This window comes from Gallinula chloropus (assembly GCF_964237585.1).
Source record: "Gallinula chloropus genome assembly, chromosome: 28".
NCBI classification, from domain to species: domain Eukaryota; kingdom Metazoa; phylum Chordata; class Aves; order Gruiformes; family Rallidae; genus Gallinula; species Gallinula chloropus.
Window position 1 is genome coordinate 5,410,801 of NC_140113.1, and position 119,105 is coordinate 5,529,905.

The 119,105-nt window shown below is 46.7% G+C and overlaps 2 protein-coding genes across 2 annotated transcripts; one reads left to right on the forward strand and one right to left on the reverse strand.

The window, feature by feature from the left end:
* Positions 1-2,122: 2,122 nt before the first annotated feature.
* AP3D1 (adaptor related protein complex 3 subunit delta 1) lies at positions 2,123-37,811 on the reverse strand. Its single transcript, XM_084276386.1, has 32 exons — positions 37,692-37,811; positions 26,045-26,140; positions 25,303-25,383; positions 24,535-24,615; positions 22,522-22,629; positions 22,041-22,170; positions 21,423-21,562; positions 21,079-21,152; positions 20,163-20,212; positions 18,747-18,796; positions 18,301-18,349; positions 17,422-17,567; positions 16,580-16,728; positions 16,264-16,494; positions 15,105-15,336; positions 14,518-14,663; positions 14,253-14,394; positions 13,281-13,352; positions 12,311-12,386; positions 11,598-11,797; positions 10,818-10,891; positions 8,720-8,924; positions 7,993-8,055; positions 7,295-7,393; positions 6,610-6,759; positions 6,428-6,475; positions 5,870-6,059; positions 4,705-4,793; positions 3,987-4,072; positions 3,442-3,563; positions 2,681-2,760; positions 2,123-2,360 (listed from the first exon to the last, which is right to left on the reverse strand). The coding sequence occupies exons 1-32, from the start codon at positions 37,785-37,787 to the stop codon at positions 2,265-2,267; spliced, it is 3,651 nt and encodes a 1,216-aa protein (XP_084132512.1). The 5' UTR covers positions 37,788-37,811; the 3' UTR covers positions 2,123-2,264.
* An 8,541-nt stretch (positions 37,812-46,352) lies between these two features.
* Positions 46,353-108,070, forward strand: DOT1L (DOT1 like histone lysine methyltransferase; the record flags this gene model as incomplete). Its single annotated transcript, XM_084276505.1, has 28 exons — positions 46,353-46,433; positions 62,145-62,188; positions 64,602-64,676; positions 66,866-66,929; positions 68,459-68,687; positions 71,853-71,947; positions 74,293-74,355; positions 82,138-82,193; positions 85,407-85,486; positions 86,789-86,857; positions 87,893-87,999; positions 88,991-89,032; positions 90,447-90,530; positions 91,184-91,418; positions 91,821-91,934; positions 93,046-93,137; positions 95,354-95,455; positions 96,008-96,145; positions 96,955-97,080; positions 97,883-98,364; positions 98,629-98,752; positions 99,414-99,560; positions 100,873-100,999; positions 102,534-103,147; positions 103,862-104,067; positions 104,825-104,889; positions 105,312-106,280; positions 107,384-108,070. The coding sequence occupies 28 exons, from the start codon at positions 46,353-46,355 to the stop codon at positions 107,971-107,973; spliced, it is 5,220 nt and encodes a 1,739-aa protein (XP_084132631.1). The 3' UTR covers positions 107,974-108,070.
* Positions 108,071-119,105: the final 11,035 nt, after the last annotated feature.

Genomic DNA, 119,105 nt, shown 5'->3' on the forward strand with positions numbered 1-119,105 from the left:
GCTGTGCAGGGGTGGTAGAAAGTTCCTGCCTCCTCTAGACCTTGTGGAATGAGATTCCTCTCCCCAGAAAGCATTCAGGGCTTGTAAATCCACATCACATCACTGGACCCATATGATCCATATGAACCAGAAAGGTTTTATGAAAGGACTATTTATAAAACAGAAATTTAACTTTGTTTTGAAAGTTTATTGGATCATCTTGACACAAAATCATTACAGCAGCTTGTGGTATGTCATTTTCTTCTTTTTTTTTTTTTAAGGGAATGTTTATAGCAAATAAATTTGTGAATGTAACATCATACAGTTTCAAAATTCTAGAATCACTGCACAGGATTCTGTAAGAGAAGACTCTACATGCTAAAGTGACAGTTTTCATTCATGAATTTAAAAAAAACACTAATTGAGGAACATTATCCTTTAAGACAATTTTAATATGTTCAGTTTCTAATACACAAACTGGCTAACCAAGGGAGGTTGACCAATACCAAAACCTACTCCAGCAGCAGTGCCTGCTGCAAACGAGCTCCTGTCGCACACAAGTGCTGTCAGAACACAAATCCAGAGCAGAGCCATCCCAAAAACATCCTAAACATGGGGAGTGTGAAGAGCACAAGACACTTTAAGCACAGGATGTTCACCCAAGGCTGAGATCAAGGCTTCATCCTGTTCCCTCTGTGGAGTTTTAGTTCAACTCTGTTGAACGGTGCTGGAGAATTGCAGAGCACCCCAGCTCCTCCCTCTGGGACCCTTTTGGTAACAGGAACCCATGGCTTTTGCCTCACTCCTCAAAGCAAAACTCTTCAAGTGTGTTCTCAATTTGCTGGGCATTGAGAAGCAAGAGGAGAGCAGGAAGAGCAGAGGGAGCAAGAGGCCGAGAAAAAAGAGCGGGAAGGCCGAGGCCGAGAAAAAAGAGCGGGAAGGCCGAGGCCGAGAAAAAGAGCGGGAAGCCTGAGGCAGAGAAAAAGAGCGGGAAGCCTGAGGCAGAGAAAAAAGAGCGGGAAGCCTGAGGCAGAGAAAAAAAGAGCGGGAAACCAAACCCAGGAGCTCAGAGAAGGATGTCAGTGCTGCCTCTCTGAAGGGTGACATCCCTTCTGAGTAACTTTCCAATAGTGCAGAACCAGCTTTGCTTTGCAGATCCTCCTCCTTCTTGTCTCTGAAGTAACATGTCATGAGACAAGCCCGCAGCTCCTCACCAGAGCTCCAGCTACACTTGGTGCTGCTAAAGGGCTGCGGGATGCTGCGGGGACAACAGACAGCACAACATGTCCCATTTCACAGCCCAGAGGGAAGGAACAGGGCTGGATGCAAACTGTTCAGAGGCAAAGGGATCACCCGGGCAGTTGTCCTGCTATCCTGGTACTGGTCAACCTCAGCTGGCAAGCAAAATGATAAAAAAGCAGGAACAGACCCCTTTGGATTTCCAGTTTCTTGCTACACCCTAACTTTTCAGGAATGTGAAATTGAAGTGGACTCAGAAGACACATCAGCAGACACTACTTTGAAGGGGAGAGGCATGACAGACTCCATTTGCGGGGGTGGTCAACAGGAGCAGAGAACCAAACCGTAACACTTTCAGCCCATTTCATGCATTCACTCTCTTTCACCTGTCACTACAAGAAGGTTAAGGCTCAAGGCAACTACTACAAACAAATTCAAACATCCCCATTCTCACAAGGCCCATTTGGTTTAGCTCAAGGAGATGGAAGATGTTTATATGCTGATCACAATAGATCTTGAAATAATAATAATAAATCATATTTTAAAAAAAAAAAGAAAAAAAAAAAAGAGGCCTTTAGGTCCAGCACCAGCCTCTGCTAGAAATATACATCAACTACAGCAGCCCTGAAGACATATTCCATGGCTAAGGATCAAGACAACCTTCCCTGGCAGTAAGCACAAGCATCAGACTGTGCTACTGTTGATAAAATTCTGCTCAGTCCCCCGTCCCACGCAGATGGAAGGTTGATGGGATCACCGTGAGCTGCTGAATAAATATAGTGCCCACCCCTCCCTCCCTCCTCCAGTCATGTCACCAGAATCTCTTTGGGCTAGAAAGGGTTAACACCACAGTTTGTAAAAAGTTTTGAAATAAAAAGGTAACATACAGCCTTAAAATGTCTAAACTGCAAACAATGGTGGAGTTAACTGAAAAGCACGTGCCCCAGGATAGTACATGCGTACGAGGGAGAAACTTAACACTTGGGTCTGCTCATCTTTACACATTAGGTGTGTTTCTTGCAGCTGGAATATTTCACACAGAATATTCAGCACTTGGACAATGTCTCTTTCATCTCATCCAACAAGTTGCTAAGCAGGGTGGAATCATTACATTTCCCATCTATGGATACAGAGTTCTCTCCCTTGGAAAGAAAAAGAAAAGAAATCCATTAGCTCCTCTTCTAAGCAAGGATAATTTATTCCCAGCCAAATTCCAGGACTGGAAGCAGCCAGTGGAGCCTGAGGAGGAACAAAGCAGGCTGAGACAAGAGATCAGTTGGGGGAACCCATGGGTAGGTACAGGGGAGGTGCAAGCATGGCAGCAAGAACTGCTAGACAGGCCAAAGGGATTAAATCACCCATGGTGATCCTGAGGGAGTATTTCCCTCTTTCTATGAGGATAGGAAAGGCCAAGGATTTAGCTCCTCCCAGGTCTTGTTTGGGAGTGGTACAAGGCTCTCACCTTTTTTACAAGTAGGCAGACGTGATGGCCTTGGATAGAACGACTGTACATGGATGCACACGAATCAACGCGTTCCACAACTACAAAGAAAACAGGAGTTTTGGGTTAGTGGGACACTTCTTTTTTTGCTTCCCATGAAAAGGAATAATTGCTGTGCCCAGCCTCAGGGACTGGAAATTTCTACTGAACAAGGGGCAGAGGAAGTCAGGGTTAAAATGATGTCTGTGCCTGGCTCCTATCTGGGGTATTTCACAGGAATGAGGTGAGTTGTTTCTCTCTTAAATTAGCTAAAGCACTTTGTGTCAAAAAGACTGATCAGAATGTAGATCTCTTCCTCAAAAATACTTCCTGAGACAATGTCTAATGCATACCCCAGAGCACGATGGAACAGCCGTTTGCTTTGTTTCATCCAGCATTTGTCTTTTAATTAATAAGACCAAATAGCTTGTGCTCTCCCTTACTGAAAGCACTGAGCATCTAACACACTCCCCTGAGGACACTTATACCTGCCATGTGCCTTGCTGGACTGGAGAAAAGCCACAGTGACAGGAGGAGAACTCATTTTGAAGAGTACCGAGTGGTTTGAGGATACCAATGTATTACAAAACTGGGGGAAAAATCCCTCCTCTCCCACATTTGTTTAATCTGGGCATTACCTGCTTCTATCACTGCTGAGGCAGCAGTGTGTAGTGCTTGCCAAGCACAGTGGCAATTTTAGAACAGGGAATTTTGCAGAAGGTTTTGCATTGAGGAAGACTCACCTGAAAAATGATGATGAAAACAGATCTTTGCCAGTAGATGTTGGAAAGAAATGCTAATTCCATCTACTTTAATAGAACTCATGTGCAGATCTCCAGACTCTAGGAGCTTGGCAAAAGCATCGCTGCAAAACAGGAAAGAAAGTAAACACTAGAAATTCCCGGGTCAATCTGTCACATTAGCCCCATGCAGACCTAGAGACATCTCTGGATGCAGAAGTGTAAGTACTACCAAGCTCTAGGAAAACAGGTTTACAGCCATCATGGGAACCATACTCCAAACTCCACTGCTGTACCCTGACCTCAACCACAGCTACTTCCACACAACTTCTGCAGCCTACAGTGCATACAGCTCCTTCTTCCACTTGAAAACAGTTGCTGGACATATTTTAACACTCAAACATTACAGGAGATAACTGAAATGTAACCAAAGCCATTGCAAGCAGCCAGAGTCAAACACATGCTGTGTATCTCGCAGAGATGGCCCACAGCCAAAGCTCAGCTCCACATGGGTGGCCAAAGCACTGTGCTCCCTAAACAGCACTTACCTATAGCAAGGCGTCGTGATCAAGTATGAAGCGCAACTGAAGTGCAATTTGAAATCTAGTTTTTCATGGGTTGAACCTTCATCATTCTGCAACAGGTCAAAGGAAAGGAGGTGAATGGGAGCCCCGAGGCAGCAAGAGGAGGCACCACCCCCACCTACCAAACAGGCACCGACAAAGGCTTGAGGGCTCAATTCCCAATGATATACCCTGGGTGGGCCTCAAGGATCAGTCTGAGAACAACCATCAGGCTACGTCAGGCCACTTAGAGAAAAGCTTCAGGCAGCTAGGTTGATACATACACCTAGAGCAGGTAAGGGACACAACTGGGGGGACCCAGTGCAGTTTTGATTGCACCTGGCTGAAAGATCTTTGCGTAGCTGAGATCAGAGGAAGCAACTCTGGGCTGCATTTCTGGGTGACTCTCCTCAGCAGACACACCACCGCAGTGATTTTCTAGCTGAAAATGTGGCGTATGTTTCAGGCTGCATTGCTCACACACTGCCAGGAATGACAATTTAGGACATGCTTACGCAGTATTCGGGACACTCTTTGCACAAGATGTCATGTAAAGATACTTCTCACATCACAGAATGGGCTGGTGCAGCAGAGATGAAATGATGCCTAAAAAAAAGCTCTAAAGCAGTGCTCTCCACCCAAGTCAAGCTCCCTTATGCAGCTCCAAAGGAAGCAGAAGCACGGAGTTTAAAGCTGCACTTACTTTGACTATAAAGGACAGTGTTCCTTTTAACTTCTGAGCCATAACAATACTCTGAAGTGTAAACACAAACTGGGCTTCATTAGAGATTCCTAGCATAGAGAGGAGAAGGAGAAGTCAGGTCAGAAAATGGTTTTCATTTCTAAGCAACACTTACAATAAATTGATTAGCAGCAACTAAGTTTTATGTATTATTTTTGAACCAAGTTTGAAGCTTTCCATGTAGCTGGAAAAGTTATATGCACAATTCCTGCTGTGAATTGTTACAGCACTTAGTTCTTGGGTCTCAAAAACAACAGCCAGAGCTGGCACCTGGTAGAGGTTACTGAGTGCCTGGGCAGAGTATGGCACAGTGGCAATACATTCAAACCACTTGTGTAACTGGAGCATATACGTATTTGCGAGTAATTTTCAGAAGTAATTCATATCCCAATGTTCTTATTTTAATATACAAGTCTGTGTTAAGAACTGTTCTATATAGGGATACCTCACTGCTTTCCAGGGACATCAAACTGCACCCTGAAGCCAATAAATCCCAGAAGACTTCTGTGAGCTGTTTCAATAGTCAAATTAACTTGTTGGCAAAGGAAGTGCAATTCAAAGCAGCTCAGTGATTTGACCATACAACATACTATGTACAAAGCCAATCACTCATTTCTGTGCCTAATATTTCTTAAGGGCTCAGCTTCCCATCCAAGTCAGCACTTGTTTTTCACAAGCTTTCAGTGTCATTAAAATGGTGGGACAACAGCTTAGGAATAAATCCAGAATGGATTCTAATGGTTCAAGAACCGGTAACTTTGTTTCATTTTATATCTCATAGCAAACTCCTCACAAATTTGGGATCCCTAGAGCTGGCAATGCTGGCACATTCAAAGATGTGCCAGTCTGCAGTCACATAAAGAAGGACCTCAGACATTGGCCATCCCAGCCCTATGTTACAGGCTTTGCTCTTGCTGTACAGAGCCAGCCACGTTTACAGCCATACAGCAAGGCAGCTTATATCCTCTCCAGTGAATTGTGTGAAAGCCCAGTGAACACCCAGGCAGAGGGACATGTCTTCCTGGAAAACAGCAAGGGACAAGAAGTTCCAACAATTCTTTCCACAGGAGGGCAGTGCAGGATTAGAATTAGATACTCCAAGAACCCTGTGCAAAGCTGCACATACCAGGGGGTAGCTGGAAGGGCACGGGTATCCCATCATGTACTGATGATCCTTCTGGTCGGAGCATTTTAGTGTTGAGAGAGTCCAGGACGTTTAGTTCCATGCTCTTAAGGAAGCTAGTGCTTTTGTTTTCAAAGATAACAGAGACAGTAACTTGACTATCATTCTGGAGGTTTCCTTGAATATCATAGGTCTGCAAATGAAGAAAAGAAAGGACTGAGACACTTCCAACAGCAGAGCACCAGCACAGAACACTGCACTGGGATAAAGCAAGCTTCAAAGAGAAAGAATTTGGTATTGGTACAGCTACAGGGTAGTGAAAAGCACCTGGTGTTCAGGTCCACAGTTCTGGGGACATATCAGTGTAAAAAACTTGTTAAGTGGGACAGCCAAGGGAATGGAGATGGAGCTTTGTTATGTCTCTACCTCCTGGGATTTCAGCAGTTCTCCAGTTAAATACTGTCTACATAAAGTCACTATACTGTCCCCAAGGGTATCCCCCTCTTTGTTAAGGGGCACACAAAGAGGAGGACAGCTGGATGTGAATGATTTTTAACATACCATTTTAATGTATGGGTTTTCAGCAAGAAGGCGGTAACTGGACATAGGCTGAAAGACAAGAGAGAAATCACAGTCACAATATAACTCATTTCTCTGAGAAGAGCTGTCGTTCTCCTTCCTCCCAAACCAGTTCAGCTCCTGCCTCTTCCCAAGGCAAACGCTGGCAGTTCACAGCTACTCACTGGTAGTGGTTCATCATCTAGTGTTCCGTTCTGCACTGACTCTGTTGTCTCCTCCTCACTGTGATGACTCTTCTTTTTGGATTTCTTTTTATCCTTTGACTTCTCTTCTTTCTCTTTCTTGTGCTTTTTCTTCTTATGCTTGGAGGATTTCTACAAGAACAATGAAAAACTACAACAAACCCTTAAAGAAACCTACATTTCCAGCCATTACATCATGACCCCTTCTTTACCAGTCTTTCAACTAGACTCCCACCCAACGCAGCCTTCTGGATTACAGCCTGGTTTCCTACTACTACAGAAACCTGACAGAGTCTCCATTCCTTAAACCCCAACAGGCATTCTGTGAAGAATCCCAGTAAACCCTTGCTCCCCACTCATATACATATTTATATATATAAACCTTAACCCAAAGCAGCCCTGGATTAGCACACGGCCAAACCTCTCCAATTGTTTGGAAACTCAGCTTTAAAAATCTGCTGTTTGACCCCTGGCTCAAGTAAAAGCCAAAACTTCTTACTAGGAAGCATTTAGAGCTCCTCAAGGGTGTAACGTACCACAACAGCCTATTTGCAGGTGGTCACTACACTGACTAGAATGCTGTTCATAATCCCAAAGTGCTTTTTTTTAAAGGAATATGAGACAACAGGAGGATGTGGCTAAGGGTGTCAGCAATTTAAGCACTTACCTTTCCTTCACCATCTTCCTCCTCATCCCGCTCTTCCCTTTTGTCTTTTTTTACCTCTTGAGGTTCAGCCACAACAGCAGCACCCACTTCAGGCTCGCTCTGAGTGGATAAGCAGAAGGATTATCACACTAACACATAGAGTTGAAACAACTGAAACTCACAGCAAAAGAAATCTTGAGAGTGACCCCACCAACTGTTATTTCAAAAATTACAGTACACTAACTGGGCCTTTCATTTTACACCTCTAAAACCCAGGAAATACAATCACCTGAAGACAAGATACAAAAGATTTCCTCCAAAGAAGCCATCCCCTATATTCCTTGTCTTTTCTTGTACAATCACCCTTCACAATTTAGGAGACTTACTCTTTCAGACTGACTCTCTCAAGTCTGTTAATATTGCCAGTGTCTAGCACACACTAAGAAATAAAACCATACAATAATGTAACATTATTACCCACCAATAATATTAAAATCCATCAAGCCTGTAGTTGCACCTGCATTTCTACCCACTGATCTGTACAGCAGAATGAGCTTGAAATCTCACATTACTGTGTCTGTAAACCAGGGAGATAAAGTGTCATTGCTTCACAGCAACAAGCTGAGGAGACAAAGCCTATCCTGCTCCTCTCTCCTGCAGCACGACAAAGCACCTGTAGCACAGCTAACATGTCCTCTGTGACATCCTAAGATGTCTACCTGGGGCTGGGTACTGGAAGCCGGCGGTGCAGCTGTGGAGAGCCAGAAATCCAAGTCTTCCCCCTGAATTTTAAGAGAAAAACAAAACCTTCTTTAAAATAAATTTTAAAAATCAATTAAATTAAAACTCTCAAGTTTTCAGGGCAATGCATCACTCCAGAATGCTCACACACAGATGCTGCCAATGACACAGGAGCAAATAGTTCAAGCAGCTCAGCTCCAGCCTTTGAGCACTCTGCTAAACGTGGACAGAGCTGGCAGTAACTGCAAATTGCTCCATGTATCACGGTATCTACGGGCATTCAAAGCACATTGGCTGCATCTTTTGAGGAAAAGCACATTTCTGTGGAGCAGTTAACAAGGAGGATATGGCAACTAATGTCAGATTTATCTAACGGAAAGGTTCTGAGGTATATGGGATATAGAACAAATGCAAGTCCCAGATACTTTGCTAAAGAACAGAGAAAATATCAATAAACTCTGATTCCAAATTAGATCTGGAAGATCTGCTGCGTAGGCTGCAGCAAGCTGAATGCAGCTAAGTGAATGTTATTTTTATTAACTGAAATCTTTAAATATCTGCTCTTACAATTGTAAAAAATTTAGGAAATAGGAGGTTGGAAACAGTCAGCTGTTTGGATCATCAAAACATGACTGTTCCTACGCAACAAACACAAGATGGCCCATCACAGCAGTTTCTACAATAGTGCAAGTCTTGCAGAATTACCTTTTTCTCTTCTTCCTCCTCTACCACCTTTTTCTCTTTCTCTTTCTTCTTTCCTTTGTCTCTCTCTTTTTCTTTGTGTTTCTTTTCCTTCTTTTTGGGTTTTTTGCTCTTTTTCTCTACTAGGGGAGCTTCTGTGTCTGGTGACTTCAAGGTCTCAACATTTCTGTGTCTCTGCACTGGTAGCTTCTCACTGTCTGCTAAGGGTCTTAAAAAATAGAGAGACCATTACTCTTCTGCAAACAGCCTCCCTCAGCTCAGGTTATCTGTGGGATGTCCAAGACAAGGTATGCTTTGGTTTTAAAGAGTTGGGCACCAAAACCTTCAATCAGCACAAACTTTAGTACCTGAAGTTTATTTCTGTAGCTGCAGACACTGTCTTTGTGGGTTAGAAGTTAACAGAAACATTCTGATGGTGGCAGAACCAAACTCTGATCAAAATTCAGACCCTGAACAACATCAGAAACTTGGAAAAAGACACCACAGAAGATTTCTCCATTCTTGTCATTCACTGTCCAGAAACTGGTTGGAAGTTCATCAATTGCCTCTTCTTGTATTTTTTCTACAGCTTTTGCTTAACATTCATGTTTGAACAACAAGCACCTCTTCTGGGAGACTTCTAATGGTCTTACCTGCCTGCATTTTTTGTTTATATTGCAGAAAGAACCAGACCCAATTTATTTTTCACTTTGAAACACACACCATAAGGGCAAGATGGACCCCCTCTCATCTGCTTGTGCAGTAAACAGATCTCACCTCCAAGCTACCTGCACAGGAACAGGGATTGGTGCTGGAAGTCAATGATGGAATAAGAATCAAGCTAATTTGAGGGGTAAATACTTCCATAGGTGCAGCACCCTTCAACCAACCTGACAAAGAAGGTCAAGCACTTTGCAATATGTTCTTACCTGGAAGGCTTCCCTGAAACCAGACTGCGTGCGAGCGTGACACAGACAGAGCAGTGCAAGCACAGAGGGAGAGAGAGAGGACAGAGACATGAGAAAACATGACAGAGGGCACACCGACTCCTAGGGGATGGAGAAGATGGATGGAAACAATACAAAGAGCCCAAAGACGCCTCCTGGAGCGCAGCATTCAGAAACTGCTCCGTGCAGGGCTGAGGCTTGTCATGCAAATACAAGCTCTTAATTTGTTTTTATGTGTTTGTCCCCTGCAGACTCAGAGGAATGTGACCAGCTCATGAAAAAAGGAAGTTTTCCAGACACTGTTCTGTCATTCTTTCTAAAAAAGCTCCATCACTTGTTTGCAAGGAACCCAAGAGCCAAACCCCACTGCAGAGAATGGCACAGACTGTTACAGCATCAGGCAGAGAGAGAGATGTATTACACAGGCACACATGTGCCTGTAGTGCTCACAACTTTACAGGACGCATCCGTGGACCATAAATCAGCAATTCATTTTAGCATGGTGATTTTGTAGAACAGCAACTACAGAAAATCTCCATGTGCAAGACTTAACAGCCCACTGCTAATTATCACAGACAGGGATTCAGACTCTGCTGCACTGGGGTGCCAGGACTGTAGACAGCTGCAGGAGCCAAATGAGGACCAGGCTGGTCACAGTTATGATAGGAAGTTCACTCATATTTGAGCAACGTTTTAAAGGACAATGCCCACAGGGCAATGAGTAGGCTACAAACTGGTTGTTACTGGTTAAATTATCACAAGACAGAGCACACAGGCTTGCCATGTGTACAGGGGTTCTGAGATGAACACAGATGAACACAGGTCACAGTGCCAAGGTAGGTTAGATCAGAGGGATACTGGAAGGCCCAAAAGCTCAAAATAACTCTCCCATCTATCCCAGCTACAATACCAGTACTTTCAGGCTCCAGGCCACCACACGTGATCCCCCCCTACCCCAAACACCCCACTCTGTCAGCAGCTTAACTTTCATCATCTCAGCTGCAGCAGGAACCCAAGCCTGCACGATCATCTAAGGTTACATGCAAGCCGTGGTGAAAGCCTGAGTCTTTTCACCCACTGGACTACAGACAGTGCTTTGCCTGTGCAGCCCCAGGCTTGCCCTCACGCATTCTGGTCAGCAACTCAGCAAATTCACCAACAAAATAATCACTTACTTATCCAGATCTATATCAAGTGCCTTATACGGATCATTGGGATCTTTGTCATCTTCATCACTGGGCAAAGCGTTCTGCAGGAGAGACACAGAGATCATCCACTGAAGAAACGAACCACAGGCAAGTTCAAAACTGAAGCTCTACGTCCCCCAAACCAGTTGGGTTTTGGTTGGTTTGTTTTTCTTCCCTTAAGATTGTTAACCCTGGGCCAGGCCAGCCTGCAGTCAGGCACAGTGAGTTACACACACACAATGCAGTGTGATGCAGCATCGAGTTACAGGATTAATTTAGAACAGAAAACCATTCTTCACAAGCTGCAGGATTTCAATGGCTGCTGTTCAGTTTTGATTAAAGGAAATTTTAGGAACAAATACAGATGACATCATTAGCATGTGCAATTAATTACAATCAGCTGCAAACCTGCTGACTAGACAGCAAGTTAATGTCAAAGTGAAGAAGCAGAGCATAATAAATGAAGTTACTATTTGGACAGCACTACTTTTATAGCAGAGAGGCATATTGTTTGTTTTGTTGGGTTTTTTTCCCCCTAACAGTTTCAGTGGCAATTTTTGTCTTTATGTGCACAAAGATAATCATTTCTCCCCTGCAAAAACCAGCATTGGGCCACCTCAATCAGCCAGTTCTTCAACAGCTTTGCAAGAAATCAGCACTTTTGAACTGCAACAATACAGACTGGCTGGCGATTCCTGGGGAAAAGTCTCTCCAGAAGAGTACACAGATAAACCCCACAACTCAAGAACCCCAACTGAAGCAACTGACCTCTGGCATCTCTTCTGTTATGATATCGACATGGTGAGCTGGAGCAATGTCCTCCTCACTCTCTGTGTGCAGAGAGTTGTGGCGATGGTGTTTACCCCTCTTCTCCTTTTTCTGTTTTTTCTTTTTCTTGTCTTTCTCCAGTTTCTGTTTATGTCTTCGCTCCTCTTCCAACTTCACATACTGGTCAGACATAGGCATTCCTGTGTAGGAGGCCAAACTGCTTTCAGGGTAGAGTCCACATGGACATTGATCACTGGAACAGTGTGTTAGGAGTGAATCTTGCTTCTGGCTTCAACACCTCTCTATGCTTCCATATCACTTCACATACAGCTTTACCACCACAGTCCTCCTTTCCCTGATCCTTCTCCACATTAACTGGATTTACAAAGAACATCTGAACATTACTATTTTAAGCAGAGTTGGTGCTGTTGCTGTACCAACAACTTTCCAGGCTTCTGGAAAACCCTTTAAGCCATAAATATTTGCACTCAGAACTCATGACTTGTGACACACCACAGTTCAACAGCTTTTCAGTGCTGTATCAAACCACTATCAGATACACGATGACTTCTTGATATTTGAAACAAGATATTAAAATAACATCTCCAGTATTACACTCCACTTAATGTCTCCTGATGGCCCTCTTAAGAGGGAATTTCTGCTTTTGCTTAACTGTATTTCTGTAATTAATTGTGAAGATTAGCTGCACTTACCTGGAACTTTTAAGGGGACAGAAAGGTCGATCTGGACCACAGGTATATGTTCCACACCTGGAGTGTCTTGGTATCGCTGAGAAAATGAATCATTGCATTCTGAGCATTGCCAGATACACATGGATGTGAACACACACACTTCACCAAGCAGCTGAATCATTTAAGTGAACGTTTTAAAGGGCAGGAATGGAATGGCTCAGTACTCAATCCTCTGTTATAGCTGGATGTATTTCAAAGCCAGCTGACATCTATGATAAAATATCCTACTTCTAGCTACATGTTTTTAACCCTGCTACTCTGCTGAAGAAGGCTTGTCATAGGGCTCTTCAGACTTCTGGACTTGTGTTTTATTACTAATTAGCTTGCCACTTCAAAAGATCCATTTTGAGATTTGAACTGAGGAAAATGGGGCAGTGCTTAGGACACACAGGGAATGAAAGCAGGTTCTTTCCCTGCCCATGGTGTGAAGAGACCACCATGATCTTCTGATGCATAAAATGTGCTGCATGCCCAAGGTTCACTCTTTCTTTTCTTTGTTTTTCTTACAGTGCCTGTCAATCTGCACCCTTCCACCACCCAGCTATCTGCACAGGAATTCACAACACAGAGAAGTGATTCTCTTCAGCTTTTAGAGAGTCCTTGCTGAAATATAAACACTACATTTCCACAAGAAGTTAATCCAGACTGTTCCAAACTACTCTGAAACGGGAGCTGTGACAATTACCACTTTCTTATTTCTAAGCTGGAGGCCCACCAGAGACTCCCAGACAGCTGTCTGCCTTGTGATATTAGGTCACACGTGTTGAGAAACACACAAAAGACTTACAAAAATAGTTGTAGGGACGCTACAAAGTGATCAGAACTGCAGCAGGAATAATGAGGCTCCCAGAGGGAAGCTGCAGCTCCAACACTGAGTGAGACTTTACAGAGTTCTATGAGGTGCCAGCAAGAGATTTTACTTCAGACTCACCTTCTGTGGGGAAGGAGAGCTTTTGATGTAAAACGGGTTGTTTGCCTGTTCTTGTTTCCGGGCTTCTCGGCGCTGAAAGCACAAAGGATTTTGTTGTGAGAGTCTGTTTATGAGCAAAGGGAAATAAAAGACACTCAAGTGCAAAATGTCACCTCCTTAAATTTTCAGGACAATACAGAACTGCTTGTGAAAAGACTACAGCTTGAGCAGGATAAACCAGCTTGGAGTTACAAGACAGTAGAACATAACTACAGGTACTGTTACTACTCTAATACTCCTTAGAACATCCTTCCTCTGCTTTTTAATTCTAGCCTAGAGAAAGTAGCTGCTCAAAGTCAGTCTGACGGCAGTTCAAATGTTTCTATTTTCTTTTTGCAAAGAGAGGAAGAAGTGAAGATTCTTATCAATAAGAAGTCTTCTCTATGAAATCAGAAGGTCAGAAGGGGAGGGTATTGCTACTGAGAAAGTCACGTTACAGTAATTCACAGACCCTGCTAAAGTCCACAAGCAAAGATGCTGCTTTTCTTCCTGCCAATACAGAGCACATGGAATAACAGAAATAACCAGTGGAGGTGTGTGAAAAACCAGAGCTGTGGGCTCACCACAGTGCCCATCCTCCAGAGCCTGTACTTCAGTGTGATCTGCCTGCCCCAGACACCGCAGTTTATGGGTCAGATTCTTACAAGAGCTCAACACTCCTCCCAAGGGCCCAGCTTTTGTAATATCTTCCTTCCACTTGGACAAGTTAGGCAAGAGAACTTTACATCAGATGCATTCCACAATGCCTAATAAATATACCTGCATACAAATACATCTACTATGTTCACATCAAGTCATCACGTTTCCTGAGCAGCAGAGAGCAGAACAGCTCTCCAGTGACATGCAGAACACACAACAGCTCCACCTGCTCTCCTACCACTTAGGCCACAGTTACTGAACCACGTAGGGGAAAGCATTTAATCATTCACTCACTCTGGCCAGTTCCTCTTCATCTATTTCTGGCTGTCTATGTCTGGAATGCTTTTGTTCCTCATCATGAAAAATTGTTTTGGGCTTTTCATCTTCAGACTCACTGTCTGATGGAGGCTCATTGATCCAGGCATCAAGGTCCAAGCTGGTAAGAATTGAAGCAAACAGCTTGACTCCATACACTGAATATTTCAGTATTTCTAATCACATGCTTAGCTTTAATACTTAAAAGTTTAAATACAGCTCTGGGAGAGGGAAGGATCCTTACCCCTCTGGAACTGGGACTTTCTTCTGTGCTTTAGGAGCCACAGGGTTCAGCTCACCAGCAAACAGGGCTATAACTTCCTCAGCTACAGGAACTTCTTTGATTTGTAGCTTCTGAATATATTTTATTAGTTGCAAGATGCAAGATGCCTAAAAAAAATGCAGAAGAATTTTCAGAATTATTAACAAACTGAACAAAAATATCAACTGCAATGTAAGTCAGGAAAGTAGAACTGTTCTAGTCCATGCAGGGAATTCAGAGAAGCAGGAGAGCTGCAGGCTTAGAACAAATATTAAAAAATTTCATGTTAACCCTCTTTTCTAGCTGTTTTGAGTGAAATTCTTGTAAGCAGTCTTCAGAGGTGGTACTGGACTGGAATAAGCTCCAGGCTCTGATATGAAATGTTACCACACTTTCCACTGCAGTTCTAGAGCTTCTCTTTCCCTGAGTTACACACAGGGCAGAATAAACACATCACTCTACTAATGACAATGGCTTATATAAAACACACCCATCCACAGAAAGTGATGTGTGTGCCAATAAAAATGAGACTTCATTTGACAATGACATGATTTTGGTCTTTCCCTTACCCTCTCCTGGACTTCTAGATCTGCACTCTGTACGAACTGAGGCAAACGCTCAATCATCATCTGCGTGATCTCCTGAGCCGCTTCCTTCTCCCCAGACTGCTCCTTCTGCTGCAGGATGGATGCATAGAGCTTCACCATGTTCTGGACATAAACTGCCTGGATGTGGCCTGGTAGAGTCGTAACTTTAGGTCTCAACATTGCTTCTAAAGTTTGGTTTGCTTCCTCGAGGTGCCTGTGAAGATGGAATGGACAAATAAAAGACAGAAATTGAGAAAATACAACATTTCTGAAGACATTTTCAAAGACCACAGCTGCAGTTCAAAGCACTGCAGCACGACAGGACCCTACAAATATATAATCATTTGCTCTCTGCTATTTTCTGCTTCCAAATTGCAGTAGTAGCACAGCACAGAGGAACTTACAGAAGGGGAGGGATGCCTATTTCCACCTTGACAAATTCAGTATTCTCTCCATTAGCTAAGCACTGCACTTTTAAGTGCCAACTCCATTGTCAGTGTGGATCAAGCAGCACGACTACCTCCCTGCCAGACAGTACTTCACCACTCACATCAGCCAGGCTGTATTTCCTACCAGTTACTGGGCAAAAATAGAATCTAGCAGGCAATGCTTAATACACAGAAAAGAAAGCAGATGACACCACTTTTAATACATCTCATGCTCTTGTTCAAATTGTCTGCCCACAACATAATGAAGAGGCCAAAAACATCACTGGTTTGTTATGAATGGAAAGCTGAAGCTTTCAAAAATGTGATCAAACAAAAACCTCTAAACAAGAGAAAAACAGGGAGGAGAGTAAAACCAAATTCAAACATGGTGATTGTACGTTTGCCCTGTAAGTGGGGGTTAGACTCTAATTAAGGAGTTCCTTCCATGCCTTAAGATCGTACTGCTCTCACCCCCCCACTCTGCCTCCCTGCACAAGGCAGGGCTACAGAGATGGGGAAGAGACCAGACGTTCAAAATGAAGTGTCTGTCTTAGCTGGAAACAGCTGAGGAGTCTTAGGGGGTGAGGAAGCAGGAAAGCTCATCATTTTGTTAGCTTTAGGGTGCATGTTCTGAACCCTCCTCCTCCCTACAAACCACTTCTTTGTCCCGAAGAACATGTTCAAACTGCATCGTGCTTGCTGTTTGCACTTACTCAGAGAACTCCCCACATATCCAAGCAGCAGCATAAAGCACCTCACAGATGCCATTTCTCTGGGTGTTGCTGGCTATGAGATGAGCATTGTCCAGAAGCATGGCCATTTGAGAAACTGCAAATTTACGAATGGCTTTGACTCTGATAGCTACATCCAACATCTGAGCCGCTATGAGGTGCCCATGCCGCGTGCCTTCCAGCCGCGTCAGCTCCACCAAGATGCTAATGTACCTACAAGCAGGACACAGTTTGATCAGCAGACAATCACACATCACCTCTGCTGGTGATCCCAAAGGTGACACACAAAAACACTGACCATTCAAAGTTGGTGATATACTGGTAGTTGGACTGACTACATATATCGATGATTTTGGTCAGCAGCTCGTCCCGGTACGTCGTCCCTTCTGCCTTATCCACATGAATCATCAGCTTCTTTACAATCTCCATCAAGTTCTTCTTGGATACCTGTTGAAGAGTTATTGAAGGGTTGAACCAAAACTAAACCATTGCCCACACTTAAGTCCTCCTAATTCCACCAGTTTCAGTCAATTGAAAGAGAAACCTGTTTATTTCTCTTCAGTGTTCCTAAAGCAGAGCCAGCACAAGTATGCACATCATGCTGTGGCACAGCAGAGAGTAAGAATTACTAAGAGCAATGCAGAAATCCAGGAGAAAATGCATCTTCCAATTCTGCCAGGTGGCAAATCTAATGGTTTAAAGCATTTTTGCTTCTAAACTAAATGAATTTAAGAGCCATCAACATCCAGCAAAAATCTGGCATTTCAAAACGCAGCTGTATTAACTTGCTCTGGAAACCTATTTAGATAAATAAAGCCATCAAAATACTCAGCAAATATCACTAATGGTAGCCTCTCTCCTACTTATCTTTTGACTAAAGCCACAATAAGCAGAATTTAACCTCCAGAACTAAAAACAAACCCCAATTCTCTTTGCAACAGCATTAAAACCACTCTCCTGTTACTCTCATCACTTGTATCGTACCAGATCTTTCATTTGTCTTAAGCACCAGAAGAGATACAGGAGTTATCACAAGACTGCTGGGGAGAGGGGAATAGAAAGCTGCATGTTTTTATTAAACATCAGCCTCCTAATTAAAGGGTTATGGGTGCTGGAGAGAAAACAGACGTACAAACATACCATGCCATATAGAAGATCTAAAGCTCTGAGTCGGATGGACTCATCTTTGTCATCCAAACATTGGAGAATGAGATCCTTGTGAGACTGAACTGATTTAGGATGTGTTTTCAGGATTTTGGACATAGCCAACAGTCCCAGGTATTTCACTGTGAAAGACAAAATAAAACTTCTTTCCAAATATAGAAACACTGTTTTGTGCTGAGCATGAAATCAATGATCATGATCAATGTTTCTACTGAAACCACCTTCAATACACTTGTCTAAAAATCTACGATGAGGAAAAGCATTTGTGAGAAATGTCACAGGTTACAGAACTTAATTTCATAATTTACCATACAGACACATAATTACATATAAAATTTTTATTACAGACCTTTTGCACCTCAAGTTTTATCCCTGATTTAAAAATATATACTAAGATGTAAAAAAACAGGGCTTGAGAACAGGTATCCTACGATGAACGCAGCTTTAGAAGCACTGAAGACTGGTGTTCTTTGTAGTCACTGAGTAAGTACACATCCTTGCATTTTACTATTATGCTCAGACTGACAGAGCCCCATCACTACTTCCCATCAGCAAGTTTATAAAAAAGGAAAACCCAGAGCATGGAAAAACTGGTTTATATTTGTAAGACCACAAACAACAGCAGTAATTAATCTTGGTTTAGAAAAGCTCACGACCAAAAATGTCCTCACTATCAACACCCCCCAGCCCCCGAATTTCCACATTAAATAACCCAGCAGTTGCTCACAATGTACCAGGCACTACAACACTGAACAAGCTGTTTGGAGAAACAGCTCATTACTCCAAGACTCCTGCAATTTCTCCCCAGTGGTCGGTTGCTTAAAAAGCTTTCATGAAGACAAGCAACATACTTACAGTTCTGGTCAGAATCTTCTATCAATATCCTTAACTTCTGAACACAAAGCTGGAAAAAAAAAGACAATGTCATGCTTATTACAAGCCTTAAAAGCTTTAAAATAACTCTTCATACTCAAGGAAGAGATCTGGCCACAACCCAAGGCCTCTGGGTAAGAGGGTTGTTGCATGAACAGGTTTCAAAATAAAAGGATGTAGGGTTGTATTGATTGGTGCAGCTCAGTAAGAGTTAAGAAAACTCCATGTGAGAAGAACCTGCATTTTAGAGCAAAGGAAATCAGAGACTTTGGATAGGAAATGCTTCAGTTTAGCATTCCAGCCAAGTGAGAGCACTTTGGGGAACTATCATTTTAACTTCTGGCAGAGGAATACAATCCAATCTCTCCACGGCACTTGGTGTTACAGATTAGAGCAGAGCAAACCACCCCCAAAGCCCTGCACTGTACCTGGATGCTCGCGCTGTGATTAGGCATCCCAGAGGACAGGGAAATGAGAACTGAAAGACACAAGCACACAGTTTGGTTAGCATTTCTGTACTCTGAAGGCATCCAGTACAGCACCTAAAGTCAACAGCTAGCTCAGCTCCCAGGGAAGGCACTGGGCTACGTTAGCCTGCTTGGCTGGACTTTTTCAGGGGGTCTAGGGGAAAGGAGTGAAGGTTGTTACCCAAACTGCAGTTTCATATACTTTAAGAGTAATAGTAGCAGGGAAGGAAAAAAGTGGAAAAGTGGGAAGTGCTGGAACAGCCAGGGCAAAGCTGCTTTTCATTACACTTTGCTCTCATTATGCTCTTCACTGACACTGTGTAGCAGCCATCAACTGCTTACAGCTGAATTTTTAAGTAAGCACTTCCCTAGTGTAACGAGCTGCAGGAATGGATCCTAGAGTTCACTGTAATTGGATTGGAGCTTTAATCAAGCCAGCAAAAGACTTGAGGCAAAACTCAGGTCCCATTGTTGATTATCTTCTTAACTGGTGCTGTCATATAGCACGTCTGTGCCAACACCAACCCTTACTGCAGAGTCCCACACGCTGACCTTAGTGACCAGCAGTGGCATTCTGCTCTCCCTAGTCCTGCAGAGCTTTGCTTCAGAGGGATGTGTTGGGTGCTGTCATTCTGCAGTCTCCTCCAAGCTCAAGAGGCCCAGCTCCCTCAGCCTCTCCTCACAAGGAAGGTGTTCCACTCCCTCCATCACCTTAGTGCCCTGAGCTGGGCTCTTTCAAGGAGCTCTGTGTCCTTCTTGAGCTGAGGGGCCCAGAACTGGACCCAATATTCCAGGTGCAGCCTCACATGTGCAAGGTGCAACTCTAACACAGGCACCAGCTTCCCATCTCCTTTTCTCAATTTGAATTTTACATTAGAGTCCCCAAAGTGTCCTTTGTTCCTCTTTCCACCCCCACCAGAGTTCACATCCCCTCCCCAGAAACTGAAACTGTGAAACAATGATTCCAGTGACCTCCTTTAAGGAATTACACTGAGGTTTGAGCTGTGAAATGGTAGAATAGAAAAATAAGCCTGCTCCTTCCTCACAAAAGTCAACTTTGTTAAACTCCTATTTTAATTCTATTGCCTTCACAGTTCTGGCAATACATTTAAAAAAAAAAACCCAAAAAACCTCAACCCACTCAGCTTTTGTCCTTTGTTTCAGCCTTTAGCAAACAGGAGGCAGCTGTAGTAAGAGCATCAGCGACTGACAACAAAGGACTCCAGTTACAGTGACACAAAGCTAAGTTGAAATAGCCAGGTGACTTATTTCAGTTATGAAGTACACAGAGTTGAAAAAAAAAAAAGGTTTACAGATAGTGTTAATTAATGACAAATTCAACGTGTTCTTTTCTAAGTCACAAATTTCAATTCTCACCTGCTATTACTGTGTTCACACATTCATATAAGAGAGACATGGCTGAGGTGCTGTAACAGAAATCAAGTATTATAAATAAGGAATAAAACCAGCACAGTTTGAAGAGTTGTCAACAATGTTTTTAAAGCTAGTTAACACCTTTAATTACACAAGAGATTGCAGTATTCTGTTCCATGCATCTTCAAACTAGATGAAATGATTCTCACTCAAAAGAAAGGGGGTGGGGGGAAGAGGGTGGAGTACTGAATGTTAAACAAAAACTTTTCTGAGATGCAGTAAGAAAGAGCACTGTAACAAGAGCTGAGGAAGGAAGTGGTTACTCAAAACCTCAGGCCAGTTATGAAGTACTGAAGCAATCTCGTCCAAGGAACAAATCAAACCCACTGCCCAGAGTCAAAAATTCACTGTGAGGCAGGGAGGTGGAGAACATGAAGTGTGTCTCTCCAAAGGGAGTGAGTCATGCACTGACAGCAGACTCTTCTGGCACACAGGTACACGCTTGCTCATGCCTATAAGCGAACAACACATTTACCATGTCCAATTTCCCCCACAACCTGAATTCAGGTTGCCAAATACAGTGCAACTCTGAGGATTTAAGGTACTTAAAAATCCTGATCTGCACAAGAGTCAGTCATCACTGGCCTGAGGTGATGAAAGGAAAGCAAACTGCTCCAATTTCCATGCACACACTGGAGAAATTCATGCTGACAGTCAGACCCCTGAAGGCTTTCCTTCAAGGTATTTTATCTCACTCAGGTTTTTCAGAAAGAGTCCTGATGTGATTATCTTTTGACACCTGAAGCCCACTATATTGAAACCCAAGAAAAAGAGCTGAACCACATCTGCAGAACTAGCTACTGACCTACCTAACAGGCACTTCACTGATCCTGACTGATGTCACATTTCTAATACATACCTATGGATGAGGTTGGTCAGAGGCTCAATCAATTTCTTTCCCAGCCTAGGTTCTAATGGAGTAAGAGCACCAAACTATTAAAAAAAGAAGTGCAGACAATAAAGTGACTTAACAGCTGCTTTTAAACAGTATAAAAACATGATTTAAGTTAAGCTTATATTTAAGCCAAGCTACATTACAATATGTTTTCCCTTTGGTTATGTTCACAGACATTACAAGATATTCCTGCTTTCCTCTTATTTGGATTTCATGGTAACTATCAGTCCATGCAAGAAAGCTATTTTCATGCCCATGATAATGCAATGAGAGCCCCAATCCTGTAAACAGAGATCCAAAATACTTGCCAGTTTTATAATTTTAATGAGAACCCAATTATTGGTTGACGACGTCATCAACTTGAAAAAGAGTGGAGCAAGGGAAAGGTAGTTCTTGGGATTGCGTCGAGCCAGCTCACAAATCACATTTACTGCAGCAGACTGCACACCTGGGGAAAAGCAGAAATCTCATCAACACCTTAATTGCAACTGAAGTTTCTGGTGCAGAACCCCAGAACAAAGGCAGCTGAAGATTCATGCTTGTGCATCCCAGGTTCAGCCTCATTACCAGCAGCACGGTGCTGAGCACAGGGATGTAAAAACAAATTGAGAAAGGATTTGATTTCATTTTGGCTGTATCAGCAAGCTGGGTACCTGCTTGGGGTCCAGTATTAGAAAGAGAACTGCCAGCTTCCTTCCCCTTTTACTGTGGACACTTGTTTGTGGGACACAGACAACACAATAATCAATAATCCGCCCACCATAATGAAACACTCTGGTTGCATTAAAATGTATTGTTTAAGCATGCTTAACTTCAACACAAAAATAACACATTCCTAAGTGGTCTGTCAAGACAAGCTCATTCCTTTCTAATTGCTCAGCCCCTACATGTATTATTCCCAAAGTAACTTACTGAAATCCACTCACCAGGATCTGGATCTTCAAGTTTCTCTTTAAGGCGAGGAAACGCGGGACGGAGGGACTCTGGGTATTTCAAAAACACTTTGTACATGATTAACACTGCCTTCTTCCTGATGTAAGGCTTTGTATGAGACATCTGTGAAAGAAAGAGCTCCAATCAGGCTCCTAAAGCATTTGTTTCCACACTTCTTTTCAAGGTTCTTATGCCTTCACAACGTCAAAATTTCTTTCTGGGACACTGAACGACTTTTTGAGAACGCAGCAGCTTTAAGAGGGCAGCAACATCAAAACACTGCCACTTATCACCAAAAGTAACAGAAACAGTCATGGTAATCCTCTTGAGCTAAGTAAGGTCTGTAAAGGGCTCCCCAAAAACCCCACAAGAACAAAGCATCACTTTTCAGATGTAACAGTTTACACTCTAATATTTTCTTGATGCGAACATTCTTTAATTACAGGGGCAAGTACTTCAGTGTTATCAACTCACCAGGGTCATGATGTCATTTGCCAAGTCCCTGGCAAGATCTGGAGTAACAAAACAGGACAAGCCAGTCAGTGCAACTCCAGTATCATATTGGTTAGGGCTACTCAGATCCTAAAAAAGGAAAGAGAGGCTCAAAAATTTAAGATCACACAGAATGCTGAGAAACAATTTTCCCAGACCAGTTTTATTCACCCCACACAGATGAAGCAAAGCTGCTGCTTCATGGGAATACTTGTATCAACCATGAACAGGCACATCTGCCAACTCCTGTTAAAATACCACTAGCCTGGGGCTTAATAATGGGCATGAGGAGTCACAATTAAACAATAGGTGGATGACTGCAATTTAAAAGCAATTGGAGATATTGTACCTTTGTGGTATTTTGGGAATGATCAGAAACATGCCTCAAGTCCTAAAAACCTGGTATTAAATACTAACCCTGCTAATTCAAACCCTCACTGTCAACTTCACTAGGAAGAGGCATTCCTGTTGAATGTTTAACAGTGTCCAAGCTTAATCCCTCTCTTCAAAAAAGGAGATTACTTTCCACCCAAGCTTGTGGCAGCACCAAAACTTTCAGTCCCTAAAGACATGACACAAACAAGGCTGCAGAATACATTTTATTGGTCAAGTTTCCTTGGATTTTTTTGTAATAAGTGTCCTACCATAGTCTTTCAGGTATTTTGAAGCTTCAGCCTCTTAACCATATATTTATATAATTATATTTTTAATATATATATATTCTATACATAATATTTGTATCTGAGTATGTTGCAGTATAGATTTACAAATCCAGACCTCACTGAGTACAGAGCGTGACAGGATCACTCTTTAACTGTATTTTTGTTTCCTACTCCCTGCAGAGTGAGCTGCACAGAGCATTCCCACATGGGCTACCAGAACTAACGGTCCAGATTCACATGTATGCTGCTTTAGCAGAGCTAAACATAGTCAGGCCTTCAGGGTTCTGTGCCATTTGCATCTCACTTCAAAACCTTTTGCAGTTCACTAAGAACAGTGAAATGTACTTCTTAAGGAGCAACAAAACTGGAGTTCAGTCTGGCTTCGTGTATTCTGAGAACTCGTAACAACCCCTTAAAATACAAAGCTGCTAGATCAAGGAAACATGAAAAGGCACAAAGATGCTTTTGAGTAAAATCTCAGGCACAAAGAGGAAGAAGTAGCCTGGCAAGTGACAAAGTCAAAGTCTCCATAATAAGGACAATGGATGGACATTATTAAACATGCACTTGTTAGGGCAGAAAAGTTTGAAACAGAAAAGCATTAGTTCTTTAAGGAAGATACTGGATAACACTACTAATCTTTTCTAAGCAAGTAAAAGACATTTTAGCTACTTGGATGGTAAAATGTAGGTACATCTTATACTGGAATGTTCAACACGTAAAGCAGTGACACTTAAAAAATGAAATTGAAAAGCTTTAAAAGTGTATCTAATCTGAGAAGAGGAAAATAACGCTGCAACCCACAAACTCTGCAAAAAGTCAAGTGATAAAGCTCTGTGAAAATCACTGCTACGTGCTCCAATACATTAACACAACACAACTCTACACACTCTGTTCACTGTTTTCCACACAACTATACCAAAGCAGCCCAAAGCCTGACCTGTTATTACCAGAAAACAGACCCATACAAACAGAAATTTTGTGGAGCCAGGTGACTGCTCCTTTTATTTCAGGACCAGGGACTCTTTTCTTACCCATCACATTCTTACTAGGGCTGCCTAAGAGACCAGTAACACTAACAGTGGTTGCTGGGACTATTCACTGTGTTGAATACACAGAGTGGTATGGCACAGCATGAGGGAAGCCTACAGACAGCTCCAAAGTATTTCATTAGTCCTTCAGCTTGTGGGATGAGAACAGACTGGAAATCAAGTGAATAGAATCTACTTAAATATCTTTATATCCCCAAGAGAGGAATACTTTGTGCAGATTTGAGAAAACAAGTAGGGAGACAGTGCAAGAAAAAATTAACAACTGGAGTTGAGAAGTTTACCTTTCGGATCTGATTAGTAGTCAACATAATTACATCAGTCCCTTCATGAAAGCACTGGGAGGCAGCTAGGTAACCAATTCTCTGTACCAAGGCAAGGAGAAGAAAAAAATACAAGTTTAGACGCTTCAGAAGCAATATTAACAAGATGAATAATTAGGCAGGACTTTTGCATAACAAGAGGCATGACAGGGGTCTCCAGGAAAAGGGATTTATATCATGAAAAACAATATCAGATAACACCTCCAGTGATAATACATCTATCTTATGGATAATTAAAGTAGCATCACCTTCCCTACTTCGTTAGAACACAGAGGTTCAATGAGCACAAAGATGTAGGACTGCCAGTAGAAGCAATGGAGAACATTACATCTCCTGACTTGCAGGTGCTAAAGTCCAATTTGGAGACTATTCCTCACGAAGTAACCTTCCACCTCTTTGCTGAAGGTCTGCACCACAGAACGTGAACAAAACCTTTCAAGAACATTTATAAAGCAACTACAAAATAAAATGTGTCTGCCTGGAATCTTAGGCAGTTTCCACATAAAAATACCCTGGTTTTTCATAAGGGGTGTCTGACAGCTATTGTCAAACACCTGCTAGAAGAAGCCTTTACTAACAGGCCAAGTATTATCCATTTGCTAGAAATAAATACAGCCTACTTCCTTTCCCTACTGAAGGAAGCAAGCCAGGAGATGATGCACCAATGTGTTCATTAAATACAGTAATGAAGCAGCTTGGCTACTACTTGTAGTTAAACAGAGAACTCACTTTGAATGTAAACTTCGATGCACTCATGACTTCAATAATATTGAAAGCAGCCCAACTGATGTCGTAGCCCAGCATCTGTAACTGTGAGCAGACAAACTTCTGAAATCAGAGACTCAAGGAAATAGGTCAAGATACAGCAGAAAATTGAAAACTGAACAAGAGTCCAAAAATACTACTCTGAGACATCTCAGATTTATGAGTAATGCTACATTCTACACCACTTAAAGCAGAAAAAGTCCCTAAGTTCCACCAAAAGCAAGTTTGGAATAGCTGGCATTAATTCCTGGTACTTCACACACAATTCTATGAGCATCACTGTGAAGGTTTTGGGTTTTTAAAACAAAAAACAGAACCACAAAAATAATTCTTTGACAATATTTCCCTCCTCTTTGTCTTCGGAGAGGACTGTGCAGAGAAACACCAGCTTTAAGTGTTCATGCAACTGCATGATAAGCAGCAATCTAGTTGAAAACTTTTTTAATTGATTAGTTTTAAACCAGATTGACTTCCTGTCCTGTCTCAGTCAAATAAAACTGTACCAATACCAGTGCAGGCTCGACAAACAGAATGGGAACGTGCAGCCTCTCAGTCAGACACACAGGAGCATTTTCACCTGCAGCTGGAACTTAAAACATAAGGAACTGGAGTGCAAGGAAAGGAGGCAGCCAGCATGGAGACTGACTCCTAGTGAGCAAGAGAGAGAGTAAAGGTGTGATCACATGGCACCCCAGAAGGCACTTACGTATGTCAGCTTGCAGACTGCGTTTGCTTTCACTGCAATGTTATCCTGCTTTAGCTCCTGCTTGATCTCATCGATGCACTGGGAGATGTACTTTGCCTGAAGAGAAACAAACATTTGTGCTCACTTACCAGTTCTGTGGGTAACTGGTGTGTTAGGGGGCAGAAGCAGCAGATCTCATCATATGCAAGCACCGAGTCTCACACACACACACAATTTAGGTAAACACTTAATTCTGACAAAGCTACTCATTAACAAGAAACATCACAGCTCTATTACAAGGCTAGAAGGAGACTGAGATGTTTCTTCAGTGGTTTCCCTCCTCCCTCATCTCCCCTGCAACGACACTCAGTCCAGAGTTCTAGTTTCACAGACTGGGAGAGAGTAAGGTGGGAGAAGCGTTTAACAGATCCTGTCCTTCAGGGTCTGAACAAAGCCCAAGTCCCACCATTCCCAGAACACACATCTTGACAGGAAATTAAGAGATCATCCACTCATTACTTGCCTAGAAAGAAAACAGTGTCAAACACTAATAGTCCCAGAAGTTAAAGTGCCTGAGGAAAATACTATGAGTTACTCTACTTCTGGGCACGGTGTGTGTGGCTGGCACACAGGACACAGGTACATCTGGCTGTCAGCATCACCAGCCACCCCAACCACAGCAAGGACACCCCCTCCCTCGTTCACAACTCAGAGGAGGCATTTCACAGTTTACACATTTTGATAAGCAACAGTTATTTGTATGAATTTCTGGGTAATTCAGAGAGCCAAATGTCACAATGTTTACATTTAAATATTGGTCCTTCGCTCCTTTCCAAACAATCACATCTGTGCTTGTGGGAGGGATGTGGCAAATGTAGGATTTAAAAATATCTGTACAGAGTGTACTTTAAAAATAGGCTTGGCTCAGTCAGATTCTTTCAATTCACAATTAATTATGATTTAAGTAGTGAAGGTGTCCTCTACAGAAGCGATGAAAATCTAAGAGCAGAGAAATAATAACTCCTTAAAACTCCACACACGCACCAGGGCATTTCACATTCAATAGAAATAAACCAACTGCCAGAGGAACCAGGTCAGAAACACATTACCTAGTTCCAAAGTGAAATCCTGCCTGAAAACCATTCCCTTCCACCAAAGAGATATTTTTAACATAGAAGTCCATTGGCCTGCCTTTCATGAACGTTTTTTCCCTCTACTCTAAATTTTGTGTATTATTATCTGAGCCATTTATTGGTCTTTTACAAAATCCTAGAGTGATGCTCATGGCTCAAGCTGTAAGTTTGCTGCTAGAAGCAGCGTATAGTATTTTTAATAAACAGCAGGTGACAATGAGAAGTTGTACAAGGTCTGCAGGGTGAAGGGACAGTGCACTGATCCAGGCGAGGGAAGGCAGCCCCTGAATTCCAATGCAGCACGCAGCAGTCATGCAGTGACACCACACTGCTGCCACTCAGAGCTCAGCCACACCAGGACTGGAATCCAGCACCAGGACACACAGCGAATACGTGTAACTCAGAGGAGGAGTGGCTTCACTGGTTTAACAGCTTCCAGACAAGCAGAATTCTTTAACTGGCTTTTCTTTCCAGCCTTGCACACAGAGGGATAAAAGCCAGCTCCTCCATGGCACAGGTATGCTCAGGGGGAACCACATTTGTTATTTTCAGACTTTCAGCAAGTCTTTGTTGACCTTCACAGAGTTCCTGTCTGACACATCCCTGCAGCCTGCTGAGGTCTATCAAACAGGAGTCCTGCTCTTCAGCATCATGTAACTCAGAAGGTCTGATGGAAGAAGGCTGGCAAATGAAGTTTAAGACAGTTAAGATACTCCTACATGCCTGTATCTGACACAGAAGTGTTATCTTTGCAATAGGAACTTTCGTGTTAAGGGATGGCATGCTAAACACCAAACAAGCCTTTCATCTCCAGGGATACCCAGCTGTCCTCCTGGATATTGGCAAGTGGATTACATCATGGCATTGCCCCCAGACACTCAATGTAGAGTCCAGGTAACTTCTCTGAAGCAAAATATTTGGGATTCTGAACTTTTCACCCAAAAGCGATTCAGATACATGCCCACAGGAAGTTTAAACTCTTGTGTATAGACTAAAACACTTTTATATTAAACAATAAATACTTCAGAGATGCTGAAAGAAATACTTGTACAACATGCAAGTGATCTACAAATACATTGTACCTGGTCTTGATTATTTCATGCACACGTAGAGCCAGTGTCACAGAATCCTTGACATGTGCATCTCGTTGCCACGTCGTGGTCACCAAGGTCAAAACTGGCTCTCAGTGTAGAATACTAACACAGGTTCTCAGTCTTTACATCCATAACCAGAAAGCATCACTACCACCTCCCACAGCATTTATCCCCAAATCATTTAAAAACTAGCTTAAGCCTCCTGGCAACCTCTTAGGAGTTGAATGCAAACCACTGTGTGATGAGGGAAAAAAAACCCAAAGCCAGAGAAGAGTTTACTACCATCCAGTCTGGCAGAGCCCACCACAGGCTCCCAAGTCACTACCAGCACTTGATGGCCCCAGCAGCCTGCAGGCAACCCCAGTTAGCCTAACATAACAACTGACTTCTGGAAAAATGAATGGCAGAACTCACAATCAAATCTGAAAGAGGAGACAGAAGTCCTTCCAAAATAGCTGTACTTCAAATCCCAAAAGACTAGAAGGAATGAAAGGCCCTATATATAGAAAGCTTTAAAGGATCAGCAGGCATTAACTTTTTGTTAATCTCTGGAGTAGCAGCTCTGTTTTGAATGAGCAATATGAAGAAAACCCACCTATTTAGTCTCTCCCTGAAATCTGAAGCCCAACCACCTTGCCCTCCCCAGATTCACGTGTAACAGCTACACAGACAGGAAGGGAACAATGTGTGTGGATCTTCAGTGAAGCTCTTCCCCAGGTTGGAGAGCAGAATCTCTGAGCTCTGCAAAGCGGGGCAGGAGGCTCAGCACAACCGTTTCCATGCAGGCTGCAGGCTGCTCAGCTCAGCCAGCTAAGCCAGAGTGAAAGGGAGAACAACTGCTTGATGTGATGAAGAAAAATGGCACAAAACATTTGGGGGGGGGGGGGGGGGGGGGAAGAAAAAGAAAAGAAAAAACCCCACAGCATTTAGATTCTGAAACAGGGCAGTGTCTGGATACTTTTCCTAGCATTAAATCACTGGCAGATTTTGCATAAATCCTTCTGATACAGCAATGTCTTCCCAGGATGTAACTAGCTCAGTTTACCCTAAAACGCTTTTTGATGCCACAAAGAAAGGACTGCAAAAGGAAAATATTCCAGAGTTCATTCACACTTGCAATATTGATTATAATTTCAATGTATTTCTTAACTATTAATTCCTTATTGCTGCTGTGACACTGTCACTTGAAGTCTTCCCAGGATGCTATTCATTTGCCCACACATTTTGGCCAGGCAACAGAAGAGCACTTTTAAGGCACAATATTTATAGACCTTTGGCCATTCCCAGCCAGACTGCTATTACAAAGCAGCCTCACACTCCCAGTGTAGCAGAGAACAAGCAGAACCATTAAGGGAAGGAACACCCTGGGAATGGTGGCAATGCAGCAAAGCTGTGAGCCTGCAGTGGAGAAGCTGAAGGGCATATGATAACCCAGGGAAAAGAGCTGAGAGGAGCTCTTTTATTTGTGCTGGGCTGCCAAGTGGGAAAGGCTCCTTAATGAAATGCTATAGCAACCACTTGGGTGATTGTATTTTCCTCACGTTATCCCTCAGGAGGAGGAAGACTACAGCAACACACAGAGAGCAGGGCAGCTCAAACCCAAGGACAGCATGCAGATGTTGGTGTTAATTACTCATCAAAGCTGTGAACACAGCACAAAGTCACGACTGTCGGTTCCTAATGTATTCCACCAAACAGATGCAGCAAGCATTTCACATCCATCAGCCACACAACCAAGCTGATTTTAAAAACCAAGCCCAAAGTCCTCAAGACTTCCAAGACCTCACCCAGAAAATACGTGCGTTTAAGCTAAAGTGAGCGGCTGCAATAGGAATGAGGATACAGGGGATCAAGGAAAAGTGGGTCATGGTAAGAAGCCAAAAGTGTCAGTTTATAGGATTTTTCATTTCCCAAGCCATGTTTTTTGAATTAACTTTGAAAAACACTAAAACTTTATTCCAAGCCTCAGCGCCTCAGCCAAGGCAGAACTTGGGATTTGCTGACAGTTTGAGAGGTTCACAAAAGACTGAGTTTTTTCCAAGCAGTACGTGGACAAAGTTGCAAAGTCTCTATTCTAACTGAGCAACAAGTTATCCTCCTAGGAACTGTGAGTCTCTATGCTGTACTTCCATCAGCTAAAGACACCAGCAATTAGAATGGATACCACTACAGAACCTTTACATCAAATTTAGTCATTTAACCACTTCCCACAGTCTTAAAGAAGCTGTACTCTTGTCTCAACAGAAGGATTCAACAGAATCCTTCATGAAGACTATTCCATGGCTGGATAGAAACCACGTGCTTCGGAATTCTCTCTCTCATAACTAACTTTGCTAGAACCATAAACCAAGCAAATTAGGTAAGCATGGAACAGAAAATGAGCAATAACTGAGAAACTGCCCAGCGTTAACTTGAGCAGGTTTGTGTCAGCCACAATAAAATAGTGCAGAGAGCAATCAGATGCAATAAGGAGCTCAAAAACATGTTACAACTTGAAAGGTGTTTTGAGAAAGTTTGCCTTTGCTACTCAGCTTTCCAAGGATTTATTTACTCATCTTCTGGCAGCCTGAAGATCCCAGACCAATGTACTATTCCCAGCAGAACACTGGGGGCACGAAGGTCAACCTTTGCCATTTCACTTGCAGCTGTCTTCTCCTGTATTATCTGTTAGAAACATGAGGTGTTACCTGCTGCCCCCTTGTCCATCACAACCAAAGGGAGACAGAAGACTCCTTGGCCAACCAACACTGCTGGAGGAGGGCAAAGAGTCAATTGACACTTTTTCTTACTGGTTACTGAAATTACACATCCCAACTGGCACGTGGCATGATGCACCCCTCTAGCCTAAAGTGATAAACCAACACAAGCACCTTGGACTTCTTTTTAAAACTCAGAGACTTGCTAAGTAGTAATGTAACACATACTGACCAGGTTCAGAGCAGATACTAAACCACCCAGCACCACAAGGCACCTTAAAACAGACACATGCAATCTCCTGAACAGGTCTGTAACATGGAAGGGTTGGATTTCAGAAGAGAAGCAGGTGTAGAGTTGCAGCTGCTCATCCAAAGCAACTCCAAGAGAGACCCAGGACACCCCATGCACCCACAGAGCTCCGCAGCACCCAGCACCAGGCTCAGCACCAGGCTGTTCTGGCAGCTTCCATGGACAGCATTACCTTCAACAGACTTGGGCAAGCACGTGTCAGCAGCCAGGCTTTGGAGATGCCCCTGAACACACCTCCAGTCTGAGCGGCCCTCAGTATAAATCTGCCTCAAATCTGATCACAGTATTTGTTAATTTAATTGCACAGCAATTAAACAATCCTCAGGGGCTTGTGCTAAGTCACACCTGAGCAGACAACTTCTAAACCCAGAGAGATGCATCAAAGTGCTTATCCCTGTGAGCACAACATTTACTCAAACTTCTACTTTTACATTACTGTGCAAAAATGCTGTGCAAGTGCTTGTACAATAGATTTTTCAATTTACTTGTTCCAGACATATTTCTGTACATAATTTTGGGGTTTGATACAAGTAGGCTTTGTTACAACCATGTGTTTTGTTGTACATGTAAGAAATAGTTGCTTCCTTCCAAAGAACTAAAGAAACTGTTGTTCCTGAGACTCAGCTGACTGGAACTAGTTCAAAGAGAAACATCACCAAGAAAAAGATGCCTAATGAGATATTAATACTATATAAAACGTAGCACTGAAAATCTCACAAAGATGTTACACTGATTTATGCAGAGGTATGAGTACTCCTCAGGTATGGAAAGGTAAGAAGGACCAAAAAAATGTCTGTGGTCATCACTGACTTCTTAATTTCAGTGCAAACATTTGTGTAATTAAAGTAAATTTGTTCACCTACTCCCTATCACACAACCCACTGGCCAGTGACTGAGGTGGGCTGATCAAAAGCACCACACATTTTCTCATGCCTGGTTACAGGTTGAACAGGACTCCCAGGTATTGTCAGTTATGCTGAATGTGTATGTATACTTACTTTAAAAAGCACTTAACTCCCCCTTGGGCTACTTACCATGTTATTTTCCACACCTTTTACCTCACTCAAACACCTTTACACTTCCTGCCACCTGGATCTAAGCAGACTCCCCTCTAAGATTATGGAGCATTTATTCCTCTTTTTCAGCAGCAACAATGAGGGGTTTTTTAGTAACTTAAGGAACACAAATGCTTCTTTGTGACTGGTCCCATGACCTGGGCTTTCTGATGCATGTCCTCTAGTGCCTCCCTTGCTGCTCTGCAACAGGCCAGAAACAGGACACACAACCCAAGAGCACTTCTAAGTGAAGAAACTAAAAGTACCCTTTGTACACCAAATATATCCACCAACCCACACTGCAGAGGAAGAGGTTTTTCAGTCACTTCTGTGGACACTGATGACATTAGAGGAGATCACAGACGGCCCCGTTTCCCACACCACAACGGGATGGAGACAGCTGCATCAAGAAGCGCTCTGAGCTCTCTGAAGACGACCACAGCACAGAAACACACTCTGTATCCTTATTCTACTTTGACTTTTCTGGCTGTTCTTCCACTGGCCTTGGGAAAAGCAGAGTGTATGGACCACTCCATGTCTTAGGACAGGGTAGGAGCAGTTCCTCCTCTCCTCTGGACCTGCCTAGGCAGAAGTTTTCCTTCCAGTGTGGAAACACAACCTGTCTGGAGCATTTCAAATCCTCAGACAAAACAGCTACGAAAGGATCTGGACTGGGAACAAAGCTGCTAGCCCTGCTTATGCCACAGCCAATTAAGGAATATTTAACACAGGAGAAAGCAAGAAGCTAATGAAAGGCAGCACTAATGCAAAGCCTCAGCTGCTCTCTGGTTGTAATCGCACCAGAAAAGCCACATCTTGGCTCGTGCTCCACAGCTCTGGGCCCTGTGTTCTCCATGACACAGCAGGTAAGGCAGGACAACGTCACCCTGGAGGCCACTACCAGTCTGGTTTTTACCAAGTGGTGGAAGGTCCTTCTCCAACCCTTTGTGCATTGTTCCTATCTCTGACTTTGCCTTTTCCAGTGATTCACTCAGAGAATTAACAAAGCAACTCCAGATCCACTTGAAAGTGGGTAGAATAATGAGCTCCCTTCACAGATACTCACACATATGACAAGCATCAAGGACTGGAAGAGCTGCCTGACAGCAGTGAACTGCACACTGCCCATCAGCTGGGCTGCTTTTTCATCCTGGACACCACTTCCTTTCCCTTGAGATGCTGCAGTAGTGACTAGGTACCTAGCCATCAGCAGACCACGGCGCTAGATGGGTGTTAGATGGGCTTCGGCCTCACAGGCTGCACCCAGAGACTTGTGATGTTAAAAGGTTCCTCCAAACTCCTTATGCCATCATGTCATCTGAAAACTTGTCAGGGAAGTAGCTGGAAGTGAGCACAGCAGCCCTTTATTTAGGGAAAACGTTTTTTAACAGCACAAGTCCCCTGTCCTTAGGTAAGTTATGAGAAAAGTGCACAGACATTTCATTTCATGCAGGACTTTCTTTACCCCCTTCTCCGTTTCAGGCATCCTCTAGCAAACCAAAGACACTTGAAATAAAGAGGGCTACAGTCTGAACTGGACAAAGCACTACCAGATTTAACATCTCTGTTCCTGCTGTTTCATCATCTTGGTTTTATAAAGGAACCTCCCAACACAGCATCTGACAGTAGCTTCCTTGTTGGGAACAACAAACTTCTTAACTGCAAATACAAACCACTGTGCAAGAGCATCAAAGGATTATCCCTTCTTTTATTCCACATTCAGGAGAACACCCCTAAACAGAAATCATGTCTCAGTTTGGAGTATCTGGGAAAAGAATCCATCATACTTTTAACATCCTGTTGTACAAACCATTCTACTTTTGAGTGTTCTGTGTAGCACATCCCAAAACAGCAGGCACCAAGGGGGAGAAGTTATCCCATTGGGTTAAAAAACCCACTGAGCAACAGAGTCGCTGCTTTCATCATTAAAAGGATTAATTTGCAAAATGCAGGAGAATGAGATATTGGAAGTGAGGGTCAAGGGAGCATGGAACAGACTCAAGTCTTCCTTGCAGGCTGGGCTTTGCCTCAAACTCTGAGCTGGCACAGGGGAACACCATGGGCTGTGACAGCATCCACACACTGCTGAAAAGTAAACACCCCACGTCAAACCTGGAAAAGCTCTCAGGCTGTAAGGCCACCTCATTCCTTCCACACAAGGACGATGCAGCTCCAGCTTTCCCCACAAGACTGGGAAGCAGCCAGTGTGTGCTTGGACTGGAAAGTGCCTGTGTTAACCAGCTCCCATCCCTTACCTCTCCTCCTTACACACACTCACCCCTGCAGGTTCAGCGTTCTGAACTCGAAATAAATGGGTCAGCTTTGGATACAGACCAGAAGTTGAAATGGAAACAGCCTCTGACAGGTAATTAAGCAGCAAAGAAGTGAGCAAAGTGCCAGGCAGCCTCCAGCACCCTCTCAGCTCCCCTCACAAGCCAAAGAGGACACCTAAAATGTATTGGTAAAGAGCCTGTGGTGCCCCACTTCCTTCACAACAAGCCCTGGGGTTGGCATTTGAGTCTCAGTGATACAGGATGAACACGCAACCAGCAAGTAAGAATGCAGCAGGTCTGGTCAAAAGCTCTCTTGAGAAACCTCAGCCTGAACCAAGGTGAGAAATATTTGGCCCATCCTCCACTACAAACACACCCTCCAGCACCAGTGAAATACCAGATACAGTCACTTCTGAGGGTACCTGCAGAAAAACTGGGAAGAAACAATCTTACTGTCTCCTATCTAGCAGGAGAAGCAGCCCCAAGAGGTGATGGGAAGGAGCAATGGCAGAAGTTCCATGTTATTTAAGTTCCAAAAGAACCAATGTACATCACAGAACTTACTCTGCAAAAGCCATAACTGAATTGGCAGTCAGACCAATCGTGCTTTCATTTCTTTCCAAATCATTATTATTTAACAATCACAGTTCCTCCTCCCCAAGTAATTCTTGTTGAGCTGAGATCAACATCCTTGCCATGAAAGCACACTGCTGTTTGCTTTAAACAAATGTGCTGTTCTGAACAGGACACAGTGTGTGCCTTAAGCTTAGAAACTTATCTTGACACACAGAAATGTTGGTTGAAGAGCTACATTCAGTATCAGAGAAACATTTAACAGATATAATGAACAATGGAGGTGTTGTAGGAAAAGGAGAAGGAATTTTTCCATCTACTTCCTCTATAACACTGCTCTGAGCCTGTAACATCACCTGAAAATTAGCAAATGTCCATGACCAGTGCCTGGGAAGCATTGAACCAACACCCAGCACCTTCACAGCAGAAGGTTTACAGCCCTCTCCAGCCAGCTGAGCTAGAAAAAGGAACAGTCCTGTGCTGCTTGCAGCCACCTTGTGTAATTAGGCAAAATGTAAAGGGTTCTGAAAGCAGTCTGTACCAGAGAAGAGATGCATTTCATCAGTACAGTGTCTGCTGATCAGCTGAACACACACTGAAGCTCAGTTTTTAACCTCTGCTGTGCACACAAGGCCAGAAAAGGGAACTATCCCCAGAGTTACCTATTGGAAACTCCCATGTGTGTTTCAAACCAAAGAGCTACCTTCCTCTAATAGCTGATGCTGCTACAGGCCAGCTGCTGTGACTGATGTCTGCCTCGTGCTTAGGGTAAGAGGTAACACCTCAACAACCCCCAGAGAGCAGGTACAGCTTCCTTCAACCATACACAGCCCCACAAAACCACCTCAGGGGTGTGTTTTCCCAGCTCCAAAGGTGATCAGAGCCAGTGAGGTTTAACTATTTCTTGTCATGAACAAAAGCAAACTCAGTATTGTTTATGATGCCCAGGAGGCTGTTAAGCCTGACTGTGGAACAGTCCTGGAAAAGCAGCTATTTGTCCCAAAATTATTTTAGAAATGAGAAAAGTACATTCAATCCTCCTCAAAGAGGGCTGGGGTCACAGAGGCCCTGGACCTTCCCTGGGGGGATCCTCAGAGGTTTGACAGCTGATGAAACAGCTTCTCTCCTACACAGAGAAGAACAAGGGTTATTTACTGAAAGCAGCACAACACACAGGTCCAAGCAGGCTCTGGGAAGAGCTCCACAGAACGGCTGTTCACCTCTGCTCCTGCTCTGAGGATCACATATGAAGTGCCCACAGAAATGTGCCATTGCCACTTCTCCCTGTAGCTTTCTACATTTTGCAGGGTACTGGACACTTCACAGTAGCACCACCTTCCTCTGTCACCAAATCAATACCCACCAATGTAACATATACTGAAGTAAACCCCTAAGTTTCAGAGGTATGCCCACTGACAAGTAACACCCTGCCTGGTGCACAGCAGCTTTACAAGCTATTCAACCACTCAAGTGGGTTTGGAAGTTGTACTCTGTGTTTTCAGTCCAACAGCACCAGGAATGAATAACATTATTTCCAGCTCAAGTACTAATTTGACTGTACCTTCCCAACTTCTCCAGACACTTTTCCCTGCTGACACCTTTAGGATACAGCACCACATGAAGAGCCACTGTCCTTTGCATGTATAGCTCCTCAGCAACTCACTGATGCTCCAGCAAAGCCTGGCTGTCAGGCCATTGACAAGAAAGCCTCTGAGGCCACAGCTGCTGACTGCAGGACAAACACCATGAGTGTCCTTCGTGTCCGTTACCTCCCAATTCACACGTGACACTTCCCTGTGGAAAGTCTCACAGAACATGTTCTCAATGACTAGTAATTTCACCTACACTAATTTCCTGGTCACGTGCCTGGAACACAAGGTTAGAGTAACAGGCCAACACAGGCAACTGCTTTCTGCCTCCAAAAGCCTGGAAAGGAGGAAGACTTTGGGTCTGGGGGGTACAGTGTGAATGGTTTGACTGGTGACTGAATTCAGCTTCATGATGGAGAATGCATGGTTAATGACAGCAGCTGAACATCGTGCAATGGTCAGGAATTCCTGTTTTATATACATATATGTGAAATCAGGGATAGGACCACCTCAGCCACACACTGAATGGGAAAGGGAGAACCAAGCGGGACCCTCCCTTACCCTGCTCTTCCCCTCACCGCTGCCCCAAGGCTTTCTTGTCCTCCCCTTCTGGCCCACACCCCAGCGTCACCTCCCTGGTTCTGACTCCCGCTTTCCCTTCCCCACACAACATCCCCTTTCCGGGGCGGCCAAACCACCCTGCTGCTGCTGGGCCTAGCGCAGCCCGCACCCCCCCACCCCCCGCGGGGAGCAGGGTGGGGACAGAGCCCCCCCTTCCCTTCCCCTCCCTTCCCTTCCCTGACCCCCGGAGCAGCAGAACTTCACCGCGAAGGGGTGACAGCCAGCGCGGGGGGGGTGTGAGGGGAGCCAGCCCAGGCCCAGGCGAAGGGGAGGCGGCCCCGCCGGCAGCCCCCTCCCTCCGCGGCGGGGGCCGGGTGGGCTCACCTCGTCCTCTTTGTGGTTGCGGATCCCGCGGACCAGATCCTGCAGGTTCTTGTCAAACATGCGGTCGATGCTGCCCTTCACCATCTTCAGCGCCATGGCGGCGGCGCCGGGCCGGGCCGCGGGGCCTGCGCGCGGGGCTGAGCGGCCGGGCCCAGCCGCGGGGAGCCGCCGCGCCTCCCGCTACCGCTACAGCGACAGCCGGGTGAGACCAGCGGGCCCGGGCAGCTCACATCCCGGGCGGGGAGGCGGGGAGGAGGTGGCGGGGGAGCGCGGACAGTGCTCGCCCCCGGCGCGGCACAGAGCGAGCGACAGGCAGGGGCGGCCCCGGCGGCCGCAAACCCCAACTCCGGGCTCCGCTCGGCCTCCCAGCGCCCGACAAAATGGCTGCCGGTCAGCTGAGGGCTCGGCCCCGCCCCCTCCCGCCTAACCACGCCCCCCCCCGCGCCCGCCCCAGCCGCGTCCGCCCCAGCCGCGTCCGCCCGTCTCGCCTCCCTCCCGCCACGCCCACCCCGCGCGTCACTGCCCGGGTGGCCCCGCCCCCTGCGCCTGGCCCCGCCCCCGGAGGGCCCACGTGGCGGGGAGAGCGCGGCGGGGACACGCGTGGGGCGGGAGCACCGTGGGCCGGGGGGGCCGGGCCGGGCTGGGCTGGGCTGGGCTCCGCTCGGCTCCGCTCGGGTCCGCTCGGCCCTGCCTCCTGCCCGTCGGTGTCCCGAAGGGCGGCACAACCGCTAGACAAGCCCCGTGGCCGTGTCCCTCGTGGGGATGCAGCGCCACGGGCCGCCGGGTCCCCACAGCCGTCCCTCTGCCTGTGCCGCTGTGCCGAGCCACGGGAGACCCTGCCGAAGGCCTCGCAAAAAGCCCCGGGTTGAACCCAGAGCGTTGCAGCAGGAGCCCAGGCCCACAGGCCCTCCCACAGTCCCCGGGCCCTCCCCAGTCCCACAGCTGCCCGGCCGGGCTGGCAGGTGCAGCACAGCAACGAACCGGCCCATCGCCAGCACTCAGGAACGCGGCGCTGTGCTGTGGGGGCTGGGCAGGGGAGCGGCAGCAGCACCCCAGGGTGGTCAAGCTCTCCGGGGGAGTCTCCTACAGACAAACCGAGACCCAGGACTTGATCCCCCCAGCCTGTTCCCCGGGATTTCTCCCCCCAGAGTACCCTGACTTGGTTCAGCCTTAAAAATCTGGGGCTGTAATGACTTGTTCACTCTGTTTCCTCCCAAACCTGGAGAGTTTTAAATTCCCTTCAGACCACCCTTACTTACCGTGGCTCTTACCCAGTCGTTGCCATACGTAGTATCTAAAGCCCTTAAAACCTCCAGCTGCTTCTCTCTCGTGGCTTTTGCAGTCACATCACTGTATTTTTTTAAATAAATAACGCCACCTCCTGTTTTTCCTGCTGTAATTTCCCAGGCAGCTTCCTCCAGGAACTTCCCCACTTGCAGCTGGCAGAATATCCATACCTGAGGGATGCTGTGCCGAGGGACAGGTGTAGCCATGGGCTACCGAGTCCTGGTGTCCATCAGTGGGTGAACACTGCAGCCAGTGCATCCCTGATGGAGCTGGGCCAGGGATGCTCAGTTCAAGGCCTGATCCTGCTCTCCCCTCCAAGGCAGCACCTGTGTGAGTTGTCTGGGCATCTTTCAGGGCTCCTTTCTGCCAGCGCTTGGAGCACTGCAGGGGTTTGGCTGCCCAGACTGCCCGGTGGTGGGTGTCATGGTGCCACTGCTCCATGGTAGGTCCCTCTCCCTGGCTGCTAGGCCCCAGCACGGGTGCCTGAGCTGGGGTGGTGGATGCCCCATGCTGGGGTGTGGGTGGTGAGATGCTCAGGACAGGATTCCTGTGGCAGTGACGGTGTTTGGGTGACTTTGCTGGGCTGCCCCATGTTGGGGTGTTATTAATAGGATGCCTGTGATGGGGTGACTGGGCTATGGCACCTGCTTCAGGGTGTCCTGTCCCCCAGTGACCATACAGAGTGCCCGTGCTGGGGTGCCCAGACCGGGGTGCCCCGTGTTGCAGTTTCCATGCCAAGGTCCCCATGCCCGGGTGCCTGTTTTGGGATGTCCTGCCTTAGGATGCCCTGCCTGGGGATGTCCTGCCTTGGGATGCCCTGCCTGGGGATGCCCTGCCTTGGGATGCCCTGCCTTGGGATGTCCTGCCTGGGGATGTCCTGCCTTGGGATGCCCTGCCTTGGGATGCCCTGCCTGGGGATGTCCTGCCTGGGGATGTCCTGCCTTGGGATGTCCTGCCTGGGGATGCCCTGCCTGGGGATGCCCTGCCTTGGGATGCCCTGCCTGGGGATGTCCTGCCTGGGGATGCCCTGCCTTGCGATGTCCTGCCTTGCGATGTCCTGCCTTGGGATGCCCTGCCTGGGGATGCCCTGCCTTGGGATGTCCTGCCTGGGGATGTCCTGCCTTGGGACGTCCTGCCTGGGGATGCCCGTGTCGCTCCCGCACAGCCCTGCCCACCGCCTTCCGCGGCCGGTGGCCCCCGCCCCACCCTGCCCGGCCCCGCCCGCCGCTGCGCCGGGTCCCCGCGAGATGGCGCCGGCGGCCCGGGAGAGCCGGGGGGACACACAGCGGGACCCGCCGGGATGGGGGACCCGCGTGGGGTGCCCCGGGTCGGGGGGGCAGGGAGGGAACCACGTTCGGGCGGTGGGTGCCCCGCGTGTGGGTGGCGGGTGCCCCATGTTTGGGTGATGGGTGGGCTGTGTCTGGGTGATGGGTACCCCATACCTGGGTGGGGGTGATGGGTGCCCCATGTTTGGGTGATGGGTGCCGCCCCCCATGCTCGGGTGAGGGTGATGTGTGCCCCATATTTGGGACACCCATGTTAGGGTGCGGGTGCTGGGTGCCCTGTGTTGGATGTGGTGGATGAGCTGTGGGGAGGGGGCAGCTGGTGTCCCCATGGGCCAGGCACGGAGCGGGGCAGCCGGCCAGCCAGCGCTGCGGGGACAAGGGGCCCATTCAGGCAGCTGCACATGCCACGGCTGCTTTCGGCTGCTCCAAGCCCCGCTGCGGGCAACTTGGGTCTGGCACCGGGCTGCATGTGCAGCTGGCACGGCCCCCCCTCGGCCCCCACCCTCCCAGCGCCTTTATCCCTCTACATCCCTTCTGAAACTGCAGTGCAGAGCCTGATGCAGTGGGGACGGTGCCACCCTGGAGCAGTGATGGAGCCTGAGGGTTAAACACTGCAGCCTCATGCTCAAAAATGCCACCTCTGGTCCCTGGAACTGGCTGCAAATGACGGCTGGAGGGTGGAGGCTGAGAAAAGCCTGGTGCTGGGTGCCCCAGACCAAGCTGCCTTCTGTGGTGCAGGCACGGAGGGCAGGGGCTGCTGTGCACAGCTGAGAGGCACGGTGGGGACAAGAAGCTGCCCAGCTCTGAGCCTGCAAGGTCCAAGCACTGGGAGCACAAAAGGGTGACCCAGGTGGGAAGCAGTGGTGGGGGACCCCAGCTCTCCCACTGGTTTGAGGGGTCCCTGCACCCACCCTGCAGCCCTGGGAGCAATCCAGCATTTGCTATCACACGTCAGGACCGTGGCTCTGGGCAAGTCAAGTTCCAGCAGAGCCTAAACTGATAGAAATTTGGGTTGTTTTTCCTTGGCAAAGCAGAGCTCTGACAGAAACCTCCCAGGACAGGGCAGGAGGGAGCTGGGATGGGTCTCTTGGCTCCCAGGCTGTGTTGGGGCAGGGGGCACGTGGTCATGGCAGCAAGGGGAATGCAGCTCTGCACACCCAGGCATGGCAGAGATGTGACACATCCCCCCCAACTCCTGTGGGATTTGGGTCCAGCCCCTGGCTGAGCAGAGGCAGCAGCTCTGCCTGGTGCAGCAGTGGGCTGACAGCCCCCCCAGTGTTTCACACCTGGTTCCCCAATGACTCTGGGATTCTGTTGCTCCCATCCCTGAGCAAAGGCAGCTCCAGCAGCAGCAGCAGCCACCTCGCTGGAGAGTAAAGCCCCAACCTGAGCTCCAACAGACCAGTTCCCAGCACGAGATGGAGACATTCATGACCAAAAATGACTTTATCCCACCTGGACCTTGGCTGGCACCAGCACGGCCACTGCACCTTTCACCTGCCCCAGCATTAATGCTAATCCTGCAAACGTTGCATCATTTTGTTGTGGCAACTGCAGATGAAGCATCCCTGGAGAGATTTGGCCCAGGGAGCTGCTGGGACAGATGGAAAGGACAGATGCTGCTCCATCATGTGGAAGGGAACTCCTTGGTGCGACAAAGGAGTGACCCCAGGAAATTAAAACGGGGCTTGGGAACTTGCACAGGGGCCGTTCTGCAAGGAGGGGAAGGGGAGCTCCTGCCTGCTCTTGTGGGGCTGTCCAAAGGGTGATGGGGGACTGGGACTGGCAGTTCCAGCCAGGGTTAAACTTAACTGCTCTGGGAAACAAACTGCAACAGGAGCCATTCGCAGAGCCCGAGTTTATTGGTCCCACCATGGAACAGGGAACAGAGCTTGGCTGTGCTCCAGGCTCGGGGGGGAAACTACATCCCACGAAGGGCACCAGTGACCCCACCCCAGGGGCACCTGGGCTAGAAATAAACAGCAGGCTGTGGACATTGGGAATGAGAGGAGGCTCCTGCAGGGCAGGGTCAGAGCACATGGGAGGGCAAAGTTCTTCCCTGGCAGAGTTGTGGGGCTGTGGCACAGGCTGCCCAGGGAGGGGCTGAGTCCCCAGCCCTGGGGGTGTTGAACAGAGGGGAGATGAGGTGCTCAGGGATCTGGGTCAGCACAGGATGGGAATGGTTGGACTTGATGATCTTAAAGGTCTTTTCCAACCTGGGGACTCTGTGATTCTGTGGAAAAGCTGTCAAAGGGGGCAAAGCAGCTCCCAGCTCTTGGGCACCAGTTCAGCCCAGTGAATGGGCAGGAAACAAGCCACAGCCCTCACTCCCGTCCCTCCCTACGCCCAGATCCAAAGCTCAAGAGAACATGGGTGCAAAAAGGGTCTCCTGGTTGGGACAAGCCTTTCGGGACCACCCTGCACACCGCTACCTGCCAGCCCACATCAGCACCAGCACTGCACAGCTGCCAGATGGCCGGGGATGGCTGGGTCAGCCAGGAAACCCTGGTAGCTGGGATTACTCCCCCTGAGCAGCCCAGGAGCCTGCTCGGGCCACACAAGGACTTTGACAACAAACTGATTAAAGACCAACCTAACGAACTCAAAGAGAATTCTTTAAACGGAGCCTGCTGTGCCTCGCAGAACTCCTGCCATGTCTATTTATTTAAATTTAATGGAATTTTTGTGGTGAGCTAATTAAATATGAATTCATTATTTAAGATGCAGTCAGAGCAGTTTAAGCACTGCTGACTTGATGATTTTAGTGTTTTCTTTAGAAAAGTGTCCCTAGTTGTGTAGCTTTCTGCACTAATGGATATTTAAGGGGGGGGGAAGGAGTGGCTGAGTTTGGATCCAGGCTCGGAGGTGTTTCTGCATGAGGGATCAACCTGTTGTGGAATTGGAGCAGGGACACATCCCAGCCTGAGGTCTCCATCACAGGGCTGTGCAAACAGCTGCTTGTCTCAGTGGAAGGTGGCGTCTGGTCAAGAAATAGCAGAGTGAAATAATGCACGAAATCCTCCTCAGGAAAAGCCTGATGGCACACTGCAGCTCCGGGATGTTTTTCACGTATGGAGCATCCCCCTGCCCTCCCAACACCACGCTGTGGGGGATGTGGGAGCAGGAGCATGACAGCCACAAGCTGGCACCCCAATGGTGAGGATGGTTTTCAGCCCAGTATCGGATGTCCTGGGGTGTTGCCAAGGTGGAGGGAGGGAGCATCGTCCCCAAGGACTTTGCAGATGATGGCTGAACCCGGGCAGCTTTGCCTGGCCCTGGAGCTGCAGCCCAGGGCAGGAGCAGAGCAGATGTGACTGTACCAAAACAGGGGCACCACAGCCTGGTGCTGAGCCCGGCTCCGTGGCCCCCCAACCTCCCCAGCATGTTTGTGGCTGACCCACATCCTCTCTGTCAGGATAAAAGGAAGATGAGATTAATCAGCTGGGGGATAACAGCCAGAAGAGACAGATGGCAAAAGCATCCTGACACGAGCTCTGTTTACCTATTTTTGGCTGAGAAAGTGAGAAACCAAGCGGGGGTGTTACCAGCCCCACGCTTGCATCGCAGGGCAGCTGCTCCCAGCACAACTTTCACCACCAGTTTGCTGGGAAAAAGGCTGGTTTTCCTCCCCAGAGCTGCCCCTGTGCTGCGCTGCTGGGCTCACCAACGCCTGTCCTGGCTCCGGGCACCTCCCCGGGATGCTCCTGCCCCAGTGGGGTGCTGCTCCCCAGCTGAGATGGGCTCACTGCTGCTCTTCCAGCCCTGAAGTGGAAACCAGCACCCAGCATGGTATGGCTGTTCCCCAGCTCCATCTGGCAGAGGGATGGGAGTGGAGGCGGGCAGTGAGGGTGCAGGGATGCTGGGTGCTCTTCCCTTGGGGTCACCCACTGCAGGGAGCCCCGATGCCCTGGGTGTTGCAGTTTGGTGATGTGCCAGTGTCCCATGGGCTGGAAACCACTTAAAAATCACCTGCTGGGCACCTCCATGGAGGATGGGTGTTGGGGTACACTGTCCCTCTGCCCAGGTACAAGCACAGGGTGAGGTGACCCCTGCATCGCTGCCATGGCTGTGCCTGCCCACGTTTCCAGCTCTGCAACATTTGGAAGGCCCAGCAGATCTGGGGGAGCTGCGTGTGACATCAGTCTGGCTCTAAGGGCACCCAGATGTCCCTGCACCCCATGTCCCCAGATACTAGACACTGGCACCAGCAGGCCTGGTTTTATCACTCAGCCCCCAGGCAGAACACCTATAGATGGTATCACTCTGCTCCTGCTCACTGCTGGGCACCTACAGAGATGCAAAACGTCATGAAGCTTTGGCCACCCCAGGACAGTAGAGAGATGCAGGAAGATACCTCACCCAGCCCCCTGGCCACCCCCGAGGGGCCCCGGGCCCCATCCGGTGAGGGGATGGGGGGGTGGAGAGACAGCGGATGGGGGTGGGTGGTCACAGCGTGACTCACCACACTGTGCCATGACACCCCCTGATGACACCCCCTGATGACACCCCTGATGACACACCAGGGTTGCGCTGCGACCTCGTGGCACCACGGGAAGCTCACACTTAGGTGCAGACTTTGCACCCCCCGTGGCACGTGGGCTCCTTCCATTGTTTAGCAAACCACCCACGCGCGTCGCGAAGGGCCGCGCGCGATGGCGTCGCCCGCGGGGAGAAGCAGCGCTACGTGTCGTGACGCAAAGGGTGAGGGAACAGCCGGTGGCCACGGCTGTGGTTTAACAAAGTGCACTGCATCCTCTGCTGCACAGAGGGCAGGTCAGACCCTCCCGTGGGGTCAGGAGTTCCCAAAGGACCCCTTGCTTCCCAAACGCCTCCTCAGAGAGGGCTCAGTCTGGTCGGGTCCTGTCCTAGTCCCAGATTTATCAAAGCTTCGTGTCTCTGTGAGCGCACACGTGTGACCACATCCCTGATGTGACCACCCCCTGATGTGACCACCCCTTGACGTGACCACCCCCTGATGTGACCACCCCCTGATGTCACTCAGCTGAGGTCCCACAACTCAGTGCACAGTTGGTCGCTTCCCACGGCCCCTTTGGGACACAGAATCTCCCAGCCTGAGGAGTGACCTTGAGCTGCGTCCCCACGCCCGGGGCGAGCAGCCGGCTGCCGGGCAGGATGGCTCAGCGGGCTGGGTGCCGGGTGCCAAGGGACAGACCACGGCCCTGGTGTCAGGTTTGGGCACCAGCAGGACGCTGGGGTCACTGTCCTCCGCAGCCCTTGGCTGCCCCCAGAGTAGGCCCAGGGTGGGCGCTGCGCTCAGGACCCCGCCGCTGGTCACGTCTGGAGGGGAGGGGGGGGCACAGCACGTGTCACCATCCCGTGCCAGCCCTGCGCATCCATCCACACAGGCTGCCGGCCCGCCTGGTGCTGTCACACGCGTGGGGCACGGCTGCCGGTCCCACGGCGCGTTCCCGCCTCACACGACCACCCGGCTCCAGCCCCCCCCCCCCCCCCATCCCCGTGCCCCTGCCCGCGCGTGGCACCGCAGCCTCGTGCCGCCGCCCGGGTGCCACGCGACGCGCCGGCTCCGCCCGCCTCGCGCCCTCCCGCGCCCGGCCGCGAGCTTCTCCCCTCCCGCAACCCCCCCCCCCCACCCTCCGCTCCCCGCCCCCCCCCCCCCCATCCCCGCGACGGCGCGGGCACGCGCAGAGGCGGCAGCGCGCGCGCGCGCGGGAAGGCGGCGGGGCGCGCGCGGGGAGGGCAGCTGAGGACAGGGGGAGGGAGCGCGAGGCCGCGCCCGCCTCCGCCCCCCCGCGTCTGGCGCGTCGGTCGGGCCCGGCCCGGCCCGGCCCCGGCGCCTCATTGTGCTTCGCCTCACGCCGGCCCAAGATGGCGGCGCCGGAGAGCCCCGCGAGCCGCTAACGACAATAGAGGGAGGCGAGGGGAGCGGGCGCCCCCGCCGGCACCGGCCTCCCCTCCCCGCCTCTCCAACCGCTCCCCCCCCCTCCCCCGCGCTGCCGCCGTTGCACCTCGCACACGCCCCCGGCCGGGCCCGGCCGCCACACCCCACCCCGGCCGGCCCCTCTAGCATGGTGCGGGGCCGCCGCCGCCTCCTTCTCCGGCTGCCGACATGGGCGAGAGGCTGGAGCTCCGGCTGAAGTCGCCCGTGGGAGCCGAGCCCGCCGTCTACCCCTGGCCGCTGCCCGTCTACGTGAGTATGGCCCCGGCCCGGCACCTGCCCCGCGCCCTGTCAGCGTCGCCCGCTCCCCGGGCCCGGCCACCCGCCGCGGCCCCGCTCAGCCCCGCGGGCCCCCGGCCCCGGCCCGCTTCCCCGGGCCCCTTCCCCTTTGCCGGCTCCCCGCCGAGCGCTTTCTGTCACTTGTTAATCAGTCTGCGGACGTGTGTCCTTCCTGGGCGCGGGAGTCATTGGCGTTATTTACCCGGTAGCGCTCCCCATGCGGGAGCACCCCCCGCAGCCGCAGGCGGGAGGCTGAGGGGCTGCCGGGCTCCCCAGCCCGGGGGTGCTGCCGCTCTCCTGGAAGTCAAATCCCCAATTTCTTTTTATAATTGGTTGACTAAACTTAAGGGCGGGGAGGAGGAGGACTGGTTAATGAAAAGTTTTCGTGTTTTCCTGAGCTCGGCTCGTGTAACCGGTTAACAACCGGCGCTGCTGCGACCGGGGTGCAACCGGGAAGGGCTTTCTGGCCGGGAAACGCCGTCTAAATCATCGGTGGCTCTGAGGGATCCCCCTCCCCGCCTAAAACCAGCCGCAGGAGTGGGAACAAGCAGAGGAGCAGCGTGAATTGTGGGCAGGGGAGAAGGGCTCTGCCGTGGGTCGGTGCTGGAGGGCTTGGTGCCGTTGCCTGCGTTCGCCTCGCACGGTGCCCTTGTAGCTTCTCTTTTATTTAGTCTGAGCCCTATTCCAGTCAGGCTTGTCAGCCGATGGCAGCTGTAATCTGCAGGCTTTCAAATAAAATGTCACTTGTCCCTCTTCAGTTAGGTGAGTGGCAGGGGGGTTTTTTCCCCCCCTTAACTTGCCTGACTCTTCCCTGCCTCTCCTGAGCCCAGAGCGAGCGATGTGTGACCTTGGTAACAATGTCCATGTTCCCGTTGGGAATGAAAATCCCATGAGAGGCAAAAGGCTTGAGTGTTGGGGTTTTGCTTTGGGATTGGTTTTGTGGGTTTTTTTGGGGTGCAAACCATACACAGACACACAGAGAATCCTCAAGCAATTTCCCAGCCTGTTTGTAGCACCTTTTATAACGGGGAAAAACCTCCCCCTGTGTTTCACTTGGCCTGAGAACTGCTGCTTATCCCTTGCGTTTCAGGCTTTGCCTGCTGCTTCGCAAGGGGGAAGAACTCGCTGGGGCTCCCAGGCTGATAGCGCCGATCCCGCTGCTGGCTTGGCAACCCTCATGCTCTTGTGTGTGAACGATTAGAAATTTATCTCTTGTGGCTGGTGGGGGCGGGAGGGAGAGAAACGACTGTGTATTTGTATCTCCTCCCTGCCTTTTGGTGCTTGCTGCTCCATCTCTGGTTTCCAAAACATCCTCCATGTATGCTGGCGTGCTGTTTTCATGGGCTGCTCCAGGAGCTGGAGCCTGCAGCACACACTGTTAATAGAGCCTTTCCTGCTTGGGCAGCTCTGTCATTCCTGTGAGTGTGTTCACGGGCGCCCGCGCTTTGCTTAAATTGACAGAAACTGAAAGTAGAACGATGACCAGTTCGCTTTTTTCTTCATGTTGCCAAATATTAACCCGTGTCTCCAAGCTGGTTCTGAGAAGTATAGGTTAAAGATTCACATAGATTAGGGATTTATCTGGAAGGATGGATATTTTTTTTAATGCATATTCACAAAACTTCCTACAGGCTTAAAGGAGGAAAAAAAAAACGCAGAGAAAACCACAACCAATGTGTTGCTATGCTGTTTGCAGCATAGGAAACAAGGATTTAGTTAATTTAGGAAAACTTAAGCAGTCAGTTCTGAAAGATGGCAGAGCACATCGATTTTTTTTTTTCTTCCCTGGTTAATCACAAATGCAGCGGGCGGGGAGCTCATCATCCATATGTGCTGTCTGTGTGTGTGCGTTAGGAAATACTGCCCAGCTCGAACATCCTGCCATCAAAACCGGCCTCCTCGCCTTGCAAAGTTTTCCAGGGTAACACAGAATTTGCCTGGGGCCAATCAATAATTCTGTCCTGTGGGTTTGGGGGGGAAGAGATCACGCCGCATGTGACAGGAGCGTGCGCTTGCGTGCGTGGGCATGCGTGTACACACACACACACTTCCAGCAGCAGACCAGCTCTGGAGCTTCAGAAATAAATCCTCCTCTCTGTACATGGCTTGCTAACATTGTACTCTGCTGAACTGTAGACTTTCTTTTCCCTCGTTGGCTCAGCCTTGAGTTGGCAGCAGGGTATATGTACCGTTGTGGTTTTAGAGCTCGGCTCTGCTTGACGTAAGCAAAACATTTCTTAGTTTCACCACTCTTTCTGCTGCTTGGTTCCTAGTAAGCAAGGTGGGATGCCAGGTAGGGGAGAAAATCTGCTTCGAGCAGTTCTGTTTAGCAGCGTTCTTGCTGCTTCCTGTTGTGTGGTGTGAGAGAGATTTTTCCAGGGAGAGCTGGCGAGAAAGGGGAGGGGAAGCTCACAGTGCTTGCTAATTATTTTTGGTGAGAGTGCCAGGGATGGCAGGGAATCATCTTTCCCAACACCAGAGGCTGAGTGGTATTGTGGACCTGCTGCTTGATGAGCACCACTGCGTGACGTAACCCCGCGTTGAGTAACTTGGCTATTTATATGCACTTACTACATCTTGAGTTAGCTGCCTTGGTACTGCTGCGTAGAAGCTAAGGGTCTAATCTCTCCTGGTAATGGGTGCCTGGATTAATAACGTGTCAGTCTGTTGCAGGACTGCTGCTTATTTCACGTGTAATGGGAAAAGTGGGGTCTCTTCAGACTGCTGAGTTCGCATAATAGCTCAGTTGACAAACTGGTGCTTGTTGGGATGCTAAAAGAGCCTGGGAGGGTGATGTGAAACATGTATTTCCCTACGAGTCTAATTAGGGCTGTGGGAGGAGAGAGCACTGGTGTTGCAGATACAGCCTCCCACTGGCTTACATACAAAACTGAAAGTATGACTCTGTCCCCCGCCTTCTGCTTTTCTCAAAGGAAAGGCCACGGTTTCCTAATGAATACATGGTGAGCAGTTCTGTCCGTGGCACACTGTGATGAGTATGTTGAATAGTGCATGGTGAGTAATCTCTCCTCATGACTCACAGAATATTTTCTGATGTTGACCTCTGTTTTTATGAGTGCCCTGCTTAATCAGAGCTGAAGTGAGTTTATTCTTCTGTATGCCATTTAACTCCTCAGCTGCCACGTGTCTGCCCCGTTTTTTGCTTGCATTGCCAAGAGACCAGTGGGAATGGCATTAAAAGTGTTAGGTTTTATATAGGATGAGATACAGGCCTGGATAAGGAAGGATGTTGTGTGCTCAGATAGGCAAGTGAGCAGAGTTAGTGGATCTAGGTGGGCTTAAATAGGCAGATGCTGATGGGGGATGGCATTTGTAGTCATACTTCAAGTACTGGTATGCACAGCTTGGTGCTTACTCCTTAGATCTGATGGATGCAAGGGGTGAAGTCCCCTTGTAGTTTGAAGACTCGTAGGTGTTCAGTTTATTCCAGAGTATTGTCCTTAAATTGGTTCATTCCCTTGTCTCTGACTTCTTCTATAGTTGAATCTGAATATTTAGTAGGTTTGAATATGGAGATTTTTCATACTGTGATAAATTCTGCATAATCTGTGAGGTGTCTGAGGTTGTACCTTGAACTCCTGGCAACAGCTCCTGCTTAAGGAGTCCCAGCCTACTACGTGTTGGGAAAGTGGTGTGTGGGGTGGTGCTTTGTCTTGGTTTGATTTGTGGGGTGTTTGTTTTTTTAATCTGGGTCAGTTCCACAGCCTGGTCTGGCAGGGTTCTGCTGATACCTCTCTGGCACTGGGGAGGGATCGCTTGCATACCGACCCGAGCAACAGGAGGCTTCAGAGCTGCTGAAGCTGATGATTGCCGCTAAAATCCGTGTTTGCTGAGCTGCACCTAGTCGGGATGAGTTTGTGAATGTGGAAAAGCCTGTTTCCTGGTTGCAGTGCATCAATAAGACAACACCTTGCCTTACTCATCTGCTCTCCTTTAGGCTTGCACTGAACGGGCTCAGTGTGATCAGAGTACATGTCAGTGCTGACAAAGGGGGGACGGGAGGCACAGCCAGGTGATGAGAGGAGGGTGAGATGGGTGTTGACTTTGAGTGGCTTGCTGTGTTGTGGCACCCGGATGGCAGCAGATGACTCCTTGCCTGTCATGTTAAACTCTGCAAGGCCTTTCAAGTTTCAGAATTAGGCATCTGCCTGTCGTGCCTGGCTCTGTTTGCCTCATAGGCCCTCCCCTTGTTTGCCTGCTGAATAGCCTTCCCCCAAAAGATAATGGCAATCCTCTGAGTGTGCCAGGGTTTTGTGTGTCCTGTTTCACACACACACCCCCGTTTGACTTGTAAGGACTGGGCAGTCGTGTGGTGATAGTGCCTGGGAACTCCTCCTGCAGCCCAGGCTGCTGATGAGCAGGCCACTCTGCATCCCAGTAGGGTTATGCTCTGGGTATCTCTTACCAGTTTTATTCCCATCTTCCATCCTGGAAATCTCAGGGCCTTGACTCTGTCCCAGGTGGGGACAGTTCTGGTTGTGTCCTTGTGCAGCCCTTACCAGGGTGAAGTGCCTCTGCCCTGAGCTGCTGGAGCTTAAGCCTCCAAATTAGCAACTGTAACAAGTCTGGCTTGAATAATTCATTGGTTTGTCTGGTTCCTCCTCTTTGCTGCTGACTTTCCATACAGCTGTAATGGCAAAAAATCCTCTTTGGCTAATTGAGTGTTGTCAGCGCATCACCCTGCAGCTGTTAGAGCGGGGTAATGGGATGCCAGCTCGGTTACAAGGCTTGGTAGGGTGGAAGGTGCAGCGTGTGTGTGGAGCATCCTTTTTCCCCCCTCTCCCTGGTGGGTGATACAGCTGATACCATCGGAATGTGCTCAAGGGCAGGCAGTGATAATGGAAATCATGGCCCAGCAGGGAGTGTCACCTCTGAAATTAAAGATCAGCAGTAGGGATGAATAACAAACCTTATTTAAGAATGTAATGTGTGGGAGTTTTTTTTCCTTTTTTTTTTTCCCCTGTGTGTGTGTCACTCAGTTTTCCTGGGAACAGTTTTTTCCTGATGAATAGCTGTGAGTTCTGAGACAGTGGAGTAGATGTGGGAGCAGTTGCTGGAAGTTGAGTGCTGCAGTATAGTACAGCAGGACCAATTTAGGCAGGTCCCAAACCGGTCCCTTCAGTGTTGCACCCAATCTGCTGCTGAGGGGTGGTCCTGTGCCTCCTTTCACCCAGCCACTTGCTCTTTCCCTTGGGCACATCCAGCCCTTCCCTTTACATCCTCCTTGGTGCTCTGGCAGGACAGGACGATGGAAAACCATTTCACATACTGCCCGTGGGTTTTCCCTTGGCATCAGTTGGTGCTGAGGGAGAAGGTGGGGTGCTGGGGGGCACGGTGAGGTTGTCCCTTCCCCATTGCCTGCAGTTCCTGAGTGTGGTGGCAGACCCTTTGGTGTGCTGCTGGGGACCTGTGTGTGGGGGGTAACTCTGTCAGCTGGATCTCTGAAAATATCTGGGCTGGAAAAAAATGCTGGTGTTTTCACAGCCGCCCTGATCTGTAATCTGACTCATGCTGCCTTCCCAGGGCAGGAGGGGGTGGTGAGTGGGGGAAACTGTCGAGCTGGCTTTGCCAGGCAAAGGCTGCTGATGCCCTGAGTAATCACCCAGAACTCCGGGCAGTGGTGGCAGAGGTTAGGGGATTTTCTGTGATTTAATCGATGCTGTCTATGCAGCCTGTTGGGAAATGTTTTGTGGGGATGACTAACGACTTACAGAAACCTCTGCAGCGAAGGGAAGGTTTGAAAACTTGAGCAGACTTCTGATTTCTCAACAGCCCTCTGCCCTCCCCAGTACTGAAGAAAATACAGAGTGGGCAGAGTGAATAGTGTGAAACTGGGAAATACTTGACTTGGTCATGTCAAAAGTACGGGGGTTTCTCTGCTGCCCAGCAAATAAACAGATGCAAAGGACCAGAGCTGGGACGGTTGCATCATTTTTCTGTACCTTGCAAATGCCAAAGGGAACCCAGGCAGGATGCCCCTGGGAAGTGAGGTGGCCTCACAAGGAGAGGGAGACTGTAACCCTACAGGGTTTAATTGCCCAGCACGTGGTTATTACAGAATAGCAGTTTTCTTCTGGGCTTTACCCTTTGAAGTACAACTTGCCACGAGTGACAATCGGTGCTTGTTCAGTTCTCAGACTGGCTTTTGTTCAAAGCTCTGACCCCTTGGACACAATATAAATCATGAGTTCAGTTAACATACACTATTCCCCATGCATTTCTGTGTGAAAAGGGAAAGTAGGGGTTTTTTGCATTACATCCTAAAACTGCAGTACTCTACTTTTCATACAACCCAACTACCTGAAAGGTAACTGCTGAAAGACAGAGTAGCTCAAGATTGCTTTTTTTCTGTCAGCAGATGAGTGAGGATTAATGTTCCTGTCCTGGCCAGAGTTCCCCATCAGGCAATTCAAATTTATCTACCTAAAATTCACCCATCAGTTACAGTTGGACACAGCACTGAAAGCTTTTAGTGTGCCACGGGAAATCCATGCCACCACATGCAACCCCAACTCTTGTTCTTTGTGGCAGCCTTAATATATATGGAGATGATTATCCTTTCAAGTCTCAGATATGTGACTGAATTGTGTTTCTCCAGGGAATTTAGGCAAAATATCTTACCTCTTGGTATGCAAGATATATGGGAAATTTAATCACCCTTCTCCCCAGACATCCATATGTCTACTTTTGTAATCTTCTTTCTTTTCCCCCCTTCCATACTGCTTTGCTTTTTTTCCTTCCTGCTTTGAGTTAACCTTTGATTGTCTGATTAAAGCTTTTAACCCTGGGACAAGGACTAGAGGTGGGCTGTTTTGTTGTTTGGGGATTTTCCCTCCTTACAGTATATCTACCACAGATTAATAATCATACTTAAAATATTTTTGCTTCATTTGTTTTCTTCTTCCTAACAGAAGCATGAGAAGCACATGGTAGGAATCCTGTGAACGTAATATATTTCCTTTCATAGTAATTAAGGGCAAAAGTAACTGAAGAGGAACAAGAGATAAAACTAAATACACAGTAATATTTACCACACGCTGATAGAGATACCGAATTGAGTAGGTACTATTTTTAGAACATGAGGGTAGGTATATTTTACAGCAGGAAATGATGTCTCCATAGATATGAGCAGATCTATGAATAACAAAAAAGTTCCTGTTTTGTTTCATTTCATGAGTGAATGACAGTTTCCTAAAAATCTGGGCTGCAAGAAGACTTTAGTGTTAGATGAAACAACCTAAAGAACAACTGGAGACAGCTGAATGAGTATTGGAAACTTAAAAAAAAACCCCAAAACACTAATGAAAGTTTGGAGTAAGTCTCCTAGTAAAAATTAATGAGTTTTAATGGCATTTCTGTGATTAAGTAACTTTCTGATGCTTTCTGAGTAGCATAAAGGTCAATTTCCTGAGGTTTTGGCATTAATTTGTTATTTACTTCTTGGAGCTCGGCAATATTATTGTTGTTTGACAGTATCTATGTCTGTAATTCTAACAGGTTTGGGTTTTTAAGACTGCTTTTTTCTTTCCTCAGCTGGGTTTCCATTGGGTCATGGGTGATTCTCCCTTGTTTGCATATTGGTTGGCAGCAAACCCTTTGGCACTCAGGGGTCAGGTGCTGGTGTAGGGCATCCTATGACCCTCTGAGGATGGGTTGGTGTTGACCTTGCTTTGGCTGCCTCCCTCCTTATTAGGAGAAGGGGCAAGTTGCAATATATGAAGAACACGTTATAATATTGGAGGGTCCTCACAAACCATCTGTCTTTAGGAGCTGGGTGGGCTTCAGAGAGAGTGCAGGGTTTTATTGCTAACTTCTGTTGTGTAGAATGTTTCTGTGTGTTAAGCAGGAGCAGAATTCCTGAGCTGCCCATGATGGAATATCTGTACAGAATGTGAAATGCTGAAGGTGCCATTGTCCTACCTGTGGCCTGGGGGATGCTTCCTGTTGGCCTGACACCTTCACATGCAGAGCTGGGGAGGGGCTGTCTGAAGAGCTGGGCCTTGCCACAGGCTTCCTACCAGCACCCACCAAGGATGTGGGAGGGCTCAGGGCCTGAGAAACAGCTGGCAGAGCTTTTGGCAGTGCCAGTTGTGGGACTGGATATTCGTTCCTACCAGCAGTTCTTTGCCTAGGTCTCACACAAAGGTTTAAGGCTCTGGCAGTGTGGATGTGTATGGCTGTTTTCTGCTCCCATGGGAGGGTTATTTCATTATTAACACAGCCCATGGTTACCAGGCAGATGGAAACTGGTACATTTGCCACTTGCTGCTCATCCTTACAGGAGCGTTTCTACACTGGTGTGGTGAACTGGCCTGGCTGAAAGGTAACGAAGCCAAAGCACCAAAAAGAGTGAGCTTAGGCCTTCCCTGCCTTTGTGTGTGTGCACAGACATTCGTGTGGTGTCTGGAGGAACAATTGGAATTGAATGTTGAAAAGCAGAATGGTTTAGTTGTGGTTTAGGTAGGTGTGATGGAAGTGGGAGTCCCTGCTGCACCCAGATCCACAGTTGACTTGTCTGCAAGGTCTGCATCACCTGTACTCATGCTGTATGGGGATCACCTGAAGCAGTTGAATCTTCTTATCTAATGCCTATTTCCTCTGTTAACTCAGTAGTTTTAGTGTATTCAGGATCTTGGACCCAACTTTTTTCCTTACAAGTCCTTAAGTGCCCCTTTGGGAGGCTGCAGTGCCCCTTTGGGAGGCTGCAGTGCCCCTTTGGGAGGCTGCAGTGCCCCTTTGGGAGGCTGCAGTGCCCCTTTGGGAGGCTGCAGTGGCCTCTGTGTTTTCTGCTCAGTTTGCAGGACAGTAAATTTACTCCTGAAGCTACCTCAGACTTGTCTACTCTCTTGCTGTGTGGGAGATCGGTTCCAAAATGGACCCTTGGTGGCTCTTGCTTCCCTCACTGCTTCTCTGAGGTTGAGAGGAAAAGAATGTAGATGCTCTGTCCGCTGCAGGACACCTCTCTTTATACACACACTGATATATTTGTGTACTTGGGAATGTGCTTATACTTCCTTTGTGTGAGGGAACAGCAGCAGTTGGGTGCTTCAGAGACAACTCTTGGTCCTTGTCTCGCTTGGTGAGAAGACAGAGTCTTTGGTTGCTGTGGAAACTAAATGACATGATCATGATTTAGGGTAATATCTGATGATATTAAATGAAGTCCAGCTTCACAGGATGAAATATTGCAAGGGGCGACTTTCCCTCTTCATTACTCGGGGGTAATTGGCATTTGAGCACAAGGCAAAGACCTTAAAATGCAGCGTGATTGGAGGCAGTAGCTGACAGGACTGTGGAACTGACACCTTTCCTTTGCTCAGCTGGCTGCCAGGCAGCTCTTTGCCATTGTAGCAGCTGGAAATACTTTGTTTTCAGCTTTTCTAGGCTCTTGTCAAGCAGTTTGCAGCCCTACTGAATATGGACATGGATGCTGTACTGGTGAATCTTTCTAGCCAGGGTATAAATGCAATTAAACCTTGGGGGAAGAGGAAGGCAAACGTCTGCCAGGCTGAAGGCAGTGGGTTTGAGAGGGCATTGGTGTGCTCCCAGGATGCTGGATGCTTTCCTGGCTCCTGTGGGGAAGCTGCAGCTGCAGTAGCTCACGCTGCCTTTCTTGGTGTCTAGAGAAATGCTTATCATCCTCCACAGATGGAGGAAACCTAGGGGACATTAAAGAGGCACTTGTCCCACTGGTCTTCTGCAAGATTGATTGGCTTTTCCTAATCCATCTTTTTGATCTCTGCTAACCATCTTGTTTCCAGCTGTAACATCCTCTCCTTTGGATTTATGGACCACTGCCTGGGGAGGGAACTGCCTCTACAGGCAACCAAGCTGTTCTTTGAAACCAGAAGCTGGTGAGACTGACCTCTTTGTTTTGCAAGTCAAATAGATAGTTTGCAGCTCAGACTTTAACTTCTGTTAAAACCTGAGTGTTTAGTACTTGGGGAGAGACAGTGTTGCAGGGTGGAGGTGTTGGAAGCAGAAGGGTATCTAAGGACAGCCATTAGAAGCGGTGCATTGATTTACTTGTAACTAGGTAGCTTCAGGTTAATTTTTCTCAGAATGGACTGTGGAAAGCTTGTAGGAGGTCTCTTCCTCCTGCTTTGCAAATGCTTGACCACAGGTTGGTTGTGCATTTCTGAAGGGCTGCTTTGGTCACCTAGCCTGCTTTTGGAGGAGGAAGTGAGGTGGAGTGAGTCAAACACCAGACTAGCTCTGCAAAGGTAAGAGTTGCCTTTGCAGCAGGACAGTTTAGTCTTGGGCAAAGCTGTGCACAAAACTCTGCCTGTCTATGAAGGTGTCTTCAAGTTCTCTGTGTTGCTTGGAGAGCTACTCATTGAAGGTGCATGAGCTGTGTTTCTGGGTTTTTTTTTTTTCAAGATATCATCCAGATTTTCAAACCTTTTGTTCTTTCAAGTTGACAGATTTGGGCTTTTTGCTACCTTTATTGGGTAGCACTGCACAGACTGATCTGATCCCACAAGGATCCCACTTTGCATGTGGGGAAATGGAGTTTAGAAAGATACAGTGTTCACCCCAAGCCCAAATCTACACTTATCCCCAGTTAAGCATAATTTCATAAAAAGGACCTAAATATAAGAATTTGGCAGGGCACTAGGGTGTTGTTCCTTGCTTCAGGCAATCGTGGCTGCCCAGTTTAATTGAACACATTCTTTGTTTTTGAGGAAGAAACACGAAATACTTAAATCTGTTGCTTTAGGTTGGAGGTTCACTAAAGAGTATGAATTGTTGCACTGTGAGATGATTTTTTTGTAGTAGAAATACACCCAAGAGTCTGGGGTACAGTACTGGATTGCAGCTCTATTTAAATCATGCCAGGGAAGATATCCTCAGGGATGTTAACCTGAGAAAATAACCTGAGCAGCCACACCTCGTGCCAGGAGCCTGGGGCTGTGTAGTGGGTGTGAATTACAACCCTTCCCAACACCCAGCTTGTGGCAGAAATGGAGCAAATAAAATTTTCACTTTACTCTTGTCGAGGTTTCTGCAAAACCTTCTGATTCAGCTGTTTTCCTGAGAAATTTGGTGCCTCACTGAGCAGAGTTACAGCTGGAATGTGTCTGGTACCATTGGTATGATGGGTACTATGGTTTGGGCTCCGTTAGGCTTAAGGAGGTGTTGGTGTAGTAGCTGTGACTGGGTGTAGTAGCGATGACTGGGTGTAGTAGCTGTTACTGCTGCTGAGAACTTGTGATCATACTGATCTTCTTTTGGGTTTACTTTGGGTAAACAAAGAAAGAGTGGTCATAGAAAATAATTGCACAAAAATACATATTTGGGAAGAGCTTTTGGCTGCTGTTTTATTTGGTGTTTAAAACACGTATGGGGCTCCTTATGTCTATCTGCAAGACAGGAGATGTCTTGCACAGAGGGCTGGCTGGCTGGACATTAAAGCATGCAGAAACACTCTCTTTTTTAAAAAAAATATTTTATTTTTTTCCTTTTTCCTCCTCCACCCTGTGGTCAGAGAGCTGAGCCTAAATTGCAGGCAGAGGTCCTAACTGAGAGCAGTCAGAAGGGGGGATTTTGGTGAAGCAGTGAAGGGAAAGATCATCTCCATGTCCTAAAGGGCAGAGCTGCTGCTGCAGCCAGCTCACTCCTGCTGGAGGGTTTGCCTGGCACGGTGTGGAAGCAGGAGCTGTGCACGCTGGTGGAGGGCTCCTGGGCACTGCTGTACTAAGAGGAGCAGCTGAGGGTGTGTTTCTGGCTTCAAACTCTTAACTCCTGTGATCAGAGTTGTAGTAACATGTGGATGGAGAAAGCTGTTTTAGGAATCAAAACCGTGAAGCTGCTCAGTTGTCCTGGTTGAAACTGCACTCCGCTGTTTTCAATAGAAAATTGGATTCTCCTATAAGTGATTTGAAAAAGTGTCTTGCTTGCTTTCCAACCTTTTTCCAAATGCCTTGGCAGAAGCTGTTGAATTCTCTCTGGGAGCTCACGTTTCAATTGGAAATCGTACATTTAGGTGGAAAATAAGAACTCTGTGTAAGTTCTGCTGGAGAGAGCTGACTGCAATAACTAACTTTCAGTGTGTGTTTATGGGTTTTTTTTTCCCCAGTAAACTTGTTCTGAACAGCTCTGGGCGTTCTAAGTAATTACTACAGACTGCAACTTTCAATACTTAGTGCATCGACCACATTAAAGTGATAAGGTCTTGTGTTGTGAAGTGGCTTCCATTTATGTTGCTCAGAAGATTCTGAGGGCCTCTCAAGCTACATAAATACAAGATCACTGCAGGAGTACAGCCAGGCCAATGAACAGCACGTAGTATGCTTCACACCAGTGTGCAGGGGAGGAGGGAGGACAAATGGCTTGGAGCAGAGTCAGGAGGATGAATGGGACTCCCCTTCATGACAGAGAGTACCGGGGCATTATCTCGTGACTGCAAACAGAACGGGCTACTTGAGGTTTATCCAGGAGGCTTCTGCACAGTGTATTTCATGATTGATGGCCAGTCTGCCTGTGGGAGGCTCCTTACCAGGATGTTTTACTGCGAGTACAGATGTTGATGCTGTGGAAAACTGGGCTCTCTCAGATGACTGTTTGCCAGAGTATAACATGATGTGCTCAGGTACCGTCCCTGCGGTGGAGGTGCAGGTGCCGTGCGGCTGTTGTCATGGTCACTGCAGCCTGGCAAAAAGGTTAAAAAGAATAGAAGGAAAAAGCATTTGAGAAGCTTTGAAGCTTCAGATTGTCTTATCTTTGGTGTAGGTCTCAGACTGTTGTGATTGTGGCAGGACCTTCAGGACTCGCTGCCCATCCGTCCCAACCTGCTGGTTTCAGTGCTTCTCCGCTGGGGCTGTAAAAGGATCTGATTTAAAGCTGTGGCACTGAGCTCAGTCACATTGTCTGGCCAAAAGCAGTGCATCTGCTTGAGAGGGCGATGTGCAGAGGCTGGTGCTGGTTGGAGTTTGTGGTTTTGTTGAGGTTTCTATTCAACTTGCCTTTTGAGTTGCTGAGGACTCTCTACCAGTATCATAAACAGTCGCGTGAATGGAGATGTGATGACTGGTGCTGTTTAATGTCTCTTCTTATTAAATCTTACAATGTTGAAGTGGCACTAGAAGTGTTCTCTAAAGAAAGGGAAGTTGATCCATATTTTCTTTAGATCCGTTCCTCTCCTTCCCTTCTCCATTTTCCAAGGCCACCTCTGCTTTGAAGAAATGATAGATCATCTCTGATTTTGTTTGCCAGACTTGCATCTTGGAAGCTTGTCCAGCTGGACAGACCATGTTAGTTGTACACTATAGTAAACTTGGTAAGTGTTTCAACATGAGAAGCTTAGAAGCAATAAATATGGAACTGTTTTCAACTTAATTATTCCCAGATAATGACACAAACTAAACTCAGAAGGGCTGGAGTTTCCACATGGAGTTGTGGTAGTACAACCACTTGTTTAAATTGGATGATCTGTAGTTGTAGATGGGCATTGTTACTTTAATTTCTTTTAATTTTTCACTTTTAACCCAAAACAACGGAATCTGTTAATTAAGAAATTTCATGAAAAAGCCCCTATAAATGACCAAAGACTTAGCTCAAGAGGTTTCTCTGTATGTTCTGCTCTGAAACTGTCCAAAACCATCAATGAGGAATAGAAGTTCTCTGGAGGAAATGGTTATGCCAGAATAAGCATGAATTCGCTTTTCCGGTATAATGTGCTTATGTTGATAAAGCATATTCCTGCTGTACAGGGACACAGTTTACTGGGAGAGCTCCATCAGCCCAGAGGGGTTTCCACTGTGATAATTCTGTGTGTAGCGAAAGGTGAAAATTGATAGGAGATGTTTATGGATGAGCTGACTGTCTTGAGTTATTTTTATACTTTGCAGATAAGGAATGAAAAGAAAGAAAAGGCCTTTTCTCCTCTGTGCTTTTTCTTCTTTTCTGTGTGTGCTGAGAAGCAGGTTCAGACTTCAGTTCAGTTGCTTCTCTCTTTTCTAGGCCAAGACTTATCGGCAGTGTCACTTACGTGACATCTCTGAACTCAGCTTGGGTGGCTGTTTATTGGTGCTGTTGGGGCTTTTTTTGGATTTGGGCTGTCCCCGTGCTGTAGATGGGAGGAAGCCCAACCCCAGCTCTGTTCTGCTGGCTCGTGGTGTTTGGGGTGTTTGTCTGGCAGTGGCATGTTGTTATGAAACATGACCGAGGTATCGCTCAGCTTCTGGGCCACTGTGTTTTCAGTCCTGAATGTCTCAGCTACTTTGGCTGTTCCTCCTCTTTGATATCACAACTGGAATATTCGGCTGTTCTTTGGTTAGTCTCTTGTGTGACCCCTGGATGTGGGGTTCACTGCATTCAGAACAATAAAAGCTTTTCCTGGTGCCATAGGAAATGTTCCTTCAGTCCTTTACTGTAACAGGCTTCTGCAGCGTTTGCCTCTTGTCCTGTCCCCCTCAGCCATCAGATTTTTATCCAGCTATCTAAAGGCTCTTAGAATGAGGACAGCTCCAAGACTGGCTGATCCTCAGTATATAACCTGGTTATACAAGGGGAAACCTGTTTCCTCATGCAAATATGAAAGCTGCAATACTGATGGATCCTATTCTTTATTTATATCATGTCTGTCCATGTCTTGAAGTACAAACAATCCTGTCCATTTTCTGTCATCTGCTCATTAGTGCCACTCTTCTTCCATTCCCATCCCCTGCCCTCAGTATTTTGCATTCTCTGGCCTGTTCCTGCCCTTTTGTATAGATTTCCCCCCTGCTCACTCTATGGAAATGTCATTTCTGCAGCAGAAGACAAGGGAAATCATTTGAGAGTGAGTGAGCCTTTGCACTTCTCTCTCTGGAAGGTCCTTTTCATACTAGACTCCTAATTAAAAGGGCAAACCTGCTTCAAGAAACAAATGTCTAAATATAATCTCATCTGAGTGCAGATGGACTCTGGTAGCTAAGGCTTCACAAGATGGGTACAATGATATATATAGGAACTCCTGTACCTTCCCTAAAATAGATTTCTCTCTTTTTTTGGGTAACATGGTGCATATACACACAGCTCCCAGGGCTTTATTACCACAAATTTGGAATGACTTGCTAAACTCCCTTGTGCTTCTGTTCCTGAATAAACTCCTAAATTAAAGTCAACAACCATCTGTCCCTCAGAGTCTAGCACAAGTTTTAATGTGTGTTGTGCATGGGGTGTTTTTGGTTTTCATTTCATGGAAAAGTCTGCATGTTCAGGCCTTTTCTGTGTGTGCCAAGGTTGGTTTTTTCCCTGCACTGGTATCCATGCCTACTGTTCAGTTGATGCTTTATTTTAGAAAGTCATTCACAGTGCTAGAGTCGTACTGCCCATATGGAGACGTGAGCGTGTACCAGATGCTGGGTCAATGAAATCAGCTGTTCGCTGTGGAACTTGCACTCAAGTACCTCCTGCATCCCAATAATCCTCAAGGGTATCAGCTGCACAATTCCTGATCTCAGGAGATGACAGAGGAATAATTAGAATGACAATTCCTTCATGTACATTTTCTGCTAGTCCATAAAACTTGAGAAATGTGTGATCTTAAGTGTTACTTTTTTTAAGAGGGCTGGTTTTGATGGCTCTAGTGGCCTGGGTGGCAGTCAAAGACTCCTTTCCCAGTATGCTTCCACATCTGATGTCTTTTTGACAACATTTCTTCTTTTCTTTTCATTTCAGGACAAACACCATGATGCTGCTCATGAAATTATTGAGACAATTCGGTAAGTGTTCAACACAGACATGGCTAGAGATCCTTTCCTGTGTCTTCCTGCACCTCAGTGACTGGATGTCTTGAGACAAAATCTAAGGTTGGGCTGCAGTTAGTTATAAGGTTGCAGCTCCAAACCGTTTCCTGAGCTCAGCTGATACTGTTATAAGCCAAATCTCCCTCTCAGAACAGACTTGATTTCAACTTGCCATATTCTGTTCTTTTTTGACCTTTAGAGAAGCAAGGTTAAGGAAAGGTCATTGGGATGATGTGTTCAGTTCTGGTCTTGCATATCATCTTCTCCACCCTTTCCCCTGGTTGCTGTGATGTTGCAGCATTGTTAACATTTGCATTATTTGGAAATGATGTCCCTGTTAGCATTCCTCTTAATTTTGAACCAAGCTGGGGAAAATAGGAGGATAAAGGTGAAAGACACACAGAAGGAGTAGGAAGTCTGAGTATTTGCCAATGCAGGCAGTGGTTATGACATGGCTTGCTGTTACTTCAGCAGGGTTAGGGGGTGACTTGCTGAAGAACAACTCTTATTAACTGCTAACAGAAACTCCCCAAACGCTGAGGCACCTTAATGTGTTCTCTGCATTAGACTGTTTGAAAGCTCCACCCATGAACTCTCCTAGATCCTAACTGCACATGCTCCTCTTGTCTGAGGGCTGGATCTGCAGCAGGTTTTAAGGGTTGGATGGTGCAGCTACAGGTGAGGTACAAAGAAGGATGTTTTCTCCATGTAGCCACCTGCAGTGGAAGTCGTTCAGTCCCACGTGGCCTGGGGAAAGCTTGTGAGTGTCGTGAGCTGGTGTTCTCCCTGGTCTGTGGTGGGAGAGCTGGTGTAATGTGGCTAGAGCTGAGAATTTTTCCTCTAAACAAGTTTCTTTCAGTAACTACAGAGCCTTGACACAAGATGCAGTGTCACTGCCTCTTCCAGATCGCTCGTCTGGATGTTGATAAGGGTCTGTGCCTTGGGAACTCGTGGTGCCGTTTGTCAGTCTGATTATGGAGAAAGCCCCTTTCTGAACGGATTTGAGCAGACGTGGTGCTGAAAGGGACTGTGGGAGTTGTGCTAGTGCTTTCTGTGCTGCACTAGCTGAAGGCAAAGGGAGAACTGTCTTAGAAAGCAGTTGGGCCAAACTAACGTTTCACAACTGTGTTCTAAGCATGACTGCAGTAAGTGAGGAGGCTTTCATGCTGCCTGCCTTGTGCAAAGTAACCGCAGGGTGGTTGTGAAAGGAGGGGGGGGTAAAAATGGTGCAGAGAGTATTTATCTCTCCAGGCCAGCAGTAAAAAATTGTTGACTGTCCATTTCCCTAATCTAAGAGAAAAAAAATGCAAACATCAGAGGCCTGGCATTTTCAGGGAGATAGCAGTCAGAAGAGGGTCAGCTGTAGATGTAGAAGTTCTGGTTTTTACTTGTCTGTATATCTGTTTGATAAGGGTGAGTCAGCCAGAAACAACCAGAACAGCAATTTTTCCCCCTACCTTTTAAAAAAAGTAAAGCATACATCAAGGTACATGAAGAAAGAGCTGCTGCTTCTGTTGGAATTCATCATACAACATGCTCTGAGGTTTTCTGAGGATGATAGTGCTTTTCCATTTTGGTGCTTGTGAAGGAAAGTGTGTGGCTTTTAAGATGTCTTTGAAAGAAATTAATCTTCCTAAATTCCAAGAGGAATGTAGCATTCCAAGGTCACCTGTGCAACCTGTCCTAGGGACCCTGCTTTGGCAGAGGGATTGGACTCAATGAGCTCTGGAGGTCCCTTCCACCCCCTATGATTCTGTGAAGGCCTGTGAGGTGCCATGGTTGTGTGCTCTTTCCATTTCTGATGGCAGCAACTTATGGGGCTGTCTGTCAGCTAAGTGTCTAAAAGGGAACTTTTGTCACAGTAACTTTTGAAATCAGTTTTGGGTTGTGGCAGGAAAGGTGTAAGAGCAGTTGGGAGCCACTCAGGAGGAGGCTATCCTCCTGTTTGGTGCTGTGTTTGGGGGGCTGTAGGAAATGTCTTCACATTCAGCTTTGTCAAAGCTTGCTACATTATCAGAATTCTTGTGAAATATTGCACTTGTGCAGCACATTTTAAGCTAGATTAGCATCAGCTATGGCTCTGGGTATTTTTAGACACATTGAATACATTTATCACCTCATATTTGAAGTTGTGCCATTTCAAGAGCTTTATACTACTGCCAATGTCTTAGGGGCACCTTGCTGTTTATTCAGTAGAAATGGGAACTGTTGCAGCTTTCCAATTAGCATCTCGTGATGTCTGCCCCTCTCCTAACAATGCTGTGGTCTTTCAGGTCTGCTGCACTGTTCTGTCTTGATGTATAGCAATGCTGGTCTGCAAATGAGACAGGCTGACCTATTGTACTTACTTGGAGATGGGTTTTATTTGTTATTTCTTCTCTTGTTCCAGGTGGGTCTGTGAAGAAATCCCAGATCTCAAGCTTGCTATGGAAAATTACGTTTTAATTGACTATGATACAAAAAGGTGAGAGGATTATTTTCCTTTCCTGCTGGGAGGACAGGCCAGCATGGTTTCTAGTGAATCAGTTTGTAACTGGTTATTCTTAGACACTGTGAACTGAAGTTTTCTTTTAGAACTGGCTTCAGACTCTGCAGAGTTATTTTGGTAGGAAATGTGTAACAGAAATATTGGCAAAGGCTGTTGGATTAAGGACATAATTGGAAACTCCACACAGCAGAGAGTTGAGCTCTGGTGTACGTTGGAATTACTCACTCCCAAACAATGATCGGTATCTGTGCTCTTGGACTGGGTCCAGCCTTAGGAATCTGAATGGCACTAAGGTTCCTACTTCTGTAGTAACTAAGAATTCCTGTTTAGAAAGTGGCAAGGCTGAGCTGTCTGTCAGTGCTGTGTCCTCTGCCTGCCATGACTGTGGGAGGTTACCACTCCCCATCCCTCCTCTGGTTAGGGTTCAGTGCCAGTGGGATGCTCTTTGGGTTGGGGGGCTAAACTAAGAGGCAAACTATTCATATTGCTCTTCTCAGCAGGTTTAGAAGTAATTTTAAGATTACATCTAGTTAACATGTGAATACCTATTCCATGAGCAGCTTAAAATGAAGACAGAGTGTGTGGCTTTCACCTTGAGGCTGGGAGAGGCTGATTCTGAGCTGTGGTGTGTCTGTGGGGATGCCTTTGAGGTTCTGTCTGTTGTCTTGGCTGTACTGAGACTGGAAAAAGAGTTGACCCTCAAGCTGCAGTTTACAAAAACCTTCTTAGTTGTTTTTGTGGGAAAGACTGAACTTGAGTTCAAGTCCACAGCAGGACTAATGTTTTAGAAGGAGGTTTATGGATGAAACTGCATTGCACTAATCCCTGGCACCAGGTACTTGTATCATGATCTGCTCAAGGTATTGCTTCCTCCTCTCAGGTTCATTTCAATTCTTTCATTGCAAGACTTGTTAGTCCCTTTCTTCCTCATGAAAAGTTCAAAGGGAGAAACCAGGGTTGAGCATATCTTGTCATCAAATCCATTGACTGGGATTTGTGGATAACACAGCAACTGCAGTGCTGGGACTTCAGTAGCTCTGGTGTCCTCACTGGGCTGGTTTAACTGGCCAGCAATACCAAATAAAAGAGAAACCCATCTGTTCCTAAAACTCACACTCCACTTACCTGTCTCTGGCTTTTCAAGGAAGTTATAAACCTGTAATTTTGGTAATAGTTTTAGTCTTTTTACTTCCTTTGAAAAAAATTTATCAGAAGAATTACTTGCAGCAGGTCAGACTGACAGATGGGTGTGAAGGAAAAGCAGCAGGTTACAGAACCACACGTGCTGTGCAGATGAAAACCCCTTTTCAGCCTTTTTGTTTTAACACAGAATTAAGCATGGGCAATTGAAAGCCTGAAGTGGGAGTCTGCAGCACTTGTCAGAGTGGTGTGCTGGCCAGTGTAGTGGTAAGGAGGATCACAAGAGACTAAAGAGCCACTTCTTTTGATGTCCCCTGGTCCCCCTGTCCTCTTCCTGATTTGGAGATGGCCACGATTTAATTCTCTTACTCTGTAACTTCTTGGATTCTTTTTCTTTTTGCTGCTGGGTTGTGAGTCTGATTACATAACAGATAATGTTCCTAGTAATATCTTCTCTTCCCTGACCTGAGATGAATTTATTTAATCCTCTCTGCTTCTGTCATTAGGGCATCTGCCTGAAATGACTGTAATCCTGACCAACCCATGAAGCAATCAGTATGCTTTTCTGATGGGTGGAATTTTAGATCATGTCCTGGGTCTGTCTGCATCTTCAGCCCCAGAGACAATTTGCAAAATTAGCAACTTGTCTCAGGGCTGCTTATCATGGAAAGAGGATGGAACAAGCTAGAAGAATTTCCAGATGTCTTAAAATTCTGTGCAGCTGACAGTATGGAAAAGAAGTAATGGACTGTAAGAATAGAAAACTATAATGAGCCATACTTTGAGTTCAGTCCTCTCTCCATTAGTTCAATAATCTAACAGTATTTGTCATGTACTCCTGGTCTCCTGGGGAATTTTTAAAGGTATCTGTACAAAGTCCTAAAGCTGTCTACATAACTACATGTTCTGCAAGAAACAAACCCTAAACAGCCACCTCCTCAGAGGATGTATTACCAAAAAGCACAAGGTTAAACCTCCAAACAGCCCTGTTTGTAACTGACCCTGCTCTCTTTCTTCCCACATAGCTTTGAAAGTATGCAGAGGCTTTGTGACAAGTACAACCGAGCCATTGACAGCATTCATCAGTTGGTATGTATTTACCTTGGTTGTGTGTGAGCTGTTGTGGACTGGTATGTTGTGAATTAAACCTTGACAGCTGTGGACTGTATGTGTGTTTAGTTGCATCACCAGTGTTCACTGCTTCCATTCTTTGGGGAGTTAATAAGCCTGATATTAAACCTTTTTTTCTTAGTAACTCCTGGGCAGTCAAGGAGTTAGTATTGGAGGGACATTCTTTAAAAAAAAGATAAAGATATATATATATATTTATTCCCCCAGCTGCAGATTTGCAAGCTGTTCCTCTTTAGTGTGCACTTTGGGCACCATTGTTTTGGCACTTAAAAGCAGCAGAGCTACCTTCAGGGGAAAGAAAAGGTTTCTCTGCATTTGATGTGCAGACGTTTCACAGGGATTTATCATATAGATTTACATTTGCATGGGGAAATCTGGGGCTAATTGGTACTTAAATAATCCATATGAACTCTCCTGTGTGTTGTGGAAGTGATCCATGGCTTAGGAATTTCCTTGCTTGACACTCAGTTCAGCTGCTCCCTTCTGTGGGATTGCCCTGGCAAAACTAGAACTTAATCTCTCTTCAGACCAATTTCACAAGGCTTTTGGTTTTCTTACCCCTGTAAAAGGTTGAAGCAAAATCTGAACAATGAATAATTGTAACTATCTGTTCAATTTTGAAAGTGCTGTGCTTATGGGCATTATTTGAATTGTGTGGTATTGTGGCACCAAGACTTTGTTTGCCAGGCTTGCCTTCTCTTTGTGGGTCCACAAGTTGTCCTTGTTTGGATTCAGGTGTCTTCATGCCCATATTGGTTAATAGTAAAAAATGTGAAGCTATTAAGCTTTTGCAATTGCTGTCTGAAATGGCAAACTTGATTGGTTCCATCTTCTTGCTATCTGTATCTCAGACAGAGGAACATTCAGGAGAGATCCTGGAGTTGTCCATTTTTTTGTTTGTTTTTCCTTATCAAGGGCAGAGGTAAACATTTTAAACTAAACTTTTATGTTTAGGACAGGGGTTTTATTCCTGACCAATAAAGGAAGCTCCATTTCCATCTCTTTCCTGCCACTCCCTGTTGGAATATGTATGATCCCTCCCAGCCTACAGTTCCTGAGAGAGAACAAACCTGCTGTTCTGTTGACAGTCCAGTCAACAGCAGCTCAGGGATGAGTAAATAAAAAATTGAGTAAAGGAACTTTTACATCTGCTCTGACTATATTCAGTGTGTATATATATATATATATACACTACATAATGTATATATTCAGTATAAAGCTTTACCTATTGATTTTCACAGCTCTTTAATTTCCCTTTTGCCACCTGTTCTGAGCATATCTGAACTTACCTGTTAATTGAGCTCAGACAAAGCAGAGCGCAGCCGGTGCCGCGTGATTTCTTGAGCATCAATTTGATCTTTACAGAGCACCCTCAGACCAGCTCGAGAGAGAGAGGGGATGGGAGGGAATTGCTGGTTCTACACAGCCTTCTTCTGGTCACGTTTGCTGGCCCTCATGCTGGGTTTGTATCTTCTTCTGCACTGTAGTGGAAAGGAACCACCCAACCGATGAAACTCAACACTCGTCCCTCCAACGGGCTCCTCCGGCACATACTACAGCAAGTGTATAACCACTCCGTGACTGACCCAGAGAAACTGAACAACTATGAGCCCTTCTCCCCAGAGGTTTATGGAGAAACCTCCTTTGACTTAGTGGCCCAAATGATAGATGAGATTAAAATGACAGAGGATGACTTGTTTGTGGACTTGGGCAGTGGTAAGTGACTAATACCCTAACTTGGTTTTCTTTTTATCTCTTTACTTGCTGTTTTTCCCTTTCTTTTAAAAAATAAAAAGTGAAAGTCATGTTTGGAAAGTAAACCAAGAGTAAATGTTGTGTTACAGGGTAAGCACCTGTCCTAGATAATCCCAAATGATGCCTCTGCTTTTTATGACAAGATTAAATAGACCAAACAGACATCCCAGACCTTCTTCCCTGTGGTGGTAGTGAAATGTTGCCCTAGAAATACTATAAACCTTGTAGAAAACTCTTGGCTTCTGAGTTATTGGCAGATATCCTTTTAGAGAAGAGACAGCATTAAAAATGATGCTTGAAAGGTAACAATAGCAATTCCATTTCTAAGGATTCATCTGTTTTCAGTGGATTAAGATTATGCCCTTCATATCTGAAAATGTGATTTCTTGACCCTTCCCGTGCTGACATGAAACACTTTGTGTGGAATCTGAATGTGAAGCAGTTTATTTTCCCTCTGACAGACTTCTCAGTGTGTCAGAAAAGACTTTATAGTCAGCTTAAACAGCTGCCTTGTGAGACCCCACAACACCAACCTACAGCTGCATCCTGTGAATGGGTTAGGGTTTTAAAAGGAAATAGATGTTTCTGGTAAAGAAACCAGATATGACTCAGACATGTGGAAGAGATATACGAAGAAGATGATGGTTTTTGTTGCTAAAATCTGGTTCAGAGATGGATTCTGAAGTTTTAAATGAAGTATGTTTTGGTTTTGTTGATGGCATGATACAGGACTTCTGAGGAACATATTTTACATTTAAATATAGCAGGACTGCCATTCTCCCCTAAAACTTAATACATCTCCAGTCTGGGATCTTCAGTGATACCTTCCTTTTTTAAAAGCCCCTGCCACAGTGGGGCTCATGTCTGAAATGTCCTGTTTCAGTGACTTGTTTTCAGATGAGACATTGAGAAAGGCATCAGATCTGACAAACTATTTTCCATCTGGAAGAAAAAAAAATGCCATAGATGCTCGTGATTGTTTGTTCAGGAAGGTTTAAGAAGATCATATCTAAAGTCCTGTCTGTAGTGCTGCTGATTATGTAACAAGCTCAAATGTCAGATACTTTTACCTGCTCCCATCAGAAATAAAATCAGGTATTTATTGTTAACTTCCCCACTTCTAATTTTGGAGATTGCCCAACGTGATAAAAATTCAGTCTAGAATAAAGCCTGTCTGGAAGGAGCTGCTGTTTAAATTTAGAAGCTTTTGACCTTTAATGTGTGGAGCATTGAAACAATTAAAACCAGAACATAGTTGTTGAGTTTGTCCTGGAGGAGCAAACCTTCTGTAAATTGTAATCAGTGCAGTGGCAATGAAAACATGGCCAGGCTCTTCCCAGTGTCTGTGGGGACAGGACAAGGGGCGATGGGCTCCAGTTGGAGCACAGGGAGTTCCCCCCAATCTGGGGAAGAACTTCTTCCCAGTGAGGGTGAGGGAGCCCTGGGACAGGCTGCCCAGGGGGTGTGGAGTCTCCTTCTCTGGAGAGATTCCAGCCCCGTCTGGACACCGCCCTGTGTGCCCTGTCCCAGGGACCCTGCTTGGGCAGGGGGTGGGACCCCATGGGCTCTGGGGGTCCCTCCCCACCCCTGTGACTGTGTGAGTCTGTGTGATCAGGTGGTATATTGCATTGCAGCATGTTCCTCATCGTCCCTTTAGTCTTCATCCTTCTTGCTCTTCATAAATAAGAAACAGCTAAATGCTTCCCCCTCAAATCATGGGTTGTTCATGTTCTCTGCCCTGCAGAAATCCATACACCCATATTTGCACATGTATAAAATATGCATGTGTATGCAAAATGGGAATTGGCAAAACCCCCTCCAACCCTACCAAAACAAACCCCCACCAACAAACCCCCCTGTCAGCACCACATTGTGCCAGACAACATCATAGTGGTGATGGTTTAAATGCAGGAGTTCCACCCCTTCAATTACCAGCCTTGCTTCCTGCTGGCAGCCAATGGGATGGAAAACAGCAAGATGTTTTCTGTGCAAATGGGCTCTATCCTCTTAGATTCCTTGGTGTTTACCATGTGGTCCTCTGCAGAGTGATTAAGTGTGCTGGGGAGGCAGGAATGTGTTTTGTCATAGACAAAAAGCCATGCATCAGTGTGCTGCTGATGAATATGGGATGGTTTAAGAAAACTGTGGCTGTTGTAACAAGCATCAGATGATGTTTGCTTAGGTGTGTGCAAAATGTGGGTCACTCACACAGAGATAAATCGAATTACTATGTCTTTTTAAGATAACCCAAGGTGGGGGAGAAGGACCACGTTCAGGCAAGGTGCAGGAATGGCAGCTCATCAGCTGGTAGCATCTGATGAGAGGAGAACCTGGGGTGGTGGGAAGTCTCTTGAAATGTTGAGTTCTGAACCCTATAACACTTCCTGAAGTATTATTCTAAAGAAGCTCATATATGAATAAGCTTTAAATGTTCTCAGACATAGTCTAGCAATATTTATACTGGTTTTCACCATGAAATGCAGCACAATGACAAATGGTATAAGTATGTGACCAAGTATTTGTTTTGGACTGTGGTAGGATTTGTCTAACTTTTCAATTAATTGAGCAGTGAATTGTAATGTATTTGGTGGAATGTGTATAAAATTGGTGGACAAAAATAAAATGCAGTCCTGAAACCTGTTTGAATTTGTAAAAATGAGCCTGTGATATTTAATAAAAGTAGCTGTTTAATTATCCATGCTATATGTAAATGTTGTAGTTTTAGTCAACTTTCATCAAAATTGCTCAATGTATTGAAAAATGTAAACCTCAGATCTATGATACTACAATTGTTCTTCCCTATAAGAAAAGGGAAATTGCACTGCTTAATTTCTAGTTGGGATGTAAACTCTTGTTACTGAAAAGCAGGTTCTTAGCATTTCAGTTCTTGTAGGGAAATGGGACTTGGCTTTAGTAATGGATGTTTCCTTGAATCTGCTTTCCAGTTAAGTGATGGATGGAGGTCATACAGGAACAGTCAGGCACAACTGGGAGGTGAAATTGTACCCTGAAGCCTTGGCCCTGCATCACCTGCGTTTTTCCTGTTGCCTTTTGCTCTGAAAGGCCTTATCTCCCCTTGAGTTTCTACTGAAACTTGTTCTCAGGTTTGTTTTCTCTTCCCTGTAGGTGTGGGTCAGGTGGTGCTTCAAGTGGCTGCAGCCACAAACTGCAAACATCACTATGGTGTGGAGAAAGCTGATATTCCAGCCAAATATGCTGAGGTGAGTTGGTTTTGGAGCGAGTTGTGTGTGTGTGTGCCCTATGTGAAGGCCAACTCAGTGGTTCAGGATTGCTGTTAAGTGCTGTGCAGGAAGAAAACCAAGTGTCTCAGTCCTGGCTGCTTTGATTCTCAGGGCAGCATGACCTGGAGCCTGGCATACTTGGGAAAGAAGTGAATATTGAGGTGTTTCCTAGCAGTGCTTGTGGAGTGCACTAAATTCTTTCTGAAGTGATTTCAGGACTAGGAGATGTAAAGCTGTTTTAACAGCTTCTGCTTGTGGTAGTGATGCCTCTTTTTGGTGTCCTAAAGCTGAAGCTCAGCCTACTTATTTAACTGTTGTAGCCTCACTGATAAGGCCTGTGTTGGGCATCTGGTTACTAACTGCTCAGTAGGCATCTGGATGAAGCCATATAATAAGGAAACCATAGTGCTTAGGCAGGCAGTTTTCTTTACACTTCTAATCCTGTGCCACTGGGAACACATAAAGATAATCGGTTCCAAGACAAACCTAGAAGGCAAATGAGCAAACAATAAAGGTTAGTCATGCCTTACCATGAGAAGTTTACTTTCTTCAGTAGACTGAACAGAAACTTATCTCTCTGTATTGTTAAAACAAGCTGACTCAGCCTGTATAGGCTACAAAATTATACCTTATGAAAGGAGTGGGAGAAAAAAATTACCCTTGATCCTCCTCTTCAGTGGTGTGGGCAAAATTGTATAAACACAGTGGTGAAGAAGGATCAGACAAGGGTATAAAAATCCATTTGGTTTCTCCTGCCATGACCCAGTGGAAATTTCCAACTGGAGTGCTCTTTGCAGGCCTGGATTCTCTGAACTCAACTTTCCCTCTTCAACAGTGATCTTTAAATTCTTTCTTTCACTAATATCCCTTCACACTGTTGTGCATCTACAAGGCTGTAGTGGAAATGGTTAAAAGACAAACAAAAAATTCCCCACAAACTGAGTATGAAGAGTATGAACTCTTCAGTTTCAGAAGCAATGCCAGTTTTTCATAAGATTACTGGGTGAACAAAATGTACTGCATTATTTCCCTGGTTACAGGCAATGTCCTGTCAGATTTAACAGCTAAACAGCTGCTGCAGAGTCAGAACGTGTGAAGCTGCCTGTGTACAGCTAATCTGCCTTGTGCTGTGTGCAACAGACCCGTTTTCCTCCTCATCTATGACAAACATTTGGGGAAGGGATTGGATTAAGTTTCTAGTTAAGATTGGCTGTGGCAACACATCTCTGGTTACTGTGCTAATTAATGCAGATGACTCTGAAAAGCTTCAGCTGAAGAGGAAGAATGTGATGAATTTTGTCTTGGTGAAGTTGTCTTAAAAAAAAAATCCTACAGCACATGAAAATCCTGATGATGTTTGTGCCTTGTTCTACTGTGCTTGGGGGTGCCTTTGGATTGTAAAGAATTTTAAAGCACATCTGTCCACACTGTTTCACTGACCTGCTGGTGAAGGGCTTCACGACCTCCAGGCTGTCAGTGAAGTCAGAATTCTTGCTGTGCTTCTCACTGCGATCTCCTTTCTCTGCTACCTCCAAATTTGGAGTCAAATCCTCAGGATGAGGAGGTTTTCTGTACAGTCTTCCAAGATACTTGAGTTTCATGTTGTATAGGTGTAGCTGGACCCCTGCTGCCACACTGTAGTACTGATTGGTGCTGCATATTCTCAGTTTATACAGATGGGGACAAGATCTTGTACACCTGGAGCTCTGTAAGACACCAAGTGAACTTGATGTGTGGGGTTTTCAGTACCTTTGTCAATGGAAAACTGGTGCCAGCTACCTGGTTGTGTAGCAACAACCTTTCCTCCTCTGCACCCCCAGTCTGTAGTTCAATGCATTCTTCCTGGCTGCTCTGTCAAGTGCAATGCTCCTGTTTGCTATGGTGGTTTCTGCTTTCTTACTCACCCTCACAGACCTGTCTTCCTCCTGTTTGTTCCTTTGCTCTCTGGGCTTAGACTGGGCTGATTCAGCCGCCTCCTCCCTGTGGGATTACGTACCACAGCGTAGTAGCTACTTAAGGTTGCTCCAATTTTAGAGCTGAGCAGTGTCAACTCAGATTGTCCTGTGTATAATACATAACTGTGATGGAGAAGGATGCCAGCTTGGACTTGGCCTGGGTAAAGCAAAGGCTTTCTGAAGGAAACCAATCTGCAGTAGTTGTCTGTCTCCCTATTCTTTGTGTGTTAATGGCAAAAAACCTCAAAGCAACAAGAAAAAGTCTTGATGGTCAGTGAACACTGTCAGAGCTGCATCTCCTTGTGCTGCAATGGAGCTGGTGACATGAGATGTCCTAATTGGTGGCTTTGTTTTTGTTCCCTCTTCTAGACGATGGACAGAGAGTTCAGGAAGTGGATGAAATGGTATGGGAAAAAACATGCAGAATACACAGTGAGTGAAATTCAACTGAAAAACTTTGTGATCCATACTGATGTGCAGAATTTGCAAAGCCCTTTTCAGCCTTTCCCCAGCCACGTGGCAGTATGAGTCACTTCTGCTTCCTGGCTTTTGTCTTGATCCTGAGGATGGTGCTCTCCAAGATACCCTCCCTGGGCTCTCTCTTTGCCTCCCTTGATATGATGTTATGGGGAACACTTTCAGGTCTTTCCAGAAGCTCTTCTTTTAAAACATCATTTTAACTGGAGCTGCCACGTGTCTTCTCTTTGTATTAAAACTCCATTAACTTTTTCCTTTCCCCCTTTTCTCTCCGTGCTGGGGAGCTTTTGAAGTAAAAGTTTGGAGTAAACTTTGGAAAATGGCAGTTCCAACTTGGGTTTCTGAAATCTCCTGCTAGAAAATAAGCTGAGGCTTTGGTTCTGCAGGCAGATGAAGGTGGGGTCACCTGGGATGGGGGGTGAATGGGATGGGATGGCAGGGGTTTCAACATTGGGGAGCATGGGGTTGAAGTTCTGGATGAATGGGGATACTGTGAGATTAGAGCATAAACCTGCAGGACCAGTTAACAGGGTAGATGGTTTGTAGCTGGAGGTTAAGGGGTGGGTTGTAGGCAATTAGTTCTGGTTTGGAAAGGATTGGAATTAGGTGCTGTGAGGTTAGAGCTAGAGCAGGAGGGGTAAATGGGTCATCACAGGACACCTCTGTACACAGGGCTAGGCACCATGATGAACTAGCTTTTCCCATCCTCTAAATGTCATTTAATCACTGTGGATGTGTTTTCCACTCTGAAATGACCATGTGAAGCACGTGCTGAGTCAGACACTCTCTTGTATCATTGCTTCCTCTTTTCCTTTTCTCCTCCTTCATAACTGCCATTAAGAAAATCTGCTCCCTTGTTCATCACTTCTCAGTGAGGAAACACTTGTAATCATTGTACCTGAGGAACCCCTGGAGAATGGATCAGGGTTGTTCCCTGATTGCTCAGAGAAGTTGGGCAGAAGGTGCAGCTGGCAATGTGAGCAAGTGCTTGGGGAATTACTTCTTCATTTTCCTTTTGTACAGTCACTGTTGCCACGTTACTGGGAAGGTTGGAACCATGTGGCTTGCACCATCCCAGCAGCGTAGGATCAAATGTAGGTCATAGATGGCCAGCCTTTATTTCCCCATTTTCTGGGTCTGCTGGGATCCCTGGTGCATTTTAGAGGCCTTATCTTGTAATGAAGGCTGCTCCAGCTCTCCCTTTGGGAAGCAGGCTGGAGAAGGTGATAGTGCCACATGCCTCTGCATGTTTCTTCCTGGAATATCTTTCCCATAGAGCAGGATTTTCTTCAGAGGGATGCTGGGCCTGCTGTGGGACTAGTTTGCAGCAGGATTGATACCAGGCTGCTAACTCCTTCCTGCTGTGGAAGCACTGTGAATGCTTTACTTTTCATGAAGTGGCCATATGGCATTTTTCCATTGTGTCACCCAGCTGGCATTACATGAAAGGAATTGTTACTGAAGATACTCTGCTTATGAGCTGTGTAATTTAAAGAATAGGCTAGAACTTGGACTAAAATATTGAAAGCATATTGGCTGCCCTAGGCAACAAGCATTCCCATATTGTGCCTTCCGAGTGACAGGGGCTGGGGCTATACTGAAACAAAGCTACTTAGGTTTTTTGCTAGGTTCTTTGGCTTTTATAACTCTTTTCTGAAGTGTTAAGAGCAAAATTGCTTTTTCTTGAGTTGGCAGCCTGCTTTCCTGAGAAGGGCTGAGCACTTGCAGCACTTCTTGACTAAAGGCGAGTTAAGCTTCCTATCACCTTGTTGTAGTGATGCCTGAAGACAGATATTTGGTGTTTCACACAGACACACAAGGCAGATTTTATTTTTATTGCTTTGTCAAACATCCCAGGCATAGGTTTGCTGCACAGTACAATGTTTACTTTAGTAACTTTTTAGCTGGCATCTTCCCTAGGTGACTGTCAGTAAGCAGAGAGCAAGCTTGTCTCATAACACAGCTAGAAAACACTGGACTAAAAGCCTAGCATCATTATCTTTCTGAAAAACAACTTTGTCACTGGAAAATAGAGTCCTAGAATTCCAAATGCTGGAAATAGAATATGCTCAAATTGAAAGGGTCTGTCATCAGCAGAGCTTAACTTGAGAGTTCCACTCTAATGTTTTAGGCAGTCATCTGAAAAATAAATATTTTAAGAAGGAGGAGTTGGGGGAGGGAAGCTTGGCAGAATTTCAGTGGGAAGAAGTCTCAGAGCCCACCTGCAGCTTTGAGTAATGTGGACAGTGGTTTTCACTTCATGCACTGAACAGCTGCCTTGCTATAAAAATACAAACTGTGGTCCATAACAGCAGCAGTAAATCTGGGGGTTGGGCCTGCAGGTTTGGGGTTTATTTGAACAGCCAAGACCCTAGTACAATCCCAGGGTTTGGCTTCCTCACTGAAAAGGATCTTGCTTGTCTTTAAGTCTTGTCTTTTAGCTAGCACTCTTTTGGTGAGGCAATAATTGATGCCCTTACCGGATCTGCAATCATCAGATTCACTTCCTCACCTTTCCCACCCAACTATTGTTCCTGCTGCTGGATGTTCTGAGCTGGGACACGTGAGTTCTGATGAGCACTGTCCAGTGACAGTGTTGAAAATAACCCCTGACTGTCCAGGTAGCTTTCCTTTGGTCCACAACTTAGAACAAAATATCTTTAAAGAAATGAATCTGTACTAAATAACTGTCAAATACATGCAGATCTTTTCAGTGAAGAAATCAGTTGCAGAGTCACTGTGAGGTGGTAATTGCACCTTAAACTTCTCCAGTAGCTCGTGGCAAAGTGTCCTGAGGCGTGCTGGGTGCCTGAGGCTTCTGCAGAGCTGCAGCTGCCAGTTAATGGGTCATCGCTGCAGTTTTGGAGGGGCATGAGAGGAGTGGGAGGAAGGTTGCTGATGATATGTTGGCTTGTAAGTCTCCTGATCTTCAGCTATGGTGGGTAATCATATCTCATAACCCTGTTAAATGAGCCGAGTCATGTTAAATGACAGGCCGTTCAATCTCATGGTTCCAACTGGGAAGAAAACCCCAAGAGACTCAACGCTTTCCAACAACAATAATTCCTAGTTTTTACATTCAATTTGCATGTTTCAACTTGTAATATTTACATCCCTCTGCTGTTATTTAGGTTCATCTTCTCCTCAACTCCCCTGCTGCCTTAATTCCTGGTTGGTTAGGGATAATCATTTCCTTTGCTAGTCTTCTGTGTTGTGTTTGGAGGGAACACATTATGCTTCTTTCATCAGCTGCTTCAGTGTTTTGGATGAGAATGTCCCACTTCCAACACATCTCACTTTGTTTCAGCTCCTTTTATCTTCTCATTTCTCTTCCCATGGAACTCAGTCTCCAAGCTTAGCCGTACCACATTCTTTTCCAGAAGTCTCCTGAAGGAAACCAGGAGACTTCTAAGGTCATTAGGCCTAGATAATTAGAGAGCCCTTCTTGGGGAATTTCTGCACATGTGCAGTCATTAAATTAAGAAGCAGTACTGCAATTAAGAGGCAGATGGATTTTCATGGTTTCTAACTGTAAATAGCCTCATGTGGCCTCAAAATCGAAGCTATCTCCAGGTATGTAGGGCACAGTGCTGAGACTGGCATGCAGAACAGAGGGCTCAAGTGTTCTTCCTGGGATACCCTTGAAGAAAGTTGTCCTCAGTACCTACTACCTGTTGTACTCTTCTGCTAAGGGAAGGTATTCTCCCAGTCAGAGCTTAGAGTAGGTCTCTACAAGTGCAGCTGGCTGCAGTCACACATTGGACTTCTGAAGACATGGATTTGTTGTGGTTTAGTTTACCCAGGGTTGTTACAACAGATTATCTCCCCCTGTTCCATAAAAGCTCATTGTAGCAGTAGGTGGAAACGATGTACAAGCCTTCAGAATAACCTCAGGAAAACACATGTCAGCGTAGCTGAAGGTTGGGAGTTTGGCCAGGTTGACATCTCTGACGTACGTGCCAACAGCTCAGAGGGAACTGAAGATGCTCTGTGGTTCAGCCCCACGGATTAGAGGTGATGTTTGTTGGGCCTCAATCAGTGGAAGCCTGGCTTCTCCAAGCTTGCAGGCTCATCTTGGAGTTTGGGGTGTCGTATCTATCTTGTTTTCCTGGAAATCTCTGTTCTGAGTGACAGAGTGATTTGTGTAGGAGTTTCATTGTCTCTTGTTGCCTGATACCAGCTGCTGGGGGATAACTGACATCACTTGTACTTAAAAACTTCCATTGCTCACAGTATCCTGCAGCTGAGGGAAGGGCAAGATATCTTTTTGTCCCAGATATTTTTGAATGCCCCATTTCAGCGGGAAACTTGATGTTTTGGTATTTGAAAAGCCCTCCAAACGTCCCCAGTGGCTTTGAACCGATGCCACACTTTGGAGGTTTGGATTTGTGCCTCCAGTTATTTTTGAAAAGAACAGGAACCTAAAAATAACCATGTGTACTTTTTCCAAGCAGAAACGACTGGGGTTTTTTTTTTTTTGTGAGCCAAGTGTTTGCATGGAGGCTGCTGGAACAAGGCAGCCTGTGTGAATTTATGGCTTTGTGGAGCCAGTCAGACAGTGTTACCAGAGAGACTCCCAGCCAAGTGCTGGGGTGAGAATGGAGCTCTCCTCCACAGCCCAGGGGCTTGACCTTCATAAACTGTTGCTCTGCTACGTGATGAATCCAAACCCACTGGTGTCTACCTCTTGTTGCTTCCCCCTGAGCTCTGACCTACTGGTTTTCTTCGAGCTACAGGAATCAGATGCCATGGAGGGTATCTGCAGTCTCTGTAGAGTGAATTTATCTGTTGAAAACCTGAATAAAAACCTGGTTTTGGCTTCTAAACTTAGAAACAATGCAGGCTGGCAGCTCTCTGAAGCGGATTTCACTGAGCTAATTATCCTTTTAGATAAAGCACTCCTGCATTGTCTAATCAGATGAAAATATCTGCATTACAGATGGTCCCTTCCATTCATTATTCACTAAGGAGATTAAGTTTCGAGGAGAGAAGAGGAACACGATGGGGGTGGGGACACTGGTGGGAAGAGATTGAGTGTGTCCCTGAAGCTGTCACTGCTGCTTTGCCTGAGCATGCCACCTTCTCCTTAGCTGACCATAATGGATCTTGTTCTTCTACTGGCCTAGCTGCTGCAGCCCCTGACTGCCTGGGCTTTCCTTGTCACTGCTTGTGTTGCTCTCAAAATGATTGTGATCCACAGAGCTGACTGGGATTTTGTTTTAGGGGGGGGGTGTTGGATTTCCTGTGTCAGTTGATGGGGAAGGCCCTGCTGTCCTCCTTTGGGTCCATAATTTATTGATTACTGCTCCCCAAATACAGTAGGTAAAGAAACTGGTTGTCAGGAGCAGTGAGTTGGGTAGCTCTTGTACTCTGCTTTGAATTCACTGATCCAGGAATCACTGCCTTGCTTCCAGAGGGGAGAAAATAACCAGTTTTCTCCTAACCACAGTCAATCATCTGGGTATTCCTGTACTCCAGTATTTTTCCTGGTGAGATTTTTTCCCTCAGCTGTTGGCTGGGTTTGCACTAGGGTGGCATTACAGGGCAAAAATAGCCAGGTTTAAGCAGGGCTGTGGTTCAGTTCAATTGTACTGTGGCTGTATCTTGCAAAAGTGTGTGTGTGGGAAGCTTTCAGCCTCTATTTTATATAAAATAATCAGGTTATGGTGTGGAGATCTTGGTTATACCCACACCAGCATGGCAGATGTATAATGTAACTGGATCCAAATCAAGTATAACAGCCACTTAGGTTCAATTTCAGGACCCTTCTTTGAAGCTTAGTATTTCAAACTCAGTTTCATGCTACACTGGTTCTTTGTTCTCATGCTGGACTCTGGCTTTATAATCTTGCTTCCTCATTTCTCAAGTGGCTTTTCTTTCTCCTCTTAGTGTTCAAAACCCTCATGTAGACATTAGAAGCTGATTGTGTGGCATGGAGGCTGCAATCTAGAAGCTAACTTCCAAAAATTGTTGTAAAAGAAGTGCTGTTGCCTTGCATGTGGGTTTTCTTCTGCTGTGTCTTGGTTACCCCACCAAGAAACCGTTTATTAGAAGGACAGAAAAGAGTTTGTGACAAAAATATCTCTTAAAAAGAATCTAGGGATGGTCACCATTCACAAATGGGGTGCAAAAGAGCCCTGAAAAAATGTATGGGGTGAGAAAAACTCAATACTCTTTAGCTACTCTGATACTGTGTTGAGTTTCTGCTTTAGAGTTTGAAAACACCTGGTAGTATCTGTGAGGTTGGAACTCTGAGTTGTCTCTAACATAGGCTTTGTTTTAGCTACAGTGGGGATACCAGAACATGCATCCCCTCCCATCAGGTCTGAGAGCACAAGAACTAATTCTGGTTTGAAATCTGAGGTTCTGCCTAACTTCTGTTACTCTAACCTGCTGCTTTCAGAGTGTTTTGTTTCTACTACTTCAAGTTCTTTGCAGAGTTCTTGATCTTTTGCCCAAGAGCCCTCGATGCTTCTCCCTCAGACACAGTGTGGAGCAGCAGGGTGTTTAGACTGACTTCTTTAGGGTTTTTAATCCACCCCCATCCCAAGAAGCACCCCCACTCCTGCTGGCAGGGGTGGCTTTGTCCTTTGCAGTGGCTCAGGGAGGTTTTCCTCCCCCTGTCTGTGGCTCAGAGTGGTGTCCGGCTGCTCTCCTGGGATGAATAAGCTGTGGGTGAAGGCACCAGGTTCTGGTGCTTCACTGAGACAGGTATCCTGGCTTGGAAGTAGCTCAAGTGTGTCTGCATTGCAGTGTAGGCACTTCTCTTTGAGTTGTCACTAAAGGAGAATAAGTGCTGGCATGTGAAATGCTCAGTTCTTCCTCTACAAAGGAATATATGCAGAAAAAGGATGCTAAGAAGCCACTGTCATTGCTTTGATGTTCCCAAGGTTCTGATAGAAGCCATCATCTTCATTGCCCCTTCAAAGTCTATCACCACCATTAATTATACAGTTGCATATTATTTTTGCCTTTCCTCCTCTTATCTTCTTCCCCCAACCCTCCTTCTGCCTCACTTGTGGCACGGTGAGGCAGCATGGCCTGCAGATGATTCCCCTCTCATCTCAAAAGCACAACTGAGAAAACGTTAAATCAGTGGCAAAGCTATGGAGTTGGGGGTATTAACCTGGGACTTCTTGTGCTTTCAACAGAAAGGTGCTGTCTAAGCCACTGAAGCCATAATTATTTTCAAATAAGGCCTCTATGTTCTGGGATTTCCAGCTTGGAAGTGTTGGAAGCATTCAAGATTTATATTTAGTACCACTGAAAAATCAGATGCTTGTCTGTCTGTCTGTCCCAACAAGAGCCTGGATTGTGAGCCAGTGTTTGGAGCCAGCTGTGCTGAGTCTCTTTGCCCTGGTTCCCCCACTGCTAAGAGGGGCTGGTTGAACTGGGGGGGGCAGTAGGGACTTGAAGAAGCACTTGCTGATTGTTTCTGGTACTGGTGCTGTGTGGCAGTGATGGGTTCTGTGTGGCACACAACCCTCCTAGGGCATCAGTGGTGTTCAGGGACACCATCCATCCTGTGGTGGGGGAGCAGCCAGGAGTGGGAGCAGAGAGCACCTTTGGGAGCAAGGCATGGGCAGAGCATCCCTGCTGGGATGTCCTGGGGGTTTATTCAAGGCTTCAAGTAGTGGTGCAGGGCGTTTGTCCTTCTTGGAAGGAAAAGGGGTGCAGAGAAGGGAATTTTAACTGCTGTACATGTGTGTTTTTGTGTTGTTTGTCTTTTTTTTTAAGCTGGAAAGAGGTGACTTCCTCTCAGAAGAATGGAGAGAGAGAATTGCCAACACAAGGTACAGTACAGCCATTGAACACTGCTTTATGAACTGAGTATCTGGGAGTGTGTGGAGTGGAAATTGGGAGCCCAGCCAGCTTTTTATATAGAATTTCTGTACAAATACCAAAAGCCTATCTGCCAGCTCTTGTACTGGCCTCTTTCTGTCTAGAAGAATGGGTTTAAATGCATGTCCCAGGATATTACATACAAGGGTGTATCCAAGATAAATTCTGCTTATGCAGATAGTATAAACCTCTGTTCTGCAGATCCCTGGAGTTGGTGTCAGTGATTCTGGCAGCACGTTAATTATTTTGGCTATTGGTTCACTCAGCTGGGCTCACTTTCCTCTTAAAAAAAGCAAAAGACCCAAGTGAGTCTGTTCCAACTTAAAATTGGGAATTCATTTAAGCTGTTTGTCTTCAAGATTTATTCCTCTCAAGGTCTGTACAGAGAGTTAGACTCCTTTTTGATGGCAGCAAAAAGGGAGAAAATGTGTTAAAAAACAATAAAATATTCTTTATTTTTCAAAGCTTTGCATTCTTTCAGCCTTATGGATGGGGAAAAAGTCTTCTTGGCCACCTTGTTATAGAATCACAGAATATTTAAGGTTGGAAAAGCCCACTAAGCTCATGAATTCCAACTGTCTGTCCAGTACCACCATGTCAACTGAAACGTGAGGGGATGGAAGACAGATACCAGAGGGTTCTCTGGAAGCATTGCAGCAATTTGTGGCTTGCTTCCAAGTGGTTGTTTTAAGAGTACTCCAGCAAGAAGGCATCTGCCAGGCTGATGGCTTGTGCATTGTTGTGTACCTCAGCCCTTTAATTTGTGCACAGGCTTGTCCCAGGCTCACGGCATCGCAGCATCGTGCTCTGGTGTTTGCTATTCCAAACACACGCTGCTCTGCTCTCTGTGCAGCTTCCCCTGCAACAAATGGAATTTTCTTGTTTCATTCTTTGTAGCTGAAGCACAGCTGACTGCATGCAGAACCACTGGTAGAGGTGTGTTTTGTATGGGATGCAGCTGACTGTACGCTGAGGGATGCTCTGATCCAGAAATACACAAAAGAGCTTCTTGCTCACAACCACTGAGCCAGCAGTGTGCTGGGGGCTGAGAGAGACAATGGGGCCCTGGGGGGCATCAAGGGGAGTGTGGCCAGCAGGTCACAGGAGAGGATCCTCCCCCTCTGCTCTGCCCTGGTCAGGCCCCACCTGGAGTGTTGTGTCCAGTGCTGGGCTCCCTGGGATCAAACAGCCAGGGATCTCCTGGAGAGAATCCAGAGGAGGGACAGAGATGCTGAAGGGGCTGGAGCATCTCCCCTGTGAGGAAAGGCTGAGTGAGCTGGGGCTGTTCAGCCTGGAGAGAAGAAGACTAAGGGGGGACCTGATTAATGTTTGTAAATATCTTAAGTATGGGATGCAGGGGAAATGGGCAGCCCCTTTTCAGTGTCTGTGGGGACAGGACAAGGGGCAATGGCTGCAAGTTGGAGCACAGGAAGAACTTTTCCCCAGTGAGGGTGAGGGAGCCCTGGGACAGGCTGCCCAGGGGGTGTGGAGTCTCCTTCTCTGGAGAGATTCCAGCCCTGTCTGGACACCGACCTGTGTGCCCTGTCCCAGGGACCCTGCTCTGGCAGGGGGTTGGTCCCCATGGGCTCTGGGGGTCCCATCCCACCCCTGTGAGTCTGTGAGTCTGTGTTTAGGTGTTTGTGTGTGTTCTGAGTGCCAACTGTTCAGCATCTGCTCCTCAAGACTGCAGACTGGCTGCTGAATCCAGATCAGAGCCATCCAGTCAGTGGGTTGAAACATCCCCCTTCCCGTGAGCGTGGCCAGGACAGGCAGATGTGTTTGTCCCAGGCCGGGGCTCTACGTGCCTGAGCGCTACACACGAGCAGCTCTGCCTGTGGCTTCGCAGTACGTGCAGAGCAGAGGGCTGGGATCAAGGTGGATGGGAGGGGGATGTACAAAACACCCTGCCAAAATGAACACTGAAAAAACATGTCTCTGGCAAGCTGGGTCTTTTTCCCTTCCTTCCCTGGATGTTTTCTAGCCCCATTAATATGCTTGGCTCTTTTGCAAAGCCTCTTTCTTGGCACGTGTGGGAAGGAGGAGGAAGAAACCTCTGCTAGCCTCACTTGCCAGGCAGGGTTTCCCAAATTTCCAAGAGCAAGGCATAGCAAGAATAACTCTTTTCGGTCCCCCTTGGTGTATAAACCTTTTTTTTCATCCCTAAGTTTTAATAGCTTTGGCTGCTGCTCTTAAACCCAGTGTCCTTGTTGAACGTGTTTAATATATGTGGAGGGGCACAAGGAGGGGAGTTTTCAATCAGACCTCTTGCAAAAAAGATCTGGTCTTCATGTCCAAACACTGTGCTGGGCTGCCCATCACAGTCTGGGTGCTGGGTGCTCAGCAGCTTCCGAGGGTTCTTGTTGGGAGCTGGTAGGAAATGAGCACCAGCCACAATTAACCCAGGCCCAGACCCTTAAAAACAAAAGGGCTGTTTCTTTTTAAATCTCTGTTCCATTTATTTCCTGAATGGTTTTGTCTCTTGTGTGATTCTACATACGTGCAGGTTTCTTTGTTTCCAAACAACTGGATTTTTTTTCAGGAATAACCCCCCCCCCAAATTTGATTCCCAAACCCAGAAAGAGCTGCAAACCCTCCCTTGTGGGTTAGGAAGGAGGGCTGGGTTTCAGGCAGGCAAACTCTGCTGAGAGATGTCAACTGCCTAGAAAATACATTGGGTATTTTCATGAAGAAGTAGCATGATGTGAAATGTGTGTGTGCTGGAGATTCTGTTTCCATGTGTAGATGAACTGTGAGTGTTAATGTGAGTGTGTGTTGGTAGCTGTTGCTGTGTTGGTGTTGATCTCACCGTGGCAGAGGGGTGAAAACACTTTGCACCTTGTTTTTATGTTGAAACATCAGGTGTAAAACTCAGCTGTGTGCTGAGAGGAGCTGCCAGAGCAGGACAGCTTCTGAGGTTTTTAAGTGTAATCCAGTGGGCAGCATCTGAATGCTGAAGGTGAAGTCCTGGGCTGTGTCCCTGTGCAAGAAGAAAGCATTTTGTGAGGTGGAAGTAGCTGTATGGTCAGGGACAAGCAGCATTTTTCCATTTCACAAGTGCCAGCCAGGCTGTAAGTGCTGGTGAGTTGTGGCTGGGGGTAGTTGTGTGTCTTTACTTGGGTACCAATTGCCTGTCCCTGCTGATTAACTGGACCCTTGTCTTGCAGTGTTATTTTTGTGAATAACTTTGCCTTTGGTCCTGAGGTGGATCACCAGCTGAAGGAGCGATTTGCAAACATGAAGGAAGGTAACAAATTGAACTTAGAACCTTTGTCCATTGGCTCCCTGCTTGCTGTGGGACTGGTGGTGGTGAGGGCTTAGTGACAGCTGCCAGAAGCCAGGTTGGTGGGTTTGGTTCTGTGCTTTGCCAGGCCCAAGGGCCTGTACCACAGCAGTTATTTGTTGGGCTTGTTAGTTCCCTTCTTGATATCTGCTCTGACCTACCTGATGGCTTGGAGGGAGCTCTGTGTGTGGAGACTCTCTGGGTGGGAGGAACTGGTACTGGTCCTTTCTTACCCGGTATGAGAACTGACAGAAGATGCAGTGCCCAAGACTGGAAAGCTTCCTGACCCCACAGGCATGGCTCTGTGTATGCCATTCCTGCAACTGCACACTGAATCCACTTCCTGGATTCTCCTAGTTAAAATTGCTCAGTTAAATACTGAGCATTGATGATGTAAGTATTCAAACAGGGATGCTGTTGCTGGACATGTGCTTCTTGAGAAGTCACACTGCAGACACTGGTGACTGGAACCATCCTGTAACCCCCCTGTGGCCCTTACATTGCCCAGGGCATCTTTTTGCTCCTCTTAACCACTGGGATAAGTGATTATTGTATTTGATTATGGTAGAAATTACAAAAATAAGTACTTCTGAAAAGAAAAATGTGTGGAATGACCAAAGGAACTGCAGCTTCCCATGGTCCAGCTGTGTGCTAAAGGGAATAATGTGGCTGTTGGGCTCTGATGCAAACCATAAAACCCCCAAACTGAAGCTGTTCTCTTTCATTTTAATGGTTAAGTCTTTTTTTTTTTAGTTAAACCCTGTGTTGAGCAGTGGCTTGAGGGAAGTGGCAAGGTGGGGAAGGTTCAAGAGCTCTTTAGAAAAGTGAAGAAACCAGAGTTCCCTTCCTGGAAAGCTCTGTGCCTTGGGCTAAATGACCACAGAAAGCTGTGACACAGAAAGTAGGCTTGGGAGCTCGTGTCTGAAAGTTTCTAGCTAGGCATGAGGTGGTGGTGTTGCTGGGTGAAATTTCTGTAGATTGCCACTGGAAATTAATGTGCCTATCTGGTTTTTTAAGTGTTTAAAGATCTGTCACTTTGAAGTGCTTTTTGAGGTGTCACCTCATAGCTAATGGGATGAATATATTCACTTCCTTGGATGTTGTCAAAATAAACTTAATAAAGTTATTTTTTTAATGATACAGAAGTGAGAGTTTTCATTAGGGCTGCTCTTTATATCATAATATTAATATTATTCTATTTAATAATAGTCATTTCTAGAAGAAACCATGGTAGCTGACTGCACTATTTTTTTTCTCTTTTTCCAGGTGGGAGAATTGTGTCCTCAAAACCTTTTGCACCTCTAAATTTTAGAATCAACAGTCGAAACTTGAGTGGTAGGATTGCCCTTTCCTTGTTCATGACACTGACAGCCTCTTCATTATCTGAATGTCTCTGTAGTGGAATTTTGTTGCTCTTTAAAGAATTGTTATACCACTAGAGCATCCATGCCGAAGTGACATGGATTTAAAATCAAACCAAAGAACCCAGCCAACACTGGAACAAGCAGACACTCTTTTTATGGTGTTTATTCTGCTGTGTGTAGCTGTCTCCAATGCCAGTGTGTCCCTGTCTGGGCATCTTTTAGAGCTGAAGAGAAATAAGGTGTTTCAAGGGCGTGCTTCATCTCTTCAGCTACAAAGAGCTGCAGTGGTTAACTTGGGTGCAGGTTCCTTATATCATAACTGCCTACATTGGGGCAGGTAAATCCTACCAGCTGTGATTTGTATGGCTTAAAAGCTGAAATACTGAACTTTGGTCTTCTGGGCTATAAATCAGACAAATCCATCCCATAAATGCCCAGTTGCTGTGTCTGTTTTCTTGCCAGCAAAGTGTTGTGCTTCCCTTCTGGACACAGTAGACTTGTATTTGCTGCTGGTGTCCTTTACAGGTGTGTGAACTGGTGTTTAAGGAGGTTTTGAGGTTGACAACACTCAGTGTTGTTGGTTTTGCTTCTAACTCTTTTTTTAATTGTTGAAATTTTTAAAGCAAAGGAACCCAAAGCATCCATGCTGAATCCTGAACCTTGCTGGGTAATTCTCTCTTTAGTCAGAAGTGTGCCATAATTTCTTCTGCAGTCATGCCCTTCACTCAGTTTTCAGTGCCCATTCCATACCTAGTGATTCTAGGGAAGAAAGCAAATATAAATCATCCTTGTGCCCAGTGCAGCTGTAGTGCAGTTACAGCTCACATGGGTTGGAGGTGATGCTGTCCTGTTACTGGTTGTGTCTAATTAAATCCTGCCTGCTCTGCAGATGGGTTGCTTTGTTTTGAATGTGCCTTTGCTGCCCCATGGCCAGTTCCAGCTGGTTGGAGCTGAGTGGCAGACTGAGTGACCTTTGGTTCCCTGACCTGACTTTTTCTCCCTCCAGATATTGGCACTATAATGAGAGTTGTGGAGCTGTCACCACTGAAAGGGTCTGTGTCATGGACCGGGAAACCCGTTTCTTACTACCTGCATACTATTGACCGAACCATAGTGAGTATCAACACAGGCCAGGAACTCTCTGGCTGTTTCACCTGCTCAGGAATCAACATCCCACCTTCAGTCCCTTGTTCTTGGGAATTATTTTCCTGTTCCTTTGCACCTTACAGACCTGTACACCCCTAGTTGGATGGGGGTGCTGCCCCCGTTACCTGCTCTGCCTGGCAGGGTGTGCAGATGGTCCAGCACAGCTCAGCCTCTGGCTGCTTCAGGGCAGCATCTCCCACAAGCCCTGTCATTACAGACAGTGCCATGGCACTCTGTTAAATCATTAAAGGTGCACAGATTTACAAGTGTAACTCCATCTTGTGCTCCTCCAGAATACTCAACTGTGCAGAACTTGTGCTGTAGCTTCCATGCTGAGTGAAGGCTCTGTGTGTCTTTAATTCTCCAGTTTGCTCTCTGGTGTTCAGACTGTTTCATTCTCTCCTATTCAAGCAGTAAATCTCCATTTTAGTTGAACTTTCAGCTGCTGCAGAACCAGCTGAAGCTCCACAGCAATGCTGATGTTTTCACTCTGTTTCTTTTTTCAGTTAAACAGAAACAACCCTGTCGAAATGTAAACTGTGGAGAAACAGTTCATTCCCACACTGGTTTTGCAGTAGGATACTGAGAATATTTCTCTGAGTCTATTTTAGTGCAATAATGCTTTTGTTAAAGAATATGCTGGAGTGCAGATAAGTATTTTACTGGAGCACAAGACTGAAGTAGCTTCATTGAAAAGAACCTTCTGCTGAGTGGAGATACATGACACACAGCTGAAACAAGGATAGGCAGAAGAGAAGATAAAACCTTGTTGAGGCTTGGATTAAGTCCTGCTACGTGTCTCTGTGTCACTAAGAAGAATGAATGTAAATGGCCTCTTGATGTGCCTTATCTGAAGAAAACTAGTTGAATTTCTGCAGTTCCACATTTGTCTTAAGCTGTTCTGATGTATTCATCTGCTGTGACTTTGCAAATGACTATCTTATCTTTCTGTTTTCAGCTTGAAAACTATTTTTCTAGTCTCAAAAATCCAAAACTCAGGGTAAGTTTCAACCATTTTCTGTAGAAAACCCCAAATAATGGAGCAGGAGTTTAATCACTTCTTAAAGGTGTACAAAGCTGATAGAAAATTCAGTGTTCTGATGAGCAAGGAACATGGGTGTGGAGCTAATTGAAGTGAAGCATCATATGCCATGAAGCACTAACACAATCATGTTAAGAGCTTTGTAATAGAGAATTAATGGGGCTGCCTCAAGGTGTTTTTCCCTTGAGCTGGAGGTCTGTGAAGGGCTATTTGTTCATTAAAGAACTGAAGCTAAAGAAGCAGATGATAATTTGAATCTGTCCTGATGTTCAGCTGTGTGAAAATGAAGCTGAAGAGCTCTGAGATGTTACTTTTGGGACATGCTATTTGAGAGGTGAAATGTATTGTCACTTGCTGCAGTCTGTGCTTTCACACGTGGAATTAAAACACCAGAGGATTCCTGAGTCTCTGAAACAACCCTTGGGACTGGTATTCCCAGTAAGAGAATTAAATGAGGCCACTTAATTTAAAACTCGAGTTGAAGGTTAGTCTCCAGACTGACTTGCTTAGGAAGTGTGGAAATCAGACTAATGGTGGCTTTGAGGTGGCCTTATTTCAGACTGCTGAGCTCCAGATTGGGAGGAAAAGGGGAAAAAAAGACTTCTCAGTTAAAAGCCAAGCAGCAGGATGGTTTCCATGTGCTTCTCTTAATGGTGAGGCTGCTAAATCTGCCCTTTAGAGGGTCTGTTGGTACCTTGCTTCAAGGATTCTCATGCAAATTAAACCCCACCTGGCAGGTACAAGACAGGCTTTGAGTGAGCTCTCTGAAATTTCCCCTCATTTTACTGCCTGGTAGAAAATAAAGCTTTAAGCTGCTTTTTTTTTGGTGTGTTAGTCTCCTCTGTAGACTTGGCTAAAGTTGAATTAGCTGGTGATTAATGGCTTTGCCATTTCAACTCGTGTAAGCTGTTTCAAGTGGTGTAGCAACACTCAAAATATTGAGGGTATAGGTAAAGCTATTGAAATATTTCATATGTAAAATAAACCAACAAATGCAAATGTGTAACACCAGGGTGTGTTCTGGGGTGTGGGATTGGGGGGACTGGAATTAGGGAAGAGGTTGGAATTTAATCTCCTTTGCCCTGTGGTTGCATGTTTGAAACCCATTGTAGTAGGGAATGCAAAAGGGTGGGTTGTGCTTATCAGCATTTTCCCACTGAGTGTTCCCTGAGGAGGGATAAGGGGTTTGGGTGGTGTTTTCTCTCTTCCTCTCCCCCCCATCATTAACAAAGGGAGTATTATTTTTAATTAGGCATTGTATGATAAGAGCACTTACACCTGGCTCTTGTGGAAGACTAAGCTGGGAAACACAGTGGTCTGAATTAACAAGTGATAAATATATGAGCAAATTATGAACTCTTTTATTGTCCAGGAGGAACAAGAGGCAGCTAGACGTCGTCAACAAAGAGAAAATAAGAGTAACACAACTACTCCAACGAAGGTTCAAGAAAACAAGGTGAGCAGCTTGCATGTTCACAGGGTACATGTGCTTTCTCTTCAGCTGTGTGGTTCAGGCAAAGCCTGGCTCTGTGGGAAAGCTGACTCTGTGTGTTTCTGAACACGTAATCTGGTGTAGCTGTTGCTGTGGACAGAAATCTGAAGGAGTCACTTCAGAGTTACTAATTCTGGAAAAGAAAAATAGATCCTGCAAGATAAATAGAAGAGTTGGTTGTCCACCCACACTTACCTTCCACACGAGCTTCCAGAGCTTCCCCTGAGTCATAACCCACTGAACGCTCTTCAGAGTGTGCTGAGTCTCTTCTGCAAAGACTTATTTCCTTTCTCATTCTGTTGCATAATACTATTAAAAATGCAGTGACTGTTCATGCACTAAAATAGTCAGTACAGGGTGAATAATCAGCTTTGCTCAGGCAAGTTAGACATTTCCTTCCCTGTAGTGAGTAAGTCCAGATGAGAATGAGCACAACTCCTTGGGTGTTGGGGGATGGCTCTTATCCCAAGCAAGTCTACTTTGCTGGCAGGTTGTTTAATTACACTGCATCACTTTTCTTTCTTAAAATTATTAGTTATTAAAGTGTGCTTAAAAGGAATGCTCTGAATGTAGGAGAAAATGCCTGAAGAGCTTCTGGGTTTTAAAAATCTCTTTAGGATTCTGGTGCTGAAGAAGAAAAGGCTGCAGCAAATTCTGTTAAGAAGCCATCTCCCTCCAAAGCAAGGAAGAAAAAGCTGAGTAAAAAAGGAAGGAAAATGGCAGGCAGGAAACGGGGCCGCCCCAAGAAGATGAACACTGCGAGTACGGAGCGCAAGACGAAGAAGAACCAAACTGCACTAGAACTTCTGCATGCTCAAACTGTTTCCCAGACATCTTCATCCTCCCCTCAGGGTGAGTTCAAGGCTGGCACTGGAAGAAGCCTCCCCATCAGCCTAGATAAGTAGCTGAGGCTTTGAATGTGTGCTTGGAGGTCGTTCTCCCTTTGTTGATAGGTTTGGTTTTGTTATAACTTCTGCCTTGCTACCAAAGCAGAGCTCCCCTTGAGATGCTGGGATGTTTCTGTGAGATGATGGTGGTCAGATCCATAGGTACTTGGCCAGAAGCTGAGCTGTGGCTGATAGTTTGATGCTGCTGTTCTAAGGATAAATTCTACATGTCCTTCCAAACAGTGTGATCTATCCACATTACTGGACTTGCATTGTAAATGCCATGCTTTCCAGTGGTGAAGCTCCTGTACTTGCCAGGAACACTGACTTTCATCATCTGAAAGGTTCTCTCTGTTTCTCTCTCCAGATGCATACAAGTCACCTCATAGTCCATATTACCAACTACCTCCTAAAGTGCAACGGCATTCATCCAACCAGCTACTGGTGACACCCACCCCACCTGCACTACAGAAGCTGCTAGGTATGACTGTAGTATTGTCTCTTGTTTGTCATGGGAACTTTGAGGTTTCTGAACCTCAGAGGGCTGAAAGGATAACCCAAAGGGCTACTGATAAACAGTGTTTTCTCTGCGAAACTTAGAGCAAAGCAAATGAGACGCTGTTGGAGTTTTTGAGGCCACAAAGGTGATGTGGTTGGAGAAGATGCTCCATGGGCAAGAGGTGCATAAGGAGACATTTAGACGGTGTTTTTGGGGGTCTTCTGGTTCCTCCCCCCACCCCTGTTTCTGACCTTTGGCATTGGCATGAGCCAGACTAGGATAATCTGGGAATCTGATGTAATGTCTGGTCTGTGTAGAGACCAAGGACGTCTGTGATGTCCTCATCTCCTGCTCTCTTGCTGTGGTGTCTTGCAGTTGTGACTGATTTTGTATTGTAGAGAAAGGGAGAGAGGAGGAGTGAATCAGAGGGGTGTTTCATGTCAAGGTGGTGGTGGGTGGAATGAGACTTGTCTGGAATAAACCTTGCTGCAAAAGCCTGTATGCCATCTCTTTGGCTATGATGAAAGGGCCCCAGCGTGAGGGCTGGAGAGGAGGAAGGTTCCTTCTGTGATGGGGAACTAGAGATAGGACAAAGAGAAGCAAGTGTTCCTTGGAGAGTAGAGTAAATGTGTGTGCAGAGCTTGTCATCTGTCTGTGGAGGCAGGAGGAGCACAGCAAACCCTGTCTTGTGAGCCCAGGAGGATGGGTGCTCTGAGCTTAGGGCTGCTTTGGCTCTTACACTCAATCTCCTTTATTATTTCCACTTACAGTGCGTGAAAAGCTGTTCAGCTCCTTCACTGGGCAAACACACCATTAGCACCCAGCATCTTTCTCTGTGGTTTTGAATCGTTGTCATGGCTTCCACTGGGGGATCTAATTTAACTGCCTAATGGATCCCAGAGTTCAGCTTGCATCAGAAGATGCATTTTCAGCGTGCTCTAAATTGATCTTTAATGGTTTGGACTGACTTAAAGTCCAAATAAAAAGCAAGAGAGAGTAAAGGGAGAGGTGTCAGGGGAGCAGGCAGGGGAAACAGGGGTACTGCACTTCATGTTCTCACTTGCAACGTATCATCTCATTGTTTATTTCACAGACTCTTTTAAGATCCAGTACATGCAGTTCATGGCATACATGAAAACTCCTCAGTATAAAGCAAGTCTGCAACAGTTACTGGAGCAGGAAAAGGTAGGTCTCACTTTTACCATTTCTAAACAAAATTGCCAGGCTACCAGAGACTTTAAATGTGAGGATAAAGCTGCTGGTGAACAGAATTGGGTACAGTTGACCCCAGTGCTACACCAGGCTGATTTTAGAGACTCTGCCAGAGTAATGCTGAATGATTGTACCAGGGGATTTTATTGCTAATGCTGTCAGGCTGTGTGCTTAAATTTCCCATCTGTGGACTAGGAGAGATGCACCTCTCCTCTTCCCTCTGGTGCCTCCCACCTGCTAAGCCTTACTTCAGTATTTTTGAGATGAAGCTGTGTGTACTGATGCAGCAAGCTGATGTCTTGAACCCTGTCCTTTCCTCCTGTTTGGGGTTGGTAGCTGCTTTTCTTCCCTAAATGTTGTGAGGGTCTCTGGAGCAAGAGGTGGTACTTACCCTGAGCATCCTGGTCAGCATCCTGTGAGCTGCTGGTCAAACTGTTCCTAGGTCACTACATTGTGCTTAATTTAGCTAAGGGTTATAGGGATTGTGAATGAGGACTCTTGAAAAACACACAGATACTAATTCCTTGCAGCTAAATTGTCTGGGTTTTTACATCCTATCCCTTTCCCACTGTAGGAAGGCCTGAAGGGAGTACTGAGCATCCAGATAGCTCATTAAACTTGTACCAAATTGAAGTAGGACATTAAAAAACCTGTCATCACTGACTTGAGACCTAATGAGGCATCCTTGGTATTGATAATCCACGGTGTTATGGTTACACTGGTGGGCAGAGTGTAAATTTTCCATGTTTTGGTCTGAAATATGTGAAAAGGCAAAGAAAATCCTGCCCTGTGATGTGACCTTTTTCTCTGCTATGGAGCCATCTCCCCAGCAGAGGGAGGAGATTCACTGGCTTCTCCCCTTGTCTTGCTTTACCTCAATATACCTCATAACTTAATTGCCCTATAAATGAGTCTGAGCAACACTGTGCTTGCAAGTTCTGTGGAGGAAACTTTCCCCATAGAGCTCAACAATAATCTTTAACTTCTGGACATTTGTGGCTCCTGTAGAATCTTTTCTTTGCTCTGTGGCCTTAGTGAGCATCAGCATGAAGCTGTAGCACTGGTTCATGGGGTTTTACATGATAGGGATGAGTGAGAGAGGCCAGCTGATGTGTTCATTCAGACCTTTTTTCTCTATTTGTTTTCAAAGTCAAACAGCACTTCAGGTTTTTACTGACAGAGCCTGTTTTTCTGCTTGTTCTGTTCTTGCCAGGAAAACCAGCATGAAGTTACTGCATCTCCTTGCACAGAAAATAGCATGAGAGATCTTAGTGTGCAAGTATTATGCTGTGCACTGGAAGTATACATGGGGAGTGTGGAAAGTAATCACTTTCTGCTGTTGTCTGGTGTCTGTTTCATACTTTAAGACGTTAAAATGAGGAGTTCAGTGTGATTTTTGTGATGACTTACACAGAGCACTGTAACTCCAAAGCATCAGCTGGATGAAGTGCTGTTGTTCAGTCTATTTAATAACTCCCTCTTCAAGAATGAGGAAAACATCTCTGTAATAAGCTTTTAAAATAAGGCTCTGGGAGCTGCTGGTTCACCAGATTACCCTTAGATGGAGCTCTCAGCTTCTGCACAGCTTGTGAAGGCTGAATGAAATGCCCAATGTTGAAAGCATAAAGGATTTTCTTTAGCATCACCTCTTTAGCACTGCAGTGACTCAACTGGTTGTTGGCATGAGAGGCCACAGGAGCCTTTTCATGTAGTTTGTGTCTTCCATGAGTGATGTGTAGGAAAACTCTTGAGTTAAGACTCTGGAGGCTTAGATTCTGGTCCCAGTTTAGTAACAGATTTAATGCAGATAATCTTTTCCAGTTCCACTTCTGCTCTATGAGATGTGATCATTACTTCTTTACAGTGCACTGGGAGGATAAAAGTTTATTTTTAAGACTGTCTTGATTATATTTTACCATATAGCAGGAAAAAAAAAACACTTTAAAGCCCTTTTCAGCTTACTGAGTGCTTGGTGAAGTTAACAAACTTCAAATTGCTTCAATGCTTGGTGAAGTTAACAGATACAGGCTCCCAGAAGTCTGAAATAGAGAGGGTTTGTTTATACATCTCCTCTCTGACCTCAGGTTTCCTCCCACCTTGTTATACAAATTGATTGTAAACATCTTGCTAAGGTGGACCCTGCTTCAATTAGTGCTAAAAGTGCATTTTCTCACTCTTCCTTCTTCCAGGAGAAGAATGCCCAGCTGCTGGGGACTGCACAGCAGTTATTCACCCACTGCCAGGCACAGAAAGAGGAGATCAAACGTCTTTTTCAGCAGAAGCTTGATGAGGTAGCCCTGGTCTGGTGGAAGTAGATGCTTGTTGATCATCTGCATGCAAACATTTTTGATAAAATTAAGCAAGACCAGAGTGATCTCAGGTCTCCAGGCTCTGTTTCTGCAGCAGACCCTGTTAAATGATGTGTCATTTGTTTGTTTATGTTTTATCTGTGTCCAAACAGTTACGTGACGTGTTGCATCTGAGGGCTGGGGGTGACAGACCACAGATGATGGTATTTTAGTACAGAGTGCATCCCTTGCTGGTTGAACAAACTCTGTGCTGCCAGTGCTGTGGCTCTCTACAGAATAGTGTCTGTTCTTTTGGCTGATGAAAAACTAAATGCCAGTTTTCAAGTTGAATTGCTGGAAGAGCAGCTCCACGTGAGGTACTTCTCTTCTTCCTCCTTGTCCTCCAGCAATGACCAGGAGAATGCTGAGGAACTTTCCCTGAGCTGCATAAGTTCTGCAGATGTCAGTGTGACTTTTGAGTGTGACAGTCATCTGGAATTGGGGTGTCAAGACCTTACTGAATGATTTTTTTCTTTCTTGCTCTTCGTCTTATAGTTGGGAGTTAAAGCTCTGACATACAACGATCTGATTCAGGCTCAGAAGGAAATCTCTGCTCACAATCAGCAACTGAAAGAACAGACAAAACAGCTGGAGAAGGATAACAGTGAACTCAGGAACCAGAGCTTACAGCTGGTGTGTACAAGGCTTGTGTCTGAGTGGCAGGGTGATGCTCCTGTTTATGTGAGGACAGGTCGTGGGCTGAGGGCTGCCCCTGTCTTCAAGGTATCACAGAAACACAGAATCACCAGGTTGGAAAAGACCTTTAAGATCATCAAGTCCAACCATTCCCATCCTGTGCTGAACCAGATCCCTAAGTACCTGATCTGCCCTTTTCATAAACACACCCAGGGTTGGTGACTCAACTCCCTCCCTGGGCAGCCTGTTCCAGGCCCTGACAGCTCTTTCAGTGAAAAATTAATGAATAAAGAGAAAAAATGAAGCTGCTGTAGCCCTTCTGTAACAAAGAGTAATGATGGGGGAAAGAAGGCAGGTGGCCCTTTTTCTTGGTGATGTGTATTTCCCTCTAGCTAACTGCTGAGGTGCTGACCTCAGCTGCATCCCATAAACAGCTTTGCACCAGTATAGCACTTGTCACTCAGTCTGGATCTTGCTGGCCAAGAAATGCTTGCTCTGTGGTAGCCTTAATTCTTGTGGTGTTCTTCTGTAACTCAAACTGCTGAGGTAGGTGAAGGAGGTACTAGATAGGGGTAGTGGTTGGAGGTGTGTGGGATAACAACACTGTTCTTAAAGAGAATCAGGCCGATCCCTGCCATGCTGTGTGAGGACCACAGGACCATTTTGGTGGCATTTGGCTTAAGCTCAGAGGAGTTTTTAGTGAGCTGAGAAGCTTCTTGCATCTATGTGGCTGAAAGGTGGATGGCTTTCAGCTTGCACCTTGGGTGAAGTGTTGAAAGTTCTCCTTTCACCTCCTGTCTTTGCAGCTGAAAGCACGGTGTGAAGAACTGAAGCTGGATTGGTCAACACTGTCACTGGAGAACTTGCTGAAAGAGAAGCAGGCGTTGAAGAATCAGATTTCTGAGAAACAAAAGCACTGTTTGGAATTGCAGGTAGAGGGCAAGAAGCAAATCCAGAGTCACCAACTTGGGGTAGCTCTTGGGCAATGGGCAGTTAAGGGTATTTGGCTAAATAGGATGTTAAAGGATAAGCTAGGTGACTGCTTTTCTTTTTTGCCTTTTTCTTCTCCACCCCCAAGAGACTAATCTTTCTCTTAGAGGGTTTTAGTAAACTAAAGCAATAAGGATGTGGGTAACTTTTAAAGAAGTGTGTGCTATGACCTGGTTCCTTGGTAACGCTGCGGAAGGAGGAGTCATGGTTTACCCTTACACCTAATTAGAAAGCCTGACCTGATGAGAAGAAAGGCCCTGCTTGTTTGCATGTGAGCTCTGATGCCTCCATTCAGGAATCAGTTTCCACAGAGTGCCACTTACCATACTGAAAAGGAATTAAACTCCTGTGACTCGAAGAGCTTTTCTTTCCCTGTGAGATCAGCTCTAGAGCTGATCCAGCCCTTTGCTGGATGCTGTGATGTGGTGTGACTGTCTTCTTCGATGACTGGCAGGATTGAGTTACCCCACGCTCTCTGTAGAAGTTGGAGATACATTATGCTTGTGTTTATGTTTCTGAGAAGTGCTTTCTGGCAGTCTCTGAGCCAGTGTCCTTAGCTGTGCCTTTTGGTCTCAAGCTCAGAGCAGCATGTTGGAATTTGCTTCTCCAATTTTGGGCCAGTTGGTCAGTGTTGTTCACAGAAGTGGAGCTGCTTTTTCTGAGAAGCCTAACGAGGCAAAACTCCATAATGTGATAGAATTGTTAAGTGTGGTCTTTAATCGTTGTCCTCCTCTTCATTTAAAGATCAGCATTGTGGAACTTGAGAAAAGTCAAAGGCAGCAGGAGCTCATGCAGCTGAAATCGTACACGCCGTCTGATGAGTCACTGTCAGTCCAGCTACGCAATAAAACCCACCTGAGCCGTGATCCTGAGCCTGATCATGGCAGGTTCCAACTGGAGCTTGAGTGCTCTAAGTTCCCTATGCCCCACATCAATGGCATGAGCCCTGAACTGTCCATGAATGGCCATGCTACTCCCTATGAAATCCATAACACCTTTAGCAGGCCCTCCTCCAAGCAGAACACCCCTCAGTACACGACTGCTCACCTGGACCAAGAAATAGTTCCATGTACCCCAAACCACAGCAGCAGACAGAAGGCGGACAAGGCGACCAGCTTGTCCTTACCTGATTATACCAGGTTTTCCCCAGCTAAAATAGCACTAAGGAGACACTTGAATCAAGACCATGCAGTCAATGGAAAAGCAACAACTAATGAGATCCAGAGGTGAGAGTGATCCTTTCCTGGCATGGGAAAGGAGGGGTAATACTATTGCTTGTTTTAGTAACAGTGGTTTATTGGGAGTGTGGAAAAATGTTTGTAAAAGTGGAGATTTACACACTTCTAAAAGGTTTTTGTTTGAAGAAAACCAGCAGTGGCAGCTGATGGGGTGAACAAGGTGCTGCAGCACCTTGAGTCTGGTACAGGAATCCCTTGCTGAAGAGAACTCAGTAGTTTTTGCATCCTCACGGTCGTGTGTATCTGTTCCAGAGCTGAGCACATCAAAGAGAATGGCCTTACATACCCAAGCCCTGGCATGTCTAATGGCATAAAGCTGAGTCCTCAGGAAACTCGGCCCTCCTCCCCAGCGGCCTTACCAATTGCAGGCGAGAAGGTAAGAGACCTGCTGCTGCCCAAGGAGGGAGGTGTTACACTGGGTAGAGCAAGGGAAGACCTGGCCAAACTAGGGAATGCATCATGCTCCTTTCTGTGGTCACCTTGGCATGGAAAACAACACAAACACCAATAAAAAGGACCTGGTGCTGACCTCTGAGTTACTGGGTTTTGTATGAATTGCACCAGTAAGGCAGTGGGACCTCTTTGATCTGGTACACGATCATACTGGTGTGCCCTTTAGAGCAAGCAGGTGCTTTCCAGTAGGAAGTTACCATGGAAATATTTCTGGCTGCTCCCATCTGTGTGCAGAGGGCCTCAAGATGTATTCCATCAGGTGAATGCTTTTCACAGGGCTCACAAAGGCGCTAGGAAATGAGCTTGCCACAGGCACCCTTCTCCTCATACTTGAGGCCACAGTAGCTTTGACTTACCTATTTTTATGCTGTTGGATAGTGCTGCCTCAGTAGATTAATGTCAGGAGCAGCACTGCTCCATGCATGCCCTGTCTCTGCCAGGCAGTCATCACTTTTATTTGGGTAATTTTAAAAATATGGGGGGAGTGACCACAAAGTATGAACAAGCAGATTACTGGAAAGTCTTTTCAGTACCAGCATGTGGTTAAGAACATTGCTTCATCACTTTCTCTTTTGCATTTACAGGTTTTGAGAGAGAGAACCTCTGTGAGTAATGGAGAAACTATCACCAGCCTACCTATCAGTATTCCTCTCAGCACAGTGCAGCCCAATAAACTCCCTGTTAGTATCCCTCTGGCCAGCGTAGTCCTACCTAGCCGTGTTGAGAAGGTGGTGAGTAAGGGATTGTCAACACTTTCCATCCCTAACTAAATTCACACTGGGCAGTAATGGGTGCTGTGCCCCAGAATCCTTTGTGGGCTGCTAATTTTGAATGTCTGATGCTTTGGGGGAGGCTGCTCTTGGGATGCTCTTGGCTCTTGGTTGTTCAGTATTTTTCCTCTCCTGTGTCTGTGGGGTGTTTCAGCAGGGAAGAGAAGTGAACCACATACCTCAAGATCCTGGTCTTAAATGGCTGGGTGGAAGAGGTGCAGGCTGAGAGCTTGTGGCAGTAAAAGCACAGAAACATGTGTCAGTTTGTTCTTAGCCAGTGCCTTCTTACATGACCCTGGAAGAGAAATCCTTCTGCCTCATTTTGGTCATCTTTTACCACATACCAGTGTAGGATGAGCAGTGCCTTGGGGCTGTGATCCCTAACCTGTGAGTGACTGTTCTGTAGCAGCAGAGAGCAGCTACAGAACTTCTGGGGCCACCTCCTGTTGAAACCCTGATAAGTCCATGCTGCTCTTAGTGGCAGAGGACTTTAAAAACCCTGGTCCAGTTTGTCTCAAGGGTTTCTCACAGCAGTGTTAGAGAACTGAGAAACATTTTCTGCTTTCACTGTGAATTTCAAATCCACATGCCTGCCATGTTTGGAAAGCTGGAGTTGTTTCATAGCACTGAACCTTATTAGCATTTTCCAGCTGTAGTCTTTTAGTTGTAACAGAACTACAGCCTGCCCAGCTCCGAGCACAAACTGCATGCCCTCAGAAGAGGATGCTCTGGGTGGCATCTCTTGCCTCCACACACCCTTTACACAGGCCAGCGTTTCACAGGGGGTCTGCCTGCTTTAGGGAAACACTTGCTTGTTGGTCCTACCCTCTAGTAGTGTACTGGAGAGCACAGCCTACTGCATTTCATGTCCAGTTTGGGGTGGTTTTGGGGAACTTTGTGACCACAGGCTTGGGGTTGTGATACAACCATTTGTTTAATTTCTGGCTGCCTGTGAAGCAGTGGGCTGAGGCATTTGTCCTCTGATGGCAGAACTGTCCTGAGCCCAAGCTTTCTGGGACAGCGAGTCTGTACTCCCTCTAGCTGCATAGTATCTGTTGTGTGCTAGATATTATTGCAGTAGAATCAATCACTGCATTTATTTTTGTCCCATAACACGCTGATCTATGTTTTTCTCAAAACAAGCAAAATCTAGGACATTTAGGAAATTAGAGCCACTTTCCTTTGTAGATATCCCAATGAATGTGAATTTTGTTGAAACTCTTGACTTCTGAGTACGATTCCTGCACTAAAATGTCTGTCTCTCTCCCCCCAGAGAAGCACACCTAGTCCAGTTCATCAGAGTAGAGACTCATCGACACTTGAAAAGCAGATTGGTGCTAGTTCTCATAATGGCATAAGCAATGCTGCTGGAAACAAGCCACTGGCTTTGGCTACCTCAGGTAACAGCCTCATCTACTCGAAGGTGTGCTGTGTCTTGTCAGGACAGCCCCCTCAAGTGCACGTGTCGGAGTTCTCCGGGCGCTGCTTGTGTCAGGTTGTTCAGGCACTGGAGTGTTAGATAAATGTGGGGTGTTGCTAAAGACCAAAGAATTGTGGATGGTGATGTTTTGAGACAGGATGTGCCTACAGCTTGGCTGCTTTCTGGCATCAAGGCCAGGTTGGATGGGGCCCTGGGCAACCTTGTGTAGCTCCAGGCCTGGAGGTTGGTGGCTCTGCCTGTGGCAGGGGGGTTGGAACTCTCTGATCCTTGGGGTCCTTTCCAACCCAGACCAGTCTGGGATTCCATAATAAAGTAGTGGTTTGATGTGCTTTGCTTGAACTGCAGCACCTTGCAGTGTAAATACACAATTGCTTTTGTAAATTCTTCTACAAGGATTAAGAGATTCCTACCTTTGCAATGTGGCAAACCAGCAAAGCGTGGCATAGCTTAGCTATGACCCAATGACCTGGCTTTAAAAGTTTTATTTTACAGGGTGCTGGAAGTCTCTTTTTTAATAGCAAAATTAATTTCTTGATGCAGGTCTCAGTGGTGCCTGATGAGCAGTTGTAAAGGCACAAGTATCTGGCTAGGAAGTGCTGTCAGATAGGAGAGGGTAGGGCCACCTTGGATCCAGACATTGCTTCTGGGCTCACTCATCTGTTGAAATTACACTGCTTTGCTGTTTGGGATATGGGAATGTTGTGGAGCAGGATAAGTAGGTTCTGGCCTGCAGAGGCTGATCTACAGCTGATCCCTCATCAGGGAGTTTGTTCTGAATGTTCACCACCTCAAGGGGCTTGTGTTGTTTCTAGCATCTGTTTTGCAAAGAAGGGCTTGGCTGCAGTTTTCTATAAAACCAATGAAGTATTAAAAAAACAACCCCAACCAACAAACCAACCACATCTTGTTGTAAAACAACCATGTTCCCTTCTACCCCTTTCATTTAGCCCAGAGACAAGTCCTAACTAGAGCACTAACCCCATTTCTGATACACCATGACAAAGACTTAATTCCCTTTCCAAGCTTCCTCCCATGTGGCATTCTTCTGCCACAGTTTCTTTGCAGATCCCCTGACACTCCCCAAGCCTTTTGTTTAGTTTTGAAGAGGAGGTGGGCTGCTTGGATGCCAAAGTCCCTCCTTTTTGGGAAGGAAACAGACTGGCTTCATCTGTCTCTTTCCTCAAGCCCCGATTTCAAGAGGCATAATAGCTTTACACAAACATAGACTTGAATTCCATGTTTACAAACCGGGTAGAGCAGAGGATATCCCCACACAACACGTGCATCATGAACCCCCCACTGAAGCCATCAGCACCCAGAGCCACGTTCTCAACTGCCCTGTGTAAAAGCAGCTGTGCAGTTTCCCCCCTTGAACACATGGCGACTGGCTGATGTAGCGCAGGTAGAGCTGAAAGCACTCCCAGTCACCCCAGCGATCTAGCACCGGGCGCTATCACTCCAGAAGCAATGATGTATACTTTCCCTTTCAACAGGTTTTTCTTACTCTTCTGGCTCCGTGGCAGTCAATGGAAATCTTACAAACAGCCCAGCCCATCTTAACCATAGTGTTGATCAGGCAGCTCTGGACGACTCTGGGAGTCTCTTTAACTCAGTAGGGTCTCGGAGTTCCACTCCACAACATCCTTTGCTAATGATGCAGTCAAGGAACTCTGGGCAAAACTCCCCTGCTCACCAGCACTCAACAAGCCCCAGGTTAAATGGCACCTCCCAGAGCCTGGTAGGGGTATTACAATATGCAGATGCTCAGAAGATGTTTGCCGAAGGAACAAAGGGGGATCTTCAGTCTGATGCAGCGTTTTCAGATCCTGAGAACGAGGCCAAGAGAAGAATCATCTTTACAATCTCTCCTAATACAGGACATGTAAAACAATCCCCCTCCAACAAGCACAGTCCTCTGCCCACGAGCGCTCGGCTGGACTGTGGCCAAGCCCACGCGCAGGACGGGAAGAAGCGCGGCCGGAGGAAGAGGTCCTCTGCTGGGAATCTCAGCGGGAACGCCGGGGTCTCCCCGAAACGCAAATCCCTCCCTACTGTGTCTGGGCTCTTTACGCAACCGTCAGGGTCACCGCTCAATATCAACTCCATGGTAAGGGCAAAGATGAGGATCCCTACCCAAAAGAGAGGGGATCTCGGAGTTAGAAGATTCAGCTCTCCTTATCCTTTAGCTGGGTAGTGTTTTAATGAAGTGCTGGCAGCCAGAATTCACCCCTTGGGGAAATGCTCCCCCCTCTGAGAGGCAGGAGGCTGCCTGAAAAGTTGGTGAATGATTTCTGCATGGAAAGAACTTCTTCAAAGAGTTCTTTGCTGCCAGAGGATTAAAAAGGAAAAATAATCTCTCCCTGTGTGACAAAAGACCTTGTTTCTGCAGAGAAGTTGATTTTTAGGCTGTAGGTTAAATATTTTGAAAATAGTTGAAACTAAGATTGACTAAACAGCAGAAGAGTGCCAGAAGCATATGGTATTCTTGCATAATTAAGCCAGCTATACAACTTGTGTTCATGTGATTCTGCAATGATAGTTTGGAGAGGGGGGGAAAAAAAGTCATTATCCCATGTCTTCATTTCTGTATTTAAACATGAAACTAAAGAATGAGAAATAGATACTTTGCAAATGATATTAAAGCTTTTGTCCTGAGCTCTGATGCAAGGTGGTGGAGTAGAACAGCAGCAGTTCTAAATGTGCAGCCATTGCCATATCCTAAAGCTGGGCAAGTTAAGCCTGCTTCTGATATCCTTAACAAGATGCCTTGTTTCTAAAGGGATAATCTCATCTGTAACTGCTTTCTTTCCTTCTTGCCCAGGTCAATAATATTAACCAGCCTTTAGAAATAACAGCCATTTCCTCTCCTGAAAACTCCCTGAAGAACTCTCCTGTTCCTTACCAGGACAATGACCAGCCCCCAGTGCTGAAAAAGGAAAAGCCCCTCATTCAGACCAATGGTGTTCACTACTCTCCTCTAACATCAGATGAAGAGCAGGGGTCTGAGGATGAGCACAATAGCAGCAGGTGAATACACAAACACAGGTTTTAGGATGGGATTTCTCTGAGAGCTGGTAACGGGGCTCTGAACTGGAGAGGACCCTTTGTTGCCTCTGTCTGGAGACTGATTCCATTATGTCAAGACTCTTTCACAGCTGAAGTTGTGAATAGGGAAGCTGTTTAGACTGTGGTACTTGATTGTGGGAACCTACCATCACTGTATTTGCAAGGCTGACAGTGGCCTCAGAAAGAATTAGTGTAGAAATGATTATTTATTATTTTTTTTACTGTGTTGCTTTGTAGAAATACTGAGGCTGCACGATTCTTCTTAACTAAGAATCTGTCTCCCACTCTCTCCCAGTTCACCTTGATTCAAAATTCTTCTCTTCTTGCCCCAAACTGTTGATGTGTTGCCTTGAAAATTGAATACTTGCCACCCTTTGCCTGCCTGTGGGGTGCAGGGGTTTTTCTCACTTAAGGTGATGGAAGAATAACCAGTATAGAAGTGTGAGTGAGAGCCAACTTCTTGTGAAAGAAAAGCAACACTGAAGTCCTCTGAAGGTGCACTAAGCTAGGCAAAGAGCAGTAACTCTGTGATAGCTTCTACCTAAAGTTTGTGGTGGATTTTTTTAATGCTTTGAAGTTACTTTAGTAACATACAGCTGTCTGCTGACTTGGCTTTGCATAATGTTCAGATGGGAACAGGAGGGAGAGAGGTCATGAGGGTAAATGTGCAATAAAAGGTCTGCAAGAAGTGCTATAAACTTTTTGTTTTCCCACTTAGAATCGAAAGGAAAATTGCAACAATATCATTGGAAAGCAAATCTCCACAGAAGACTGTTGAAAATGGTAGGTGTGAGGAATATTTGCTGCAGTGGTTGGGCTTGGGGGGTTGTTAGTCTGTAGCAGGCTGTTCTGCACTACTGAGTGGAGCACAGTTCTTCCAGGGCTTTGCATAGTTATAATTAAAGCATGTGACTGATAATGACAGATTTGGGGTCAGTTCTTTCTGTAGTCACAGATCACTAAGGATCTGACCAGGTTTTATGGTGACTCAGAGTTTGGGGAGGGACCTGTGGTACAAAGACTAGAACAACTTCAGAGCATTAAACTAAGTTTTAAGGACTTGTAGATGACTTCACCAATATTTCTGTGTTTGGATCAGAAATAGAATGACAGACTGATTAAAGTGGGAGTGTTAAAACCCTGTTCTTAATGAGCAGCTTCAGTCAACGCTGGTTTTTTACACTGAGAATTTTCTCCTGACCCAGGCGGCAGCTTATCTGGGAGGAAACAAGCACAAAGCACCGACAACATGAACAGCAGCAAATGGAAATCGACTTTCTCACCAATATCTGACATCAACCTGACCAAAACTACAGACAGCCCCTTGCAGGCAGTTTCATCTCTGAGCCAGAACTCGCTGTTTGCCTTCAGGCCGTCCTCAGAGGATGGCCTTGCCATCGACGCCAAGATCATCGCGCACTCGAGGAAGAGCGTTGCCCTGCCCTCAGCTGGGGCAGATGGGCTCAGCCCCGGTACAAACTCCACCAACGGATTCGCCTACAACGGTGGGCTGTCAGCTGACATGGGTTTACACAGCTTCATCGATGGTGCTTCTCTTCCACACAAGACTTCGGATGTGACGGCTTCCAGCTGCTCCCTGGGCTTCCAGTCGCAGCGAAGCAAAGACGTGGGGGTGTCGGAAACCAACCCCTTCTTGAACAAGAGGCAGCTCGAAGGCCTCGGCGGTACTAAAGGAGAAGATTTGAATCGGTCAGGGGGCAAAGGCAAAGAGATGAGTGAGATAAACCTCCGTGCTGGGGGTTCTTCAGAAAAAACCTCATTGCAGCACAATGGAAAGGTCGGCAAGGGAAGGGACCGAGATGTGGAGTTTAAGAACGGCCACAACCTTTTCATTTCTGCTGCTGTTTCGTCTGGTGGCCTTCTGAATGGTAAAAGCCTTTCTACTGCTGTTTCTTCAGCAGGCAACCCAGCATCATCTGTTCAGACGCACCATCCTTTCCTAAACACTTTGAGCACTGGATCGCAGTTCCCCCTGGGCCCCATGGCCTTGCAAGCAAACCTCAACTCGGTGACAGGCTCCCCAGCAATGCAGTCCATATTTAATTCAGTGCCAGCTGCCAGTCTGGTCCATGTGTCATCTGCTGCCACCAGACTGACTAATTCTCACACTATGGGGAACTTCTCTCCTGGGGTTACAGGTGGAACAGTTGGAGGTAGGCAGAACTCTTTCTCTGGTATAAGACAGGGCCTAAAGGAAGGTCTGACGCTGCCTCTCCAGGGGTGAAACCCTTTCGTTTCTGCAGGATGGGAAGCAGACCTGTCCCCTATAACCACTCTCTCTTTCTTGGAAATGCTAGGATGATGAGTTCAGTTCCCCCACAGTGAAATCTCATGATCTTTGTTTGCTAGATGGGCTTGTTGTATCACCTTAATGAAAGAATATACCCAGACTTTGTGATTTCATAATGTATGCTTGTTCACATGTGTTGGAACCAACTTAGGTCTGCCTGCAGGTAACGGATTTAACTTGTCCTGGTACCAAGGATCTCTTAACTTGTCAACTTGAGTAAAGGTTGAAATTTAGGCCTTGAATGGATTTAGCATGATCCAGGAGGAGCAAAACATCAGTGCCTCTTCAGAGGAGACGGTGTTGGGAATTGTGTAGCATTCTGGCTCTTGAGTGGACACGAGGAGCATTTCTTTGCCTGGAAGGGCAATGCCATATGCACCTGGTGCTTCTGGGATTCTGCACAAGCTTGGCCTCTGTGGCCCAAACCAGAGAACAAGCTGGCAGGACTAGAAGATAGTCTGAACCTGCCTTCACTAAGTGTCCAAGGCAGTTTTTCTTACCTGTCCATAATCGTTCAGGCACCATGTCGGGAAATCCTAACTCTCACATCTCTCAGCACGTAGATTTGCTGCAAATACAACCTCCCCTCTGCTGCCCTGTAAGTGGGGAAGCAGGAGGGTGGGGAGGGAAGAGCAGCACTTTGAGTCTTCAGATAAAACCGCTCTAGAAACCACGTAATCTCATCAAAAGTCTACCTGTGTGGTATAGAACTGACAGTTCTTGGGTCTGACCATTTTTCCTCGTGGCATTTAGAGGTTGGCAGTAGGAAAGGTAAGTGAAATCTTTTGTACCTCCTGGCCTGCACCATTATCTCTCATTGCTTGCTGCTTCTCATGCTGCATATTTTTGTATGGGGCTGTAACTATTATAATTTTGCTTTTTTTTCTTTTTGGTTTTGTTTCTCTTGTCACTTGAGACTGTACAAAGCCCATCTGTTGAAGCTGAGTTTTTCTCTCCTGTTTGCAGGTATTTTTAACCATGCGGTGCCTTCTGCCTCCTCTCCTCATCAATTTGGAGCCAGTTTCAGCAGCAGTGCTGTCTCTAGCAGCACCGTGCTAAGCTTAAACCCTCTGCAGGCTGTTGCCAGCACCTCATCCTCATCCTTCCCACCCCCTTCCTCTAATTTAGTAACATCTAGCGAGACTAGAGCTGCTCAGCACCTCAACAGAGTGCCAGTGCAATCTGTTTTCCATTCCCCTCCACCCCCTCCTAACGTCTCATTGCCCCCACCCCCTCCACTACTCGCTTCTAACTCCGAGCCTGCGCTTCTGCAGAACCTGCCATCCATCCCACCCAGCGAAGCCTTTCTGCCACCCTCTTCAGCTGCTTCTGTCCAATCTGTTAATGCTTCCTTGTCTATTAAGCTAGCTTCTCTCCAGCACAAAGCCTCACGCCCCTCCTTTACAGTCCATCACCCGCCTCTGCCCCGCTTGGCGCTGGCACAGTCCGCGCCCATGATCACGCAGTCCAACGCAGCCGGCACGTCCGCTATGTGGGTTACCCTTGGCATGCAGTCTCCTTATGCTTCGCACCTTTCTGGGGTTAAGCCACGCTAAAGAGCTTGCTTAGCTAACAGTTCTTGTTTTGTAAGGTAAGGCTAGAGCCAACAAACCAACCCAAGAGGAGTTTTGTGCAAGACGCGAGATGCTGAATGACGCTGCTTCCTTTTCAGAGATAGGTTGGGGCTGGGCCTCTGGAACAGGGGAGGCAAATAGGCTGATGGCTAAAGAGTCACAGGGTGGAGGGGCTTCATGCTCTCTGCTCTGGGAGTCAGGATTTCTCGACAAGGAGCACTCACAGGGGTGACTCTGGTCTGTCGCATCCGACATCAGGATTATGTTCAGGTTTGGGATCGCTTCACAGAAATACTTGTATCTGAAGATCAGTGCAGCAGGAGGAAAGGTCTATTTTAATGTCTGGTTGGTCTATTTTAATGTCTGGTTTTATACAGTGACTGGAAGGGGTTGTTGCTGTCTTTGATTCCCCCCCTCCCCTCTTCTTGCCCCCTGACGCAGACTGTTGCATCTCCGCAAGTCCACGTTCGCTTAGCGTTAGGGTGTGAGATGCTGCTCTGTGACTCTCTGTGCTCTTGTTTTTACTGTCAGTCAACCATGACTGCTCTAAATAATCACAAAGCTTAAAAAAAAATCTCTAGGTTACAAGCTACAGCTCCTTCTAGGAGAGCAAATGCACCGGTCTTGTGTTGCAGTTCATGTGCCCCAGCATCTCTGGAAAACACAACCTCTGCTAGCAAGGAAAGGTTGTGATTGGGCTGCCTACCAGGGCTAACAGCAATACTCCATCAATGCTGTGGGGATACTCACTTAGCAATCACTGGGTTTACTGGGGATCCACAGGGTTAACTCTGCTCTGTGCTTGATAAAGGCTGGGGCCACAGAGGAGAGGAGGGTTCCTGCAGACTGTTCTCATTCTTCCTGCAGCAGGTATCTCAATGTCTTTAGAGCAACTCCAGAATAAAGTGTACCACTGTAGAACTGGGTACTGTTGTAAATGGAAATCCTCTGTGGCATTGTGATGTAACAACTCGTGCTTGCAAAGTGAAATCAGCCTGTTAGGCCCCAGAGCTTGCTCCATGCTTTTTACTGTAGGTCTTTGATGTTGTTGCTGTTCACTGGTACCAAAGCTCCATATAAGTATGTGGTTGAAAACCCTTTGCTGCTTATAAAACATGACTCAATTACAGTGTACCTGAGAGATTCTTTTGACTGTGCATTGTCTATAGCGTCTCCATCATGAAACTGCTCCACAGACACCAACAAATCCTTGTTAGGCTTTTGTGAGGCATGTCAGTGTTACCTCTGGCCTTCTGTAGGATGAAGTCAGGCTGAGGAAGAGTTGTGAGCAATGTGGTCCCAGCACAGACCAACAACAGGCTGGTGGGGCTTGAAACCCCCTGAATAGGAACAGGATGGGGGAGAAGGGGTGAGGAGAGTTAGGCTTGGGGGTTCCTATACGTGAGTGACTCAAGTGACAGCAGTGTGGAAGCCTTCTGCTGAAGCAGTTTCCATACCTGGATCTGAGGTCGCTGTGGGCTGGACCCCAGAGCATCAGCTGTGATGGTCCATGTCACAAAGTGGTTCTGAGCAGGATTAGGCAAGGGATGTAGGGCATAAGGTTAGGTGGATGGCAGAGCTGGACTGGGGAGCAAAGGAGCAGAAACAATGCTGCTGGGAGGTGGTGTATGCCTGACGTACCCTAGCTGTGGTCCCTCTTGAACACAGGTCAAATATTTGAGCAGCTTCAGTGACTTTGGTGTGAATACATGTGCTCCAAGTCCTTGATGAACCAAGGTTGAAATCTGGAATCGGGGGCTGAAATCATCTGCTTTGCTTCTCATGTAATGTTTCCTCCCCAGGGTAATAAAACATTCAAAGCAGATTAGCATGTGCTAGAGAAAAAGGTGAAATACTGAGCAGGAGAATATGCTCCTGTTTTCCTCCTCGCTCAAGGTCAGTCACAGGAGGACAGTTTGATATGGTTACACTGTTGGAAAGCCTTGAAAACCACAAAAAAAAACCCCTTCTTGGAGGCATCCTGTGTGTCTGATTGTGGTTGGGTCAAGAGTTGCTGCTCCTTTGCTGGCTAACGAGGTCTTGGAACAATGTAGAAATGATAGATGCATCTAACACCCGGTAGATGTTTGTCTTTTATTTAGATGAGTCTCTTCCTTCCCTCCTGTTGTGCAGGTAACTAGGATTTCTACCTCAACCCAATGTGACCTATGCAAGGACAACGTGGACCAACTTCACTCGGCTTCCACTGAAAGGTGCTCACCTGGCCTGTGCAGGGGTTTCTACTCTCTTACTACTGGACAAAATAAAAACCATAAAAAAAAAAAGACCTAAACAACAGAGAACAGAATATTTACTGTGAATCTGAGTAAAAAAGGAGAAAAAAAAGGAAAAAAAAAAAGGCAAAAGAAATGCTTAAAGCTCCAGTTTGTATTGTTGATAGTTTAGATAAAGTATTTATCTCTTTTTTTAAGTGAAAAACAATTTTGACTTATTTTATTCCACCTAGAATCCTAAAATACAACTTCTTCTTCAATTCTCTGAATAATAAAGGACTGGCACACCAGCAGAGACGTAAAGAGCCTCCTCTCGGTGCTATTTCATCCGTCAGAACTGTGCCTCTAGTTTGAATCCTTGGTGCTGAATTGGGAGGGTCGACCAATGCCAACCCCAGTTCTCAGAAAGCTCTGCAGTTTATTTATTCACCTGACTCTGTTCATATACCAAATTCCACCTGGTTTCCAGTGGTGGGAGCTACAGAGAAGGGCAGTTGAGTGTTTGGTTCTCATTGGAACCCAGCTGGGCGCTCTGTTAACTGGGTGGTTTTTAATTGTTAGTTACTAATGAACTAATGAACTCAGCACTCCCCTCTGGAGTGGCAGCTGGAGCCCTGGGGGTGGCCCAGGTGAGCTCAGCCAACGCAGGCACAGTTTAACCAGGAGAAATTCAAACCTGCCCCATTTAAACTACTTCACCGGGCCATTTGCTGGTGGCACTGGAGTCACTGTGAATTTTTGGGTAGCTAGTCTGGTCACTTCTTTCTGGGGCACCATTGGCATATGAACAGGGTGTGTACTCACTGGTATTGGTCAGGCCCTTCTTCCCACCGTTGGGAAAACAGGATGCTAGTGCTTCTGTACTGGTGCAGGCAGCAGATTTTCTCAGCTTCTTGTTTTTGTTCTGAGCACAATGTCTTTTGTTAGTAGGTTTTTTGATACTTGATTGGGAATATGGCTTAGCCCTGTACATTTATCAATGAAGTGCATTTTGCTTTTGGATTCCTTTGCTTTTGAGTAGCTCTTAAATTGGTAGTTCACAAAAACACAGCAATCTAGCTTAACTGTGCTGCTGCCACGCTGTCAAACTGGTGCAGTTCATTGTCTTGTGACTTGGTGTTCTGTGTACAGAAAGTCCTGCTCTGAGCAGCAGCTGTATTTTATAGAGATGTGCTGGAGAAATTATAAATTTCATATACTTTATTTCATTTATTTTTAGATTGTACAATGCACAGTAAACTTGTAAAGTAAAAAAAAAAACCAAACCTTATTTATTGGAGTGCACAAAGTGAGGAGAAGGAGGATCCATTCAGTAGAAATCACACTGGTCTGGAGCTTAGCCTGGACCAGGCACCAATAAATGAAACTACAGTAAAGGAAGGGGAATAGCAACAGTAAAATGACTGGAAGAGAAACACATTTGAGGCTTTGGGAAACACCTGCCTGCCAGCCCTGACAAGCACTGACTGCTCTGTGTCAGGGGAACCCGCTCTCCTTACATCCCTCCTGGGCAGCTGGTGCTCCATGAGAAGTCTGCCACCTCCAGCAATGGGGCATTCACCTGGGGCTTGAGTCCTGTCAGGCACCCAGTGGGGCATCCCAGAGTCACAGAAAGCTGGGCTCAACGTGCTGCTGCTCAACTCCCACCTCTGGGTTCAGAGTAGGCAGGTGCCTCTGCTCCCATCTGCTCTCTTCTGCTCTCCTGCTCCCTGCATCCAGGAGCAAGGGTTGTGCTGGCCGTGCCCAAGCGTGGTGGGGGAGAGGTGTTGTTGGCCCTTTCCTCTGTACCTCATCCCTGGCAATTTCAGTAGAGATTTGGGACAAAGTGCAGGTATTTTGTTGGTTCTGAAGTGTCTTCCATAGGCAGCCTTTGTGTGCTTATTAGTCTTGGTGTGACTTTGCTGCCTTGTTCACTGGAAAGGGAAGGGATTGGAAATTAGGGATGGTTTGGATCTGTGCTCTGCTTTGTGTGTGGGAGAGGACTTGAGAGTGGTGAGCCCTGGTGAGTTAGTAACAGCAAGATGAAAACCTGGAAAAGGGCAGCAATGCTCAGAGGGTGATGGCTGAGAAACATCCAGTAGCTTCTGGTAGAAGCCATACACAGTGTATGTCCTGGAATCCAGGAAGAGATGTAAGCCAGATGTTCTGCAGCTGGGTGTTGGGCAGCTCTGGATCCTTGGGGAAGTTGCAGAGCTGCCTCAGCATCCTGCCCAGCAAATGGCTCAGGTCTTTGGAGGCTTTGAATTGGTGCCTCAGCAGTTTCTTGGACTCAGGTTTTAATCTCACCTTAGCTGGGAGCTGTTGATGTCTTCCCTGGTCCTTTGTTGCTCTGCTGTGATGTTGGGCAGGTTCAGCTTGTTCCTCTCTCAGGGAGAGCGTTTACCTTGCTGCAGGGTTGCTGGAGGAACGGATTTGAGATGTTAAGGTCTGATCTGTAAGACCACAGGAACAAGACCCTTGGAGGAGCACTGTGCCAGAGGTCTGAAACCTGGTTTCAATAATTGGAGATACTTTTGAGTAGTTGAAGCCAAACAGCCTGTTCCAGAAAGGAATTCCTCCTGTCCTGCTGGGTCCCATCTTTCGTGGCTGTCACACACGCCGCTTCTCCTCCGCGCCGCTGCTGCCAGTGAGGAATGTGTCAGGAAGCTGAAATCCATCTTGTACCGTGGACCTTGCCAAAAAGCCCCCCCTGAAAAATTCCTGAGTGCTGTACTGAGCCAAGCCTGTGCCCCACTGCTCAGTGGGGAAGAACGTGGGTGCTTTTCCTTCTTTTTGGCTGGTTTGGTACCTCTGGCTCGTGCTCGCTGGATTCAGGCCACTGAGCCCCACCACCCTGTGGAGCTGGGAGTGCTCCAAGAGTGCTGGACCTGCACTGGGCTTTGCTGCAGATTAGTCATTCTTGCTGCAGATTAGTCATTCAGCAACAATTTTTCTATCAGCCAGGGTGTGGGGGGCACCCAGCAGCCAAATCTTTCGTGTAGCTGAAGGAGAAAGTGGGAAAACATCACTGGAGGACACAGAGGTTTGGGGTGCTGAAACCAGACTGCTGTGGAGGATGGTGGGAGAGTCAGGCTGTCCCATGTCACCTCTGGGTCTGGCTGTTTCCTTCAGGAAGGTGTGGACTGGTCTGGATGACATCATGATGGGTGGCATCATCCCCTCTGGGTCAGGTTGTGGGTGATGCAGTGAGAGGAGTGAAGGGGAAGCTGCCAACATGAGCTCAGCGTGGCTGTACGTGATGTTTGGATCCAGATGGAACACCATCTCCACCCAGTTTCTTCTGACAGCAGGAACTTGCATCTCCTTAGCCAAATGAGGAATATTTTCTGGTGCTTCCATCTCATTCTCTTTCTCCTCAGCTCTGTTACCTTTTGGTGTGTGGTTTGTGCTCACCACGCTGTTGGCTGGGGCTTGGCTCAGCCCAGATTGTGAACTCTGAGTTCCCCTGTGCCAGGCTCACAGACACAGGGGGTGAAGGTGCTGTAGGGTCTGACTTTTGTCACTGAGGAGCCCCAGGCAGGAAAGGATCTGCTGGGCACTGGTTTTGTGACTCAGGACTTGCCAGTCCTCAGCCTGGAACTCCCCCAGGCGTTGGCCACACTCCGTTGCTGAGTCTCAAGTTGAAGTGTTGAGCAGCTTTTCTTCCTTCCTGAGTCAAACCTAATACATGAGTGAGGAACTTCACTTGGAAGCTGCTGAGCAGATGGGCTCCAGGCTGGATCAGCTCTTCCATTGCTTCCAAATAACGTTTCAGAACGGAGCATCACGTTGGTACTGCTGCTGGGGGGCTGGGGGGCTCAGCAGCGGGGTCAGGTGTGGGGACAGGAGCTTGTTTGGGACAAGACCTTGGTGACACTTCCCTGCCTTGGTGACATGTCTGGGGTAGTTGCTTTGCTTCAGAAGATAGATGGGAGTCATGTCAGTAGGGAGGAGGAGGAGGATGGAAGGCAGGTCCTGCCTCACCTGCTGTTCCGGCCCAGAACAGAGGGGCCATGGGAGCGCTGACAGCATCCACACCACTGGATCGCTGCCTGTGGCAGTCAGGTTGACTTGGCCCAGCCCTCCCTGCAGAGGTTGTATCTTCCCAGTCTGCTGGGCTTCTGCTCCCAGGAGAAGGTCTTTTATTCTGGAGAAAGGAGGCCCCAGTGTGGGGTTGCCTCTGGGGAGCTGTGTGGTTGGACTCTTGCTGGGACTGTGTGAAGCAGCTTCATCCCCCCACACCCATTTTTCCACTTGGAAGAGTCTGAGCAGCAGAGGCTGAGTGTGGCACAGGGCACAGCAGCAGATGCAGCAGGGTGGTTTGGCTCTTGAGGGGGTTGGTTTCTGTGTGGCAGCAGCCAGCACGTGTTTTCATCTCCTTTTATTGAGGACCCACCTCTCTGTGACTCCTGCAGCTACATCAGTGGCCTTTGCATGAGCACTGAGGGACCTGTGCCCTGGTGATGCTCCTGCAGCGGGGACTCGCTGGCACAAGACGTTCCCCAAGGGTGCTGGAGGCAGCAGGAGCTCTGTGATCCGTGGGGTCCCTTCCACCCCAGACTAGTCTGTGAATCCATACTCCATCCCTGAGGACACAAGAGGGTTGCACCACAAGCCTTTTACATCCTCATCAGCCTGCAGCTGCCCTGCCCCAGGTTTTGCCACATTGCTGGAAGAGGAGATGCCCAGCGCTGGGAGAGCGAGTTCAGGCTGCTGCTGGGAGACTCCCCCCTCCCAGGCCAGGCTTCCCCATGGCCCTTCCTTCCCTGGTCTGGAGTTGGTGCTAATCACCTCTGAGCACTAGTAACAAACACTTGCCAGAGCTGCTCCCTTGCTGGAGGCAGCTGGTGCTGAAGAGCCTTTGTCAGGACTCGGTCACCGTGTCCTAGTGTGGCTTCGGTTGATCAAGTCCTACATCCAACCCCTTTGCTTTCCCTGTTGAAATCGCTGTGTTTGATACAGGGTATGGGAACCAGAAGGTGCTGGAAGTGTTCTTCCCTCCTTGGAGGCAGTTATCCCAACCACCCAGCTAGCTGGCTCAGGGAATTCCACTTCTTGGTGGTGTTTTGCCTGAGCCAGAAGCATAAAGCAGCTTGAGCACTGGGAGCCCCAAGGGCTGGTTTCTTCAGCCAAGGACTGGACGTTGTCCAGCGGTCTGCGACCCACCCTTACCACACTTTCAAACCACAGTTTGGGGAGCAGAAACTAGACAGTGTTTTTGTGAACTATCTGAGTAGCACTGAGGAAAAAAACCACAGACTTTGGGAAGCACAGCCGTGTACTCAGCGTACCAGTATTCCCAGTTCTATGGCTGGTAAAGATTATTTTTCCCCCCTTTTTACTTCCCCTCCAACATTTCCATAGCTTCCATAGCAGGTTTTCACTAAAAGATGGATTCCCTGTTTGAAAAATGTGCCATATTTTAGTTATCCTTCTGCATTATGAATATATAAACACCTAGTTAGACTATTGCAATGAAAGATGCTGGTATTGGGAACTTCAGGGTTTAAACCAGAGACAAAACAAGAAGGGAAATGCTCCTCTAGGACAGCTGCTCCTTGCAACCCTCTTTCTGCAGAGCTTCCTGAAGGTTTTAGGGGTTAAAACCCAGAAACCCAGGTGATTTAAACCCCACGATTTGGGATGCAAACCCTGAAGTTCTCAAGTTTGTGATACTTTGTGTGTCCCCCCCCCAGTTGCTTTTCTGGTGCAGTCACGTCATTCTTTAGAGAGGTCGAGTTGCTGGAGTTACTGAGGACAAGGTAGAACAGGTTGGGATGCCCTTGCTTGGCTTTTTTAATCTATTAATATTTTAAAGGAGAAATTTCCAATTAAAACCTGACTTTTTTAGGTCTCTGTTCTACTTCAACTTTTTAGGAGTGAGAACCTGCCCTCGCTGAGTGGGACTTGGATGGGGAAAGCGGTAGATATTGAGGTTGCTGTTGCTCAGGAATTGATTAGTAAACTTTTAACTACTACTAAATATCCATTTTCCAATGGATTTGTTTTTTTTTAAAAAACCCATTTTTCTTAGAGCAGTGATATGGGATGGTTCCTAGTGAATAGGAGTTAGTTTATATAATTTAGCCTATTAAACTGAATTATTTAAAATTCAAACTTCCCCTAATTTATCTCTTTTTTTTTTGTTTGTTTGTTTTTTGTTTGGTTTTGGTGTTTTGGGGTTTGTTTTTTTTTATACCAGTAAGTTGACCTGTCATTCCTTTCATCCTCCCATAGGAGTAGTGTGAATTCTTCTGGTGTGTATATATGTATGTATAATATATATATTTCCACCCTGCCTTTCTAATTCTCCACAATGTAAGAGTTAGGGGTTTGTTTTCCTCCTCTCCCTCCACTTAATTTCCTGTGTCTTCACCTTGATTTGTAATTGAAACGATGCTTTGAAGTTTTGTCTTTATATTAAAGTGTCTGTATTTTAATACACAGTACTGGTGTGCAGTGTCAGTGCTTCCCCAGGGCAGCCCCTGCGTCCAGCATCAGGCAGCCTGTTCATCCCAGCAGAGCTCAGCCCAGTTAAACCCCAGGAGCTTAAGCAGGGTGGTGATGGGACAACCCCGCCCGAGTGACGGGGCCTGTTCGCCCCTCTGGCCGGTTGTTTCACAGCTGGAATGAAGCTGAAGTTGGATGGGTGACACAGTCCAACTTCAGCATTAATTCTGAGTCCTCGTGGGGTCCTTCTGTGGCACCCAGGGTCCTGCTGCACCCAGCACAGGGGTGTAGTGGGGCTGTAGGTGCTGGGAGGTGGTGGCAGCACCGTGACCCAGCTCCCCTCCCCAAACACATCTGTCCCCTGAGCTCAGCTGTCAGGAAAAAGCCTCTATACACCCCCAGCAGAAACACACCCCGTCCCCTTGTTCCTCGTGGGCTGGAGAGCACCATCTCTGTGGTGTGTCTGCCAGCCATCCCCACTGTGTCCCCTCCTCTCCGGAGCTGCCTGAGATGCCCACACCCTCCCCAGGCTGGACCCTGAGCTTGCTCCAGCCCCCCAGCCCTGCCCAGCCCTGTGTTCTGAGCCAGCGCCGACTGTCACAACCGTCACACCGAGATTTTATTGGAAGCGGCGGCTGTACAACGTCCCGGCGGCTCCCAGGGAGCCCGGTCCCCCTGCCCCCTGCACAGGCCACCGAAACAACCAGCACAGCGACCAGGGGGTGACAAACCAACAAGTGTCTGTAAATCACCAGCCAGAAGTACCCAAGAACCATCCTGTGACGCAGCCCCAGGTCCTGCGCTGGTCGGGTTGGTTGAAGTTACAGGGCCTGAGCCCCTGTAACCCTTCACAGCTTTTGTCTCACATTCAGTCGCTCAGCAAGTGTTGGGATTCCCCCTCTCACCCCAGAACATGGAGATAAAATGCCCAGTTACGTGCAGTGGGCTGGTGGACACCAGCTCCACCTTCAGAAAGCAGCGTGAGGAGGATGCTGGTGCCAGCAGGATCCCTCTTTGCTCTGCCTGCCAGGGCTGGTTTGTGTGCTGGAAACGACTGACGGCTCCCCAAGTCCCAGGGGGGTTGTTTACAGGGGTTGACTTTGGATACTGAAGGATTAACGGACGCCAAACCTCAGGGAGCAGTTTGGATGCAGAAGCTGCAGCACTGGGAAGCCAACGCTGGGGGAGCCCATGAACAGGGACCCGCTGCAGCTCGGGTTATGTCCTGCTGCCCAGCCTGGAGGTGTCTGTCTGTCCTCTGCAGCCCGGTAAGCTTATTCCTCACAGTGAGTAAAGCTGCTGCACGTGAGAAACGTGCCCCTGCCCAGAGGTAAAGCAGAGGAGGCCTGTGAGGATCCAAATGCTCTTTGGGGTCATCTGAGGACGCTGATTTCCTGGAGCAGCAGCTCTCCCCTGTTCCTGCTCTTAATCCCACTGCTGCTCCCACTAGAGCTGCCATCTGTCTGCAAACCTGCCACATTTTCTGCTTCCACCCTGTCCTGCCCTCAGCTTATGTGGGACAGCTGCCCCTCTGCTTGCTTTGGTCATTTCTGGAGCAAACACCTGGCCCCACTGAAGGGAAAATCTGAGGAGGGGAAGGAAAAATCTTGGCTTTGAGGTTAAAAATAAACTATCAGTGACATCTGCTGCTCTCCTGGCACCCAGCAGCACAGGGATAAGAGGGAAGGCCAGGCCACTGAAGCCTGCAGTATGGGCTCTTGTTTCTGCATTAACTCCCTGCCAAAAAGGAAGAGACCCAAAAAGGAAGAGACCCAGAACTGCCCTGCTCCAGCAGACACACCCTGCTCCCTCCTCACTTAGCCTGTGCTGGAGCTGCAGCCCATCCTGCCCAGCTGAACAAAGCCCAAAGCTCAGGCCAGGCCCTCCTGCTGCATTTCCCTGCCCCAGCAGCAAGTTGGTTTCTTCAGTCACCATCTGCTGACGGTGTCACCCGGCCCCTTCCCAAGGCCCTTCCCAGGGCAGCTGCTGCAGCCAGCTGTGGGCACCAGGGAGCTGGGGCACCCAGAGCACTGGGTGCAGCCTCGGGGAGCAGTTTCCATCCCTTCTCCCTGCACAGTTCCCCTTCCCAGAGCTGAAGGTGCAGAGCCAGTGGTGTGGGGGCTGCTGAGGGAGGTTTCAGGCCGGGAACATCTCCCAGTCCCCACACCCTCTGCGTGGGACACGTACCGTTTGGGAAGGTGAGTGCTGGCAGACCCTGAGAGGGGCATAAGGCACTGCCAGGACCACTCCCTTGGCTAGAGAAGTGTTGTTCCTTCCTGCTTATCATCACAGAACAGCTCTGCCATGGAGAGCAGAGGGATGACAGGGTTAATTAACCCTGCAAGCACAGGAATGCAACCGGCTGGAGCATCCTCTTACTGAGCCTCAGGGACAGCCTGAGCCAGGAGAAGTGATGAGGTCCCTGCAGGAGAGGGAGGAAGAGGAGGGCCA

Bases quoted from the DNA above. Each gene is read 5' to 3' on its own strand.
- AP3D1 (XM_084276386.1), bottom strand. From the start codon at position 37,787: ATGGCGCTGAAGATGGTGAAGGGCAGCATCGACCGCATGTTTGACAAG. The intron at 25,384-26,044 runs GTAAGTGCCTTC...GTCTGCTCACAG, and splicing joins CAGTCTGCAAGCTGACATAC to TTACAGATGCTGGGCTACGA. The intron at 4,073-4,704 runs GTAAGTGCAGCT...GACCTGTTGCAG, and splicing joins CACTGTCCTTTATAGTCAAA to AATGATGAAGGTTCAACCCA.